Genomic DNA, 122,321 nt, shown 5'->3' with positions numbered 1-122,321 from the left:
TCTATGAGAGAAGAGGGTATCCCTATTCCCCCGTCTTGTTACCCGTGCAAACTATTTTCATTTTGAGTTTGCACGCCACGTGCAAGCACTATTTGTTTCTGAATCGCACGCCGCGTGGGAACAATTTTTATTCCTTTTTTTTAGACTTGCCTCCTGCAGCACTCGTCCAATCTTCACAGATATCTTTTTGCCTGTGCACACGTTGGTAAAGTTACCACTGCAGCTGCAAAAGTTGGAACTGCGGACCATGACGCTGCAGTGAACTAGAATATCCAAATATTCTAGTTGACTGTAGTGACACTTCGCAAAACATGTTCTATAAACATGTTTTTTTTTTTTATACTACGCGTGCCTCGCGCGCGTGACCCAAGTGGAGGAGAAGGAGGGGTAATTTTCAGTGGACAGACATAACTTTACTGAGATCCAGATATTCCGTTGGCAGTAAGCTAGCTTATAGTGCCCCGTGATCTCGTGGAAAGTTTGTAGTCGTCGCTGGTCAATCGAACATCCTACCAGCCCTGCGCTGCCGCGGCGGGTGATTTCACGCGCGCAGTTGTGGGCCATCTCGTTGGCGTTGGGGATGTTCTCGTGTAAAATTTTGTGTCGTGGGCAGGGAACCACGTGATAGTCGTCCTCGCTTCTTTTGGTAATGATTCGCGCTGCTTCCTTGGCTATCATTCCTTTGAGGAACGCACGGACTGCTTCCCTTGAGTCCGAGTGATGTTCGGTCTCGACGGGTCGGTCATAGCCAGGGCAATCGCCACTTGTTTTGCGTTGCGGGTTTGTGGGTAACTACGGATGTTGCGTTCAGTAGTTAATTTTGCCGACTGGGTAGGTTACGACCGCCACGTATTTTTTGGGGCGATGTTCGCCGCCCTTCTCGTGCAATTTTCAGTCGCGCCTTGCCCCTGGCCGCTCTCCTGAGGGCCTGGTTTCATAGGTCTCCCTCGTTTTCCCATCGAGTTTGGCTTGGTAGGCTTCAAAATCTTCGCATAACGTTCTATCAGAGCTCAGAATTATTTGCAGGGTCTTTTCTATCCCCTAGCTCAGTTTAGCTTGCACGTGCAAGATATGAAGGGTCATTCAGTCCAAGGTCGCTTGCCAAGTTTTTTTTGTTGGTACTAAATTTAAAGCACCCCCTCCTCTGCCAGAGTTGCGAAATTTCGACGTTGAAAGGTCAAAAATAGTATTTAATTGAAGTAACCTGCCGGTTCCTGCAAACTATAGGCTGCTTGCTTTCCAACAAACTTGAAAAATTTCAGCTCAAATGGGCGACTTTGCTAAAAAAAATTTCAGTACATACTCATCCGTTGATGACTTGTATTAATAACCAGCTTATCTTATTTGATTTGTGGGGTTTAACGCGCGGGCGCAACGCATGGCGATGAGGCGCGCGTAGTGGAGGGCTCAGGATTAATTTTGACCACCTGGGGATCTTTAACGTGAGCCGAAATGTTGCACACACGGGCGTTTTTGCTTTTCGCCTCCATCAGAAAAGCTGCCGCCGCGGCCGGAAATCGAACCCGCGACCTCGTCCTCAGCAGCGCAACGCCTTGCCTTAGCCACTGAGCCATCGCGGCGGGTCAGCGAATCTGACGTACACGTTCACATTCTTTTATAAACTTCTCATTTTTATTCACATAAATAACAAGTTTTGATTCCATTGGCGGCCTGTCCGGGTCCAGGGATTCTTAGCACCCTCTGCTACGTCACAGGTCTGACCGCCGCCGTGGTCAGTTGCTTCGCAGCCGCTGGGGACTGAGGGCCGAGGGTTAATTGGCGTATTCATGGGAGGTTGTGGCCGTTACTACACCAGGGTGGCCAATCCTGCTCTGGTGAGGGAGTGCGTTGCCGGCAATGGTCGCCGGGATCAGGCCGCACCCCAAGCCCCAATGTGCAATTCCAAAATTGCGTTTTTTTTTTTTTTTTAACGCGACTGGCTTATTCCGTTTTCGGAGCTAGCTTTTAACCCCTGGGCGCGGGCCACCGTGGTTCTGCATGCTTCGCATTTAACATTTCGACACGGCGGGGTCATCCCTCTTGCAAAAGAAAATGAAAAAGAAAATAGAAAGCAGCCCGAGCAACATACCGCAGCCCTTTGCTTCCAATACGTAGCATCGGCAGGGGAAACTTCGAGAAACGCGACTGGCTTATTCCGTTTTCGGAGCTAGCTTTTAACCCCTGGGAGCGGGCCATCGTGGTTCTGCATGCTTCGCAGTTAACATTTCCGCTGTCTTCCGCTTATTGATTAACTTCGAGAGCTCGGCTAGTTCTATTCTGTCAGCTGCGGTAGAGATTCTCATGGTTTGCCGTTTCCTGATTAGATCTTTCGTCTCCTGTGAAAGTTTACCAGTATCCTGTCTAGCCATAGTGCCCCCGACTTCTACTGCACATTCCGTGATAATGCGTGTAAGGTTGTCGCTGGCTTCCTGTGTCGTAAGCTCGGCTTCCATGTTAAGGGCGGAATATCGGTTCTGCAGCGCGATCCTGAATTCTTCTACTTTATGTCTTACTGTTAGCTCATTTATTGGCTTCTTTCGTACTAGCTTGTTGCGGTCCCTCCTCAAATTTAGCCTAACTCGAGATCTTACCATACGGTGGTCACTACACCTTACCCTTCCGAGCACTTCCACATCCTGCACAACGCCAGGGTAATCGCATAATATGAAGTCTATTTCATTTTTGTGCTCCCCATTCGGGCTCCTCCAGGTCCACTTCCGACTCTCCCGTTTACAGAAGAAGGTATTCATTATCCGTAGGTTATTCCGTTCTGCAAACTCAACTAGTAGGTCCCCCCTGCTATTTCTACAGCCCAGACCATAGTTCCCAACTGCCTTGTCTCCAGCCTGATTCTTGCCTACTTTAGCATTGAAGTCCCCCTTAACTACGGTATACTGTGTTTTTACTTTAGCCATTGCCGATTCCACATCTTCATAGAAGCGTTCCACTACTTGGTCGTCGTGGCTGGATGTGGGCGCGTAGCCCTGCACCACCTTGAGCTTGTACCTCTTATTGAGCCTAATTACAAGACCTGCGGCCCTTTCGTTAATGCTATATAGTATTCGTCTATGTTGCCAGCTATGCTTTTATTGACTAGAAATCCCACTCCCAGTTCTCCTCTGTCCTCTAGACCACGGTAACATAGGACGTGTCCATTTTTTAGCACCGTAAAGGCTTCACCCGTCCTCCTAACCTCGCTAAGCCCTATTACATCCCATTTAATGCCCTCTAATTCCTCAAACAACACCTCGAGACTTGCTTCGCTAGATAAGGTTCGCGCGTTAAACGTTGCCAGGTTCAGATTCCTGACATACGGAAGTATAATATGGAGAGGATCGAATACGTTGTAAAAAACGGAGGTAGCCTGAAAGCAGCGAAGAGACGTCTTGGCGTGGGGAAAAATCAGCTGTATGCACTTAAGGATAAGCAAGGCAATGTCATCACAAATAGGGATAAAATAGTCACAGTGGCCGAGCAGTTCTATAGAGATCTGTACAGTAGCCGGGACATACAGGATAATGCCGAACGAGACAGTAGTTCAGAGGAGATAGACATCCCACCAGTAACGACCGAAGAAGTAAGGAAGGCTTTGAAAGAAATGAAAGGGGGCAAAGCACCTGGTGAGGATCAGATAACAGCAGACCTCTTGAAGGATGGCGGAGAAATTGTACTGGAAAAACTGGCAAACCTGTATACTCAATGCCTAATGACCGCAATGGTACCGGAATCTTGGAAGAACGCGAACATCATCCTAATCCATAAGAAAGGCGACATGATGGACTTGAAAAATTACAGGCCGATCAGCTTACTGTCAGTCGTCTACAAGGTATTTACCAAGGTAATCGCTAACCGAATCTCTGCAACCTTAGATTTCAGTCAACCTAAAGAACAAGCAGGGTTCCGTAAAGGTTACTCAACAATGGAACATATTCACATGATCAATCAGGTGATAGAGAAGTGGGCTGAGTATAATGAACCCCTATATTTAGCCTTCATAGATTATGAGAAAGCATTTGACTCGGTCGAAACCCTAGCAGTCATTCAGGCATTACGGAACCAGGGGGTAGATGAGCAATACGTAAGAATACTAGAGGATATCTACAATGGGTCTACAGCTACCATCATCCTCCATAGGGAGAGCAGTAAAAGGAAGGGTGTCAGACAAGGAGACGCAATCTCTCCAATGTTACTCACAGCATGCTTACAAGAAGTATTCAGAACGCTGGATTGGGAACAGGTGGGAGTAAGGGTTAATGGAGAATACCTCAGTAACCTCAGATTTGCTGACGACGTTGCGTTGCTAAGTAACTCGGGGGACGAATTGCAAAGCATGCTTTCTACACTGGGCGAACAGAGTAGAACCGTGGGCCTGAAAATTAATATGCAGAAAACTAAAGTAATGATCAATAACCTCGGGACAGCACAGCAGTTTGAGATAGGTGGCGAGGCAGTGGAAGTGGTAAGCGAATATATCTACTTAGGCCAAGTTGTGACCCCAGATCCCAACCATGAGGCAGAGATAATTAGAAGAATCAGAATGGGGTGGGGTGCATATGGCAGACATTCCCAGATAATGAATAGCAGCCTACCATTGTCGCTGAAGAAGAAAGTGTATGACAGCTGCATATTACCGGTACTCACCTACGGGGCAGAAACTTGGAGGCTGACTAAGAGGGTTCAACTTAAATTGAGAACGACTCAGCGGGCAATGGAGCGGAAAATACTAGGTGTAACAGTAAGGGACAAGAAGAGAGCGGAGTGGGTGAGGGAGCAAACTGGTGTTAAAGACATATTGGTAGAAATTAAGAAGGAGAAATGGACGTGGGCAGGGCATGTAATGCGAAGGCAAGATAACCGCTGGTCGTTAAGGGTAACAGAGTGGATCCCTAGAGAAGGCAAGCGCAGCAGGGGGCGGCAGAAAATTAGATGGGCAGATGCGATCAAGAAGTTTGCGGGGATAAATTGGTCACGGTTGGCACAGGACCGAGGTAATTGGAGAAGACTGGGAGAGGCCTTTGCCCTGCAGTGGGCGTAGATAGGCTGGTGATGATGATGATGATGAAATAACAATGATTTATTCAAGTTTTTTTTACAGTGAAGCTAGATATGTTTCCCTCATAAAGCATGCGCGGACAAATCGGTGTAGAACACAATTTTTTCGTCTCCAGAGCTAGCTAGTGCTTCGTGTTGCATCCTTGAAGGGCCCCTGAAGTGACGCGAGTTGGCCAGTATTTTTCCTATTTAGACACGAACACCTTCAAGAGCTTCCGGAGCGACATATGGGAAGGGGGAGGGGGGGGAACAGATAAGTGTGGGGTGTGCACACGTAGTCGCGCTTCACACACTTACCAATAACATGTCCGTTGTGCTGGTGGGAGATTTCTACGTGACATACTCTGTGGTGGAGTGGTTCAGGTTGAAGGAGAGAGAGAGAGAGAGAGAGAGAGAGAGAGAGAGAGATCTAGAGAGATAGAGAGAGAGAACAAAACTTCATTTAAAAAAAACGAGTTAGCGATGGGGGGTGGCGGAGGACCAGAGGTTCGTCGCGACCGCCAGAGCTCGGGAGAGGACCAGCACTTGGCTGAACTCCTCGGAGCTGTTCAGGGCCTGCTCCCAGTGGGATGAGGAGGGGAGTGGGGAGTATGGGTCAGCAGGGCATTCGCAAAGAGAGTGATACAGAGAATCCAGCCGACCGCACTTGGGGCAGTGGAGTGTCTGGAATTGATGCGGATGCGTAGAAGAGTAACTTTTTATTGAGCGTGGTGTTTGGCACACGTAGTCGCGCTTCACACACTTACCAATAACATGTCCGTTGTGCTGGTGGGAGATTTCTACGTGACATACTCTGTGGTGGAGTGGTTCAGGTTGAAGGAGAGAGAGAGAGAGAGAGAAGAGAGAGAGAGAGAGAGAGAGAGAGAGAGAGAGAGAGAGAGAGAGAGAGAGAGAGAGAGAGAGAACAAAACTTCATTAAAAAAAAACGAGTTAGCGATGGGGGGTGGCGGAGGACCAGAGGTTCGCCGCGACCGCCAGAGCTCGGGAGAGGACCAGCACTTGGCTGAACTCCTCGGAGCTGTTCAGGGCCTGCTCCCAGTGGGATGAGGAGGGGAGTGGGGAGTATGGGTCAGCAGGGCATTCGCAAAGAGAGTGATACAGAGTATCCAGCCGACCGCACTTGGGGCAGAGGAGTGTGTGGAATTGATGCGGATGCGTAGAAGAGTAACTTTTTATTGAGCGTGGTGTTTGGCGGAAGTAGCTCGATCCTCAGTTGAGAAGTCACTCCACACATGGTGTCAGAAAAGCCGGGTCCAGAAGCTTCCCGGGGATAGGAAAAGGTGGGATGGGATAATTATGGGTTGTCGTGGCACTCCCAGGTGATCTGAGTGAAAGTATAACCTGCTGTCCACAAAAATTGCATAGTGGATTGTACTGGCTGGGGAACAGATAATTCTAATGGGGAAGCTTGACTGCTGTCAGCACACTTTCGACCTCCCTTTTAAGGGGGAACCACGCAACAGTGACAAGCGAAACTCTCCATCGCTGTTGCTCACTTGTGGGCTGCTTTGGCTGGCCTAAAGCAAGTGACGCCAACGGCCTATCGCGGTCGATGTCGCCTACCCTGGCAGCCTTTGTAAAAAAGCTCTGGCTCGTCACTGCCACCAACACTATCGGTTTGCTGTGCCCTTGAGTTACATTTGAAACCTCACCGCCGTTTTACACTGCGTATTCAGCCAAAACCCAGGAACTTTGTCATCGAAAATAACTCCACTCAGATACATAGCGGCAGGCAGGGCAAACTTTCCACATGCCTTGAAACCTTTCTTCAGAAGCTGCAGTTTAAGTGTAAAAACCTTTTGGGTGCCAGCCACATAAAAAAATTCAATGGCTCCTATGCAATCATGTGGAAAGTTCAGTAATCGCTTTCGAGCCTCTTGCAACATTTACAACCCTACACAAAGTCAAACTCAGCTGTCATATTTTTGCATCTTCAAATGCTGGCGAATGCTAATGCACAGCCACACGCCTCTGCCATCACCTGCGTATTGCTTGTTTAACCCCACTGAGGGTCTTGTCCCGTGAAGTTGTAGAGCAATGCTGACACCAACTCTCCGTTAAAGCAATTCCTACAATATTCATGCACAACCACATAGTCCGCGCGTTGCCACTATGCATGGCGACTGGAGCCCACAGGCTACTCGGAACTTGCATCATACAGCAGGAAGCTGACTGGGGGAATATTTGCCACTGCCATCGGACATCATCTGAACTACTACATTTCTATTTTTATAATCCTACTGCGTCCACGCATTGAAAGAATAGCCACACCCTCCCAGCACATATAATACAATAATCGCCAAACTTTCCCATCTAAATTGTATTAGGCTTTGCAACAAGCTTAAACAGCCATACTTCCATGCCACAATGCATATGCAAAATTTGCTATTGAATTTCACTAGTCAGATAATCATGTTAAAGCATTTAACACTGAAGAGATCAAGTACAGCTGGACAACTAGACCAGTTTCGTTTACTTCTTAAAGTCTGAGAATCAGGTCTTTTGTTCCACATGCAACTCCCACATTTTTCCTTTTTTTCCTAGTTTAACGAGACATCTCCCACAATGAATGTTCAATTATCATCAGAACCTTTACTAGAACTTCCTTTTTTAATTAAAAATGTTCCCCATCCAAACATTCAGAAAACTTTTGTGGATTTATCAAGTTACAGAAAGGGGCTAAATCAGTTATTACATGAAAACTTTTGGAACAAGGAACACCCCGTCACTCTCTTGTCACAATGGACTTCCTCGTCCCTTTTCCGCTTTCCTCTTTATACAGGCCAAGCTTATGACAAGCATTTATCAATCAATAAATGTTACGAGTTGTATATAATGGCAAACTCAGCATGCATCCTTCACAAAGACATGTGACTTTTCTTCAGGTGTGAATATTAATTTATTGGCGATCAGTTAAAACAAAGAACAATATTCAGAACACGCATTTAAACAAAATTTCGCACCTTGCTTGATGGCGGAGTCACAACACATGACAAGTGAGATACATGGTAAAAATAAACCAATAAGACAATGCTCAAACTAAGCAGATCTAACCCTCTTCAAGACAGTGTAAGGCAAACTTGGGCAATTCGAAAAGAGAGCAGCAAGTACTCCAACAGCCAAGCACTGAAATTTGCCTGGCTACCTAGTGAATCTTATGGTGCGCCACCATGTGGGCCACAAGTTCACATGTACGGTAAAACACTCGCGAGCACAAACTGCACTTGGATGACACCTCCTTTGAGTGACCTGCATTGTGTTCAACCAGCTTTACTCTAGAATCAAAGGAGACTGAACACAGCTTGCACCTGTAAGGTTTCTGTCCAGTATGGGTGGCTTTGTGCACGGTCAGGGCTTGCATATACGTGAATGTGGCAGGGCAGAGATTGCACTTGAACGACCGTTCACCCGTGTGTCTGTGCTTGTGTTGGTTAAGTTTATACTTCATTGAAAACGCACGGGGGCAAACGTCACACTTGAACGGCTTCTCGCCAGTGTGTGCTCGAGTGTGTCGCTCAAGGTGATAGTTGTCCTTGGTCACGTATGGGCAGTGCTCACACCTAAAGTGGCCTCGCTTGCTCCCTTCATCACTGCCTGCAAAGTCATGACCTGCGGCAATGCTGTCTTCACTGTCCTTAAAATTGTCACCTGTGTGCATGCTCCCAGCAAGATTTGCATTATCATTGAAGTGCACCGCAGTGTCAGCACTACCCATAATAACTGAAGTGTTCCCAGCATCACCACTACAATGCACTATGCTCATGTCTTTGCTGCTGCCAGGAAGTACCGGAATGGTGATAGATTTGCTCGATCCTGGGTTATCTGTTAGCTTGCAGGGCCGTGAAAGATTTGCAGCAGATTTTGTGAAAAGATTAGTAGGCACACTGCTTGACGACTTTGCACAAAGGTCAACCAGCTCAGCTGCTGTAAATTGTTGTTGCCAGATGTTTGCTGGCAAAACGGTTGATTGTCCGGTAACTGGAATTCGGCACGGCACGCCTGAAAGCAGAACGAAAAAAACGAATCAATGAAAAAAGTTTGAATATATGTGAACATACGATTAGAAAAAGGTCACTCAAATGGCCGAAAACTTGACCAGCTGGTTTGAACAGAAACGACATAGTTTGACTATATGTGCTGCTTCAACAAAATAAAAGCTGGTTTGAACAGAAACGACTTAGTCTGACTCAACAAAATAAAAGAAATCAGGTTGTGTTCGCTGCATTCTTGCACAAAATGCCTTTTCTGCAAACCCTTGCCACTAATCTGACAGACTGCCCATAAACAATAGCGCTGCTCTCAACAACCAATATAAGCTTAAGCTCACAAGGACGAAGTTCAAAATGTACAGTACGAGTGACATCAAAACTTCCCACAAAATCAACACACTGAAATCCTATGCAATTCAAGAAGAGTCTAAAAACAAGTAACCTTGACAAAAAGCACGCATTGAAGAGCCCTTAGAGCAACTTTCAAGGACCCACAGATACTGAAAACGAAAGGACCCGAGTAGGCCCCACTCCATGCTCAATAAATTCACTGTCAGTAACCAGCTGCCAAAAAATAGCAGTAATAAAACTACAAAGGCAAACACGTGTTAACACTGCCACAAAAAGTCTTTTCGAGTGCATTTCATTTAGGTTTGTTCACAGCAATTGTATGCTGCTGCAGACTATATATAGTAGAGCATGTTTCTTGATCCATTACAGTGCAGAACTTTGGCCATTTGTTGCTCAGCACCTGAAAGAAGACCAGAATTTAAAGTTAGAATAAAAAGTAAATTCAAGACAAAACCTTTGGCTGTTCTCATATATTGCAATCACTATGTGTGAGGACAGCTAGATGCCAGCTGTTACATCAGCAAATTCCAGGCGCATACAATGGACCTTTTTCCAATCGCGACCTGTGCATGCATGGGCTGCCAGTCGGCCATTCTTGACAGTCAGCACAAGCAAAATAAACAAAAGGGCACCCCCTCAGCTTGTTGCTTGGGGAGCGGCAATGTTTTCTAGCGCTGCACGTCTTTATTTTCTCTTTTTCGACAGCTCGTGGTGTTCGTACGTGCACACAAAAAAGGCTTGCAAAGAAAAGGGGCATAGTCATTTGAGGCTGACCACGCCGTGGGCACATGGCTATGAGTGAGGGAGTAATGGAAAAAAAAGTAAAGACAAAGGGGTGCTTCAACCTCTGAAGATCAGTCACGGGAACGTGCACCTGCATCAATGTGAAAGGTACGGCTGATGGGTGGGTACGGGAGGGACTGTAGGACGAGAATATGTTGTGCACCAGTTCTTCGAAAGCAAAACTTTTTTGGGGGCGGGCCTTACCGCCATTTTAATTTGTCGTGGCAGCGGCTAGGAGCATCGAATGGTATTGGAAAAAGGTCAATTAGCGAGATACTACAAACAATATTAATATATTGGCATTCTATCATCATGCTTGTTGCTTCAAAATACTGTGAAAACGGTCGAACTTGCAGTATGGATAATTTCTTATGCACTGCGGGTTTGAAACCCAGCTCATAAAAAATTATTTGTATTACTTTTTCGTTTGTCATACTGTACCAAGAATTGGCTGCACAATAGAGCCAAAAGGAAATAGTGAAACGAACAGCCTTCATAAAGAACTCAAACGGTCATTTACTTCTATGCAATATATGCAGCAGTGCAACAGTTGCAATTCCACAAATGCAAAGCCATTCCCAATTAAGGCCGCTGCTTTGGGGTCTGGAGAATCACTTAGCACATTTTCTTGCACTGAGCAGTAGTCCTTTGCACAAGTCTGTTACCGTTATCAAGACCTGCCTCCACTGAAAGAGGTGACCACACGATGGTGCATCAAGCCCAAGTGCAGAAAACAAACTCTCAAAGCTTTTCAATTTTTCACTGCACCAACCACAACACAAGTTGTCTCTGCTAAGACGTTAATGTTGGCATTACAAAAAGTTGCATTACACAGCATCGAAACCATGGCATTAGCAATTTTATATTAGCCACATCGTCTTGCTTTTCTTTTCCTTGTCCTGCATCCACTCCACGTGTACCAAAGACGTAAGATGAATAAATGTGGTTTTTATATCGGCATTAAAATTTAAGATGACTGTATATCTTTGTCCAGAATGAACACAGAAGAATGTAGGTACAATGTGTCTTTTACATGGTATAATTGCCACAAAAATTGTAAACGAGTGTCTTTTACATGGTATAATTGTTACAAAAATTGCCCACGAGTGTTTGTACGTGTGGTTATTCAAAGGGGCGGGGGTCAAAGGACCAGGATGTTGGAACAAAATGTTTTTTTTTGTATCGGTTCCTGTTTCGTTCCCTAAACAAAAGTTCTGTTCTGTTCCGATTAAGCTCCAGAAAGAAAAAAATAATGGTTCCTAGTGGTATGCAATGGTTTGAGGTACCCTGAGGGAAAAAATTGAGAACTCAGTTTCTGCTGCACTCTTGCAGCACAGACTTAGCTGCTTTCATTGGCTGCCACTGCAATCTGCTGCTTTCACTGCAATCTGTGTATGCTGCTGTAATGACGTGGAACATTGCATTTTATTTTTATTCAATTATTCTATTGGTATAATCTACATTTTCCTAAGGCGTTTCTGACACAAAAATTCATACACACTGCCTATTTATTGTTAGGTAGTGTTTCTGAATTTTTGTTCGTTCATGCCTAGCACCCCCTTGCAGCAACATCTTAGGAAAATGTAGATTATATCAACAAAAAATTGAATGAATGAATAAATCAATGAGCGAATGACTAAACAAACAAATAAATGCTTAAATCAATAAAACAATAAGTAAATACTGCGGTCTGCTTCGCTACCAAATGCAGATGGCTGTCACGCGGAGAGCTTAGGAGCTCTCCGCGTGGAAACTGATGGAGAGCACAGGGAAACACGCAGAAGGCCTGCCGACAAAAAGAAGGCGCCAGCGAAACGAAAGGCGATGTTATTGCCAGCAGCAATCTCCCACCACGCTGCATGGAAGTTAGAATGAATGCTGAAATACCTAAACTTTCTACTCGAACTGAAAACCGAAATAATTTTTTCAGTTTGGCTCCTGAATGAAATAATAAATGAAGTGTCGGTTACGTTTTCATTCTGGTCAAAAATAATTTTTTTCGTTCTTTGATGCAAGTTTTCGTTTTGCTCCAACACCTGCAAAGGACCCAAGGGTAGAGAAAAAAGCATGCTTTAGACTGCTGCCTCAGCTGCCAAATGGGGTTTCTTCAGTAAGTGATAACACAGTGTGATCTATCACTGACACCCTGCTGATTGGTACAGGCCACATCTGATACATGAAGCAACCCAAGTTCATAGCCTTAACGAGATGGAAAGTTGGGCGAATTAGCGTTGATTCATCTTGAAAACAGGCGCGGAAAGGCGCTGACTAAGAAAAGAAATATACAGGACGACGCGCTTAACTCAAACGGTCATTTCAAAGCGCGTCGTCCTGTGTATTTCTCTTCTTAGTCAACGTCTTTCCGTGCTTGTTTTCAAGATTCATAGCCTTCACACTACACATTTGGTTGCTTTGTCTATGATGTACAGCAAGCGAGTCAATAGGCTTTACAGTGAATAAGAAATAAACATCTTGAAGCATGGGTTTGGGGCTTAAACCCCACAGAAAAACTCTTCCGTGAACATAACATTGGTCTGTTCCCTGAAGTAGAGCAACAGCTTAAAGGGGGGGGGCAAAGTACAGACAATTTCACGGTGCCTTTTCTAACCTTAGAGTGATGCAGTGAGTGACTGCCACCCTACATCTGAGGCAGCTTAACCTGGGGCAGCTTACCCACTGCAGTGGCTCAGTGGCTAACCTAGCTGTTGTGCTGAGGCGAAAGGAGCAGTCGCTGTTGTTCTGTTGAAGGTGGAAAACAATAACACCCATGCGTCGAGATTTCAGGACACGCTAAAGATCCCCAGGCAGTCCAAAATATTAGCCCCACACTACAGCGGAGTGCACTGTAGCCAAGGTGGAGCTTCGATGCGGTAAACCTACAAGATTTGATTTTTTTGACCAATTTCCTAAAACATCTTTAAGTGGTACGCATAGCCATCTTGTAGATGCCTGAATGCACTGCCAAACTTGAAAATGTTTACATGTGCATTACGCATGGGTACTCAAAAATACCTACACAACACCAGAGTTACTCAACTCAAAAATGCCACCAAAAGAAAGTTAAGTCGTTGTGCCAGGTTCAGTAGACAGCTTGACGCACTCCTGTTACATCTTACATGTGACATCATTCACTACTGTTTTCAAACTATTTCCAGTTGAGTGAAGGGGCAAAATCTTCATACACCTTGATAAAAATACATACAACACTTTTTCTTTTTAAGAGCTGCAAATAATTTATTGAAGCTCAGTCATGAAACAAAACTTTGCAAGATAACCTTCTAGAATGCAACTGTTGGACCTTGAACGGACAAAGAGCTCTTAAAAGTGAGTGATACATGAATGTAAACAAATAAAATAACCACAGAACAAAGCAGATCTAGCTGCCGTGAGGACATCCCAGGCCAAATGATGAATACGATGGCATGACTATCACAAAAAGTTCGCAAATACATCACCAAGCATCCCAGCTAACCTTATCACTGTTACACAAGCGCACTCCTAGCTTGCATTATCAATAAAAAACCGCAGAGGCTAGACTTAGATAATATTTTTCTTGCACAACCTGGCTTTTGCTAGCTCGCCACAGAATCTACAGTTTCTGAATCTAGCTTAAACACACAAGGCCTTTAAATGGTATGGCTGGCCTCATGAACAGCGAGAGCTTGGTTATCAGTGAACACAGAGGTGCACCAACTTGTTAAATGGCCATTCAACAGTGTGCCCACGTTTAACTCTTCAGTGACCTTTTTTAACGGTTTCTACGTACGCAACCAGACTTTGCGCTTCACTTTTCCTCCTGAATGCGTGCGCATATGAATCTGAAGGCTATACCTGGTAGAAAACATGAGATAACAACTGTCACACTTGAAGGGGTGGTGAACTCGAATGTGTTGCTCTAAGTGATACTTGAGCTTGGCCACATACTGACAGTTGGGACACTTAAATATGCCCCCTTTTCTGCTGGCATCCTTCAAAACAAAGTCGGGATCTTTTGTAATGTCGTCATCACTGCTTGCTTCAATGTCCCTGGCATCATCACCATTGTTTCTTCCCCGAGCAATGTTGTTGTCTTTATCATGTACACCAGTTTTTGCTGCAGTGTTCGAACTAGTAACCCCAACAGCAATCTTCCTCGTGTTGCTGCCAGCATTGTCACTCTGCGTTGTGCTGACCTCCCTACTGCTGATAGGACGTGTCAATACCGCAGCGCCAGGTTCACTTGAACTGGAGCTATCCAACTTGCGAGGCCTCGTAACATATGCAGAGGATTTCTTGCGCTTGGTTGGCACAGTTGTAGTGGATTTCTTACACAAATGGATGGGCGCAGTTTTAGTGGATTTCTGATGCAGGTTGGTGAGCGCAGTTGTGGTGGATTTCCGACACAAGTTGCTTGGCGTTGTCTTAGTGAATTTCACACCCTTCTTGGTGGGCACAGTTGTAGTAGATTTCCTGCACACGTTTGTGGGCACAATCGTCCATTTTCCACATGTGGTCGATTTTCTCACCGCGCCTTTTGCATAGCATGGACCTAAAGCAAGAAAAATCAGCGTGAATAAAAGGCACACACAAAAATGTCAACTGTTGTTGCTTGTAACGCCAGTGCTATGACTAAACCGAGGATTCCAAAATGCACCAACATGCCTGTAAGGATTATTAAGTAAACAAGCCTAAATGAATGTTTTCACAGTAGCATCAAGGTACAGTTAAAGGACAGACAATCGATTTACAGCACCATCAAGGCACAGTAAAAAGGATAGACAACTGATCATTGAGGATTATATGCTATCTATCCCAAATGAAAAGACATTACTTAAAACACCTACGAACAAACTGTTTTTGCTGATAGGGCTCTAGAATGCTTGAAAGCGGAATTCTTAGGCCTATCAACCTTACGAGGGCTGTCAAGATGAATGCAGGCAACCATGACAGTGAGCCATGTGGTAACATACTTTTAACTGCATGTGAGATGAAAAGAGGTATTTGGAAACTTGTACCCGGCTAAAACAATAAAATGCAGTCTCTGCTTGATCGTTCATGCAGTTTTTGAACTCTGCATTGAGACTGACTGAGCTGTTTCAGGGGTGGAACAGGATACATGGGTTTGGGAGCAGTACTAGGAGCAGGCAAAATTGTCTTTGTCAGCAAGTTTGGAGCAGACAAAACGGCCATTTGGCAGGGGGCTGGCACGACAGCCTGTGCCAGTCCCTTGCCAATTAGGTGCAATCTATTTATCTACTGTATTAAACACTCTACCATGCGCTAGAACCTCCCCCAAACAAGGAACGCACTTGATTTACTATGAAAATTTACAATATGCAGAGTTACCTACCTTTGGCCTCAGCGAGTGCAGGAAAACAGGTAGGAAGAAACATTTTTTTTTATGCAGAGATACGAAGCTGACGAGTGGCTCGATTGAGAGAAGGCTTGGTCTACAAGTTAGCGAAATGGCAGCCAGCCACGCTGTCGTGCAGTAAAAGCTCTCAAAGATGGCTAAAATTTTGCTTGACTGCGTGATTTCTTGCATCACTGCGAGTCATTCAGACAGTTTTTTTACTAAGTTCTCATTCGTATTTCGCTTTTATTTTTTTCCCATGAAAGAAAGTCAAAGATTAGAATGCAAGTGAAAAAAAATCGACATATTTAAAAAAAATCTGGATTTTTCAACTCCTGCATCTCGTTAATACATAGTATGCACTGCCGTTTGGCCGCACAGGGCTGCTGCGGTGCTGCGAGGCTGATCTCCACGTTTGTGGTGTTTGTGGTGTTGTGCGCGCATTCACGATGTGCAGTTGCCGTGTGCGGTTGCTCTAACCATTCGAAAAATGGTTAGAGCGACGTTTTTTCATCGCCGATGATGCGATATCCATCTCGGCTATCAGGCGGCAGTCTAAACTGACTAGGTGAGGTGGCAGCCACACATTTTCCCCGTCCATGCAGGAACGATTGTCCCTACGGGTCACGACGGCCTCCAAGTAAAACAACGCTGCCCCAACATGAGAGCAGACTTCTCCACATCCAGCCATGCAAGTGCAGTGCGCGTAAACGACTTCACCGTCCGGCTTTTGCAACAGGCAAGCCGTCAGCAACTTTTCACGGAACGACTGTGAATGCCGGACCTGGGTGTAAAAGAAGAAAAAGAAAGAGAGGAGTGGCATGCCTAGTTGTTCTCGAGCTTTTAATTAGCCTAAATTAAAAGCACATGCATTGTTTACATGCATTTTCTCACCTTTGTGACAACGACATCGTTGCTATCACCGATAACTTCCACCTTCGGCGGATGAACAAAGCCACTCGTCAGGTAGTTATGTGACTAACGATTTGTAGCTTTTTAGTTTCTCCCGTGTAATGAAACTTGTCAAGTGGATTAAGTAGTCACTGGTGTCAGCGCGGTCGACGCTTGGAAACTTCCACACATCATCAGTCAGCTGATCATCGCGTAGACCCAGGGGGTCCACGCCACCACAACGACGGACTTTAGTAAAGTACCTGTCCCGGTCGACGCCCAAAAGGCACTTAGCCTCATCGTGTGCTGCACATGCAGAAACACTCACAAAGTAACTTGCGGTAACTACAAACAAACCACAGCATATGCTCCTCCAACGCGTACGTACTACATCGCACGCGCAACCGGCTCCGAAGAAAACCAACACCACAAACGTGGAGATCGGCCTCGCAGCACCGCAGCAGCCCCGTGCGGCCAAACGGCAGTGCATACTATGTATATGAGCTAGAGGATATGCACTCCACAAAAGTTGGCTGTTCGTATCAATGTGCATGGCCTATTGCATAAGGCTCCCAGCCTGTTGACTATGTTGGGGAAAAAAGAAGCGACACCCCTTTGCAACCTCTACTTTGGGTTCTCTCAAAGCCTGTAAATGGCTGTTCTGGTCTGCTGCTGGGCCGTGGCCAACAAGAATTTTCATGCTCTCCTTGAACTGCATGCATCTTTATCCTTACTCTATCCTTATCTATCTAGTGCCTCTTTTGGTGAGTGACTTGCCTCTTGATTGTTAAGTTTAGTTTTTCTTACACTATAGGGCACTTCTACACTGCTTCAGGTAAAAGCTTTGGGGCTTGTCTTATTTGAGGGCTATTTTGGCACCACTGCCCGCGAAGCTAGGCTCTGTTCTTGCCACGTGCATTTTACATTTAGTAATCTCGAGCTTTAGGCAAAAGCAAAGATGATGTTAGCAAAAGGGCGCCGTCATGAAATGCCAGATGTAGTGAACTACTCTGCTACCATTCTGGACTGCTCAGGTCCTTGTTTGGGTGAGTGGAGAAACCGAATATTTAACATTCTTTGGCCAATCTCGAACAGTTAATTTTTCTTGCAGCCCCCAAAACCCCAGCCCAGAACAGTAGCAAAGAGTGTTAACATGTTGGATTGCAAGGGTTTAACTACTAAAATCTTATACCTAGCAAAAACGGGACCCCTGCGTAAAATGAGTCATTTAATGACTAGGCCAGAGACAAACACCAGAAACTGTTCAAATGCAATCTCAAAAACTAATACCACACCAACGAAATTCGATAATAATATGTATCATGCACACAAGTCAAGGCACTAAAAATTTCAAGGTTACTTTCAATTTTGTCTGCAAACATATCCCATATGTACATATGGGTACTAGGCTTAGCAAAATGAGAATAGAAGCTGGAAGCGAATGAAGCGTGAAGGTGAGAACATCTGAAAGTCACTTGTGCTAATATATCATCTTCAATAGTGAATACAAATCTAGCATGGCAAGAGTAATTGAGTGCAATGCAGTTAAAGTTTAGGGCTTCAGCACTTAATATTCTCGATTGTCTAAAGCGTCAAACTTCCCATGTGCCTTTACAAAAACAAGTACAGGAAACTATTCATCAGCGATGTGCCAATATTCAGAATGTCATTTGTGAAGGTGCTGGTTATTCTGATTTGCAGTGCACTTCAAATTATTCAATTTGAATAATTGTAAGTGCACTTAAAGAATATTCAAAGATTACAAAGACTGAAGGCCTATAAGTTCTTTGCCAAAAGAGATATTGTTAACCTTTACCTCATGGCACATTTTTTACGTGGCTTTCTGGAGCTACACCACAGCTTCGCAGAAAGGACAAGCACGTGTGAACACTGCACAAAACAACTGCATGCTAATCATAAGGACATTACTGCATATACCTCATAGTCCCCTTTCTCGCCAGTACCCACATAACTGCACGATATAACATATGACACAAAGTGCTTGGGAGCAAATTTTACTTGAATAGCTCATCACCAATGTTCTTCCCAATGTTGCCCGCGGCAACAGTTAAAGGAGCCATGAGGACAAAACACAAGTTTGGTTCATTCGAAAGATTGCCTCGATAGAATCATACTGACACCACTGTTAACGCACACTTTGCTCAAATAAGCTACATAACTAAGAAAAAACGGAATGGCCATGCGACTCAGTAGCTCATTTCCCGCAACAGAACCTATGATGTCACATGAGCTTAGCTGTGCGATTAGAATGGAAACAGCAAACGCAAATTAGGCACGGCTTAAAGGCTTTCTAAATTAACTATTTGCACTTCAGTGTAACGCATATTCATTTTACAGCAGCAAGAATGGTGCGGTAAACAATGAAAGTTACAAAAACGCACGTAAGCATAGAAGCACCGATGCGCACTGCTGTTGGTACTGAGCGCATCATGCTTGTTTTAGCTGCACAGCACTCCACTGCTTTGGAGTCGTTTTACGGGACACTGGCTGACTCGCGTAAGCGGCGTTGTCTTACGTGACCCTGTTTGTCGAAGATACCCCAGGTTTCACGAGATGATCACTTTTTACAGTAAAAAAAACAAGCCAGGTGCAAATACGCTCAAAAACAAAGCAACGGCGGACAACGGTTTGTGGATGACTATAGCAGCACCATCTGGGAGGGCTGACGGACAGCAAGGCCGCAAACCCGAATGACGCAGTGGAAGTTCGCTTGATTACACGCGCTTCTGACGTCATTGCTGACAATCCGAAAACCCAGGATTTGGCGGGAGAACCAAAATTTTAACTTGAATTGAGAAATTTCTCAGTGAGTACGGCGTCATTTGCTGCCGGACAAGGGCTGGGGGCACTATAAAACGCGAAATCTTTCGAATAACACAAATTTGTATTCTGTCTTCATGGCTCCTTTAAGTGTGCCGTTGGCTCAGTAGGGGCATAGCAGTTTACAAAATAGTGCTAAAATTGGACAAAAAGCACATTTGGGTATCCCATTTTTGTGTCCAAATTTACTGTGCAATTTTGTGGCAGTTGGGATTTACCACATGAACAGCACTGAAGGTTAAACTCACCCTGCCTTCCATCAGAAGCTTTAACTCCAGAGTCGTCGCCATTGGCACTGCAGGATGCAACAGCAGAGTTGTTGCCATTAGCACTGCAACTTGTTGCGTTGCTCTTAACGTTATCAGTGTTCTTGCTCTTGGTAATGTTGGTCACTTCGTCGCTGCTGTATATAGTGTCCGTGCTGGTGCCAGCAAGAGCATGGCTACCCGGAAAGCCGTTCTTTACGCTGATGTCACCATCACTCGAAGCTGCGCTGTCCTCTTCAGCCCTGTCAGCATGTGTCCCAACGGTAGAATATGAACTGCTCAAACTTGGCCTATCTTCAGAGGCTTCAAGCTTGGAAACGCACGCAGAGGACTTCGCAGGTAGGTTTGTTGGTACATGTAGGGCGGACTTTCCGATTGCTGGCATAAGTGTAGTGGATGTTCTATAAAGGCTGCTTGGCACACGTGTTGTAGATTTTCTACATTGCTTGGTGGTAGGAACACATGTGGTGGATTCTGTTCTTGTGGTGGGTTCTTTCTTCACTTGTGGTGTGAGGATTCGGCCTGTAAAGAATGCAAAAGCATTATGATAAAAGTACATTATTTGCTATTTCTACACTTCATAAAAAATTGTTTGCTCATTAGGTAGAATTACAAAAACACCTAATTTTCTTAAAAATACAGCTGAAATTCACGACCTGTTAGGACGTGCCTATGAAGTTGGAAAACAGTGTACCAAAGGCAAAAATCACACCGAAATTTTTTTAGTACAGTATCAGTAATTTAGATTCGCTTACTTCTATTTGCAGAACTATTAGAAGCGGTGTCTCAGCTCTCGTTGCAGCCATGCAATTTAAAACAAATTTACCTAATTTCAAAAAATAAAATTTCTTGAGCCTAAACAAGAAAAGGCATGGGAGAACATTTGTCACAGCTTGCTTAAAATGAAAAATTGTGTTTCAAAAGTTAAATGAAGTTGCATGTCCAACAAATGCCGCCAGTACCATTGCAAACTGTTCTTTTGTTTTACTAAGTTCAGACATAATACGCATGAACATGCTCAATTTAATGCAGGGATACGATGACCATAATAATGCCTCGTTAAATCAATAAGCAATGACACAAAATTTCAGTACATACAAAATATTTTTTACAATTCAATCATCTGTGCAAGTCCCTTGCCATTACTTCAAGAAACCTTGAAATACATCTCTGTATACAACACCTAAATTGCATTTAAATGCTACTAATTAATAAACATGCAGGCATGAATGTAAATAAAAGGCGAAACCTAAAATGAAAGATAAAAAAAAATCAACGCACATAAAGGCACCAAGGCATATCCCTATAGAGCAAACGGTAGCTGTTTATTGGCACTTCCTGCTCAGTTTCTGCAACTTTCTCAGGGATCGAGATTGTCTCTTCATCATTTGCTTTAGTTCATACGTGTAGTTTTCTATACTATCCCAATTTTATTACGGTTGGAAAATGTGTTTCAAACAAGCAGGTTCAGACCGAACTAGTTAATGGCAACATGCTGAAACTAAAAGTGAAGCTTCCATGCACTGACTGTGCACTCAAATTACTTGAAAATACAGTGCGCTCACTCATCTCACTGTTTTGAGTTAGCAAGATTTCAGTGAACTTGCCACAAAATCAACAATAAAGATAACAGAAACAGGAAACCGCAAACATTGAAGATACTTCCGACATCAGTACAATTTTGCATTGATGTAACAGAAATGAAAAAAATTCTGTGCTATAGAATAAATGAAAATGCTTGACATGAAAACACGCTACTCTTGAACATCAAGACGTGCTCCCACAAACTTGCAAGGGCACAGTTTAAACTTTCATTTTAAAGCCTTATTTTGAAAATCCCGTGAATCATAATCAACTACCAGTATTTCGAGACAAAAATTTACCTCACTGAACCTGAAAGCAGACAGACTGGTTGCCCGGGGCCAACCGGGCCGCACTTAACCAATGTTACTACATTGGTTCACTAAAAACCCATGTTCTAGTGATGTGCCCAACTACCAGCAGACACATACAACATACGATTGGAAGTACGGAGCCAGAAAAGAGAAAAACAGGCTTGTAACATCCCATGCAAACTTTTATAAAGCTCTGCAAAATGAACCTTATGATGCTTCTTTAGGGGACCTTGAAACAATCTGGTAATTTGCAATCTTGAAGCAATTAGGGCATTTTCTCGAGCTCATTGTGTTTGTTGGCAGTGTTTTTTTGCTAAAGCAATTGGGCTAGCAGAAGATGCTCGGAGGCCTTTGTGGGAGCACGCGCTCACAAGCACTCGGCATTTTCTTGATATTGTTTTTCCGCAACAGCGAACTTACGGCTTGTACAACTGCTCCACTGCTTAAAAAAAAAGGAAGGGAGCACATTTAGAGTACTACCGGCAAAACTACATGTAACCCAGGTATTCTTGAATGGAGCTGGTCATTCAGGCACTTAGTCGCTTTCACCCAACCACTACATTAGAAACTGTCTCAAGCTTCAACTAAGACGAAGTACAAATACAATGGTGAGTTACCAGCAACCTGAAATGGTTTTATACAAGCGGAAATGAAACATCTTAGACTAATTGCTTCCATTACCACTATTTCTGCCAGACAGATTCCATCCGCAAAGGCGATGTACATAAATCGCAGATGGATTCGCAGCCATCTACCCTTATACTAAAACATTTTGTTACGAAGCTCTTAACGCAATGTGTTGAGAGCTAGGAAACTACAGAGTTAGGCCAGTTAGGCTCGCTGCGATGCACTATCCTTCATTTGGCGAGATAAAAACAGAAGCTCTAAAAAAACAGCCCATACAAAAAATAGTGCTATGCTACGCATACTGTTGGTGCAACATATCACAAAAATTTGAATACTAGACACTAGTGAAATACAAATGCATGTTCCAGTGATTGCTGTTCCTGTCAATAGCCGTAGTGTGACTGCACTACAGCCAGCTGCAATGTGTAGAATCAGCCCTAGCTATCCACGCTAACTGTAGAGTGGTCTAATAGCATCCTGTTCGCTGGCCAGGAACTGCAACAAAAAGATACAGTTACAGTAAAGTTAGGTACACCACCACATTCATTGCAAATTAGCTTTTACACGCACAGCCAGCACATCACACTAAAAAACAGTCAAAATAATTAATGTAAAGCTCAAACTTTATGGCACAGCATTTCAAGTTACCCCCTTTCCCCACCACATCAGCAGCAAGTTCGGTAAGGGGCCCTGATAAAAAATCAATTTACATTAACTTCACTGGCATGAAATATGAAATTCAAAGCATGCTGCCATGATAAGCTTAAAGGGGCCATGCAGACAAAATGCAAGTTTGGTTCATTTCAAAAATTGCCTCGTCAGAATAACACTGACACCACTTCCAACGCAAACATTGCTCGAATAACCACTTTCAATGCAAAAATTGCTCAAATAGGCTATAGTATTAGGAGAAGAGAAAATGGCCTTGCGAACCAATAGCTCATTTCCCGTACTAGAACCTATGACATATAACGGGCAGCTGTGCGATTGGCTGAGGCCAGCAAAAGCAATTGCAGGTTAGGCAGGCCTTATAAGATTGCAGAACGGGCTACTTGTGCTTAAATTTAATGCATATTGTTTTTATACCAACAAGCATGGTGGGTAAACAAAAAAAGTTACGAACGCAGACGCAAACACAGATGCACCAGTGCGTTCTACACGCACTATGCCGGTGATAGCTCTACAGCCATCCGGCGCCTTGAGCTTACACTGGCTAACTGGAATAAGTGACATTGTCTTCTGTGACTTTGTCATGCATAACCAAGTTTCCCAAAATGAGAACTATCAACCGCAACAAGCACTATCCAATCACAAATCCGGCCATAAACAAAGTGAGGGTGGAGCAGTATGTGAGCAGTATGGTGGGCCTATCAAGGAGCAGTGAGCAGTATCGTGGGCCCATCTAGGAGGACTGACAGCAAACAAGGCATTCCACCGTTCTGCAGTCCTAGTCCACATGCATACTTTCACTTCAGTACTTGTCCTAGTTACGTCATCGCAGACGTCACGAAACATGATTCGGCGGGAGAATCAACATTGTGGCTTAAATTGTTCAATTTCTCAGTGAGTAAAGTGTTGTTTGATGCAGGAAAAGCACTAGGGGCACAATAAAACACCAAATCTTTCGAAAAAAAAACAAGCCTGTATTTTGTCTGCATGTTAAGCACAAGTTTGCAGGACTGGATAGTAAAGCAAATGTCTCCCTCAGTGCTCATTTGGCTCGAATGTCATTTGAGCCATGACATTTGGTTCAAATGACATTCAGACGCTAGTGTAGCAGGGGTATTAGAAAAGCCCACTTAATCAAAAGCCCTTTTAAAGAATGTTTCCAGCCCCACAGGTAAACAAAACTTTGCGATCATGCGAATGGATATTTTGGTCAGTTACACATGGTACAGCTGTAAGGAAAAAATACTGTGCTGATGCAATGTATTAAAACCAAATAAATTTATAGTAGCGGGCCAATCATGCAATGCCGAGAAAAACGAACCGGAGGCAGCAGCAAATAGGGGAATTACCCACAGGGCCGACAGAAGAGCAGCCACTTCGGGAATGCTGCGACTGCGGGGAAAAGAATTTAGGGCAAGCCACGGGACACACCCAGTCCACTGACAACGCCACACAAGCCTGGGCTGGAACAGGCTGCCATTGCATCAGTTCCAGCTTCCTAGTCACCCCACCAATGTACTGGAAAATTCCAAGCAAGCACCCTCACCCGCGCAAGAGCCCTTTCCCCCCAACTTTACTGCTCACTGCTAACTGGAAATTTCCGCGCCATTCCGGAAAAGCGTCCCGCTGCCTCACGCAGTTATCACACGCCGTGCCCAGGCAACACTGGCTTACCAGATCTAGTCCAAAAATCCAATTGAATCCCACTTTGCATCTTGAACAATCCATGCCAATTGTTTTTCTTTTCTTTTTTTTTCTTGGTGGTGTCAGATCGTGCATTCCTACACAGTACTAAAGAAAATCAAGGTGATCCAATATCATCGTGAACACTTGTCACAAGGCTCTCAACAAGTGCTGAGATAGCCAACTGTAAATTTGGGTTGGTGACATTCACTGCGATGCTTGTTCAATGCTTGTTTGAATGTAGAGGTTCAAACAAGCATTACGAGCACAGCCCAAACCAAAAGAGCACAACTATACTATGCATACTGACGGTGTGCTGTACAAGGGAACTTGGTTAGCCATTTGTGAAATTCTCATGAACGCACCTCTTCAAGTGAATGCTGTACTCCTCGAAAGCTAATACAACCAGTTGCAATGCGTAGTTGCAGCTGTTGCACACCAACTGGCTACAACAAGGTAGAAATACAAAGTTACAAGGTAAAAAGATGACAAGAAGGCGGGAGAGGGGGAGCGGCAGCAGTATTGATCTATGAATGTATGTTTTCTCTACTTAAAAGAGAAAGAGACATCAAGAACAGTAGACCTTATAGCAGGTAATCCATTAATGGCACTGGGCTATTTCCAAATAGCAATGTGCAAAATAAAAGAAGAAATCACACTGTGGCAACAAACAACCCCAAGAATGCCCCCTTTCAGTTAGGGCAATGAAATACTTAAACTGTAACTATTGTGGGCAAGTTGAGAGTTAAAATGGAAAAGAGAAAATGAGGCCCAGAATTACTATGGGCTGCACAGCATTCAGTAAACACTAACATAATAAACAGGAGGCTACCACTTACTAATTAAATGAAAGGTATATAACAAATGGATAATCCAAGTGATGACTTAATGGGCAGAAATCAGGTGCCTTACTAAACACCCTCAAAGAAAGCTGCAGTAATTAATGAACTCTTGCAAAAACAGACGATAGGAGTGTATTTTGGAATGAGAAATCAGTGCCTAGGACCAGCAAACTTAGACACAGGGCATCCTTGCTCAAATTAGGAGATAAGAGTGGACTGGGGCTGAGTATTTAAACCGTAACGCGAAAACAGGTGGGCCATTTGGATAACAAAGTGGACACCGAGAGACAAGTAGCAAAAGGCAAATAATTCATTTAAGTGGGAAATAAGAAATTTTGGGTAAAAATGAATTTACACTTTGGGGGACTGAAACCACTGTAAATTCAATGGAGAGGCCTCTTCATGCAGTGAACACCGAGAGGCCAATGATTAGTGCAAATGTACGTCTTAGTTTATGAACGAATACCTAAGAAAGAAAGAAAGAAAGAAAGAAAGGAAGGAAGTACCTTCCTCAAGTTTCCACAGTTGGATTAAACAAGGGACAACCTGAATACACGCACCTCAATTACTATTACAAAGAACCATCCACCCGCATTTTTTATGCCTACACTTATCTTCAAATTATGAGTGGGTGCTTGCTCGGAGTTTCATGCTAGGCTGAACAGCTAAAAAAGCCACCTGTAGTGGACAGCAAGATGAGAACAAAGCTGCATTACGATCCAAACATTGATCAAACCTGTCCACAACCAAGACAGCACCAAGAAAGAAAAAAATGACAGACCGTTATCAAACAAAAAGTGCAAACAACTGTGTCCCGGTCAGTCGCTGACGCATTTTGCTTCTCAGCACAAGGTCTGTGCACAATACCAGCCTTGATAGCCATTTTGCTGATACAGACGAAAAACTAAAACAGCTGCTTTACAATAGGAATCTAAAGTATTTCGTGGCTAGGCAATACAGCTCATTGCTTTGACCAAATGTCGCATCACTCCATTCAATGCAAATTTCAACCTTCAGCCAATGTGGTTATGCATTGGTCTGCATAAATAGTCAGTCTAAGATGTACTTAGAACCGAAGATCCACCACTGAACATCACCGACTGGACTGTACTGGAACTGTTGTAGAAGGCCTGTTCAAGTCGTGCTATTAGAACTGTCCCTTTGTCATAATTTCCACGAGTGAAATCACACTATCACTTGACATCAGAATGGCCACATCAGGCATTCTAACTCCAAAGAATATTCCCCACATTGACAAAAAGTGATGCCATATACTTAAACATCATCTCAATGGTTTTACATGCTGAAACTATGTCTGGACTATGAGGCATGTCATAGTGAAAGACAACGAATAATTTAAAACCACCAGAGGATCTTCGGCGTCTGCCAGTCCCAAAGGTTCTTTTTTTTTTGCCTACAAAAAAACGGCCACCGGAGACAGGGTCAAAACCACCTTTTTGAGCAGAGGTGCAGAGCACTGTAAAATATCTATTTTTAGTATACTGGACCCACTATTTATCTGTACACAGATAGAAAAAAAAATGAAATTAAGTTCGTAGCATCATTTATGGTGGTGCCACGAAGCACAAGAAAGCTTAGCGTCTTGGCTCGTAAGAGCTTGGTTCAAATTTGAAGTGGAATTTGTATGGAGAAGCTGTCTATGGGTACGAGGTGTGTGATTCTGCAATGCAAAGCTAGAATGCATGCACAAGGAATCTTTACTACGCGTGAAAATTTAGAGGTAATTTTGTTTCTTGCTGCAGGTAGAAAAACCAGTTATTGAACCCTTGACCTCATGTCCAGTGCTGCAACACCTTTTATCAAAGTGCCTTTAGTGCTACTATAAGACTTTTCAACAATTACAGTTAGATTTGTAAGCGGCAAATCTGGACATAAACATGAGCTTGAGATTATGTAGCACTGTTAGAATGCCCCTTTATTTGTGGCCAGCTCGAATACAGAAGAAATTCTAGGTCAGGCCCTGAACCTTCAACAACAGTCGAGTCCCCATCCTGTCAATGATTGCTAAGTCGCAGAAACAAAGATCCACAAAAAATTCGTCCAACTATGCAGATGCCACGCCTTCAAGGACAACAAACGCCAATCATACACCACAATAAAATAACCATATACCAAAACAATCAAGTACCAATTCTAGCCTGATTGCCAAGTTAATCTTGTGGTGCCTCATCAGATGGCTCTGGAGAGCACAGGCATAGTCAAACATGTGTGAGCACAAACTGCCCTTCGATGACACTTCCTCCATATGGCCCCCCATGTGATCCACTAGCTCCACCCTGGGACCAAAGGAGACCAAACACAGCCTGCACGAGTATGGTTTCTATCCAGTATGGGTGGCTTCGCGCAAAGTCGCAGCTTCCTCATATGGGAACGTGGCGGGACAGTGATTTCACTTGAATGACCGTTCATCAGTGTGCCTATGCATGTGTCTTCTTAGAGACCTATTCGAACTGAGCACAAGTGCGCAGACCTTGCACGTCACTTTCACACCCATATGACTGCGCTTGTGCTCCTTGAGGTGACCTGACCGACGAAATGCGCAGGAGCAAATGTCACACTTGAATGGCTTCTCACCAGTGTGCACCCGAACGTGCCGCTCTAAGTGACTCTTGTACTTTGTCACATATGGACAGAGCTCACAGCTAAATTTGCCTCGCTGGCTGGCCATATCACTGACTGCTAAGGAAGAATACGGTGCAATGTCCTTGCCATCTCTAGAATTGTCACCAGTGTGCCTGCTCCCAGCAATGTTGAAGACTTCATTAGAGGATGTTGCAGTGTTCGTACTACCTACAAGGACAGTAGTGCTCCCACAATCTCCAGTACAATGTGCTGTGCTGTTCATGTTGCTGCCTCCAGGATGCACCAGTATGGTGGTATCAGATGTCCGCAATCCTGGGTTTTCTGGTGACATCCAAAGCCTTGAAGCAACTGTCGTAGACTTCCTGGCATGTTTGTTGGGCACACAAGCAGAGGACTTGTTATGCAGATTGGTTGGCCCACACACACTTGATTGGCAGAGACCGGCCACCGGCGGACCTAAAATCAGTGTTAGAAAAATGAACATGTGAATAAATGAGAACACCAGCCAGAAATGGAGTACTCAGATGAACAAGCAGCTCATCTCACGTGGACAAAGAAAGGCCTAGCTTGAGTCAAATTTTATGGCAGTTCATTTACAATACTCAAAGCTGGGTGAATTAACAGGTGTACTGCAGCTCTTGAACAAAATGGTTTTCATGAATGATTGCGACTGATCTCATAGACAATCTACAACCACAGCTCTGGAGAAATAATACAAAAACAGCAGTATTGAAGGGCACGGAAGTATGATACTGGGACAGGCATTTGAATTTCCCTTGCGACAACAGCACAGCATTTTCCATGAAGTTGCACAACATGAATGCAAAAACACTGCGTTGAAAATATGTGCAGGTGAGAAGCGTTTAAGCTGTTACAAGACCCAGAAATGATAAAACAGATATGAGCAGCCTCACTCTTATCACAAATAAAAAAGGGCACATTCATAGCAACCAGGTGCTACAAAGTAGTAATAAAGCTACACAGACCAAGGGACCTGTTAACGCACTTATAAATACTCGTTTCCCATCAGATTTTCCCATTTTTCTATAGCAGCAGAGTTAGCATGGCTACAAGCTGTTATCCATACAGTTCATTGTTACATGATGGTGTAAGCTGCTGTACAGTACCGTACTCCAAATGGTTCCTGCTCTAGTAAACTGCAGGAATCATTTGTTGTCCAGCAACTGAAATTGATTGATTGTAGGGCTTAATGGGCCGACGCAACACAGGCGATGAGGTGCGCCGTAGTGGAGGGCTCCGGATTAATTTTGAGCCCCTGGGGATCATTAACGTGAGCCGAAATCTCGTACACACGGGCACAACTGCAATAGAAGAGAAAGAGTTCAAAGTTAGGATCAAAGTGAATTCAAGGCAAAATTTGTCTTACCCTACAACATAACGATAATTACGTTACAAAATTTCAAAAGCAAATGTAACCTGTACATATTTCATGATAATGTATATTACACAAAAGCATTCATTTCTTGGTCTTCACTCAGCATGCGAGCTAAAAAACAACAAATATGGGCAAACAAATGGGAAATTGAAAGCATGCTCACCACTATAAAAAAAGTTTCTCTCTCTCTGTCACAACAAATGGGAAATCTCACAGCTGCATGATTATCAGATCACAAACACACAGCTTCACAAAAAACGCAGGCAGTGGCTGACGAACTGAAAGCAAAGATTGCCAGTCAGCTCGTTTCATTAAAGGATTCGATGCATTTGCTGGTGCCTGTTTAACGATGCTGAAACAGCCACGTCCAGAAATTAAAAAAAAAACCCCTACCTGTCATACTTCTGTTTGCTGCAAAATGTAACCACAAAAAAGACGAAAGAATCCCTAAAAGGGGCTAGTCAATCAGGCACTGCTAAAGGCCCTCCTTAATCCTATATGCACTAAAACCTATATGCAACTGTTGGAGCCAAAGTCTGCGATAAAGCATGGTTTCTGGCTTAAAAAGGTGCATATGAGATTTTGTAAGTATCAAAGAGTGTGTCATTTACTCCATATCTACTTGTATATGCACACGTGCTCAACAAAATCGCTACTAGAGATCTCATTCTGTCCCAACCTAGAGAGGCAGCTCGTCAACACTTCTCTCAACCTGAAACCTTAAGCGCTAGCCTTGGCTTGCATAGCCCGACTAGGCTGCAAATGTGCTCATTTAGAAAAATGTTATCTAGCCAGAAAAACACAGCAGTAGAAAGCTGTACTAGAGCCCTTGCAGGTCGTGACAGCGGCCAGTTAAAGGTACTGTTGACAAGTAAAAGTGAGCGAAGTTTTCAAACAGCACTGCAAAGCAAGTTTTACATAGCTAAGTTAACTGAACTGAATGATACCTACCCTCATACAAAAACATTTTTGTCGCAAGGCTCTGAACAAGTGTTGAGATAGTAAGTGATAAATTTTGGTTGGTGACATTCACTGCGATGCACTATAATCTATAGAGGTTCAAACAAGCATTACAAATACCACACATACAAAAAGAGTACTATATACGCATACTGCAGGAGTGCTGCACAAGGGAACTTGGTTAGCCATTTGTGAAATGCTTGTAAACGCACCTCTTGAAGTGAATGCAGTACTCAAAAGCCATAGCATTACTGCTAATAGAACCAGATGCAATGTGTAGTTTGCCCTAGCTGTTGCACGCCAACTGGCTAAAACTAGGGAGAAATACAGTTACAAGGCAAAAAGATGACAAGAAGGCAGGTGAGGGGGTGTGGAGGCCGTACTGATCATTGAATGTATGTACTTTTTACTTAAACGAGATACATCAAGAACAGTACATCTTACAAGCAGGCACTCCATTAACAGTACTTGGCGACATCCAAACAGCAATGTGCAAAATGAAACAACAAATTACACAATGGCAACTAACAGCCCTACGAATGCCCCCTTTCAGTTTGGGCAATGATATACTCAAACTGGACAATTATAACTACTGTGGGCAAGTTGCGAGTTAAGATGCAAAGGAGAAAATGAGGCACAGAATTACTGAGCTGCATAGCATTCAGTAAACACTAACATAATAAACAGGAGGCTACCACGTACTAATTAAATGAAAGGTATACAACAAATGGATAATCCAAGTGATGACTTTATGGACAGAAACCGGGTGCTTTACTAAACACCCTCAAAGAAAACTGCAGTAATTAACGAACCCCCGCATAAACGGACAGTAGGGGTGTTTCTTGGGGATAAGAAATCAGCACCTTGGAGTAGCAAACTAATGCCTGTGCTACACGGTAACTTTCAATTGACAATTGGACTATTGCCCACAACTGCGCCCTATGTATTTACAATGAGGCAGTTGATAGACAATTGGTTCAACGGCCATCAGAAGGCTTTGAACAGCCGTGTAGCACAGGCGCATTAGACAGGACATCCTCGTTCAAATTAGGAGATGGGAATGGATTGGGGCTGGGTATTTAACTTTCGTGACCACGCCTGTTCCCATCGATAGTATGTTATCGATGAATACAAATTCAAATTTTGGCACTCACCGAGCGCTTCTGGACTGCTAACGCCATCCAAATGTTAAAGGAGTAAGTATTTTATCAGTTTTGCTTTCGAGTTTCATTTTTCTGCTGCGAGGGGTATTTTTAAATGTCCTTTGCCGGCGGGGAGACGAGCTCACGTGGTTTCACAGTTATGGTGTCACCAAGCTTCGAGCTAACGGCGAATTTAGATGGATTCCGATGTATCTGAGCTTGATGTTAGCAGAACCGACACAGAAGACGACTTTGCTTCATCCGACTTGGGGCAATACCCATTGAATTTCCTTATGTTTTTATAAGCCAGAAAATTTTTTCAAGAAATAATAAATAATTTAAAATCAGTACGGACAGCGAACGTGAGTCGTCGCTTCGGACCATCAACAGGTGTGCACTGGTGAGTTTCTTTCTTCTCCAGTCACTTTATCGCGGGCATGCATTGTTGTAAACAGATCCGGCCCTGTTCTAAAGGTCACAGCTCTAATCTGCAAGGTGTTGACTTCGTTAGTATGAGACCACTTGGTGCTGGCTGCAAAATGAGTAGTTTTCTCCACGAAGACGGCCCAGAGTTAAGTTTGGCGTAGCGCTCCGGAGCAGTGTGCCGCGGTTCATTAGAGCCGTGGATTTCTTCGTGTTGTTTTTCATTGCCAAAGTCATCAGAGACATGCAACCGCACGAATAAGTATGCATGGATGCATATTTTTCAGACAGGCAACATACAGCGAGAGCTCATTGAACAACTGCTTGGCTGTGATGAGCAACATCTCGTGATGAGCAACGTCCCACCGTGCCTCCTGTTGTGTCCCCTAAAACTGCAACTAACCAGCACCAACCACAAAAAATTGAAATATACCGGAACTGCAAACTGTGTTACGAAGAAGGGAAGGTTGAGCAGAAAACAAATGTCTGCGAAACTTGCACAGCCAGCCTGTTTCCCCACGTCAAGGAACTGCTTCGCATGGTGGCGTGTTAGGCCCTAGTGTTCATATTTTTGTATGTAAATAACTTTTACTTACCCCACTCATATTCGAAGTATTATTCTATAAGATTTATGTTCAAAGTGCATATTTCAAATTGTTTTTATCTCTATCCTGGGAAAAGTGCATTAAAGTTGTTTTTTGTTACGTTTTTGTTTTCACAATTTTCTGATAAAATTCCTAATACATGTATTCAAAGTGCTTACTGTTGGAAAGCCCCATTCTTCCTCTATCATTTCATAACTTACACTTTAACATCCATCATTTTCTGTGGCAAGAAAAAAAGCTTCCTGGACTACTCAAAAACAACCAGTAGGCAGTAGTGTTTGTATAATTGTATGTATGTAAATAACTTTTGTACTTACAGAGCTCATTTCTATAATATTACTTTTAAGGGCCTTATGTTTAAATTGTATATTTAAATTTTTTGTGTACCTTGCGAAAAATGGCATTCCTGTTTTTATTTTGTTTTATTGTTAGTTTTTTGTTAATTTTTACAAAACTTGTAATAAATCTGTTTGAAATTATTACTCTTGGAAAGCCCTATTCTTCCTCTATTATTTCGTATCTTACACTTCTGCCACAATCATTTTCTGTGGCAAGAAAAAATATTCCCTGGAACACCGAAATACAACCGATTTTTCCGCGGTCACGACAGTGTTAGAGCGGTAAACTGAAAACAGGTGGACCATTCGGGTAACAAAGTGGACTCCAAGAGACAAGACAAGTAGCAAAAGTCAATTCAACGAAGAGACAAGAAGAAATTTCGGGTGCCAATGAATTTAAACGTTGGAAAACTTGAGCCACTGTAAATTCATTGGAGAGGCTATCATTGTGCAGTGCACATTGAGAGGCCTCTGATGAGCAGTGTGAATGGACATTTTAGTTTATAAACAAATACTGAAACTATTTTTCTTGAGAAAAGAAGTCCCTTCCTCAACTCCCCACAGTTGGATTAAACAAGGGTCAACATCAAAACACGCTCAATTTTGCCCTTACAAAGAACCATCCACCCCCATTTTTTTATGCCTATGCTTATTTTCAAATTATGAGCGGGCACTTTATGCTAAGCTGAACAGCTAACAAAAACATCTCTAGTAGAGAGTACGATGAGAACATGGCTGCATTCCCATCCAAACATTGTCTCAATGCTCAAACCTGACCGCAACCAAGGTAGCACAAGGACAGAAAAAAATGACAGACCATCATCGAACAAAAAGTGTTTAAAAACGGTATCAGTCAGTCGCAAATGCATTTTGCTTCTCAGCATGAGGATTTTGTGCAATACCAGCCTTGGTAGCCATTTTGCTGATAGAGATGAAGAACAAAAACAGCTGCTTTATATTAGGAATCTGAAGTATTTCATGGCTAGGCGCTACATCTCGCTGCTTTGACTAGATGCTGCCTCACCCCATTCAATGCCAATTTCAACATTCAGTCAACGTGGTTATGCACTGGTCGGCAAATTTTTTTGTGAGTTTGAGACATTCCTGGAAGTGAAGATCCCAAACTGAACACTATCGGACAGGACAGTACCAAAACTTGAAGAAAACCTGCTAGCTGACGCAGAGCTACTTGCACTGTTTATAATGATTTCTACAAGCAAAATCGCACTATCTTGCAACATCACAGTGGCTACAGTAGGCATTTTGTTAACTTCAAAGACTATCCACTACTCTGACAAAAAAGTGATGTGAAATATTTGAACAACTTTTCCATGCTGAAGCTACATCAGGACTACGAGGCATGTCGTAGTGGAGGACTAAAAATTATTACAACCACCAGAGGATTTTTGTTGAAACACAGGAAGGAATACCTTTTTTTAAGGACAAGGGGACAAAATGCCTACTGTAGCCACTGTGATGTTGCAAGATAGTGCAATTTTGCTCGTAGAAATCATTACAAACAGTGCAAGTAGCTCTGCGTCAGCTAGCAGGTTTTCTTCAAGTTTTGGTACTGTCCTGTCGTAGTGGAGGACTAAAAATTAATTACAACCACCAGAGGATTTTTAATGAAACACAGGAAGGAATACCTTTTTTTTTAAGGACAAGGGGACGGGGGAGGGGGGCAGGAGAGTGAGTGGTGGCCTCAGTCCAGGCCGCCTTCAGGCCCCCCAGCAGCCCGTGCAAGGGAGATCAGGTACTCCTGATCCACGAGCTGGTAGCTCAGCCTCGCTCCCACTGCTTTAGTGTAGGTGATGGAATTGATTTGGAATGTTTGATACACTCCCATACGAGGTGATAGGTGGTGTTTGGTGTATTGCATGTAATGCAGTTGTAGGGAAACATAGTTGGTGAAATTGAAACACAGGCATGCTTTTTTCGCCCTTCAAAAAAACGGCCGCCGGAAAGCAGGGTCAAAACCACCGATTTGAACGGAGGTACAGTGCAAAGCAAAATATATGTTTTCAGATACTGGCCCTAACATTTCTCTGTACACATAGGTGGAAAGCAAAACCCAAGCGACTTTGCAGCATCATTTATGATGGTGCCAAAAAGCACAAGAAAATTTTGCACCGTGGCTGGTGAGTGCTTGGTTCAAATTTAAAACTGAATTTGTTGGAGCAGCTGTCTATGGGTACGAGGTGTGCAATGCAACAGAAAGCTAGAATGCATGTACGAAAATTCTACTACGCGTAAAAACAGACAGCTCATTTTGTTTCCTGCTGCTGGTAGAAAAACCAGTTATTGAACCCTTGAACTTATGTCCAGTGCTGCAGCACATTTTATTAACTCTTTTGTGCGCGCAGAAAAATGGCCGATTTGCAGTGTTTCCACAAAACATTTTTTTCTCGAGCTGTTCGACACATTTAGCATTGCTATGCATGCAATTGTAGCCTATAGATTGCCCTTTCAAGCAATAACATCAGTTTTGTAAAAGGTACAAATATTTACAGTTTACTGGTCAAATTATCACAAAAAATGCACAAAAAAGTATCGACACAGTATATACAGGCGATTGTACTGCGCCTAAAATTTATTTTAGAATAAAATATACAAGTTGCTTTTACGTTCCTAAGCTATCCTTAAAGTAGCCATGAAGACAAAACACGTTTGGTTCATTCAAAAGATTGCTTCATTAGAATCAACTGACACCACTTTTTATGTAAACTTCACTCAAATGAGCTGTATAATTAGGAAAAAAGGGAAAGGCCATGCGACCCACTCGATCATTTCCCGCAACAGAACCTATGATGTCATACCAGCCAGCTCTGCAATTGGCGGAGGCCGGCAAAAGCAAACCCAAATTAGGCAGAGCTTATAAGCTTGCCGAACGGGCTATTTGCACTTAAATTTAGGACACATTCTTTTTAAAGCAGTAAGAATGGTGGGATCGACAGGGGAAGTTACCAAAGCACACGTAAACATAGAAGTACCGATGCGTACCGCTGTTGCTGTGCGAACTATGCTTGGTTTAGCTGCAAAGGACTGCGGGGCTTTGGGGTAGTTTTAGACACTTGCCGATTGACGCAAGCAACGGTGTATTACGCGACCATATTTGTTCAGCAAGCACTGTCTCACGAAACGATTATTTTCTCCTTGGACAAAAACAAGCCAGGTTCAAATACACTCAAAAACAAACCAGAAGCAGAAACCGGCTTGCCACGGTATGGTGGCGCCATCTCGGTTCACTAACGGTAAACAAGGCTTACCAATCTGCTGCAGAGCAGTCGGTTTCTGTCATGTCATTGCAGACCACAAAAACACGACTTAGCGGGAAAATCAAAATGCTAAAGTAAATTGTTTAATTTCTCAGTGAATAAAACATCATTTGCATCCGGACAAGTGCTGGGGACACTATAAAACACGAAATCTTTCAAATAAAACAAACTTGTATTTTGTCTCCATGGCTCCCTTAAATATATGCAGTAACATTGTATACCAAGTTTTGAATTTTTGCGGGCCCATCAACCGAGCGGCCCTGACGGCTGTGCCACTTCACAAAGCAACTCACGCAAGTCTGTCTCTCTAAAATATGCATCCAAACATACCTGCTTGTGTTCTGACACAATCATTATCCATTCAGTGACAAAGAGCAAAAAAAATCTGCGCGTCGCTCCGCATCGCTAACCTGACACGAGCGCCAGGATATTTTGAAGGTGATAACGCGATACGGCACAGCGCATTTGGCAAAATTCCTGCCATACGTTGTTCAGGCCCTACACATCTAAGTAAAATTAAAGTCGCCAGATAGGAAGCAGGTTTTATTTATAAATACTGCGCGAAGCCAAAAACGAACCTTACCTGTCAGCACCTGTCGTAGTCTGAGGCCGTTGAATGGGAGTGTCTTCATCAGAACTAAAATCTGACCAATCCACATCATTGCTGGAGTTATCCCTGCTGCTGGGGTAAAAAAATGTCAGTGGCAGCAGCGGCAAAAGTCCCTTAAAAAGCTGTCCGCCTTTGCGGAGTGCGCAGTGAAACAGGATGCCGTTTTCGCCCAACTTGTCGCTACCTTCGGCTCAAATTTCACTCCTGATGCCGTCTATGTTCACGAAATGGAAACAATTGTCAAATGAAAAGATGAGTTGTCAGTACATATGCCAGATGGCGCTAGTTGTCCACAAAGCGACGTTTTTAGCTTTCGCAGGAGGTTTGAAAATTGTTCACCTGTGAACAATGCAGTCACGAAAGAGTTAAGGTGCCTTTAGTGCCCCGATAAGGGTTCAACATTTATAGTTAGATTTGTGAGTAGCAAATCTGGACACATACAGGAGATTGAGATTATGTTGCACTGTTACAATGATTCTTTATTTGTGGTCAGTTCGAATACAGAAGAAATTCTAGGTCAGGCCCTGAACCTTAAACAACAGCAGAGTCCCCATCCTGCTAATGATTGTGAAGTTGCAGAAACAAAGAGCCACAAAAAATTCGTCCAACTAAGCAGATGCTGGGCCTTCAAGGGCAATAAACGCAGAACATACACCCCAATAAAATAACCACATATACCAAAAACTAAGTGCCAATTCTAGCCTGATCGCCAAGTTAATTTTGTGGCGCCTCAACAGATGGCTCTGGAGAGCACATGCATAGACAAACATGCGTGAGCAAAAACTCCCATTCGATGACACCTCCTCCATATAGCCCCCCATGTGTTCCACTAGCTCCACCCTGGTATCAAAAAAGACCCAACACAGCCTGCACGAGCATGGTTTCTGTCCAGTAAGAGTGGCGTCGTGCAGTCAGAGCCTTCTTATATGGGAATGTGGTGGGACAGTGATTTCACTTGAATGGCCGTTCACCAGTGTGCCTACGCATGTGTCTTTTTAGAGACCTATTTGAACTAAGCTCAAGTGAACAGACCTCACACGTCACTTTCTCACCCATATGACTGTGCTTGTGTTCTTTGAGGGTACTTAACTGAGAAAATGCGCGGGAGCAAATGTCACACTTGAATGGCTTCTCACCGGTGTGCACCCGAATGTGTTGCTCAAAGTGACTCTTGTACTTTGTCACGTATGGACAGACCTCGCAGCTAAATTTGCCCTGCTGGCTGCCCATATCACTGACTGCTAAGCAAGAATACAGTGCACTGTCCTTGCCATCTCTAGAATTGTCACCAGTGTGCCTGCTCCCAGCAATGTTGAAGTCTTCATTAAAGGATGTTGCAGTGTTTGTACTACCAACAAGAACAGCAGTGCTCCCACCATCGACAGTACAATGCACTGAGCTGTTCGCGTTGCTGCCTCCGGGATGCATCTGTATGGTGGTATCAGATGTCCTCTTTTCTGGGTTATCTGGCGACTTCAATGGCCTTGAAGCAACGGTCGTAGAATTCCTGGAAAGTACGTTCGGCACACAAGCAGAGGACTTCTTATGCAGATTGGTTGGCTCACATGTAGTTGATTGGCAGAGACTGGCTGCCAAAGGTGTAAATGTCCTCCCTCGGGTTGATTGTCTGTGAATTGGTGTTGAGTACGGCAGACCTAAAATCAGAGTTAGAACAAAAGAACATATGAATAAATGAGAACATCCAGCCAGAAATGGACAACTTAGATGAACAACCAGCTCAAACAGCAGTATTGAAGGGCACAGTAGAAAGTGTGACACTAGGAAAGAAATCAAAATTTCTCTCACACAACTGTGCAGAATTTTCTATGAAGTTGCGCAACATGAATACAAAAACACTGCCTTTAAAACACATGTAGGTAGGAAGCTTTTAAGCTCTGCTCCAAGACCCAGGAATGATAAAAAAATAGATATGAGCTGCTCGCTTTTATCACAAATCAAAAAGTACATTCGTACCAACCAAGTGCTACAAAGAAAGTAGTAACAAAACTACAAACACAAACTGAGGCAATTGTTTAGGGACTTATAAATGCATTTTTTTTCACTGGATTTCTTATTTCTATGGCTGAAGTGTTAGCACTGCTACAAAAAGCTGTTATCCATAGAGTTCATAGCTATTACATGACAGCGTAAGCTGCTGTACAGTTCAGAACTTCAAAAGGTTCCTGCTTTAGTACAGTGCAGGAATCGACTCATTGCTCAGCAACTGCACGAGAAGGTCAAGAGTTTAAAGTTAGGATAAAAAGTGAATCCAACGCAAAATTTTTGTAATTTTTACAAAATAACAATAACGACATGTTACAAAAGTGTGCAGCTAAAAGTAACAAAGTCCATATTTTATTATAATAGAATTACACAATAGCATTCACTTCTCAGCCTTCAACCGAAGAATGCCCACTAAAAAACAAGAAACAAGGGCAAGCAAATGGGAAATTTAAAGCATGGTGTCAGTGACTGACAACACATATCTCAGCCCAACTGCACAGGAGACCTTTCCATACCTGCATAATTGTCAGCTCAGAAACATCTAGCCTTCATAAAAAACACGTTTAGTGGGTGAATGAAACTGAAAGCAAACATTCCCAAATAGCCGGTTTCCAAAGAGGATTTGATGCATTTGCTAGTGCCTGTTTACCGAGGCCTAATTAAAACCCCCCTCCACAAATAACCTTACTTGCCGTACTACTGTTTACTGCGAAATGCAACCACAAAATGAGAAAAACCCTAAAAGGGGCTAGTCAATCAGGCACTGCTGAAAGCCCACAACTAATGATGACTAACGCACTGACGCTACATGGGCAATCAGGCGCGCCGTACTGGAGGGCTCCCGATTAATTTTGACCACATGAGGAGCTTTAAAGGAGCCATGAAGAGAAAATACAACTTCGTTTAATTTGAAAGAACTAGGATTCAGTATCTCACTCAGTTCCATTAGAGCCACAAAAGATGTTTTTTTAACGAAAAAAAGCAAGAAGTATTTAGAAACCTTCAAATTTTGCACCACAGTGACGTGTTATAGCAAGAATGATGTCATACGGGCAAACCATAAAATATAATTTTCAGTGCTTTAACTGCACATTAGCATTCAAGTGATGCGGTCAAATGGAACTAGAGGCCCCATTACAGACATCCAGTCATCGGTTGTCCGTCCCTTTAACACTCAATAAAATCTCGGCCACACGGGTGTTCTCGCGTTTCGTGTAAGCCCAGAAATGCCAGTTCATTTGTGAGAAGTAAGACATCTTGTTACTCAGCCAGTAAAAAACAAATCTATGGCATATCCTTCTTACTGAAAATTTAAAAACTTGTCAATAGAATCATACGAATACAGTTCACACACGAGGCAATCTAATCAATCAGAATTTGCTTGTTGCTCTGTAAAAACCACAATGTTTCCCACTAGTACATACATATACAGATGCATACATTATACATAGAATTACAATATCCTATACACAAAACAAGTATCTGTACCAGCAAAACAATAAAATGTACACCAAAATGCCCTCACAAAATGTGACAAAGGGCAGCGACACATTCCCGTGCACACCAGTTCATTTACTAATTGTTTAATAATCAATTACTAATTACAACAGCTAGTTTAATCATTTTCTGCATCTGCTTGCTTCCGTTTTCTTCCCCTAATTCCATAATCATCTTCACTTGGTTTTTTTTTTCGCCAAGACTCCATTTTAATCCTTTCAGAGGAGGTGGAAATATTCCCACCCATTATATTTGTGCTGTGATATAGGGTACTAGAAGCATTGTTCCAACCACAAGAGCATTTTCAAGAACTTTTATGAAACTAAAAAGTCAGAGAGGTGCCCTTTGACACCACAAGAGGAATTTATTGTGCCAGCCACATCCCTATGCCACAACCGATCTTAGTGATGCTGGCTACTTGGTGGTGTGTTGTGACCTTTGGCTCTAGAAGGTGCCTATAAGATTTTCTTAGTATTGTGAGACACCCTGACCACGACTCTGTGCTCTTCAACACGTTACGGACATTTCTTCGTAATCGGTACATTATCATCAGTGCTAGCTCTCATGGCCCCGGCATCATCATCACCTGTACATAATCATCATCAGCACTTAATTGGGTTTTTCGTCGGAGTGTCCGAATAAACCGGTCACGCTTTCCATCATCTCTTAGAACTAAAGAATGTGTAATGTACTCCAAATCTACTTGTATATACACACATGCTCTACAAAGCTGCCACAGAACACAAGCTCTCATTCTGTCCCAACCTAGCAAGGCAGCTCAGCAACACTTCTCTCAACCCGAAACCTTGAAAAGCACTACCTTTGGCTTGCATAGCCCGAGTAGAGTGCAAAGGTGCTCATTTGAAAAAATGCTATGTAGCTAGAAAAACACACAGCAGTAGAAAGCTGTATCAAGCCCTTGCAGGTCATCACAGTGGCTAGTTATAGGTGAAACTTGAAGTGTACGTGTACCACTGACAAGTAAAATTGAGCGAAGCTCTCTAACAGCCCTGCGAAGCAAGTTTTACACAGCTATGTAAACTGAACTGAATGATACCTACCCTCATAGAAAAGCATTTTTGTCCCAAGGCTCTAAAAACAAGTGTTGAGACAATAAGCAATAAATTTGGGTTGGTGACATTCACTGCAATGCACTAGCTATAATTTATGGAGGTTCAAACAGCCCTGCGAAGCAAGTTTTACACAGCTATGTAAACTGAACTGAATGATACCTACCCTCATAGAAAAGCATTTTTGTCACAAGGCTCTAAAAACAAGTGTTGAGACAATAAGCAATAAATTTGGGTTGGTGACATTCACTGCAATGCACTAGCTATAATTTATGGAGGTTCAAACAAGCATTACAAACACCGCCCATACAAAATGAGCACCGCTATATATGCATACTGGTGGTTTGCTGCACAAGAGAACTTAGCCTTTTGTAAAATTCTTATAAACTCATCTCTTGAAGTCAATGATGTTCCCTTCAAAAGCCATAGCAATACTACTAATATAACCAGCTGCAGCTGCATGGTGTAGTTTGCCCTAGCTACAACACTTTCGTCAACTGGTGTCCTGTTTGATGGCCGGGAACTGCAAAGAAAAACAGTAGTTAGGTTAAGTGCCACATTCACTGCAAACAAGCTTTCACACCCACACAGCTGATATATTATAAAATCAGCCAATATTGATAGTAGTATAGAGTTCAATTTTTACAGCCCTGAATTTCAAACAGCCTTTCCACATCCTGTCAGGAGCAACTTTATAATGTAAGGAGCCCTCATAACGAGAAAAAAAAATCAAAATTCATTTCACTGGCAAAAAACAATAAATTCAGTGCGTACTGATAGAAACATAATGGACTTGGCAGATTAAATAATAAGGCAAATTTTTACAGAGCTCTACTGAGTGACAAGGTCTTCCGGAAACACATTTAGTCAAAAGCCCCAGAAGAGTGCGGCTAGCATCACACTAACAAGCCATTGGAGACGAGTAGCCATGGGAGACGAGTTGTGCTAGATTTGCTAAGGTAAAACAACCCACTACAAAGTTTGCACAAGTCAAAACAGAAGTGTGCTTTCTTGATTTTGAAACAGATCGTAATTTGGGACCACGTGCCTTTTTTAGTTTTGATCCTGACAGGTTTTGCCGTCAGTTTTGTCCCAATGTGCAACAAAGAATGCCTGCTGCTATCACTCTTGGCTTGCAAAGGGGACAAGCACGTGATTTATAAAACATCTCCCACTTTTCGCAATAATCCACCCAATTAATTTTCGACCAGAAAAGTGGAGCCAAAAGCCACGTTTTACAAAACACTTGCACATCATTTGCTAGCATACCCCTCTCCCCCTGGCCATAACCAACAAGGCATAAAACTTGACTGTATTGAACACAGCTTCAATGTGCTGAATTTTGAGGAGTAAGTGCTCAACTCCACATGTGGGAGAACCCCAAATATATTTAAGTGGAATGTCTATTCCTGACAGTTTGCTGTCCACCAATGCCCCGCCCCATCAGTCCAGCAGAAGGTGGAGCTAACATGGGTGGCTGATTTTTCCCCTGCAAGGTATAGTAGACAGCGACTAAATAATGTACGCTTGAAGACTTATAACATATGTGAAACTCATTTGCTTTTCCTGCAGGTTGGCAAGTGGTTAAGTCAAACAATAGATGGGCATATCAAGTAGCTTGTCACTACAACTAGTATTGTGCATGGTATATAAATATAAGGGCCACTGCTAGAAGAGGCATTATGCCACAAAATTTCTTTTACTGCTTGTAGAAGCCAAGAAAAACAAAATTGCACTTGTGTTGGATGCTACAACAAAAGAGGCATTTATTGGAGCCTCACACACCTTAACAGTCCTGAAAAGCCCCTTTGTGGCTGGAACTGTAGTTGCTGGATCATAAGCCAGTATTTCTTTTAAAAAGCCGGACACAAAATTCAGAAGTCAGCCTAGATTGGAGGATCTATGTTTAAATGCACTGGGTACTCATTAAAGGTGGAAAAGAGGCATGCAGTTAGCACTCTCTCAATGCCTGCTAAAAAGTGCCAGAGCTCTTCGATGTAGGCAGTTGCAAAACTCTGCCTCAAAAAACGGCCCGCACCTGGGCCCCCTGCTTTGGATTGTGCGTACGGTGGCGCCAAGGTGGCCACCACATGCACTACCCAAAAAACCAACTAATTATTCCGGCAGACAATTTAACGTTAAATTTAGTTTTAAAGGTGCATAATTCTTTATTTTTGTACTTTCCTAAGTTATTCATTGCTTCCTTAACTACTGTTTTTTGTTGTAATTGTTTCTGTGTCTGCGCAACTGCCTCGACCGATTGGCACTTGTGCGGGCACTTTCGCACAACACAGGTCCGACCTGAAGTCGTCGCTAGGCCCACATCACACTGTATGCCAAAACTAATCCAGTATCTAATCAAGCAGCTCTAAATAACACTTAAGCTTGCGTCAAGCCTTCGAAGTGAATTTTTAACTTTTTTTTTGCCGCCAGAAGACCGCATATGACACGCAACAGACGACACAGCGCAGGCGACTACGCATCTTGTCGAACACACGAACGCATTTTTTCACTACTCTTGGTTCGAATGCGTATAAAACACTTGCTTAATGGAACACATTGGGCTTCTTCGGCAAAAAAAAAATTACGTAAGAACCCAAATACGGTTTTTCGCCCAGCTCGCCAAGCGGCGAACCACGTTGTATAGTTTATTTTGTCACCAACAGATGGCGCCAATGAACGGGAAAAATCCAAAACAGTGGACCAATTGTGGGGTCACTCTTTGATGCTGGGGCCTATGAGAAGTTTTGAAACTCCTATATCAATAGCTCTGAGTGATGAATGAATTTGAATTTTATTGGCGCAGCAGCCAAATTTGGCTATGATGCGCCAGACACAAGGTAATATATTAAATTCGAACACACTATGGTAAAAGGCTTATGAAAAAATGATGTAAAGTGGTGGTAAAAAGGTTTCTGTAAAAGCTTGATTGCACTCAAAAATTTAAAAACCTTTTCCAAGAGAAGCAGGGGTTCATCGCCTAGTAGTAAAACAGGGTGCAATAGAATGTAAAATTAATAAAAGTGGGAAAAAAATTCCCGACGCTTGTTGTTGTTACTAGGACACTCTATAAGTATGTGTATTACTGTAAGGTGCTTCCCGGATTGCTCACATTCTGGAGGGTCTTCTCCTAGCAATAAGAAGTTGTGGGTCAAGCGCGTGTGCCTAATTCTTGGCGACATAACACCACCTCTACAAATCTTTGTCTGCAGCTCCGCCACTATCTCAGGTGTGGCTTCACAAGGTGGAACTTGTTTTCATTTAGTTCCGTCTATTTGGACTGCCACTCCTTCGATTTTGATCATTTCAGTCTCCTTCTGTAATCCTGGTAGGGTAAACAAGTTTCCCTCACCTCGAGCTCTTTTGTCTGGGCTGTGAGGGCATCTGCCTTTTCATTGCTGTCAATTCCTACATGACTCGGTACCCAACAGAAACTCACGTCTAAGTGATTTTTGCTACAGTCCATAAGTTGGTTGAGCACTTGTTGAACATGCAGATTTTTGGTTTTGTTTCCTGAACACAGGGCTGCTAGTGTGCTGAGAGTCAGAGATGATTGCCTGCGGTGTCCTTTCAGTGCATACTGTTTAAAATGAGCTGTACGGCATGCAGTTCAGCAGTGAAGATACTAGCGTCAGGTCTGAGCAGTTGGCATTCTTCGTAATAAGGTCGATTGCAGCTGCTCCCACATGCCTTTCTCCTTTAGAACCATCTGTAAAGTAAGTAGCACATCCAGCATACCTGAACTGAAAATGTAAGAACTCTTGCTGCAGTAGTTCCTTTGACGAGTGTTGTGCGTATAGTACTTTAGCAAGGAAAAGTCACATTGTGGCTTGCGGTATTCCCGCGGAGCATAACGGGTTCTGTGGGTGACCAGCATGGTATCATCTACACAAAAGTCAAGGGCTTCATTAAGAATGCGGTAGCTGAAAAGCATGGTTGGAATAGTCCGAGGCTTGTTGATAAAGAGTTTCAAAGTGAGGTTTCAAAAACAGCTGTCGACAAGGGTGAGTGGTGCAGGAAAGAATTCTCATTATGTACATGTTTCCAAAGAGTACTCTCCGTTTGTTAAGTGACCATTGATTGGTTTCTGCATACAGGCTTTCTACCGGAGATGTCCGGAAAGCTCCGGTGATTATTCTCAAGCCCAAGTGGTGAATGAAGTCGAGAGCTTTGAGAACAGATTCGCGACCAGATCCATAAATAAAGCAGCCATAATCCAACTGGGAACGAATTAGACTGTTGTAGAGCTGCAAAAGACAGGTACGATCTGAGCCCCAGGTTCTATAGGATAAATGCTTTAAAACATCCATTGATTTCATTTTTGTTTTAGATAATTAACGTGGCTTTTAAATGTTAACTTTTGGTGAAATATTAAACCACGAAATTTGTGCTCAGTTCGAACAGGGATTTAGGCCAATTTAATGCGCAGCTGAGGATCTAGCACAATCCCTCGCTAGACTGAAAGGCACACAGACTGTTTTTTCTGCACAAAAGTTATATCCATTTTCCTTGGCCCACTGCACCAGACGGTTTACGCCAACTAGCAGTTGCCTTAAAGCAGGATGCTAAGTTGCACGAGGAAAAACTTATCTGAATATTGTCCGCATAAAGCGGATACATCAAAGATTTCGGTATTACACGTGCAACTGAGTTTAATATGATTAGGAACAACGTAACACTGAGAACACCTCCCCGAGGTACGCCATTTTCCTGAGTGTACACATCTGATAATACTGTTCCAAATTTCACTCGAAAAGAGCGATTGGAAAGATAACTTTTCAGCATCCCAAGCATTCTGCCTTTACACCATAACCCTGCAGATCTTGCATTATACCATGTTTCCACGTGGTGTCAAAAGCCTTCGACAAGTTAAAAAATACAAAGACGCAGTGCTGTCGTTGAACAAAGGACTCCCTAATTTTAGTTTCTAAACGGAGGAGGAGGTCAGTTGTTGAGTGCCTTGCCCATCAATACGTGATTTTCTTCCAGAAAGAGTGTGAGCCACTTGTTATTCATCCATTCAAAACATTTCCCAAGGCAGCTTGTCAAGGCCATTGGCCTGTAGCTTGCTGATTCACTACGGTCTTTACCTGGCTTCAGTAGTGGGAGCATAATGGTTTCCTGCCACGTTACTGCAAAGTAGGCTTCAAACCATATTTTATTGAAGAAACACAGTATGGCTTTTAAGATTCCTTGGGATTCCTTAACAATTCATAATGAGTTCGGTCTGGTCCTGCAGCCCGACTGTTTCCCTGAGCAATCACCAGGTGTAGTTCAGCCATGGAAAAAGGCGCATTATATGCTTCTTCATTACTCAAGTTTATTTTAATTATTCGTTTTTCAGCCCATTCTTTATACCTGAGGAATGATTCAGAGTACTGGGCTGAACTGGACACTCTGGCAAAATATTCAGTTAGAATGTTTGCTTGCTCGGCAAGGCTTTTGTTACCATCAAAAAGTGGCATGGTAAATGCACTGTAAGTGCCACTCACTTTCCTGACCTTATTCCAAACCGTCCTTGCGCTAACGTTACTACTTATGGAACTTACATAGTCCTGCCATGAAGCCTTTTTCAACTGCCGTCTTATCTTGCATGCCTCTGCTCTGAGTCGTTAAAAGTTTACTAGACATTCGGCAGTGGGGTAACGTCTGAAACGGGACCATGCGCAATTTTGCTTCTCACGGGCTTCCCTGCAATCAGAGTTCCACCACGGCTTTGACCTCCGGGGGAGTGTCCCGGAGGACTCGGGAAAAACACTTTTGCAGCTTCCAAGAGCCGTGAAGTTATTAGGCTGCAAGCTTCATCCACACTCAAGTACTGTATTTCGTGCAATTCAATTTCACATGCTTGTTCAAACAGAGACCAGTTAGCCTGCTCCAACTTCCACCTTTTGGTGCGCTCTGGTAGCATGGGTACTGCTGTTGTTGAGTCCAGAAAAACTGGGTAGTGGTCACTCCCGAGATGTTTTTGAAGTATTGACCAAGTGAAAAAAGCACTTAGGGATGGTGTTGCAAGGGAGATGTCGATGCATGCTTCGGTGCGGGTTGATGAGCAGATGTAAGTGGGACCCCCATCATTGAATAAATGCAAAGGAGTTGCCAACACTACACTCTCGATAAGTCGGCCTCGTGTGTCACTCTGAGCATTGTCCCACAGTACATTGCCCGCATTGAGATCCCCCAGAAACAAGAAAGGCTCAGGCAATTCATCAATGAGTCTGAACAGATCGTTCTGGGTCACTGAAACAGTTGGTGGAATATACAAGGAGCAAACCGTGAGGGCTATTCCAATGTGTGTTCTTATGGCGACCGCCTCCAAAGTGGTTTTAGCTTCAGTTCATTTGTTGGGATGGACTGGGAAATGACGATTGCCACTCCTCCAGAAGATACAAGCGAATTTGTCCTGTCTTTGCGGTAAAGATTGTGTTTTCTGAATGTATTATTGTGCATAGAAGACAAATGAGTTTCCTGCAGACAGATAATAGACGGTTGGGACTTCTCTAACAATTCGTGAATGTCAACTATGTTATGCAATAACCCACGACAATTCCACCGTATGATTCGCACCATACCGGTCTTTCTGGGTTTGCTCTCCTGTATTCAAGGAGGTGTGGGTGAGGTCACGTCCATCTCCTTCTCTGCCTCTTTTCCACTGTCTCCTGTTGGGCGCCCAAGGTTTCCACAGCCCTTCGGTAACCTTCGAGGGTCGGGGTGTTCCCCAGGCCGTTGCCGCGCAGGAGCCGCACCTGCAACAGTGCTACTTCCCGACGGCGCCTTCTTTTGGGGCGTGTCGATCATCCCTCGAGAAGAGGGAGTCGACCGTGCAGCTGGGGCAGAACCCGCTGAGTTGCGTGTTAGCCCCGAAGCCTCCTGCACCCCATCAACAACCGGTACACCGGCTTCTAGCCCACCTTGTGTAGAGGGCTGTGGGACGGAGCAGTCCACTGAGTGGTCCACTCTGTCCACTTGCGTGGACCGAGTCAGTGCCGGGCATTCGGGCAGCCCAGCCTCAGGGACAAGCGGGGGCCGTACCGCTGACACCAGGTCCCTCAGCTCGACCTGCGTGACTAGAGACACCAGAGATGGCGCCGGACCCCGTCTGCACCACCTGCGCAAAAGTTCCTTTTTGCTGGAAACTTAGCCTTTTCTTAGCCTCACGGTATGATACATTCTGCCGTATTGATGGTCATTACTTCTTTCTCATTCTTCCAGACCGGACATGATCTGGAGTACGCACCATGGTTTCCAGAACAGTTAACGCAGTGGGGTTCTTTCGCATCTTTCGTTCTCGTGCGCTTTGCCTCCACACCCAGCGCAAGTGGGTTTGCCGCGACATGATCCAGACCTGTGACCAAACCGTTGGCTCTGAAAGCAGCACCTTGGGTTTGGGATGTAGGGCCACACTTTGCAACGCAGATACGCTGCATTCACCGAGTCTGGTGGCGTGGTAGAGTGCAAAGTTAAGACTACATGCTTGCTCTTAATTTCTTCTCCATTTTTCCTGATCAGTATTCTGCGTGCTGCAACCACCCCTTGTTCTGCCAGTTCGTTTTCTATCTCCGCATCAGAGCAGTGAAATAGCTCGGACTCGGAGACCACGCCTTTGGAGGAGTTTAGTGAACGGTGCGTTGCCACTGTCACAATCGTGTCTTCGATTTTTGCAAGTTCCATAATTTTTGCACTCTGTTCTCTGGTGTGCACTTCTACCAGTACATGTCCACTCTGGAGTTTCCTGGTGTTGTAGTTTGTCCCCACTAGCTGATTGAGGGCCCTGGCAATTGCAGAGGGAGACTTTGTCTGCATTGGCTCCTCGACTCCTTGAATGACAAAGAATCGTAAGAAGTTGTCACTGTTTTTTTGTGGGATGTACTTAGAAGCGACTTCGGTCTGGGCCCTTTTCAGGGACCGATCAGGTGGTGTCTTGCTTTTAGCCATGAATTTAGCTGCTGTTTCGGTAGCCAGGCTGGCCGCCCACCACGGAGCCCAACCAGGGGAGCAAGCAAGTATCTACGCCAGCCATACTTGGCCACTATAACTTCATGTAAAATAGTCTAGGTAGGCCATTTTACACAAGGTTAACCCTTGCCGCCTGACGGTAAAAGAAAAAAAAAAACAGGAAAAGAGTAGGTGACAGGACAGGCATGGAAAGATGATGGCAGGACATAAAAGAAAGAGAGAGTGAGGGAGATAGGAAAAGACAACTGGCTGCTTTCCCCAGGGCAGGTCAATCCTGGGGTACCGTCTGCAGGAAGCAGGGGACGAAGTGTGGCCGCCACCAGGGTCCAAAGGTCCAAGGGTAAAGGTCCAAAACAACCCTGGCTTTGGCTCAGCCACCAGGATGCCCTTTTCCCTGGACATGGCTAAGCCAAGCACAGCCGGGGTGTGGGTGGGTCCAACCCAAATGGGCTTGAGGTCCGCAGTGTCGCCACTACCGTCACCTTGAATAGACAAGGTGCCCCTGCAGGGAAATGCAAGCGAAAGGCTACTATTTTGATAATGCGCACTCAGCGTTTCTGAATCAGGCTGGCGGGTGCATTTCACCTCCTTGGTGTTATGTTGGTAGTGGATTCATTATAGTGCCACCATAGAACAGGAGTTGTGCCGGTGGCCAAGAGATCATCAAACCTTAACTCTTTCGGGACCACTCCATAGGCCATCGATCACATATGATGATGGTTTCGCGAGCCTGCAGAATACAAATTTTCGCTCGATGGAACACCTAGTGAGATCTAGGAGACAGTTTGAAAACTGGAGTTTTCTTTTTTGTGAAGTTTCTTTTTTTATCGCCAGGCGGCAACGCATCAGATATTTTATTCTGACGGGCAGTGGTTTCGAATGTAAACAAGCATGGCGTCATACTTGCGCGAGCACGATGAGAAATCCGCCTTGTCTCGTCTCGCATATCTTCGCCTTCTACTGTGGATTTTAACGATGAGAGTGGCAGTGAAGAGTTGGAATGCGGCTTTAGAGATCGAATTTCAGCTCGAGTGAGGATTCGGGTGTCAATCAGCCTGGAACATCAAATCCCGCTCAAAGGTGGGTGTTGGTTTCAGTTTTAATTGGCTCTGGAGTAGGTATGTGCGCTCTAAATATGTTCTGGCTGGTTTATATTTGTTCGTGAGGGTGTTAACTACCTATGGTGGTGATCTCCTGCCATCAGCTCAGAAACGGATCAAGTTTTCACCGAGACAACAGCCCGGTGTGTACCTGGGCGACGACGTAGCCATGGCCCTAGTGCCGAAGAGATCACACGCAAAACAAAAAAACCACTTACACCTAGCCGCATCAAACTTTCGCGATGAAGAAACAAAGCATTGTGTTAGATTTTGTATATCCTAAAATAATTTTTTCTTTTAATATTTTTATATTTACGCTTTTTTCCATCTTTTTCTGTAGTTTTTTTACGAAGTTCTTACTTTCAGATTTTTCATGATTCTATCGTCAGTGTTGAAGTAAAACTTGCTATTGTATGTCAAAGAACATATAATTAGCTGTATTTTGGTATCTGCTAAGGCAGGATGATGCCTTTGCTTTATGTAATAAAAAATTTGTACTGAGACCTCCCTTTTTCATCACTTTTTCCGGCGGTCTCAAAAAAGTTAACAAAAAGTGGAAGCTTGGCATTGGTTTTGAAAAAAAGCCTAGGAGGATCCCTGAAGAGTTGACTACAGGATCATTAAAAAAAGTGAAACATGTAAACACCCTTGATGGCATCGGATATTCCTTGCACTCGGCGACTGCGACAGCGACACAAAAGTTTGTGCTGCTCAGCCCTACATAGGCTTGATCCTGGCCGTAGGGCCACTTTTAGATGGAAGCGAAAAGTCAAAACTCCAGTATCGATATTTTAGTACATGTTAAAGATCCCCAGGTGGCCAAATTAATCCAGAGGGCCCTGCTACAGTTCACCTCACAGTCCGAGTGTAGTCCCAGTGCAATTAATTCCTCGAATTTGAAACTTGAATTTGAACGACAAAGCCAGCAAAAGTGACAATTTTGAGTTAACAAATAGGTTTGTGGCTAATGAATTCCTTTTTAGTTTAGTGGCTGCTGTCACTGGTGCCATGCATATTTTAGCCGGCTGACACATGGAAATTTTTTTTTCTATTCTCTGGCCTTCCAAAATTTTAGGGGCCGGCTTAAAATCTAGGCTGGTCAGATTAGAGTAAATGCTGTATGTTCGCACTGGGGAAGCTCCATTAGGTATTTAGAAGAAGAGTAGTTAGGCACCTTAACGTTTTGCCTTTCGAGATGGGAATGCGCCATATATTACGACCACACAGTCTGCAGACTGTTCCTGCCCACTTTTCAATAAACTGTTTAGCAATGATTTTTTCCTCAGCCAGAAGCAATCCCAGTTATTAAACCCTAATGGCACCTATTTACACTAGCATGACATGACAGCATGCAGCGTACTTTTTAAGTACCTGCACTGCACCAGCTGTCCTTTAGAGAATCGCCTGAAGCAAAATAGCCATTATTAAACTCCTGAAAATGCACGAAAATTGCATGCCAACTATTACTAACAGAATAAACTTCACACCTACCCAGTTAACAATGAGCACAGTGCAGGACACGAGAGGCATGTCAGCAGCAGGACACTACAATACTTGCACCATATGTTGCAACTCCTGGTCTATACTCGGTTACAACTCAAGAACGGCACCACCTCATGTAGTGTATCACTCCGCCAAAGCGCCGGACCCGTGATGTCAGTGCGCGCGCGTTTTGAAAGGGGTTTGCTATGGATGCGCGATATCGTCTGCCTTGTCTCACGCAGTTTGTTTGTCGTCACTGGAGTCGTTTATAAGCATATTAAGTCCAAAAAATCACGGGAAAGGCTCACGCCATGTTCAAAATATTCCAAGTAACGCCCTACTTGCGCCGCACGGAGAAACATCCGGCTACGGTGATAAGGCACAGCGCAACTTCCGGTGCCGTTCTTAAGTTGTCACCGAGTCTAGTGGCAAGTCAAAGCAAAACCAGGGTTTATATTGGTGGAACTGTATAGTTGAAGAAGCACACATTTCTTAAAGGGATAGGCAACTAGTTCTTGTAGAATATATAGTATCTATCCTAAATGAGAGGGCATCACTTCAAACCTTAGGAACTAAACGGGTTTCTTGATAAAGCCCTGAAACGTTTGAAAGCAGAATTTGTAATATACCAGCCTTACATATGCTGCAAAAGAAAATGCTGACAGCCATGACAGTGAGCTATGTGGCAGCACATTTAACCATACGTGAGATGAAAAAAAACTTGTCTCCAGCTAAAACGGTTATACAATGAAGTCCTTCCTATTCCTTTAAGCAATTGTTGAATCACACACCGAAGCCAACAGTATACCCATGGTAGTGTCACATTTAAAAGTCTAGTGCCAAATTAAAATTATTTTACCCAATTTATTTAGAAATTCCTTGTAGTTGCCCGACTATAGGAAACGCTGGCTTTCATATGAGCTAGCGGGCATGCACTGAACGAAAATCGGTTTTATGTCCCTTTAAGCGAACCAATCTCAGGAACAAAGAATGTGATCGGTGGTTATGGGTGCATTTGCACGTGCATAACAAACAGACTCGTTCCCAATCAGTTCCTCACTAATGTCATGGAGGAGATGAGGTGCCCCTGACGACAGGTATTGTGACTCCATTCCTCAAAGGGGCAGTGTCAATTATTTCTCATCTCACAAAGAGTGAGGTCACGCTTTGGCGGCTTATTCTCCTTCTCACTATTGTGAGCAGTAAAATCGTACCAATCCTCCCATAACTCCTCCATAAGCGGGGAGTAGGTCGCCTCGATAAGTTGTGAAGTGCAGAGATATTTTACAGCATAGTAAACTAGGCTTCCCTTTGGGGCCCGCCTTAAACGCCATGTAAAAACCAAGCCCTTTCTGTCTCTTGCTGTGTCACTCACCACACGAAGTAATGGATGCAGCATTTTCCCTTAGCGCTGTAGTAGATAGGGCAACCAATTTTTTTGCTTGGAACCATGCTTTTATTATAGTGGAGCAAACCCCAATGTCGCAGATTGCTCCACGTCCGTTTCTAGCAAGCACAACAGATCTCTTTTTTCTAACAGCATGTAGATGTTTATACTCCACAGGAGGAAATACGTATCAGTCCCAAAAAGTTCTCCTGGAGTGCCACAAGCTAAGACACAAGGCTCTCACACAGGGCATCTTATTATTCACCCCAAAAGTAAATGTTGTGCTTTATTAAAGGCCAACTGCACTCAAAATTTCGACCGCACGAAATCACTGTTCCTGCATAGTATGACTAAAAAGACCGCGATGTACGAAGTATGACGCCTAAAATGTGCGTAATTACGCCGCAAGCGACCAGAAAAAATCGACGATTTTGAAAACAAAACTGGGTAAAACGCGGCCATTACGGGCAAGCAGAAGTGACGTATCAGCCGTCGGTGCGAGCGGCCAGACGGCCAGGCCATAGGCCTGGCCTGACAGCGCGAGCTGTGCAGACCAGCCAACGCGGCCGGCTCGGCCAGCCAGGAGGAGAGTGTGAGCACGCGCGTGCGGGGGTGTGGGAGGCGCGAGGAAAAGCGAGCGCTTGTCCCGCCACACCACGTAGGCATGATGTCGCGACGACACTCGAAAAGGAGAGAACCGCACAGATGACGAAGCCTCTTCGGAGCCACGAAGGCCAGGCGTACCGGCGGCACGAAATACGAGTTTCCTGGATTCTCCCGCTGCGAGGCAGGCCGATCGGCCTGGACGGCTGGCATGTCACTTCCGCTAAAAGGCTGTTTGCACGACACGCCGGCAGGTGCTTTGTCGTCTGCAAGGGCGTTATTTTGAATGCCTGAAACTGAATAACCACGCATTACACAGAGCTACCGGTCGCGTCGCAGTAGTTCTCATGGTACCTACTACACATTTCGAAGGCATTTAGCCCGAGTGAAATTTGAGTGCAGTTGGCCTTTAAAGGGGTCATGCAGATAAAACACAAGTTTGGTTCACTCGAAGGATTGCCTTGTTAGAATCATACTGACACCACTTTTAATGTAAGCCTCGCTCAAATAAGCTATATAATTAGAAAAAAAGGGAATGGCCATGCAACCCACTAGCTTATTTACTGCAACAGAGCCTATGATGTAATATGCGCCCAGCTGTGTGATTGGCTGAGGCTGGAAAAGGCCAACGCAAATTAGGCACAGCTTATAAGCTTGCCGAACAAGCTATTTGCGCTAAATGTAATGCATATCCATTTTAAACCACTACGAATAGAACAATAAACAATGAAAGTTATGAAAATACACGTAAGCATAGAAGTACCGATGCATACTGCTCTTGGTACTGGGCGCACCATGCTTGTTCTAGCTGAACAGCCCTGCGGCTCTTTGGGGTTGTCTTAGACCACACTGGCCGATTGGCGTAAGCGACGGTGTCTTACATGACCATATTTGTCGAGTGAACACGTTTCACGCAACGGTTATTTTCTACCTCAACACAAAACAAGCCACGTACAAGTACAATCAATAAACAAAAAGGCAGAAAACGGCCCGCTGCGGTATGGTGACGCCATCTAGGTTGACTAACGGTAAACAAGGCTCCACAGTTTCACAAGGTTTAGCTTAAAGACCAGCTCTTATGATTTCATCGCAGTAGTCATGAAAACACGATTTGGCGGGAGAATAAAAATTTTAACTTCAATTGATTGATTTCTCAGTGAATAAAGGGTTTGCTTCCGGACAAGAGCGCTGGAGGCACTATAAAACACGAAATGTTTTGAATAAGATAAACGTATTTTATCTGCATGGTCCCTTTAAAGAAAACAACTGGACCTCTCGACCAATTGTTAACAAGACTCACAGGCGAAAGGAATGTGAAAATGCTCACGGCACCAACATATTCAACATTTCACTGCGGCAATGAATCAATTACCAGCTCTAAGCTGACTGTGTTAACTGTCATACTTTCTGCACAAGCACAGTGAATGGCTAAGCAGCAGTTCCTGGCTTCCTCTGGCCTGATTGTGTGCATGTGTAATTTTCTCATGAGAACGACACACTGTTAACAGCAGCGGGACCTTGTGCATGCCACAAAAAAACCCAGCTTTTGCTCCCCTGCAAGTGAGTCATCGCAACCTTTTAGGCACTCGTTTCGCGCATTGTGCAGGTCCTTTCCACAAGGTTTTCACCACGACCAACTACACTTCGGACCTGCCCAGCGAGAGTGGCCCCAGCACCGCCGTCACAGGGTAATTTTCGCTGCTATGAGTGGAGTGGTGCTACTTACGCCCTGTCGTTCCTCGCCGCCGGCGCTCCTCCGCCGCCGCCTCCACACGCACGGCTGACAGTCGTGCAGAACGCGCACTTGCAGACGCAGCGTGGAATATAAGTTGCGTCTGCTGTATGCAATGCACGAAGTATCAGACATAAAAAATACAGCTTATTCAGTCCTCTGAAGCAAGTTTTTCCTGTGAAGGAGCATGATGGTATACTGTTTCGTACCTTATTGTAGATGTAAAGGTAAAGTGACAAATGTTCAGCCAGCCTTTTTTTCACAAATTTTGCTGCAGAGAAAACGGGCAAGCATGGCAAAGTAAAAATGATTGCGGAAAAACCAGCCTCCAGAAAAGCGCTAAAGGTGTGACTAATGCGCTGTATTGTTCAAGTGAAGTGCAGAATCGTGAACGAAAATGAACTCTTTACAAAAATGCCAAGTGAAAAAGATTGTGCAAATCCAGAGTTCATTAAGGTTCTGAAAACTTGACTACAGTGTGGCATTGTGTATGTAAATAAAATTAGCATGTAAATAAAGTTAGAATGGCATTGTTGCTGAGTTAGTAGTGTAGCACGTCATTGTAGCACTTTATAAGCCCTCACAATAAAGAATTTCCAATTTATTCGCGAGGACGGAGCTAAAATCATCTTCGTTTATTAGTGCGTGTACGACCTGGTATCTTCGGTGCTTGAATGTGAATTTTATTTTCCGAGCATAGAAAATTTCACCGCTCCGTCATAGCAAAAAAAAAAAACAGAAACTGCTACACTTTATGAGGAGTTTCAACAGAAAGCTTCATTTTTTTTCTATTTACTATGACGAAAAGTGTTCCTGGGAAGCTGTTATAACCTAACGAAGTTTGGTTTATGCTATGAATTTCCCAATGTACCACCTCCCCTTCAAGTATGAAGCGGTACAGTTTGATTAGCTAGCCAGTTGTGTTGTCAACACATGAGGTAATGTAAATCCTTTTTGTCATCACTTCATATGAGACCACGAAGCTAAATGCTCACAATGGGAAAGACAGTCAAGAGGCCCACCTTAATCAGGCAAAAACACTCTTTCAGGGATGGTCACCATAAAACTGCTACTTATTCATTTGGAATTACCGAAATAGATTAACTGAAGTGTCATTAAACACGAATTCCTCGCCCAGAAGACTTCTACTAGCGCTCGTGCACACACTCCCTAGTGACGCCACCGTTCCCCACAACAGGGCGTAAAAGCCTTGCGGGCGGGCGCGAAACGAGACTCGCAGAGCGCATAGAGCGCAGCTGGCTGGGCAGGTCCGAAGTATAGTTAGTCATGGTTTTCACATATAAAAAGTGTCAGACGCTACACATCAAAGAGTACACTAAAAAAAGAAGCTTCAGCAGCAGCACAGGTACCATTCTAACATGAAACCATAAACTGCTCCCTTAGTCACGCATGGTCTCGATACAGAAGCTAGTCACGGTAACAGCTTTCGAAAAATAGCTTGGCTGAAGTTTTCTCTTAACAGCCGACTGCTACTAGAAAGAGAAAAAAAATGGTGTGGTTGCTTTTCAGTGAACGGAACAGCGCTCCTCAGTACGAAAGCACGTCACCAAGCATGCCGGACTGAAAACACCGAATTCGCCGCCCCGCTTTGCGATGCTCATTGACAATGCCACTTCTAGCGCTGACGCTGATATCCGCCGAGCATAGACATTGTCATGGAATGGATACGGACGATTTGGCATGAACTTTAGCAAAGCACCCAGACACCAGACATCGGGTGATGCTGAGAGCATAGAAGGCGGCTCATTGGGATCAGCACAACACGGCTTGAAAGGGTACACGGTACACAAGTGCTCGAAGCAAGCAGTAGTGTATGCCCTCGTTACTATCTGCGGTTAAGCATCATGCTTTTTTTAAGAAAAAAAAAAGAACTAAAGCATTATTTAGGCTCGTTTGGTTGATACAATGACATACAAAATATTGCAGGCTCAGCCAATCAAGGGATGCGTAGGGTCCCCGTGTTGCATGGTCAGGGGTGAGACAGCTGAATCAAGTTTGGGAGCAGTTTTTGGAGCAGCGAAATCTTCATTTTGGAGCAGAAGAACCTTGGTTTGGAGCAGTTAAAGGCCAACTGCATTCAAATTTCCCCCTGGCTAATTGCCTTCGAAATGTGTAGTAGGTACCATGAGAACTACTGCGACGCGACCGGTAGCTCTGTGCAATGCGTGGTTATTCAGTTTCAGGCACTCAAAATACCGCCCTTGCAGACGAAAGCACCTGCCGGCGTGTCGCACAAACAGCCATTTAGCGGAAGTGACATGCCAGCCGTCCAGGCCGATCGGCCTGCCTCGCAGCGGGAGAATCCAGGAAACTCGTATATCGCGCCACGGCGGGACTGGAGAGGCAGACTGGAGAAGGTACGCACGCGTGCCTCTCCAGTCCAGTTGTGTTCGTGGGGTACGCCTGGCTTTCATGGCTCCGAAGAGGCTTTGAACTGTGCGGTTCTCTCCTTTTCGAGTGTTGTCGCGACATCATGCCTACACGGTGTGCTGCTGTCGGAGCGCACGAATAGTGTCGTGCTTGCGGGACAAGCGCTCGCTTTTCCACGCGCCTCCCACACTCCCGCACGCGCGCGCTCACACTCTCCTCCTGGTTGGCCGAGCCGGCCTCGTCGGCCAGTCCGCACACCTCGCGCCGTCAGGCCAGGCAGTCAGGCCGCTCGCGCCGACGGCTGATACGTCACTTCTGCCTGCCCATAATGGCCGCGTTTTGCCCAGTTTCATTTTCAAAATCGTCGATTTTTGCTGGTCGCTTGAGGTGTAATTACGCACATTTTAGGCGTCATACTTCGTACATTGCGGTCTTTTTAGTCATACTATGCAGGAACAGTGATTTCGCGCGGTCGAAATTTTGAGTGCAGTTGGCCTTTAACGACATTTATTATCACTTAGGTGCCCAAAAAAATCAAATTTTTGGCAACTCGGGGGGTAAAGAGCACTTTTTAATCGGTTTTGAACGTATTTAACACTGAAACAGCCACTTAATAAAGTTTTTCTACCAGACTATCACGAGGTACCAAATGCACTACCTTTTGACAAACCAGTTTTAAATTCTTAGGCTATATACGTATAGATAGCATGGAGTTCCGTTGAAAATATCGAATTGAAAAACTAAGCAGTCGTGAGGCATTTTTATTATCATGGGAATGCCGAAATTATTATTTTTGTAATTCCAGACTCGGCTTTAAGCACAAGTGTAGAGCCACGGTAAAAGTTGCGCAAAGCGAGGTGACAGTCGTCGCACCCCACCAGCTTTCCCATTTCAAACACTCAGATGCACGTTCATTACGATCGATCATAATTTGAGTAACGTTGGTATGTTCATAGCCATCTCCCTTTTGGCATTAAATTTCACTTCAGATAGATGAACCATTATTACTAGCGTGCAATAATAGCCCGTCCCGCTATCGGACACTGTTTGAACATTTTGCGGCAATGTAGCCTGCGCCGCCCCTTTTGAAGTGTTGACCGTCCCGTTCCCGCTGCTCGGAAGCTCGCTGTCAAAGGCAGCAATAACTCGGCGCTTTATAACAACGCACTCAGTCCGAAATTTCACTTCAAGCGTGCACCGTGCCTCACACGAAACTGTGTTGTTTTTTATGAACTTCACCTTTCGAGTGGCGCAACTTCCCGTAACAGATCAAACAACTAAATGTAAACCTAGCCACCCCCATAACCAAAAGCATGGTAGAAATCTGTGAAGAGCGGTCTGCCTGAACTAGAGTGAACTAGCCTGAACTACGAGCAACTGCTTCGCCCGTTGGCCATGTTTTCCGATCTTCACCATACCAAGATGGCGGCACCCCGTATACGTATGTAATGTCGTTCCGGAGATACGGCACTCAGAAAATTGCCGTTTTGTCATTAACTTGAACAAGTTTTGTTGCCTCAGTAAACATTAGTATTTTTATACAGGACTTTGCAATGATTTTCGATGGGAAAGCTTTAAAAACGTACAGAATATAACATGTGCAACCCGACATTATGACTTCAGAAAAAACTATTTCGGGGACCATTTTATGTGGGTTTTTTATTGAATGATCAATCCATTAATTTTTACAAACAGCATCCCCTTGGGGGTAATGGAAAATTATGCGGTCAGTAAGCATTTTTGCCCACTGAAACTGATGGGAGCGTTAAATCGTAGCCTCGCAGACTGTTTTGGAGTAGTTTGGCGCAATTTTACCAATTTTCAAGCTTTTGGAGCAGCCTGGCGCAGAAAAACAAATATGTATCAAACCTGCGCAATATGCGCAGCTGTTTCACCCCTGCATGGTCATATCGGGTAGCTGTGGGTGCGACGTAGGTAGTGCCGGATTTTCTTGTATTTGTAGACTTAAATACTGAATATCTTATCTGCACACCGATCCTAATAATTCCTCTTACGTCTGTATCTGAACGACACGAAGAACTGATATAGGGCCAGAAAAGTACCTGTAAAAACGGCGTTGCAGGGGTCCTTGAAAGGCTGCTTATAGGCCTCGTGCGCTGGTATGGTGGCGCCACTGAATTTGGACCAGTGGTGCCCCCTGTCGATCCGCTCCGCATCTTTTGCTCGTCTCGTGTTGCGACGCTCCGCGTATTCCGCACGCAGGGCCAGCGTCACTGCACAAGTGGGCCGTGCACGAACTCTTCTGCGGTTGCCAATAAATAGGAAGCCCTGAGAAATACTAAAAAATAAAGGCTACTTCACCCGCGGGAAAAAAATACTAGACGTCAGCAACCAGGTCTTCGGCATCGACGAAGAAATTCAGACCTGAAACATGGTGTGATTCAAATGAATAGTTTAAAATACAGGTGCGGCAAGGGGTAAGCAAAAAATATGGAATACAAATTTTAATTTGTCAGCATTTTTTGCCAATACCCCCGAGCACAACCTGTGCAATGCCTGGCATTCACACAATAACGCCCAATTGGGGAGCGAAGTTAACGTGTCGTCAACTTGCTATGTCGAAAAGTGTACCTTATTCACAACAATCACACGATTAATGGAACAAAACTACAAAAAAACCGGGAAGTACCTACCATATTTACTCGCGTAATGAACCCACTTTTTTTCCAGAAAATTCAGCATGAATTTGGGGGGAGGGTTCATTATGCGGGAAAAAATTGCAAGTTTTAAAGGTTGCAATTTCATACAATAAAGTTGCTAAGAGAAGCACTGTCAGAGCCTTGCCGTTTCTGTAAAAAAACGCAGGCAATTATGAAATAAAATTTCTTTTTATTCTGAACATGCTAGTGGGCCCCTCCTCGCCATGGAGCTGTCCTCCTTACTAAAGTTGCTTGCTGCCTCTCATTTGTTGCCGGCCCACAGCACACCATCTTGCGTGCCATCAAGGCAGTCCAAAACTTCTTTTCCGACACCGGGAAACTTCCCTTCATTGGACCCAAGAAACACGGCGATGTCTGTTACCCGCCCAAAAAACCTCGTTTCCGCCCGTAGCATACACAAGTGCCGCCCAGCCGCACGGTTTCCATGTGCATCAACACATGCTCCACCACCTTCAGTTTAAATCCGGCTGTGTAGCTCATGTACTGGCCCATAAGAACGGCGCGCACTAGGAGCACAAAAAAAGGTCGGAACACAGCCGAACAGCAAAACCACGAGCGTAAAGGCACGGTCGCGGAACCTCAAGAGCAGAGGAGTGCAGAGTACGTTTAGTGCTTTGTTCGCTTGCCGCCAAAACGAGCCATAGCAATAAAGAACAAAGAAGGAGTGTGGAGTACGTTTTGTGATTTGTTCGCCCACAGGAACATTTTTACGGTGCAAGGTGTGTTTTGCGTTCAGCAGGTGGCGCTCCGCAAGCACACAATTTTTAAATTGTAAGCCACGGCATTCGCAGTCACGTCTCTTGCTACTGTTGAGATTTATTTTTGTTAGAATGCGTTTTTAACATTTCTGTGCATACTGTAGCGTGATACCAAGTTACTGTGATGGTCTAAGGGATCAGCAACCATGCTGAGATAAAAACATATTCCCACTGCATTATTTATTGAAAGTGACAAAAAAGTAAATTCTCAAGAAGACAAGTGGGGGGAGGGTTTATTACACGAGTGGGCTCATTACGCGAGTAAATACGGTACAACCCGAACGGAAAAAATTATTAACGCACCAAACCCTAAACGCCTTGCATGTGCACAAAAGGGCATAATTAGCGAAGTTAACACATTTGTCGTATAATAGTGTAAACGTACGTTATTTGTACAAGAAAAACTAAAAATATCAAGAGCTGTAAATGAACTAATGAAACAAAAAGAAAACCAATTCGCTGCACTCACCAGTTTATTGATTCTAAAATGACAAACCAGGAAAAGCAAACAGAAACACGAAAAAAATCGGAAAAGCACCAATCTGACTGCAATTAAAAACCTCAAGATGAACAGAAGCGCCGTAGGAATCGATACACAGCAAACGTACAATTCTCTACAAATTTCCTTACTTTTGTTGATATTTCACGTACATAATTCTTTGTTTTGTGTACTTGTCAGCTTTCTTTTTTTCTTATTTTTTTCCCCCGGGGAAGGTGCATGGAGGCTGTCTGCCACGGGTGGGCCTAACCCACGGCGACGGTGGCTGTTTGCATGAGTAGCCACGAGAGCCAAGCAGAAATTGTCCACAGATTGATGCGTGCATGAGATAAGCCATCAGTGCGTCCAACGCATGACACACAGCAGCAGATAAAACGCTTATTTAATGTTAGTAACTGTCGAAATTTAAACTGTCGAACCAAGCGTTGAGGTAATCAGATGGCTTCTTGGAGCAGAGCCTGCGCTCTCCTTAATAACATTCGCATAATCGCATAAAAAAGAAAATTATTTATTCTTCGACGATGTTTCAGCCCTGTTTTTGTAATTGCTGAGCCATACACAAATATAGAAGAAGGAAGAATTGCGTATTTTTCACCCATTAAGAAGCCGTTTTGCGATACCTCGGTCGCTGCGGCGGCCGACTTCGCCTGCCCCGTACGAGCAAAATATGCCGCCGTGGCTGCCAGGAGGCGCTGCCTGTGCCGCTCAAGTAGCAGCACACTAGCCCTATTGCGATTGGCTGATGCCGACAAACTCCAATTCAATTTAAATAGGGACCATAGGATTGCAAAATAAGCTATGTGCACTATAAATTTATTGTGTATTCCTTTTACCGTATTTGCACGAATATAACACGAATTTTTTTCCTGCGATTTGTGCCTCCAAAACGCCCCTCGCGTTATATTCGGGCTTGAACATAGTGCAAGCTTTTTTTTGTTGCCTTTCTTCAAATACCTTCATCCTTGGCAAGCGACTCGTACTATATGCCTGGAATGTAGGCCGCAAACCCACTGCTCTACCCTCAGATTTTTGTTGCCGAGAGCTCGCTGCTCTTGGTGTCAACTTCGGTGACGGCTTCTCCCGAGAACACCATTAGCTACGTTGGTAGTGGTCACATGACCAGGCGGTCTGGTCCAGCGGCAAGAGCTAACGTGCGCATGCAACGTAGCGTTGGCTCTGTTTTGTTTATACTTGCTTCTGCCTTGTGAGCCGCTGCAATGAACAGGTGAAATCAGTACACCGGCACATTTAAGAAACGAGCAATCCTGCTGTCGGAAGAACAGGCAAACTGAAGTGCGGCGTGGCATCTCAGACTAAGCGAGGAAAGTATCTGAGGATGGACGAAGTGTCGTGACCGCATTTTTCAAGCCGCACCGACTCGTAAAGTGTTTCGTGGACCCAAAAATGGCCGCTATTGTAAAATCGAGAATGACCCGGCAGAATTCGTCCGCAAACGACGCGGCCAGTTTTTGCCCGTAAACGTTGAGCTTGTGCAACACAAAGCCAGAGAGCTTGCACACGAGGTCGGTGGGCCTCGTGACATCTTCGCATTACTTCATGTTAAATGCGTAATAATACATTTTTTTTCGAAGGGCCAAAAGTGTCCCCCTCGCGTTATATTCGAGGTCACGTTATTTACGTGTAAATACGGTACAGCCACAAGAGTGGTGGGGTAAACATTAAAAGTTCCAAACCAATTAACAGGTACGCTCAGTTCCGACACACAACTACCACTGACGAACACTACGAAAACCCCACATAATGAATGTCCTGCAGATGATGATTATGACATGACACTGGCCAACTGGCATAAGCAACACCGCCACTTATGTGACCCCGACTGGCTAGTCCGAATCAATGTTGCACAAAATGTTTATCATGAGCTGTAACAAAAACAGCACACACAGGTTTGTGCAGAAGTAAACTGACCAATCGCCGAGCTTGCCGAGCTAGAGACTTAGTTTATGCTGAGCAGCACCGCTATGCCATCTAGAAAGGTGTGATAACCAAAAACATTTTAGCATGTTCTGCTAGCAGTTTCCCTGTTCCTGGTGGATACTGGCATTTGAAGACTAAATGAAGCTGACATTCTAAATTTCTGCTTCAGGCCCCTCCCTCTAACACAGCTAATGGCATGAAATATGTGATGCAGTGGGAGATAAAATTTTAGCCTAAATTGTGAAACTCCTTAGTGAATAAAGCATGATTTTCTGCCGGACAAGTGCTGAGGCTACTATAAAACCGGAAACTTTTGAATAAAAGAAAGTTGTGTGTCATCTTCATCGCCCCCTATAAAACCTTGGACACAGTGCCCCACCAAAGATACACATACCGTATTTATTCAAATCTAAGCCAACAGTTTTTTTGAAATACTGATATATCAAAGTCCAGGGTCGGCTTGAATTCGAGGATTTTGAAACGCGCCAATTTCCAAGTAAAATTGAGGGAAGTGGCGTGCAGCTTGCGCCACCTAGAAAAAGAAAGTATTGTAGCCATTACTAGACGGGTCAGTAGCCACTTAAGGGGCCATAGCTATGGTGTCTGGAAGGGGAAGTGTGACGGGCGCTATATGCGCGCCATGCTTGGCTGCTGCACGAAACGCGATGAAAACCTTGCAGTCCGGTAGGGGCGCTGCACGAGGGAGGGGAGCGGCCAGGAGCGGCCTTGGAAGGGTCGTCGCATGCGTCGCCGGTGTTGTGTTCACCTTTCAGCCGAGCGTGTTGTCCTGTGGTGTTGTGCTGTGGATGTTGCCTGTTTTGTACGCGTACCGTATTTATCATCTTGAATGTATGTTGTGCGTTTTCCTTGTCGATCGACATTGGCAGGAATGTAGCGAAACCTTCAAGCACATCATTCCGCCAAAGCTACGGACGGCAAGCTTGCATTGGTGCTATAGGAGGCGTTTACAATGTTTTTCTCATAGGATAAAACTTCATGCGTTCAGCATGCATGACTTCATCGCTTCTTTAAGCTGCCTAAAATTCGACCAAGCCTGTTGTCAGGCTCACTGTAAGGCCCTGAATAAGGAAAGAGTTGAGCCGCCAGCCGGCAAAAGCATTTGATTGATTGATTGCGGGGTTTAAACGCCGACGCTACACAGGCGATGACGCGCGCCGTAGTAGAGGGCTCCAGTTTAATTTTGACCTCCTAGGGATCCTTAACGTGCGCCGAAATCTCGAACGCACGGGCTTTTTTGCTTTGCACGCCTCCGCCAGAAAAGCGGCCGCCGCGGCCGGGAGGAAAAATCATTTAAAGCTTCGGAGATGTTGCGCTTTCACATTTATGCTCTCTACATGCTTTATTGAAGTGTATGCAAGAAATAAACTGGAACATGCCCTTCAAATTGTGCTTGTGTGTACTTATTTTGCAGGTGTATATATATATGTATACTTATTCCCAGCGAACTTATATTTGCTATTGTAAACATTGCAAGTTTTCTTGGATGTCAGACAATTCGTTTTAAGTAATTTTACATCAGTAACAAATGAACCGCGATCAAGAGCTGAAACACGAAAAGCAAAGTTCAATCATAGGCCGGGAAAGGTTGATACTATCCCAGGTTATTTCGCTTTGAAGGTGCCTTTAAAAGTGTTATTCAACATCGCTTGTATTCCTCCTCCAGAAGCTACTACGTTTACGTTTCTTTGTGTACATTTCTATTGTCTTATTCACGTTTGAAAGTGCAGTACTGAGTTGGGGAAGTTGGTGCCCGTTCACGATGAAAAATAGCGCGGAAGGAAGACCGACAGCACGACCAATGCCTCCGCCAATGCCTCCGAGGCATTTGCACGACGCAGATAAGATAGCTCTTGTCTAAGTTATGGGACCCTTCTTCTTTTTGCGCTATTTTCATCATTCAGTGTGCGTTCATGCTCCAAGCTCGCCCGCATGCGCACGAAAACTGCCTTTGCCGCGATATGGCAATAAAATACTGGCGGAAGTTACCAATGCACCTGGATCAATATCTAGGCGCAGCATTGTTAGTGAATGACTGCATCGAACAGACAGCCGTTCTAGCTCTGGACAATGAAAGGAGCTCGTCTGCTTAGGTGCCGAAAGACGCGAAAGAACCAGCGTAGCAACGAAGTCGTCTGCACGCAACATGTGTCAGCGCCAGTTCCAAATTACATCGTCCTTTCTTCAATTGAGGAACAGCTTGCACCCTTTTTGCGTAGCATACTTACGGACACAAATCAAATTTCCGCCTATCAAGGGCGATTTCGGAAGAAACGCAATGCCAGTCGCCGGCACTCCGTACTTTCGGTGGCAGCGTATCGGCGCTAGCGCTAGCTCCCCTCCTCCATTGTGGCGCCACCTAGGAGCTGTAATCGCTGATCTGTGCAGCCTCTCGCTTCCGCCCGTCACACTTCCCCTTCCAGACACCATACCATAGCTGGGGGCGATGCCGCCATTTTGAACTGTGCGGATAGTGCGGATTTTGACAGCGCAATGGCACCAAACAAGCGGTGCCATTATAGTGCCGCTTTTAAAAGAAAAGTTGTTTTAGCCGCGGAGTTGCCGTCGAATGTTCAAGCCGGGCGGGACTTCGGCGTGGATAAAAAAAATGTCCGTCGTTGGAGGACGCAACGGGAGAGGATATTTGCGTGTGCCGCAACGAGGATGGCATTCACCGGACCACGAGAAGGCTGTCACCATGAAATGGATATGGCATTGGCTGACTTCGTTGGACGAGGAAAACTATGAGCTGACGGCAACGGGCCACATCAAGCGCGCATCACTTTCGCAGGTGGCAGGCTGGGTAGCTGTAGCGTGGGACGCCATCCCTGGAACCTTGATCATGCGCTCCTTCAAAAAGTGCGGCATATTAAATGCGCTTGATGGTACTGAGGACAGCGCACTGTTTGAAGATGACAGTGATAAAGAAAGCGATGAGGCTAGCAGCGATGATGACTCAGAATGAGCACCGCATCTTCATGCTCAATAAACGTGTTTTCTTTTTGTGAACCCTGACCTCACCTTTTTGTTCGGTCTACATTCCAGGTCGGCTTTTTTTTTTTGTGGCTTCGGACTTTCGGGGTCGGCTTAAAATCGGGGCCGGCCTGGATTTGAATAAATACGGTAAATGGAGTCTGAGCAAAACTGGGCACAAGCGAAATTACGGCAAACATGGCTTGGTTTGATTGATTATGGGGTTTAACGCACCGACGCTACATAGGTGATGAGGCGCGCCACAGTGAAGGGCTCCGGATTGATTTTGACCACCTGGAAATCTTTAACGTGCACAAAAATTTCGAACACGGGCATTTTTGCCTTTCGCCTCCATCAAAAAAGCGGCTGCCGCAGCCACCACGGCCATGACATGGCTTGGTGTTAAGGCCCGTTCACACTCACGACGAAAGCAAGCGAAAGCAATGGGAATACCGTTGCTTTGTCCTGCGACGATCATTTTTACCGCATGGTCGGGACCAATTTTCGTCGCGCAACAGAATTCCCGTCGCTCTCGCTCGCTTTCGTCACAAGTGTGAACGGACCTTTACATGGTTTTGAGGCAACATGGTTTGGTGCTACCTCAGAAGCCAAACTTGCCAGGCTTCAACACGTGCAATCATTCTCAGGTTCCATGCCCACGAAATAATACTACACAATTAATAGAACCGAACTCATAAGGCCATTATTTTTTTACATACAACTGTAAACAACATTTAAGTGCATGGCCACTGCGAAATGGTGCATGCAATTTTATGTGATGCAAAGCAGGTATTTTAGCATGCACACTGCTGTTGCTTCTTGAGCACTGAAAGTGAAAAGAATAAACGCATTAATGCTTTTCTAGCTGCCACAATTCATTGCTGGCCATTACGAGAAAGCCATCTACCACCTCATCCCAGTGATTTTATCACAAAATACATGGACCCATACAGCAAACCATTGTTGCAGCAAAGTCCTTGCGACTGAAATCTGTCTTCATTTCACGCTGCACTTAGTTAAGGGCAAGAATGATTTTCATTTAATGCGTTCACAACAGATTAAAAATGGCACTGCCTTATATAGGTTCAACATTAGCCATGCTAAAGCTCACCTGAAGTACCAAGTACTATGGGTCTTTCTCGTTGCACTTACCTGCACATCTTGCATTGACTGCAAGAAGAGTCTTCCTGGGCCCATATTCCGCAGCACGAGACTGATGCGGGTGTAATCCCTGGCAACGCTTTGCCCCTGGGTGGAAAATTCACACCTGTTGATCACAAGCTTATCAGCAGTCACTGAAAAAGTAGGGAATTTTTCATTCTACAGGACATAGCACAAGTGGGCTGAACACTTGAGTTTGGTTTCGAATAAGGATAATAATGATGTTTCACAAGTTCCAAAAATCAAGATAGAAAATGCAAGTGGGGAGAAAAACATACATGATGCAGAGAACCCAAATTTCATAAGATGACTGATGGAACACCCATCAATAAAACGACCTTGGACGAGCACTCATAAGACCACTTCAATGAAATGGAATTCTGCAAACTATCAGAAGCCCTTCTGCACAGTAGAAGCCTCATGCAGAAGTGCACCACAGGAAGATCCCTCTGTTCCGAAAGATCTAAAGAAAGCCTTTCAACTGCCACAGTTATAAAAGCAATATCTCGATGACTTGGAAAACTTTCTCTTACAGTCACTTACAGGATTTGGAAGTGTTACCGAAGTATTTACTGAGTGTTTAAGTCACTTGAGGCTTTTAACAGCAAGGAAAAGGTAGACTGGCAAAACAAAAACCATGCACCCCTCCAAACGGCCACCATGGTTGAACACGAAGCTTTCTCGTGAGGTTCCACGGTTGTCGTACGAGTTCATAGTTTGACTCGCAGACGGTTTGGACTGACTTGCACGCAGTTTAGACTTTTGATTGCAGGGGCTTTAACTCTGACCCTTTTGCGCCATTTGGCTTCACACAAAGCCTCATGTTCAATTATCGTCATCATTAGACAGAGGGGTGCATGATTTCTCTAGATTTGCCCATTCACGCAGCCATCATCGAATCCAAACGGCTTGGATCATGTCCGAATGGCGAAATCGGATAGACGTCAACTTTATATCGCGAGACACTCAGGTCCGATTCCGAGCCCGGGAGGCGTTTTTTCTTCACTTCACCCACAATCATCACCGTAGTCAAAGAAAGTAGGCTTTCCGGCAAAACGTTTTGTGGCGCGCACGGATACCACCAGTGGGACATAGAAGCGTCGCTTTAACACAGGAACTGTTGGCTACGGATATTTCAGTGACACCAGGAATGCGTGTGCTACAGTAACTAGTTAATTAACATGAAGACCACGGACAATGACACCGCAGCAAAGAAATATAACAGGGGAAAAAAATGTGAGGGCAGGAAAAACACAAAAAAGTTGATCAAAGCCACGTGGTCCCAAAAGAAAAAAAGAGGGAAGTGGATATTTTGCCGGCAGCTCGCATTTTTCCGCGAACATTTTTACGCCGGCAGTATCGTGCAATTGGCTGGCTGTTTCTGTGACGTCAGTCAAAGCTTCAATTCTGGTTCGCCTTTTTTTTTTGCTGGCTCTTCCTGCTGGCACTAGTAAAACGTACCTATCTAGTAACGTAGGCACTGGCACTACCGGCCATGTTCTGTGTTACCGGCTAGTGTCACTAGATAACTTTATCTACTGACACCACAGAAAGGAATGGGTTCGTCGGACGACGACTTTGTCGACGACTCCCATAGATTGTATAAAGGAGGCTATCGGCCTCCTCATAGGGAGTGCCATGCGTGAACTAGTGAAGGGAATGGAGACATTTCACGGCCTGCAAGGCAGACCCGCCGTGAGCTCCTGTGACGGGAAATTAGCAGCACTAAATCATTAAACTATTCTGGATCACCTTCTGAATATTCTAAAATTATTTAAGAAAAAGCTCGTTCTGCAGAGTACACAAATCCCAGAACTCAATGTCCGGGCATACCCAGTTCTTGTTAAGATCCTGTACAGAAATGCGCTGGTGCATTCACTACTGTATAATGCACTAATTGTGTCCAGCATATACTGAATTGTAATGCCAGCACCCTTTGCGATGGTGGACCCACCATAGTATAGTGTTGGCACCATAGTTTATGATGGGAAAAATAGCCAAACAACAATGGACTTAGAAAATGGGAGACAGGACACGTGCTGACAACAAGTACCAACTAGCCCATTTGACAGTCCTTCGGTTTGATAAGTGGTCAGCATAATTAATGAAATTTTGCCCGGCAGGCACTTTCACCCGTACAGATATATGCTGCCGGCAGTCAATTCAACAGACCTCTGCTTCCGGCCGTGTATCCCCGCAGGGCAGTGTACTCGCTTTCCGCAAAAGTTTCGGCTGCCGACATAATTAAATGGACCAGAAATTGCCGGTTTCTGGCACAGTGAAATAATGCCGGCATTTTCTGCTCCAGTAATTTTGCCGGCACTCTGCCAGTTACGACGGCAGCGCAACCGTTGTGCTGGCATAATTCACGTGAGAACAAAATGCCGGCAGCCGGCAAAATATCCACTTCCCCCCCCCAAAAAAAAAGAATGTGGACGCTGTTACGGCCCAGCGGACACAATCATTACCGACGGTGTTCGCTCTGTCGGTTCGGATAACTGAGACAGGATATTGTAAAGCGCGAACCCACACCACTTCGTCGTAAGAAGAGTCGATACACCGTATGAACCAAAAGCACCGGGAACTAAAACGGCGCAGCTGCTGGCATAAGCTAATGTATCACGAGCTTGAGAGTGCTGCCATTTCGAAAACAGGAGACAGCAGGCTACATAAGAAAACAAAAGCATAACAATACTGAAATTCTAAAAGGAAACTCTGGAATCATGGCACTGGTCGAAAGAAATTCAATTATTGCAGTAAATAATCCCGCACAACACAAGCAAGCAAGCATAACAACAGTTAACCGACGCGGCTGAGGAAGCGGGAAATGTATCAGAAGCAGGAGTGTTGCAAGCTGGGTTGTTTGGTACTGTTTTATGATAACAGCGGGAATACTGGAAAAGGCAGGACACTTCGAGTTGCGCTGTTATTGATCACGTATCAGAAGCTTGAGTGCTGGCGCTCCGGAAACCGCGAAGAATTAAAGAAGGCGCCTCAGGAAAAACGAGGTCCAGGCGCACCTGTAAACACACTCACCCTCGGCCATGCCGCGGTCAGGTCAAAGCGTCGCTGGACCGGCTGGACACCGCTGCCCCGGCTGCCCTGAGCACGACAGCGGAACCAACACATCAGAAAATATGCTTGCCTCCAGTCGAGGAATGATGCTTAAGTAGTGTTCAACGTAATTAAAAGCGACAGCGGTTGGAAGAAGCAATTGTAGTTCGCACACTTCGCTGTCAAACGTTTCTTTTCTTCACCGCTGCCGCCGTCGCCAGATGTCGACAGCGTCACCACTTCACGTATCGATCACGATGGTGCCGGCAGTGCCGGCGGATACTCATCCTGCGGCTTTTCTTCGAGAAATCCACCTTTTTTGGAAGGCAGCGTCTCGTACCACATGTGTGGCACGAGACGTAGCCTTTTGGGAGGTTTTTCTCACACGATCAGCAGTGTTCTCCGCGCATGCGCTCCGTTGCTATAGTAACGAAGGCGCGTCGTCTGCTTCCAGGGCGCCGCGGTCCAAATTCAAACGGGAGGGCGCGGCGGTGCCATACGCCGGCCGTCGATACGTGCCGTCGGCAGCGAGAAGCGTCGTCGCCGCATATCCCATCGCGCTAAATAAATGTGAACGTAAAGCGCGAGGCATTCTGCCCATTTAACTGAGTCTAGCGACGAGCAGCTCATCTGACGATTCGTGTCGAATTGCGATATGCGCTGGCTATGGCAAGGTAATCGGCGCTAGCATGAGCTTTTCAGGGGTGGGCATCGATTAAAAATAGTAATCCGATTAATATACGGGCATTATTCAATTAATTCATCAGTTAGTAGGTTGGTGCCAAAAACTACATTTTGAAAGGGGTTACCCTTCGTCCAGTGCGCGTGGTGTCGGAGTGTTAGGCACATTCACAAGCCAGCAGTTCGTGCTACTCAATGCTCAGCACATACCGACACGTCTCTGGGATCATCCTCGCGCGTCCCGTTATGCCCCGGACCTTTCCTGGTGGACTGGCGTAACTCCGGTCTCATGGGACTGTGAGCCAGACTGTTGGGGCAGTGATCACTATCCCCTACGTCTTGGTTTGGCTCCAGTGTCCCAACGATGCCTATGGCGCCGATGTCGTGTGACTGACTGGGACTTGTTTAGGAGGGTCTTAGACAGCTCTCGACCTAGAACCCTATGCGACGCATTGCCTGTTTTGGGTGGACGAGTCTAGGCCTGTTCCTGACCTTCAACTCCTTCGATTATGGGCAGCTCGTCGTCGTGCTGAACGGGCTTTGAGCCGGGATCCAGGATCGCCAGTATTTCGAGCGTCTTTAAATCGTGCCACAGCCGCTGTCCGCCGCCACGAGAAGCGCATTTCTAGGAAAAAGTGGTTAGATTGGTGTGCGGCCATTGGACCGTCCTCCCCGACATCGTCCATCTGGCGGACATTCCGCAGCATGGAAGCAGGTGCACGACCACCGGACCCTGCCACTACTGCATGCCTTGCCTCCGGGAAAACGCCAAAACAGTTTGCACCAGACTTAACCGAGGCATTCTTCCCGGCGTTCGATCAGGCTCCACCACCATTCATCTGCCAGCTTCACCTCCCTCCTGAATCAGGTGCGTCCCCAGCTCAGGTGGACATTGATGGCATACAAGGGCTCTTTACAATGTCGGAATTTGTGGCCGCCATCGACCAGGCAAAGTTGCGCACAACTCCTGGACCAGATGGTATCACCTATGAAGTGTTCAAGAACGTTGATGGCCCAGCTCTTCAGTGGATGCTTGACTCACTCAACGCCATCTGGGCCTCAGATGAGCTCCCAGCTTCCTGGAAACATGCAGAAGTGGTGCCGGTACCAAAACCAGGCAAGCCAGTGGACCGCATGGGTAACTTTAGTCCTTGCTTTAGACCGATTACATTGACGTGCACTATCTGCAAGCTGCTGGAGCGTATGCTCGCTATTTGCCTGTCCTAGTGACTTGAGCGCTACCTGTGGTATCTTCCAGCTCAGGTAGGCTTCCGCCAACACCTTGGTACAGAAGATGGCCTCGAACATCTTTCGAACATGGTACTTCTGGGTGGCAGAGGTCGCAGCATACGAACGCTCCTAACCATGGATGTCCTAAAGGCTTGTGACCATGTCAGTCACTCAGCAATCTTTACATCTTACGTCAGCTGAAAGTCTCATTCATGGTCTGCAACTTAGTGCGGTCTTTCCTCGATAGTCGTACCTTTTCTATATGAATCGGCAAGGAACGAGTAGGGCATTTCCCCACTGAAAGGGGAGTACCTCAGGGTTCTGTGTTGGCGCCAGTGTTGTTTATTGTGGCTCTCCTTCCCCTCGCGTGGCAGTTCGCTACCATTCCGGACATTTTCTTTCTCATCTACGCCGATGACATTGCAGTCTGGTCAGTACATGCAGATCTGAACAGACAGCAGGCAGGCCTCCATGCGACCCTAGACAAAACGGAGCATTTCGGCTGCAAGGACGACGTTCATGTCGATCACGAATAGGTGGGGCCGATGTCGTCTTTCGCACACGCCCCTCACCTTGACCTTAAACACCCGTGCCCTCAATCACACATCGTCAATGCGAGTGTTTGGAGTTTAGCTCCAGCCTCCGGGTCCGCGGAGCCTGTAGGTCCGCGGCTCCATGGATCCGCTCCGTGCGCGTTAAAGCCTCCAAGACGCTGCATCTCTTCCGACGGATCTCTCAGAAGACCGGTGGTGACTGTAGTCGCATGGTACGCATCCTAGTTTGATCTGTCTTGCAAGTTGCAACCCCGGCTGATATACCAAGCCCAGTTTCAGCGTCTCACACGAAGGGACTGGGACCTATTGGAAAGTGTAAACCGAGAGACTATGCGAGTTATCACAGGCCTTCCTCGACTGACCCCAATTCCAACGCTGCAAGCGGAGGCTCAGCTGAACACCCTGTACGAGCTTGTTAAACAGCGGAGGAGGGCACGTCGCCTAAAAATTCAAACAGTTCCCGTTGCTGCGGCATTGGCTCACTACTTCGATTCTAGGTCGCCTGTTACATTACAAAAATCGCCTGACCTTCCCCCTTGGATCTGAAGCCAACCCACAGAGAGCCGGCCACTGATCCGGATACGCCGTTTTCATAGGCGCACTGCAGCCCAACCTTTTTCCCTCGGAATCGGATGGCACAGCCGGTGCAATGCAAGTGTACGTCGACGCAGTAATGGCCCAAAATCTGCACACCAGCCTCGTGTGCCCCAATGATCCGGAAGTGCAGCAGACCTGCTCATACCTCACCGAGGCACCTTCCTTCAATCATGGCAGAACTGCTGGCCATCCGGTATGGGCTATCCTCGTTAGAGCCTCGCCTACGCATAAACCTGCCGTCATGCCTTCACCTGTACGCAGACTCCGCACAGGCAGTCCGGGACTCCGACGCACCGCCAAGTCGCTCGACTTGACCTGCGATGGGCATCGCATTGTGCACTCATTTCGGTGCCCCGTGCGAGTTCTGCGGAATAGACGTTCGACACCTGCCCACATTGACGCTGACGCGGCCTGCCATCCCCAGAGGGTGACTAGGCGGCTACCCGTGCTCCAGTTGAAGCAGAGTGACACCCTCATCATTCACAAGGGGTCTCCGGCGCTCCACGCGTGTCCTCCTTCCTCCGCGTGGGTCGGACCTTCCTGCCGGTTTAACCCACCGCGAGAAGGTGGCGATTCGGAGAATCCACGTGGGCGCAGCTGCTACCTCGTCGATAAAGGCCTAACGGAGGACTCAAGTTCCCTCAGAAACATGCCCCTTCTGCAAAACCTCTGCCACTGAAGCGACCCTGGACCACCTCCTGGGGACATGCCAGGGTCTACAGGCAGCACGAGTTTGGCACATGAGGGCCCTCGGGTACCACCCAGGACGACCACCTGACCGCCGCCGCTGCACGCGTGGTCCCCAATACCAGCCCTTTCTGGACTTCATTGTGGAGACGGGACAACTTGACTACATTTAGTTTATGTCAGAGGGCGTACTTGCGTAATAACAAAAAAAAAAGAGTTCGAAGTCTTTTTTTCTCTCTTCTGCTGAGGTCACACAGAAGAGTTCAAATCATATAGTCTTGAATTCTAGGGCCAATATATATATATATATATATATATATATATATATATATATATATATATATATATATATATATATATATATATATATATATATATATATATATATATATATATATATATATATATATATATATATATCGCGATTCAGAATGGGAAAATGAGGGGCTCGTTGAATTAAGACAGAAATAAGGGTTGGCAGTGAAGAGGGCCCCGGAAAACAAAGGGGAGAATGTGGTAGGTCATTGAAATAAATGAAGAATTTTGAAAGACAGAAAGAAAGTGGAGAAAAAATGCCCGCTGGATGGGATCCGAACTCACTACCTCCAGAATACGCGGATGGTGCGATGACCACTACGCTACCGGCGGGGCTGTGCTCCCGCCCACTTTCTCGGCTATTTATGTTAAGGTATTTTTTTCCTGCGCTTGGGGGTGGTAGCCAGCGCCACTCGGACTGCTCGGGGTGAAGGGAACCTTCTAATTAGCCCCCGGGCCGTGACTCGAGTGCCTACAACATGTCGAGAGTGGTCGATCAGCATTGAACCCTCTTAAAGGGACACTGAAGTGATATGTAAACATTGCGGGATTACTAGCGCAAATTGTAGTCCGGAGTCCCCAGGCCATGTTTCGACCACTCTAGGCGCGTTTACGCGATTTTATTTAGTAGAAAAACTAATTCGAAAACGCTGTCCTCCTCTCTTTACGCTCGCCCATTTTCTGTGGCGTTTTCGTGTGACGTCAGGATGGGATGAGCTGGCAATTGGCTGCGCCACGGCTGCGCTACTGCACGGCTCCCCGGCCGACAGAGTCAGTCGGCCCAGCGTTTCGTCCGCCGGCCGCCGGCGGGTCGTCGCAATCAAGGAGGTTAAAAAAAATTGCTTGGTCGCAATTCGTTCGCTTAGTTGAAACGAAGCCAGGACACGTTTGTGAATGGAAGAATGTGCCTTTCTTTACTTGGTTTGTTTGTACACTGTATCTAGCTCCAAGTCAAGGTCGCTTCACACAAGCGCTGCACATGCGACGCTTCGCTGACTGGTACGCCAGTAGGAAAATATAAGGCCTCTTGAAGGCGGGAGAAGAGTCAGCGAAGTCAATATAGGTACTAAGCAAATAAAATCAACTGATATTTTTACCGTACAGCGTAAAACTAGGGCGCGGGAAGCACTTTTTTGCGCTGGGCGAACAAGCACAGCGGTCAGCAGCACGACTACGCATCTGCGAACGCTTTTCCGTCTACGAAATGCAATTGCTAGACGTGAGCTACTGTGGAAACTCGGGCGACGCTTACTGCACGATCGCAGTACAACAAATAGTCACCTAAGCGACTTGAAATGCCAAAACTAAATAAAAGTGTAAACCGGTTGTACAATAGATCTAAAGCGATTTTGCGAGTTGTCTGCCAGTGCAGTTAACTGGAACAAGTGCATAGGATTTTGGCATGGTGACTGGCAAAGTAAGCCAGTGTTTTTCGAGAACATGCCTTGGACGACAACTCCGGCCAGGTATCTGGGCATCCCCCTTGAAAACTACCAGGATGCTAGAGGGTACTGGGACGGAGAAACTGATAGAGTTAGAGAGAAATTAACACAATGGGGGGGAAGGGATCTGTCAATGTTTGCCCGTGCATCAGTATGTAATGTGTTTGCTGTTGCCAAGGTATGGTACGTCCTACAGGCGATTTGTATGTCAAGAAGGAACATACAAAAGCTGCACAGAGTGTTTGCGGTGTTTTTGTGGGGCTCAAGTTGGGAGCGCATGAGTCGAACTAATTTGTTTCGCTCGGTGAAAAGTGGTGGATTGGGACTGGCACATTTGTTTATCCGACAAATAGTTTCTAGGTTTATGTTTCTGAGAGATCAGAGAGATTGCTTTCTACGTACTGTGGTACAAGCCCGACTACGTGATGTCATTCCAGACTATGTAGTTTCAACTTCTGAAATGCGATGTGTACGTGTGCGTGGGTTCTTGCGGGAAGTTGTGGATGCTTTTAGGATTTTAAGGGTTAGGTTTTCCTTGGAGTATTTGAGTAGTGTACCGCGAAAACGTTTGTACAAAGATATGATTGATGTGTGTCTGCCTGTTCCGGTTTATCGTCAGTTATATGCAGTGGGTTCAGGAAAAGATGTTCTAAAAAGAGTGAAACGAATGCCAGTACGTTCATCTGTTAAATCTTTCTTCTTTAAACTTCATAGCGGCACGCTTCCAGTAAAACCCTGGCTGCAGGAAAAAGGACTATATGTACACCCATGGACACTTAACTGTAGACTATGCCAAAAGCTGGAAACAATTGAGCACATCTTTCTGGACTGTTGGGATGCGGTGTTTCACTGGGACATCCTCCAACGAACCCTGAAAAAAGACTTACCATTAACGCCTTATGGCATTCGCTTTTTGCCCGTAAACAACGATGGAGGCGTGCCCTGTGATATGTTCATGGCACTTAGTCTGCATTCTATGTGGAAAACTCGCATGGCGGTTCAAAATGCCGAAGAGGATGCTCGCACAGTGCGAGAGTACTTCATTGAAAGCGTTGCTTATATAAGAGAAGTTTATCGAGCGATGCCGGAAGAGCCTGAGTGGTTACCCATTCTGGATGTTCTAGCGCAATTTAAGATGTTTTAAGCCACTCCCTTCAGCCGATTGGTGGCTGGAGCTAGTAATTTGTGTACTGAACAGTGCGTGTTGTGTTGTCGCCAAGCAGGCAATAAAGAAAAAAAAAAAAAGTGGCCTCGCAGTCTGGGGCGCTAGGAATTCACCGCAAATGTTTTGCGAGTCACGAGTTCGAATCCCCGCGGGTACGTGCTTTTTTTTTGTAAGTTAACTTTTTTGTTTTCCGCCGATGTTTTTTATATTGAGTTCACCTTTTTTGGGGCCGCAACGTTCATGGCTACACGAACTAGTTCACAAAACGCGCGCAGGCTGGCACTGGCGCGCTAGCGAGTTCTCGTTGGCGTGCTGTTGCCATAAGCACCGACTGCTTGCAGGCAGTGGGCACAGGCCAGAATGAACAGACCCTTGGCCTGGTGCGAACACGCTTTTTACGATACAGGCACGAGGGAGGCAAGCTCCAAATATGGGGGAAAAGCGCATGACATTTGGGCGTCTGCGGGTACGCGGGGGGCGTTCATGCACTGCGTAGGTCTCGGCTAGTGAATGCTACGACTACAAGCCGTCCTGGGAGGCTTATCTTGTGCATTTTACAGCCGACAACATGGCAGAAGCGCGGTACGATGATTACTGAGATATTGAGAATGCCCATCCAACAAAGCCATTGGTTATGTTTTACAGAACCGAAACCGAAACCGAAACTTGTGTGATTGCTAACCTTGGGCATCGTCCAATCACGGCGCCCCTCCTCTGAACGTCACAGCCTTAGTTGGTGCGGCCGCCGCAAACCGCGCATAGTAGTTTTTCTTCTTTCGCGCTTTGTAAAATAATTACAGATTTGTCAACCGGATAAACGATGAAAAGTGTGCTAATTTGAGCCAGTCTACGCAGTGCAAGCAAAAACGGGAGCTTGACAAATTCACTTCAGTGTCCCTTTAAGCTATCTATGACACCAAGACTTCCAGAACAGAGGCCTTCGCTATGCATGTAGCGAATCAGAATGGGAAAATGATGGGCTCGTTGAATTAAGACAGAAATAAGAGAAATAGATCAAACTTTATTCGGCAACTGAAGTCCGAGCCGCGGAGTTATCAGTCCTCGGAGGAAGGAGGGTGCCCCACGGTCCTCCGATGGTGGCCGCCTTGGCGGAGGTGCACAAAGTGTTTTAATGTAAGCAGCCAAGAGGGACCACAGGGCTGCCCGTAGGTTTTCGGGGGGAGCGGCCCAGCTAGACCACGAGTAGGGAATATCAGGGGGGAAGGGGTTGATCGAAAGAAATATGGAAGACGAGGTCACCCGTACACAGCGCCAATATGTACATTGTTCGGATAGCCACCACCGCATACCTGCCAGTGCGGACGGCTGGTGACTTCTGTATGTAGTGGAGGAACAGATCACAGGGGAGGGACAATGTTTGCGCCTGTCTAATATATGTAGCGTGTCTTCGTGACATGAATTTAGATGGGTAGGGAAGTACCATTCTTGCTGTGCGGAGGTTGCCGAGATGTTGCCGGCGCCTTTTAAGTGCTAATGCACTTCTTAAGCGACCCTGAACCTGCGTCCACCGGCGATGTCCGCGCACGTGGAGATGGGCGCGCGCAGCCTGGCTGCTGACATGGCACATACCCACGTGGGGGATTGGCCAGGAATCTCCTCGTCTTCCTTGGCAACGGGGGGAGATGGGCGCGCGCTGCCTGGCCGCTGACATGGCACATACCCACGTGGGGGATTGGCCAAGAATCGGGCGTGAGAAGGGCTAATGCACCTGCTTAGAGGAGTACTGACACGAAATTTCAAAGCTGAGATCCGCTCTAGCAATCAAGTACAACGACAACACAAATAGGTGTCTGTGAATAAATGCATCTTTCTTTCTTTGTAGTTGTGTGTGTGATCTCTCTTTCGCGAACATTACCGAACCGCGCAAATTCAACTCGTGCATTCGCACTTTCACATTCTTCCCCTCGGGGAAATGCGGGGAATTTTTTGTGATGCATTGCTCTATTCTCTTTTGGATTGTATTCCTCAGGCCACGGATGAGGGCTGTCCGGGAAATGAGCGTCGTGGGACAGAGCGTGAGCTCATTCATTACCCTTTATGCCTTCCAGGGATTCATTCGAGAAAAAACGTGTAGGTGGGGATGAGCGTGCGTGTATGTTGTCAGGCTAGTGTGGACAGGGGATGGAATGTCGTTCGTGGAGAAGCTTCGTAGTGCCCTCGGAGTGCCCGTGCGGACTGTAATGTGGGCGGTCCGATGCTGGTGAAGTATAATGGCTTCTGCGCAGCTGTGGGCGAGGGGACGTTGACGTGATGCTGTACGTGAGCTGTGCAGGGGCCAACCGATGCCATAGTCATTGTATGTTCCACAAAACGGGCGTCCGTGTAGTAGGTGTCATGGATTTGTTCGGGCAGGTGTTGAGCGCGAGATGCTCTACGTTCTTGATCTGTAATAAGGATTAGCAGTGAAGAATGCCTCGGAAAGCAAAGGGGAGAATGTGGTAGGTCATTGAAATAAATGAAGAATTTTGAAAGACACAAAGAAAGTGGAGAAAAAAATGCCCCTGGGTGGGATCCGCAGGTCATGGGTACGGATCACACCCAGCGGGCATTGTTCCTTCACTTTCTTTCTGTCTCAAATTTCTTCATTTATTTCAATGACTTACCATATTCTCCCCTTTGCAGCAAATGCAAGTGGGCAAATGTAAGTGCAAGTGTGAAGTGCAAATGCACTTCACACTGCCATGCGTTCCCCTTAGTCCGAGCACTTCCCACATCCGATGGTTCCAAGTGGCTCCGTCACAAGTTATAAAGTCATCATAAAGCCCGCTTTTCTCAGTAAACCCTGTGGCCTCGACCATTATATGAAATATAAAATCGCCTTTGATATTGCCTCTGGTTGCAAATGTCCCGATCACTTGCGTTCATCCACCGGCAAACGGTACAAACAGAATCATCATGCCGTGATCTTAATGTGTGGTCCTATCTGCTGCAGAGGGGAACTGCCCTAAATCTATCTGTTTAACCTGTCTGCTTCACAGATAAATGCTCTGAAAAGATGAGGTCATCTACAAGAAGCCCACCGTACTTTTTTAATGGGTCCATGTCTTCGTCTTGTTCTTCAATTCTGCCAGCACTTTCTTGCTGAAGCCAAATGCTGACCTGTACAGAATCATGTATCAAGACGCAAGGTCTCTCAGGTAGTCGGCCTTGTGTACCGAAACAAGCACTTGCTTCCTCGGAATATTTTGTTGTTAATTTACAATACCTTATTTTTATCAAGAATCAATTACTGCCATCTAGTTTGGGCTCTAACTTCTCAAGAAAACCTAAACAAACTTCATAAGCTTCAAAAGAGGTTTTTACGGGCGGTAGAGGACGTGCCAAGTACCTATCATACGCGCTCCTTATTTGAAAAATACAACTTAATGCCCGTAATACAAATGTACGATTTTATTTTGTCAAAGGAATATGAGCAAGATATCAAAAACTGTAACCCGTTTCTAAAGCAGTTGGCAGATTTAGTACTTAACCAGCCTAAGTATAATACCCGAAAGAATGAAATGTGGAATGTTCGAACCTTTAGAACCACATACGGTCTTCAATCGCTGGGAAATAAACTTCCACGATTGCTAAATGAACTTTGGGATAAAGAAATTGACTTAGAAAAAGTCACCTTTAAACAACTACGAAGTCATTTTCTCCTGGCGACATGATCACTTGCTCTGTTACTTGCACTTTTCCTAAAAATGTATTTTTGTATCCTGTTTTTTTATTGACTTGTATTTTTGTATACTGCTCTGTGTTTTCCTGCGATACGTTTGGTGGTGTCTTGTTTGTTTTTTTCACTGTTTCGGAAAATGACAATGTATTTGTGGTGTTTGCCAAAGCGATCAATTAGGCATTTCCTTTCTTTATGATGCTGTTTTTGTGTTTGCAAGGCAAGTACGCCTGTGTTTCGCATTGCGAAATCGATTATTTGTTTCTAGCATTATACGCACCAATGCGCTTCACCTGTACAGTGTTTGTTGCTCCTTTTTTCTTTTTTCTCGTAGACTTTCTCGTATGCTTCACTTGTATGTATCACGCGTATGGTTCTTCTCTTTTTTTTTTTAAAGGCTAATGCGCCTACATTTTTCGCATTTTGTGAAACTATATGTTGTTCAAGCATTACACGTTTCGTTTCATTACACATGTACAGTAATGATTCTTCTTGTAGTAGACCTGTTTATTTCACGCGTATGATCCGGAATATTTTTATGAAAGTGTGACGGCTGCTGCCATGTGTTCGGGGAGAGGGAGGGGGGCCTGCGGCCTTGTCAAGCTGGCATCACGCCAGCTTTTTCTGCAGGTCTCCTGCATCATGTATCCTTGATGCCAAATAAAGTCATTATTATTATTATTATTATTATTATTATTATTATTATTATTATTATTATTATTATTATTTCAGTGTTGATTTGCTCGGAAGGGCGAGTGTCTTATTGTCCCTCATGTGGTTATAAAGGCGGGAACTCTTCATCTTCATAATAACGCATTCCAGGATCCGCAGTTTACTGTAGCGGAAGCTTTTCTTTTTTGCTGCTGCTGCGGCAAAGCATTGTCTAACACATTTTGGTTGCTTCTGGCGAAGTTTCGAAATCTCTTCACTCAGGGTCTCTTCGGTTACTGCTGCATTGTATGCCCGCATATTTTCAACATCTTCACTCATTGCGGAAATCCGTGAGGCGAGGCGCTTGTTTCTACGTGCGAAGAACCTCCGCTTTTGGGCGACACTTTTACAAGCCCTGGAAGGTGTTCGTCGAACTCTGGACCTCCTTATCAAGAGAGCCTTCCTGAAGTATTTGCAGTTCATGCAGTGTCCACCTGAATATAGAAATGCGTCGAAATTGTTGCAAATTCTTACTGGGACGTGGCACTGCCAGTATTTATAGGCGTCCGAATGCCCCAGCAAGTAATAAATTATGTAACATAGAACTGCACCGCTTCAGTCAAAGGATAAACCCAAAATCGGGTGAATGTCAATACCCACCTTTGGTTGTTACTTTGCCGCTGCAGTTGACGTTAAAATACGTCGCATGCTTGATTTTGAGTTGCTTCTGGAGACCCACTGTTAAAAAGCAGGCATCATAATCTGTGGCATTCAGAGCACCAACACAAATTTCAGTAGCTCCCACGCTTTCCAGCACGTTCTCTGCTTCTTCCTGACATTTAATGATGCGCTCCTCAGTCAGTCGCCCTCTCGCGTGCACGTTGCAGCAGCCATCGGGAGGTTTATCGCAGAGGAACGACGCAACTTTTTCGGACGTGACAACGCCTTCTTCAGGGTAAGTCGACGAGTAATAAATCACTCCGTTAAGGTCAGGATGGTGATGATGGTGATGCGTACTTGGAATGGGTCTTTGAACAATGAGAAAACGACAAACAATGCTCGAGTTCCGCTGGAACGTCATCGTGTGCCAAGTCGAGATCTGCGCGGGATCGCCTGGTCTGTTTTCACGACATCACTATGCACTACCGCCTCTCCCGCTTGACCTATCCTCCGGCGGACAAAACTTTAGATAATTCTAAGGCTCACACGTGGCGACTTCTTCAAGCAGGCACCTTTCCAAATCCCGCCGTCATGACGCACGTCCACCCAACTTTGTACCCTACTCCGGCCTTCTGCTTATGTGGCGGTCATGCCACCCTATTCCCCATCATCTGTGCTTGCCCGAAAAACTCCTTTCCCGAAATACCCTCCGAGGAACGGTGGGAGGCCGCGCTGCGCAGCTCGGGCCCGGACCTACAGGCCCGCTTGGTCGCCAGGGCTGCCGAGGTCGCTGATCAGTTCATGCTGACAGCCATCAACGCGATCTCACCACCAGCATCGCTTTCATGATGCATAATCACTAATATTCCTTGAAATCAAGTTTATTCTCTCTCTCCCCCCTGAAGCGCCGACAGCAGCCCGTGGAAATTCCGTGCAGTACTCTCGCGTGCGCTTCGACTCTTTTTCTCTGCGGCTGCATGGTCATTTTCTTACCTCTTCCTTTTAGCTTTGGTATCTCCTTCGTGAGGTACTGCGGCAAATTTGATAGAATCGTGGGGACGGCATTTTCCAACAGCATCGGTTTGTCACGAGGAATGCGTACCTCTGGGTCGTATATGGGGCACGAAGTCCTTGGTAACGAACCTCGGTTCGAAATGCCGTTCGCAGACCGCACAAGACTAATACAGTTTCTTATCTGCACGGTGGAGATTTCTCTCCCACTTCTTCCGCCGTTCTTCATCACGCGGGACGCTGAACAAAGACGCCTGCGGTGCATGCCGCACACGACTGTACCCATTATAATACTATAGCGCAAAGAACGGGAAACGAAGACAAGTAAGACGACGGGGCGAGCGCTACTTATCTTACTTGTCGTCTTACTTGTCTTCGCTTCCCGTTCTTTGCGCTATAGTATTATAATGATGTCCTACCAACTAGCCCAACAGTACTCCTTGCTAGGACTGTACCCAGTTCGACAACCGGGCGCAAAACAGTAATTTCGACGGCGGTTAGGCATCTTCACGCACACATACTACACAATGAGCCACGCGCAAAGCACAGAACACGCACACGGGTTACCCACGTCAATACAATCGAACTGAACGCAGCGAACCATTGCAAAACCGGCACAACCGTCTCCGTGCGTCAACACGACCCAAGAGAAGTTGTTTAGGTGCGTGATGATGATGAGGATGATTGGTAGTGGTATCTCCTTTGTAGCGGGTGATGACATGTCATCTTACCAGAAATAACTAGTATATCTATGTTTTACACCCTTCGTTTAATACTAGCGCTGCTCTTAGGGCAGGCACAAAAAAAACTGATTAGGCGGCACAAAATATTTTTCTTCTGTTACAGGTGGTAGTTGTCCTAGACAATATTCCCCTCTGCTTTTCGTCCAGCAGCATTCTAATCTTCTTTTCTTCGCCTCGACAACCTTGAAGTTAACTTCCTTTGTGCTACCCTTAAATCCTAGGGCTTCTGGAAGCCGAGAGCCAAGCAAAGCGTCAGCGCCCCTGGCGGGCATCGTGGAAGTCGATGAGTGCGCCACGGCAGAGCCAGCGGAGCGGCGCAAGGATACGGCAGTGAGCACACTGCCCATTATAGTACACTACCACTACTGCTCCTTGAAACAAGCACGCCACTCGTGCGTCCACTTTACCAACGCCTTACCTCTGCGATGACAGCTTCAGCTGAAAGTCGAAAGATAACACCAAGCCGTTGGGTATTAGTTCAGACGAGGAGAACGCTTTTAATGGGGCTTAAACGGCGCCAGCTGTTGAGCAGCCGGTCTCGATTCAGTACGAGGGCATTTACGGAGGTTTAGTGTCAGTTCTTAGTAGAACTGTCCATTCTGACGAAGTCTCCAACAGGCTTGATATTGTTTCTTTTGGAAATTGTCAGGTGGCACTGCAATGTAGTAGCCGCTTCTATATTGGCCCTGGGAGGCGCGTAGTGCTGAGCTCTCTTCATAGCGCGACAGCCGCTTGGTGAAAGCTTGCCGGGCACGATTCCAGCGCATCGCACCTTATTCCTGCAAGCACGTCCACAATAGCGAGTCAGAGGGTGATGATAAACCGCCAATGAAAGTTCCGACTGATAAGTGATGATCAGAACGTCAACAAGCATCCACCACAGAGTTTGTTTTTCAACTCCAAGCGGATTTCTTTGCATCGCTTGTTTGCCTTGAATATTGTGGATGGTCATAATAATCGACAATGTGTTTTACATCACGTGGGGTCTAACTGGGGCCTTTAATAATATAGAACCACCAGTTCTCTAAAGAACAATTTAAAATTGCAAAATTTAAAATAGAGGTTGGGCTTCACCACAAGGTACGGGAAGCACGCGTGCTAGCATTTTTTTATAGCTGGCAATTCGTTCCGCACAACTCATTTTTTTTCGAGGACGGGTTTCTGAAGTGTTTTCCCACAAAATATATATTCCAAATTTTTTCTACTACTGGTGATTTTTTTATACAACTTTTTTATTTTTGTTGGACACCTGGGCAACAATTTGAAATTTGTTTTTTTTTTCGCTGTAGTCATTATTCGTCGTTGCAAAGCGCGTGTAATCACCTGCATTTTATGTGACCGTAATCTGTGCCAAACCAATTTGTGTATCACATAAAAGTTTTGTTAGACCTCCCAAAATCGGTCAATATCTCCCGGTAACGAAAGAGTTAACCGGGATCTGCGTGGCGCCCCCTAGCTCGTGGAGTCAGCTTGTGGACTAGCGCCGCCTGTCGTCTGCTACAGTCGGGTTGAGCGTGACCGCAGTCCCTGTGCGCCACCATGGCCATTTTGACGCTTAACTATCGGAAAACACGTCTACCGTAGTTCGTATTAGCGCCTGAAGCCCCGAAATGCCCCCTAGCTGCGCCTAGCACAAACGATTCACAAATCCAGTCCCCCTTTTTAATAGATTATCTGCTAAGTACACTGCTCAAAGCAGCGTATCAGAAATGTGATGATTTTACTTCAAGTATTTTTTCGAAGATAATAAGACTCAGCAGGCTTTCCTCCAACGCTCTGTGCGCCAAAAAAAAGGGCGCCACCAATCGCATCGCCAAGTGCGAAATATGATTGCTCTTCGTTCAATTCATTTCTATAAGAAAGAGGCCATTTCTGAGCCATATCTTTGTATATATCCCAATAAAAGTCCAAGTAAGAGGCTTAGGAATATTTTTGAGGCTTATAGAAGATTCGTATGAATGTTTGCTTCCAGCTGCATTGCATTAACTTAATTGTGTACAACCCTTAACGCAAGGTGGGTACATGTTTGGAACGTGCGTTATGAACGCATATGCGCATAATTGTGTGGAGTGTCGTCGCGAAACAACGCAGAAAACGTTCGTTGTCTGGAGCACTCGAAGGCGGCTTTTGTATATCAAAGCTTTATCACAGCCGCAGTTACTATAACGATACTTAAAGCCTATACAAGAGTGCTGCACTGAAAACATGTCTGTGGCTTTACGTAGGAAAAGATCACTCAGAATATGCATCACGCTCTGTGTAATACACGTATCTCAACGTGGCCGAAAAATATGGTAAACCAGAACCTCCCACCAACACAAAAAGCTATTCGCCTGGGTTTCATCTCCTGGTGTTGTACCCAGGCGTTAACCTAGAACTGCCGCCATGTTATTTAGTCTCTTCCGTTAGACTAACCGTACAAGATAATGTATACGCCCCACACATGTATACGCCACCACGTAAGTGTCGAGGATCACGCATTAGTAGCCAGGAGATGTAACGGCACAAAAGAAATTGCAAGACTGCCTTTAAGTGGTTGCAAATGACGTCAAGAAATTTTTATTTTCAACATTGCTTAATACACGTAATAGGATTGGAAGTATCAAGAAAGCACTCAAGAATAAAAATAAATGAGGGCTCACAAAATAGAAAAAACGGTACACTACAGGCCAGCAATTCAACAAAACTACAGAGCTAGGGCGCAAAAAAGATGAGCAAAAAGACAAGCCCACAAGTAAATTGCTTATAAGAGCATCTTTCAGCGCAAGCCCATACCATCTGCATTACACAGTCGCTAAACATGGTTAAAGATTCGTGATGCATGCAACATTCTTCTACTGGGGAGAGTGCTAAGACGGCCTTCGCGCACCAGCATTTCAAAAAAAGCGATTCCACAAGAGCAAGTGAATTTGCATTTGATGTTACAGGCTCCAGAAATTGCGTATGAGATTTCGGGGTTCTCGCGTTCCGTCAGTGACATCAGAGGGGGAAACCTGTAGTGACGCATTGGCCCGATAGCTTTTCGCAAACTTTTTGGGTGCAAGGTCATTTCAAAGCATAAATGTATCTGACAAAGTAAGCAAGCAACCAAAAATCCCGCAATGAGCAGTCATGTACAAGTATCTCCGGCGACGAACTTAACCGTTCTAAATTCTCTAGTACCATTGAAAATAGTCGGTAATACGAATGAGCCAATACAAATCCACGTAAAAAAGAGGCCAATAGCTTCAGTACCATCTTTTTACTGACAGGTTTTGTATTATACCCCCCGTGCGAGCACAAAGTCACTCAGGCAAAGCTTAAAAAACTGCTAGCATGCAGGTTTAGACTAAGCAGCAAGTGTGGCGGCTTACATGCCGTAAGAAATGTGAAATGGTCTCAGCTTACACCACAAAAGCAACTAAAGCTGGAGTCGAAAAATGCACAAAGGATATCTCACGCAGTGGTGGCGTTTTTAGGGAAAAGATGTGCCGGAGTAAAAGTGTAGGGCAACGAAAAGATAATTTGTGAAATCTCAGAAATCATGTGGAGATCACTTGTGAATATACGGTGATAAAGCATTAAACTTCACATCGACAGTTTTTTTTTCGCAAGTGAGGGAGATATAACTCGCCAAAGAAGATAATGTTCGCTGGGTTGGAAAAATCTTTGTCTATGGTTTGAATTCCGCAGCTTATTTGCTATCTTCGTTCCAAACCCAAACAAATTCCTCCCAAAGCCAGTGCGGTACGCCGACACAGAAGCGGTACAGCTAGATAGCATTTGAAGCCGAAGAGAGACAGCGCATTCATATACAACCAGGAGTAAAATAAGTAATAGCCAGAGAATTAGGTATTGTATTCACTAGATTTCAAATGTGTGCAATTTTTGTGGATCAAGTACAGCTCAGTGGACCATTATTGTCAAGCCTGGGAGCCTGGAGAGAAGCTTACGCGTGTTTAGCCGTTCCAGGTTTTGCGGTTCTAAGCAATAAGTCGCACATTGCTTAGTTACACAGTGATGTACCCAGCCAATAACGTTCGACACAGCCAGTTCCCCGGTGGATAACACGCGTGGTGATGGACGGCTGTGTTTGACTTGAGCACCGCCTGTGCACTCAGCCTCAAGAGAATCGGCAGTGTAATACTTGCGACCCCAATAACTTGTTACCAGTGCGGTTAGATTTGTGGCCAACTCGAATTTCTAAATGCTTGTGTCCGCTTCCCATAGTTGAGTGGCCATTACCCAGAGTGGGAGCGCATGTGGACCATCAAGGACTTTCTAAGACGAAACGCGAGCGAGCAGGCCGAGCACTTGTACGGTTTTTCTCCCGTGTGGAGGCGCGTGTGTTGCACCAATTGCGACTTAGTTGCGAATCGACGGGGACAGAACTCACACTTGAACGGCTTTTCCCCAGTGTGCAGACGAACGTGAACTATCAAGTGTGCCCTACGAGTGAATCGCCGGGAACAGAAGCCACACCCGAACGGCTTCACACCGGCGTGAGAGCGAACGGGTTCGGTGGCGCTGCTCGCTCGCTGCGCTTTGGGCAGGCTTCCTTCAGATTTGGAGGCTGTGACATCATTGGAGGCGTCATCGGCCCGTTGAGACGGCCCGCCACCCTTCACGTCGATGGTAGTTTTCGTCTTATTGCCTTGTCTTTGCGTTGTTCTGGCATGGGTGCCGGTGACGCGTTTCAGGCAAAGTTTTGCGTTCGGTAGTCCATGGGCTGGACGTTTCCCGCATTTGAACTGAAGGTCTGAAGAAGAGAAATTCACGGCGACGACAGTTTAGGTGCATATTCGGTGTAGAAAGGCTTTAAAGTTACACTGAATGAAAGCTAACTGGAAGGTGCGGACTATTGGCCTTAACTTAAAAGCGTCGTTTTCAACATAGTTATTCCCACACCTTTTTATTTAATTATTTATTTATTTCAATACCTTCAATGCCCGGAGGGCGCTGCAGAAGGGAGTGGTTAAGTTTGCAAGTACACAAAACAATTGTACACGAGGAGATTAGTAAAGTTACACTAGAAATGCGGTTTACATAAAGAAAAAATTACTTTCCAGAAATTATAGAGCTAATAGCAATATACAGGCTCAAACAATGAATTAAATACAAAGCGAGCTTGCGAACTAATTAATGCATTGCAATTAAAACCACCTACCAAATAAAATCAGCGAAGAAGACCAAAATACAACCGAAAATACAAGCCGAAGAAAATACAAAGCGAACATACGAACACACGATGCTGATAAATATGATGAACTAGTTACCAGTTCGTTTTTTAAAATCGGGTTAGAGTGGTAGATCTTGTGAATAGATTCAATCGAGCTTCTTCTCTGCGCAAAGAAAGATTGGGTAGGTTAGGGGGAGTTTCATAGATGTTGCACTTGACATGCGAGAGTAGTTGGCCAAGATAAAACGTGCGCTTTGGTTCTGAACGGATTCTAAAGCGTTAGTAAGATAATCGAATCCCGGGTCCCATACTGCGCAGGCACATTCTAGCTTGGGACGGATTAGTGTTTTGTATAGCATCCATTTCAGGTCAGAAGGGGCAGCAGAAAAGTTACGTCGGAGGTACCCAAGGGTCCTATTAGCATTGTTAATTATGTAATTCACGTGCGTTTCCCAAGATAAGTTATGAGTTATGTGGACTGCTATATACTTGTATGTTTTAGTCTTCAAATTGGCGGCCTTCAGTAGTGTAAATGGAAGCTTCAGGGGGATGCAGACGCCGGGAAATTCTCACTGTTTTGCATTTATTAATGTTTAGACGCATTTTCCAATTAGTACACCAGTTAGACACTTTGTTTAGACCACACTGCAGCGGTGACGAGTCAGAATTTGAAGAAATGGAAAATTGAGTTACATTTAGTATATTTTTGGGTAATGTGGCCTTTATGTTGCTAACAAATATGGCAACAGTGGAAATATAGTCTTTTTACATTAACGACTACTGAAGATAATGCTGGAAAGAACATGTTTTTTTTGTATATCATGTTCAGAGGTAATTTATTGGCATACGAGACCATTATGGGTCAATATTATTCACTGATTCAACTGGACAAAATTACCTTGAGAGTAAAGCTAATTAGTACCGGGCATCAAGATCTGCGGAAATCTTCCCGGAGATTGATATGACGGCGGTCACAGCTAAGATTAAAATTGTATTTTTTATTCCTTTTTCTTTCTAATTAGTAGCATTTTGGACTTTCTGTCAACCAAAAGATATCACACGATAAAAAAAGTAGTAGCCTATAGCCTAGTACGAAAAACTAAAGATGCTGCCTAAACCGTTCCCTCCCTCCGCAATGTGGATTTAAAAAAAAGACTTCCCGAAAAATTAGAACATTATCTAACATACGTAGTTATTGCTCAGCGCTGATGGCAAAAAAGAACGCGGCAATGAAACGAAGTATGGCGGCAAACATCCTTCAGTTATTGCATGCTAGTTAGAGCAAGTCTTTTAAACTTCATAGTGTGACCACAGCGCAATGCAGACCATAATTCCACATTTTTGCCTGTCTATAAAGCCGTGATGATGGCACCATCTGGCACGCGAGTAAATGCTACGATTGATTGCCAGGCATGTTGGTATTGCCCATTAAATGTTAAGTGCGTGATACATTGGACACTGAAAAGACAACACGAGGAAAGGACCCTAACCTAAGCAGGCAGACAAGCGCAGACTGTGCACCCCAGCTAGACGACGTCTCCAAAGGAACGATGGGACTACCACCAGTGTGCAAACACTGTGGTGGATATCCAAACCAGAAACATGTCCTATGGGAATGTCCTTACACTACTCCAAGTACCCGACATACGGACACCAACGCAGCTGTCGTCCCATTGACCCGACCTGGCCGACTCTTGCCCCTTTTGAGGAACAGTAAGTTCTACTGCGGTACATAAAAAATGCACTAGAGCAGAGTTTAGCATTAAATGGAGAGGACCTGCAGTCGGGTAGCCTGAAGCCCTGCTTGTTCGCAATAAAGTTTTTCTCTCTAACAACACAACACGAGACAAAGATGGTCCTTTCACGAATGTCTCACCTCCGTGGCGATTGACGTGTCTCAGCAGTGCGTTCTTGTATTTTGTCCAAAACGGACAAACATGGCAGCAGAACTTTCTTGGGGCGCCGGTGACCACCGAGTGCTTCAACGCTTTCGGTTTAGAAAGCCGGGCTTCTGTCTTGGTTGTGCCCTCGCCGCCCCTTGGTTGTGCCCTCGCCGCCACATTGCTGGCGAAGTCGCGGGACACGTCACCGGCGCTGTCATGCGTTTGACCTGGCGCGTGCTGCTGGGGGTGTGAATCTCGAGTATCGGAGACTGAAATGAGAGTTGATGCAAGCAGCTTCAGGGGGACTCATTCGATTACCTCAATACTAATTAGGTAGAACGGTTTGAAGGCGGGAATATTTGTAACGGATATGCACACTTGTGAATGCAAAATCATAAAGAAGCGGGTGCCAGCCTACGCACAAAGCGAATTTTACAACAACCCATCGACACTTACGAGGCTGACCTGTTCTCAGCTTCTACAGCGCATGTCACCAAGTAGAGGGTCTACACCGTAAAACCCAGGTCAGACGACAAATCTAATGCCATTCAAAGTGAATGACATTAGCTGTTAAAGACATTCGGTTTGGCCGTGCGAATCTGCACGGCGAAACCAATGTCATTGATAGGGATTGCGGTGACGATTAGCGAGCTGGCAAAGCCGCAAAATTATATTTCAAGTGCATCTACAATATTTTCGTACATAATCTTTTTTTGAAACATAAAAAAGGATGATTTTTTAGAAATAATAAGACAATCACCGATTTAGGTGACATCAGTAGACATCACAAGCCGAGACAAGTCCGCAAAAAAATCTGTTAGGGTAGCGCACGCATTAAGGACGAGATTCTTCTTTGGTAGTAGTAGTTTTTCTTTAAAAAAACAACATGAAGGGGAAAATATATTTACTAACAGTTTTAGCAAGAACATTTTTTGGTTTATTACTGAACTGTGTTATCAGTGACGCGCCACTGCTGCCGAGGCTATTCATTCGACCGCTGAATGAGCTCCCCAACCTCATTTATCCGCTAAAATACATTCGCCTCAAATGTCATTCGGTATTCTTGTGTAGCGCCTAAGTAGTGACAATTAGATAGAATGACATTCACTCTAAATGTCATTAGATCTGCCGAATGACAGCAGTATAAGCTGCCGCTCTGTGCGTAATATCGGTAGTCTTCAACATTTCTGACGACAGTGTGATGTTACACACACACACCCATGTAAAAATTTCGGAATTTTACGCACCGAAGCTGCCCATGACCTGTGAGGCGTGCCGTAATATCTCTTCTATCCCACCCCTCTTTTCCTCCCTAGTCTTCTATCCCCTCTTCTCTCCCCCCCCCCCCCCCCCCCCCCCACCCGCGCGCTGGGTTGTTGAGCTCCCTGCTGCGCTCAATAATATCCCCAGTGCATTTTCCTCTCTTCCAACGAATCACTTCTCTCCCTATACGGTTTAATTTGTACCCCTGTAGGTAACCACGTGCGCCGAAACAAACGTGCGGAGAACAAATGAAATGCGATCACGAGTGATTTTAAGTGTTTTTTCCGTCCGTTTGTGCATAGGTTTTCGTCACGTGTGCACCGTCCTGACGAACTCTGGGGCACACGGACGTTTTCGTTTTTAGCCTCCGTCACGTTTTTAGCCTCCGTCACAAAAACGGACGCCGCAGCGGGAATCGAGCACGTCTCCACGAGCTGAGCCGCACAACGCCTTAGGTATACTAAGCCATCGTAGTGGGTGTACACATTGCCATGTTTAGCGGAAACGCAGAGTCACTTTCTGTAATGAGGGTAATGGGCGCCGGAAGAAAGACACCATGGAGGAAAGTAGCGTCACCAAATAAGCTACGCTTAAGAGTACCGCCACTTCGTGCACCCGGAAGTGTGTGGGGGCCATTTCGCCATTTTGTTTCTGGCTTGCAGTGTTGCCATCTCTCCCAACGAAACCGCGGCCTGCCGTTCTAGCGTCCACGCAGCAGAGAGAGAGAGAGAGAGAGAGAGAGAGAGAGAGAGAGAGAGAGAGAGAGAGAGAGAGAGAGAGAGAGAGAGAGAGAGAGAGAGAGAGAGAGAGAGAGATGCCCAGAAACTTTTCGGAGGAACCGAGTGAAGACGTGCTGTCGCCTTGGTGCGAGCCATGTAACGCTTTTGTTACCCTTGCACATACTTTATGTAAATGTTGCTTCAACTCTTCGTCGGCTCGAGAACTTCATTGCTGTTCTCTGCGCCGCGTCGATAGCGGACGGAGCAAGGCAACGTCGCAGCACTGGTGAATGAGCTCGTATGGCCAGTCGCAACATAGGGTAACTATACAATCTTTGAATGTCAATTCGATGTCAGTTTAGGGAAAACGCTTAAACTAGAAGTAAGCGTACTTTTAAAGTTCCTGTATATGGCGCATGGCACTGGATGCGTCGCTATTTTTTTCCGTCAAGTAAACTAGCGTTGTAGTTCGCTGTTGTGCGTGCATTAGGAAGCTGATGTAGGAATCTGATGTATCTGAGCGCCAAATTTGGCGGAGCTTACCAAAAGACAATTTTTCCCCAACTTCCCACAATGAAACGCATTTTTCCAAAGTTCGTGGTTTGTACATTTTTCTAATTTGTACTGTTACATACTTTGAATATTTTGTCCACCTGATCATACACAGCATACGTTAAAACTGCGCTTAGCTGCGGCTTTCGCTCGTACAACTGTTTATGTGTAAGTACATAATAACAGTATCATGCGCTGATCGGAAAGTTCTTCCCGAGAAACTAAATACTATCGATTCCCTCCAAACCACGGTCATGCAGTCAATGAACGCTCACTGGGCTATCCATGTGTTTGTGCACGCAAGTTGTATTATAGCACTTGTTCTTGCTTTAGCTTCTATCACATTACTTATCTATATTTCTTTTTCTTGTTGAAGGTAAAATTTTGCGTGAAACACCTTTACAAAGCCCCCTTATATAATGCCGTTGGGCCCTGCAGGATTAATAAAGGAAATGAAATCATTATGTGGGATGTCCTGCGCCGCATTTCCCCTTCTCAGTTAAGGCATGAAGTTGGGCTAGTTGGTTATCTGACTGCATTTTACTAGCGAAAAATAAACGCGGACGAAAAAGAAGTACACAGGACACTCGCGAGTGTCCTGTGTACTTCTTCGTCCGCGTCTATTTTTCGCTAGTAAAATGCATTCCCCTTCTCACCTGCATGATGTTCGACGTGATTAAGCAAGTCCATTTTGTACTTGGTCCTGTATCCGCAAGCATGGCAGCGGAACTTCCTTGGCGGGTTGGAAAGCATTGATCGTCTGAGCTTTCTAGGATTGAGGAGGCTGCGCCCTCTACCGGTGGTTGATCTGTCGCCGCTTTTTGCACCGTCGACTTCTGGTATGGTGGCGTCCCAGGATAAGTCATCCCAGCTGTCAGCCGTCTGGCTTCCTCTTAGAGCACGGGATTGGCTTCGCGTGCTCCTTCGCCGGTGTGTTGATGCTGGAACATCTGGGCCTGGAAGGGAATGCAGATAAAGCCTTATTAAGATTGAGCTCTGACAAAGTGTCAAAGTGAAGACAAAACAATCAAAATTTTACACTATCATGGCACTCACTCTAGTGCAAATGCACGTACAAAAACCCTGTCATATACGCTTCGGAAGAGCCAAAAGGCTAATTTGGTCCCCATGATTGTATAACATTGCATAGTGTGTAACGTGTATTTTTAATCCCTGTTGCAAAAAGGTAGCAGAGTCAGTGAAAATAATCAACGAAACATTTTCACGCTAATTGAGCTTATAATCATTGGCTTATCGTAAAATGGACATTTCTTTATAATACGGGTCAGAAAAAAAAGATCCGATTGACCACTGCATTTGAGTAGAGCTGCGAGTCTGCGATAGTTTAGGATTACGGAGAACATGTTCCACTGAATTAGGATATACACAATGAAATATAAGGCAGGAAGTCCTAAATAACTTGTTTCATCGAATTGCGTTACAAAACCTATGCGACCCGCCGCGGTGGCTCTGTGGCTAAAGCGTTGTGCTGCTGAGCACGAGGACGCGGGTTCGATTCCCGGCCGCGGTGGCTGCTTTCTGATGGAGGCGAAAAGCAAGAACGTCATTGCGTACAAGATTTCAGTGCACGTTAAAGATCCCCAGGTGGTCAAAATTAATCCGGAGCCCTCCGCTACGGCGCGCCTTATCGCCTGCGTTGCGTCGGCGTGTTAAACCCTACAATTCAAGCAAACAAAACCTATGGAACATGACTGATACTTGTGGCTAACATCGCGCCTGTAAGAGCGAGAAAGTATATTTCTAGTGTTTGTGAAATCAATTTCTTAGTATATTTACACTCATGCACACAGTTTTACAGCAGAAATAAGCAAAGTGAGCAAAGCAAAGAAATAAGCATAAATATGCACGTAGGTATACATATCTTCATGGAAACACCAATAAAACATCGTACTATATATCGCATCCATTAAAACATCAAATCCAACAGAATAACGAAGAAATGCACAACCCCATGCAAGCAATTAGACGGCATGCTTTCAAGCAAGCTATTAACCGCCCACAACGTGTAAGTGCACATCTCCTGCTGAACAAGGTCAAGAAACGTCAAGAGAACAGTCCCTTGGGCTATGCATTAGAATAGGCGCTCGGAAGAAGGTCCAGCACTTGCATACAATTCACATAGTTTTGTCGATCTTCAACATTTTTCGAACACCAGTTACGCAACTAGGCCCAATTCTTCCCCCGGAAGCCAAAAAAATGGCGAAAAATGCGTGGGTGGTTTCACTGCGTCCGAGTCGCTGGCTTGATGCACTCGTCCACAGTGGTCTTCAACAGGGCTGAAAAATAAACATGTAATGCACCTCATCAGTACGCAGCCTTTAATAATTTAGACATTTTAGAACCCTGAAATACGACTTATAGCAGTTTTTTTATAGTTTTCAGTCTCAATTTATGCAGAATCCGCACGTTTATCGGGAAGTATATAGAAATTTGTCCCCAACCAGGATATAAACTATTCTGAATGTTTGCAGTATGCGAGTCTCTCAGCTAAGATGTCTTGCGTTGGCCTCTTGTGAAAATTATTTCCTCGGCAGTCAAAATTAAAAAAAAAGTGTTGTCCCTAACTGCGCCTCGCAACTATGCACTGTGCCTCACAACAAAAAAAACAAATGACCTAATACATCGCGTTGATTGCTTTACTATGTGTGTAAACCGCGCCTTCTCAGTAGCATGCAAATATACACGTTACAGCGACACAAATGGGACGCTCTGAATGCGAAGCAGCTTGTAAAGTTACTAAGGTTACTTTAAGCTTGATTTTTCTGACTTGTCTATTCGTGTGCCCCAAGGTTGGCTCTTCGGCACTACTCGCTATCACAGAAACTTTCTGCAGGCGTAACGTTGCACGATCAAAGCACCAAACTTTCACCAGTGCGGGCACTTTTAAACGGTGTCAGCAATGATAATTTCTCTTAAACGGCAGGTCGCTGGTAGGGCTTGTTTCATGCGCGAAAAAGCCCTCACACAGTAAACTTCGCCTGGCATGGCGACTTGGCATCGACGTAAAGCTTTGCAATCCAAACGTCCAATTCATTGTCAGTTCAAACAGTCAAGATAAAGCAAACAGCTATAATGACTAAAAGAGACACTGCGTTGTGTAAATAGCTCACATTGCCTATGAAGGCAAATACCACAAAAAAAAGCAATTTCTGTGATACAAATGGGGTACAAAACCAAGTTGAACCCCGCGTCGTACACTCTTTCCCCAATTAAAACAACGCGAATCGTGTGACCAGTTTTATGACCCCTGCCTAAAGAGTGATTCATGTTTAAGCACGTGATTAGTTTTGTCACATCGGTTCACGAAACGCAGTAGGTGACAGCAGCGTAAAGGAAAACACTGGTTTGTTACTATTAAAGGCTCCTTAACGCCCACATATCCGCTACACACACAACGTGGAAGATTGATGAAATACCACAAATGCCAACGCCAGTGCAATTTTTTGACGTCGCTCTGTAAAGCACGTATAAGTAGCATAGGCTTCAATATCTGTGAAGAAAACGCAGGAATGCTTATAAGCAAAATCTTAAGCGCAAAAATGCGTACAGGCGAAGGTATCTGGTATCAAATGATGTTTAATGGAGTACGCTTCAATGGTAATGGGCTCAGAAGGATGACACGAGGTCCCATCGCGTTAAACACAGCGAAAAAAAAACTTCAGTTAGCATCAAAGATTAAAACAAAAGTAAAACGGAAGCGTTTCAGGAACGGAGTCTTGATTGCTGCCCTGAAAAGACCACACTTGGGTGCCAGCATGACCCCTGCAAAAGGATATAACAGTCAGTAATGAAAGCAGCGAAAGATTTAGCGAAAAAAAAAAATCTAGAGAGATCAGTGCACACAGCGGTGTAAGAAATGGACCGAGAAAACTGAAAATTGCAGCTACGAATATTTGTTTTATTAAACTGACGAAAACGAGATTCCGTCAAATTATTGCACAAGGTTACCAGCTGGGTATTAACCAGAAGGTTCGATCTTCCCTCTAACCTAATTAGCGAAATCTTAATTCTATTTGGTTACTTTTAGGGCTCACGTTAATAAATATAACGAAACGTAGACGAAATAAGCCCAAATGGTTGAAATCTAGGATCTCGCTAGCGGCTAGAGAGATATGCAAGCCCGAAGATCACCCTCAAATACATAAGCGTTAGAAGTCCTTTTAAACATCTGACGCGAGCTAACTTTAACAACGTGCACACGAACTCTGTTCTAACTTCAGTGCACTATAATCATTCACATTGCAGCATTTATGAAATACACGTGCGTGGAATAAAATGCAGGCGATAAGAAGATTGTGTATGGTGGTGTAGAGTGCCAAGAGAATACGGTATTTCGCAAAACATTTCCCCGCACAGCTGGTTTCGTCTCTAAGAATCTTGAAAGTCAATATCGTCCTTTCTCCCCTTCGCCCAAGATGCACTCAATAAACGTTTTCTCAATGCAATTCAATTTTCCCGCGTTCTTGCTGCTCGCACTACCTATATGGGAACCTTGTTTCTTTTGTGCCTGGCGTAGCCCGAGTTCAAGCTCTTGTTTTGGCATTTTTATCTCGCTTCTCTTCGACAGTTTTTAACGCGTTTTTTTTATTATAACACCCTGACGCGAAGCAAAGAACACAAAGGACGAAGGAGACAAGGACCGGCGCTCACGGTTTTATAATGGAGTACAAACTAGCTTTATAGTGGAGTACCAACTAGCTCGTACCCATACGTCGTTAAGTTTTTATTTAATTTGCTACCGTAAAAACCAGTCCAACATTTATTCACAAAAATACGCTGGTGCTCTGGGTTAAGTACTTATATTTGTCTCAAAAATGCCTAAGGTTTTCTTTGTGGAGAACAATGTTGACTCGGATGAGTCATGGAGGTAGTTATAGTAGTTTGGAACGGTCTATATACTTTTTGTCTGCGGGTCGTTCGTTACCCGTAAGAGGCGCGCATGCCTGCCATCGTGCTGATGAAATACAGCGGTTAGAACGATTACAGTGAACACGGGAGTGTGGCAGCCGGTTTTGTCGGGACAGCCTACCGCTGGCTTTGCGGAGCTTTAGGAATGGTGGCGAAGCTGAGGGCTAAATTTAGCATCAACTGAAAGCAGACGTCGTGGAAACCCAGCAATCCTCCAGCATCTGCGCAGGTCAATCGTTATCTCTAGCTTACGGTCGTGCACTGAACCCACTGCGCATGCGCGATGCTTCGCGGAGTCCACAGTAAGCTGCTTCGGTAGTACGTCTTTTACGCACTCTCCTGTGCACCCAGAGCTTGCTCCCCGTTATAGTACGTATGTATACGGGGATTTAGAGGTAAGTCAAAGTTATTATGTATAGGTGAAGAAATGGTTGGTTACATTTTAATACGTAGCCGCTCTTTGTCGAGTACCCGTATAGCACCAGCCACGTGGAAGGCTCCGCATTTATTTACGCAAAAATGCATATTTGGCGGAATTAAGAGGTTAGTTTAAATAGCGTAAATGGAGATAATTAGCGGAAGAAAATTTAAAAAGACAAATACAGTAAAAAATAAATATCAAATTTCTTACACTGTCATCACAACACGCAGGAAAAACTACAACGCCCAGAAAATAATTGAGGAGGAACCATCGAACTGCACCTTACATCTGCCCAAAAATACACAATTACCGAAGTTAAAGGGACCCTGCAACACTTTTTTAATCTTTTTTATATCCTAAATGCTTTCAGAACGTCAACAAACACACCCGGTACTTAGAATAAGGGGCTTCAAAGTACACCGTAACTCGTAATATCACGGGAACGCCGACAGATCGGTGTGCCAGAACTTTATCACGGTGTCCAGAGGCGAAATAGGCGAGAGTACGCGCACGTGCATAGAACAGTATGCTGTATGTGTGTCGTCTGCTACGCTGTTCTTGGAGCAACATCACCTGCTTTTCGTCTCGGTGAAAGCCGTTTGCTAGCCGCCAAAAGAAGCTAAGCAGCATAAACGTTTCCGATGAACGCGCCGGGAAAGCGATACGTGAAAACATCGAACGCGCATGTGCTTCAACTAACCCCGGTTTCTCATAAATTCACGCAGATACCTGTATATCGCTCTCGAGGAAACAGCGTAGCAGACGATGCCCACACAGGAGAGGGCTATATGTGCGTGCGCGTATTGTCGCCTATTTCGCCGCTGGACACCGTGATAAGCGCTGACTCACCGATCGGTCGTCATTCCTTGATATTAAAAAAATTGGGAGGATGTACTATTATGAGCAATACGAAAGGGAACACAGGAAGGAGTGGCAAACAGCCTCGAAACAGACTCGGAGCGATACGCGGATGGCGCTGTGAAAAACAAAGGGGGAAAGGAGGGAGCTCTCCTACTAACTGTTTGCACTCCCACCACGCTGCATTTCTACAAAGCAGCAGTTTACGTCAATTCGCCGATAATACAGTATCGTCCGAAGGCCGATAAGACGCACGGCGGGAATTGTAACAGTCGTTAGAACAGCGTCGCCCTTTCCACTTTGTTTGCGACGGCGGCCGCTGCGTATCACTCATAGCTGGGTCTGAGGGTGTTTTCTACACGTTCCTGTGTTCCATTTCATATTGCTCGTAATAGTACATCAGCCAAAGATTGCTGCTCTAATCCCACCATATAACTTAGAAACTTGCACAGAAGAATTTTCTTTTTCCCTGTTTTGGCGTTCTTCGAGCGCTCAAATTAAGTCATTGCAGCGGTGCCGCGGCTATTGGCCGGGTTTTTTTCAGTTGCAGCAATAAACGCATTCGATAGCCTCCTTAAAAAATTTGGCTGACGATTACGATACTCCCTAATGCGGAATCTGTGCGTATGGCAAACCGCAGTCTTGAGTGATGGCGCACACCAGCTGCACCTCATGAAGTGATCCGGGCGCCGTCCGCCGTACTTTTGTCCTCCGCTTTCCCGCTCCCTCTTCGTTCTGTTATCCCTTAGCGCATCGCCGAAGAAGAGCATGCCTCACGCCGTTTCGGCATAACGCCCTGCCTTTCACAGTTTCACTATACTTTCCTTTCACGCTTTCCTGCTTGTGTGTTCACTTCGTTAGCCGGTTACAAAAAAAAAAAAAAAAAAAAAAACCCGGCACCGCGGAACCAAAGTAGCGGGAGCTTAAGTGCTGAGCACTAAAAAATGCCACAAAAGAAAAGCAGAAACGCAAGTCGCATCTGCTGTGTCGAGCAAACACCGCAGTACCTCTCCGTGCTGGCGATAACTATAGCTTTCAGAATGCTTCCAGACGCAGAGGAACGAGTGAAAGCGTTTATCGCCAGTGTTGCAGAGTCCCTTTCAGTCAATGGCTGCAATCGTGTTGTATCCTTGACGGAAAGAAACAATCCAACGTATTTGGCAATCCATGGTTATTAAAAAAGTTCGCAACGAAGACAGGCCGCGCAAGAAAGCTGCACATCAAACGATTCTCTGAATTTCTGTCCATTTCCACCATTCAAAACAGACGCATCTTACAAAAAATTAAGACTACGCCTTGCGTGATGAACGCCGAGGCCTATAATGGGCTGTTCAAGGGCACAACCAAATATACATCTTAGCTCCGCTTAGAAAGCACCCGATTAACTGCAGTGTACCCGGGACTAGGAATCGCGGTTTTAGAAAAAGGTTAATTCACCCATTCGCTGAAACTCCCCGAGTGCAGTGCAAGCCCTCAGCTTCTGAACTGCGTTGAGAGCTGTCTACCAAGTCTGTGTACTTGTTTATTTATGTTTGCACTGCACGTGGTCAAAGATAACGACCATGATCGGATAAGAAGTTGGCAAGCACTGCGCAAGTCTGCTTGAGCAGACAGGTCACGCATCGATTAATTAGCATGGTGTAATATCACACGTAGTGAAGATCACCGCAAGGACCACCAGCATCCGCGGAAAGGTGCAAGCCAAAGCCAAAGCATCCCTCGCCTTCCATACTGCTCCAGTAACCAGACTTAGTATAGGCCGTTCTTAAGCGTTAGCTCCCACATTACTCTGTCTTTGAGAAGCAGCTTAGACGACTAAAACTAGATCGTGAAGCGTGTATTAAAGGTAGTGCGTTCTGCCGTTCGCATGTCTCTCTCTCCTGTACAGACGTCTTGCTGTCTTTGCCGCCTCAAGAAGTTATGACTTTCAAAAAGGCGAACCAAGGAGCGCTATACTGTGCCGCTGCGGGGGGTGGCCCTCCCATTCTAGAAACGTTCTTACAATACGGACATGGGAAACGACGCACATCGAGCAATAACACATAAAAACAGGAATTCTAAGAGCGGTTAGTGAAAGTAGGAACACTGTCTTCTACAGACGTGTCGAGCAGCATACGAACGTGAACGAGTAGTCGGAAATTCGCCAGGAGCAGTGGCCATGTCGCCATTTCCGAATCCCAGCGCCGAAGTGCTTTGGAAGAGAGCAGAGGTGAGCAGAACGCAAGGAATTTCCAATCCGGTGGCCCCAGGACGAGCACGTATAAGCTCTGGCCAAAATCCGCAGTGAACCCAGCGAAAGCAACCTTCGCTGAAGTAACTCGACAGAACTCTGGAAAGTTGATAAGCGTGAGGGAGGGTCCAAGCCGATAGGAAGAGGGGAGGTGTTGCCGCATGCGCAGTCAACCGCGCACTCGCGTGAGGTTCCATCAGCGGTTTAAGCATGATATGTGAGCGAGCAGAGATTTAAGTGAGCAGCAAGGCGGCGAAAATGTATCTGTATCACTGCGCGAGTCTTTTGTCCAGACTCCCACTATGCGCATGCGCACTCGGCACAGGCTCGTTTGCGGACTGTAGCAATTATATAGTAATTTAAACAGGCGAACTCATTGTCAACACCCGCGACGTGCATGAATCGCCATCCAGCTAATCCGCGGAGGGGACGCTTGTGCGGCTCACGTTCGGGGCCTTGAGCCAACCGCCTGATAACCTCTCGGAACTGCGTTTTGTATTGTTCAGTGGCATGACCCTTCGCCATATAGAATAATCCCTGCCTGAAATTAGCGGCCGCACGCGATTCGCGTTTTTTCAAGTTTGCATGAGCAGTTACTGCAGCTCGTTAAGCAAACGTGGACCCAAGGTACTCCAATAATCTTCAAGGCATAAACACAGAAGTATCAACACTGAACTATCAAAAGCACCACCTTTCTAATGGCAATTTCGGCTGAAACATTTTAGCCTGTCATGGTGCGTGCGTGAGTGTGCGTGTGCATGCGTGTGTGTGTGCGTGCGTGGGCGTGTGTGTGTGTTTCTGTGCGTGTGCGTATGTGTGTGTGCAAGCGTTCGTGTGTGTGCGTGCGTGGGCGTGTGTGTGCACGTGTGTGTTTGTGTGCGTGCGTGTGCGTGTGTGCACGCACACGCAGGCATCAGTGCACAATCTGAGAATGAATTAATCAATTGCCCTGAGCAGAGCGGCCGCGCACAAGGCTTAGGAAATTATTATTTTCTGGTCGTTTACAGCATCCCAGTTCGCAACTAATTGCTTTAAAGCTGGGGTCGGCAACCTGTGTCCCACAGGCCGGATGCAGACAGTATAAATCGGTCCTCGACCCGACGGCAGAACCCCCCCCCCCCCACCCTTCTTTGCATTTTTTGTCACTTCCAATCTGAAGGCTAACATGGCAGTTTTGACGTAAAATGGGGTAAGGCAGAAACAAGAACAAGACAAGAACCATTATTTATGCTTCATTTTTGTATAATAATGTAAATTCGTCGAATATTTTCTTTTTGCCTCTACACTCCCCCCCCACCCCATCCCCTCTTTCGATTTCCTCCGGCCCCCACTGCGTCGACGCCAAAAGGTTTCCAAACCCTGCTTAAAAGCTTTTGAGGAGAAAGTGTGCATAGGAAATACGCAAGAAGAGGCATTATTGACACTGCGGGAGCCAAGTGACAGGGAAGCCATGGGGCAAGAATTCATCCTGATTAAGAACACAACTACAATTTTACTATTTTCTGTTTTAGGTGCTTCTACAATACTAGTTTCTAAACTAACATTTCTAATTTTCGCTCTCTGTGTTATCATACAGCTGAAACTTGTTTTGGTGGGAAAACGAGGATGGCCGGTAGTCTTAATAAATTAGCCATCGGGTGTTGCGCAGTCTACCCTTAGTATAATGTACTCTTCTACTTCTTATTTTTTTCTTGCTGCTTCACGGAAAACAGTTGGAACATCCATGGCCAGTTCAGAGAAATTGAGGGCAACCGCTGCATATACCTGTTCACCTGAACACGTGGAGGACGAGGAATGAGGAGGAATAAACATTTATTGGAACAGTCAAAGTTGTTTGGTTGACAACCAGTTGGGAACCTCTGGTGGACAACATAATAATATGAGAACAAAGATAAAAAATAATGAGGGGAAATACAACACTCTGCTGCCTATCTACGACCCCCCCACCTGTCGAAATCGTCAGTAACGTTACCACACTAACCCATCGCAGTCCATGCGTTTCAACATTGTGTGACGGCTTTTGGGGTTTTACCATTTGCCCACTGTCCTGTTAGCATTCACGAGACATACTTCATTTACTTCATCCTGTAATTTTTTTCACTGCACAAGAACGATTCACCAGGCGATTGCTCTTGCTGCGTCAACACGTGGTCATATTCACTCAGCAGAAACGCATGGTCGATGGTTTCGCTGTAAGCCGACGCATGGTGAAATGTGATCGGGTCGGTAGTGCTGCCGACAATAAATTTACAAACGAGGAACAGTAGGTAGAGTTACACCGTTAAAGCAGTTGGCTTCATTCAAACTAATCCAAGGTTCGTTCCTTAGCGGAAGAAACAGAATTCTGGATGTGGCGACCGAGACAAAATGATCTTCCCCAGGAACGTTTACACCTTCGGCATAAGCAAGCTTTATTAAGAACTGTTGTAGGAGCTGTTGCGACGTTGTCATCCCACCGCTTACAACCCGTTGCTGCATTCGGGAAGGCGTACCCGAGCCGAGCTCCGTCTCCTTTGACATGCATGTGGTAGCGTGGTGAAGTAAGCGGCCAGCCAATTTCGCTGCCTGGAAGAAGACCAGATGATGAAAGCAAACTTAACTTGTTTACTTCATGGCGAGAGATTGGCCTGAGCCAGACAAGAGCAATGCCCCGACGGGCGAGTTAGCAGTACAGGACTCGAGCAGACGGACAGCATTGATTCACTGCTCAAACAGGAATGAACTACAGCGCATGGGGGCTCTTATTTATACCCAAAGGGCTAACGGTCAAACAAGCGTTTCCTCTAGATTGTGCACACGACACGAACGGCACTGACACACACAACACTCTTTCCAGAGTTCGTGAGCGGCCGGTAGTAGCGGCGCATGCCGAGTCCGAGAGAGGTAAGAGAGGAGGTCTCCGCAGCGGCTTCCGCGTCCTTCGGACAAGTTGAAGCATGCCTCGTCTGCCACAGCTGAAGTTTGAATTACGCCGATAGCGAGGCGCCAGCGATCCAGACATGTAGCAGCTTGTTTGAATCCGTCGGCAAGCGTGAGTCACCGACAGGGAGGACTGCTCGAAAGGCCCGCGTAGTGGAGGCTTCGCCACACAGCCGAGGAGTGTTGCACAAAGCCCTGCGGTGGGCTGATTCGTAACAGAGCGAAATAGTACGAGACTCGGTAACGTTTCTTGAACTTAGCCTTTGAGCCACCAAATAAAGGCGCACATAACGGAAAAATTTGAGGTGGGGAACTTACTCACGGTGAAATGTTTCTGTGGGGCCAAGTAAAGCTCACATGCGGCGTCAAAACAATCTTCTAATCTCTTGCGTGGCAGGACCAATAAGCAGTGGCGTTACAAAGCTGCCTCCTATCCTCCTTTCATTCCTAGCAGTATAGAACAGTTAAGGTAAACTTTATTGACGACGGGGTTTAACGTGCCGAAGCTACACCTGGGCTATAGGTGCGCCGTAGTGGAGGGCTCCGGATTAATTCTGACCCAATAGGGTCTTTAACGTGCGCTGAAATCTCGTACACACGGGTGTTTTCGTTTTTCGCCTCCATTTGAAAAGCAGCAGCCATCGCGACCGGGGTCGTTCCACGTCCTTGGGCTGAGCAGCAAAAAGCCTTAGCTACCGAGTTGTCGCGGAGGGTAGTTTCAACTTGAAGAAGAAGAAGAAGAAATTTTAATCAGTAAAAACAAATTGTGGGGTTGCTTCGTAGTCCGGAAGTCCATTGGCAGTCCTGGCGCTCGCCGCTCGGTCAACCACGATAATCTGGTCGTCGAGGCTCAAGCGGGACAACACGCTCTCCCACTGCTCACGGGAAGAGCTGGAGAGGGGGGAGGCGGGGAGTTTAAGTTTCGGTCGCACTCCCAGACGATGTAATAGGGTGTGTCGAAATTGCCGCAAAACTCACATTCCGGGGAGTATAGTATTTTATTGTCATTTTCAAGATTTCATCCAGAAAAAAACTTTGAAAAACATTTTTTGGAATAGAAGAAAATAGAAGGGAATAGAAGATTTAGTCGTACTGGGTTTGGGAACGTGTTTGTTTGCATTCGTCGTAATGTGTTTTCCTACGTTTGAGACAAACCGGCACTCGTTGGGCGGATCCAGGTTTTTTCTGAGAGGTGGGGTCAACTTCCATCAGCGATGATGATGATGACAAGGAGTGGGAGGATAGCAGCCTTTTTTATTCACCGAAATTTCGGAAAACCAAAAATGCAAGGAATAGAAAAAAATAATCACAAAAAATTAATACGAACATAATAATACGACCTTTGGGGCCAGCTTCTTGGGGTTATAAATTCTACAATTAAGGGGGGGTCGGGACATCAGGCCCCCCCCCCCCCCCCTCTGGCTCCGCCAGTGGTTGAGCAGGTGGAAAGGTCCTCCTGACTAGTCTATAATATTGTGTTATTTCCAGGCAAATCTTTATCGGCGTTGGATTGTGCTCCTCCTCTGAGACCCGGTTGGTGAGAGCGCGGGCCAATGCATGGACTGTACCGTTGCCCAGGAGATCGGAGTGGGCAGGGGTCCACACGATTCTGGTGAAAGCGTGTGTCGTTGCTGTGGCCCCTGGGCCTGCCATTTATACGTTGCCAGAAGTAGTCGCCGCGCAGGGTACAGGCCTAATCGCAGTTTGTAGCTTGCGTGGTGGGTCTCAATAAGTTCTTCGGCCCTGTTGTGACGGCCGAGACTGCGGGCCGTGAAGGTACTCATGGGTAATCCCAAGGCCTGCTTGTAGGCTTTTCGGATGACTACGTTGACTTTTTCAAGCTCTGTCTTGGAGAGGACTGTGTAAGGGGTTGTGTACGTTATCCTGGAGATGACAAATCCTTGCACAAGTCGTATTGTGCCCTGCTCCTTCATGCCGCAATGTCTCTTGCAGGTTCTGTGAATCATGTGCGTTATGTGTTCGGCTGAGTGCTTCAGGTGGTTCACGAGGATATTGTTCTTGTATCCGCTTAGATTACTCATTGACTTTCACAAAATGCAATATCAGATTATTTACAATATCAACCATTGGTGGTTCCAGAAAACTACAGCTACTTTATGTCTGCTAACTAAACCAATGTGCCAAATTGCTAAACAAGCTTTACTTCTTTTGACGTAACTCAGGAAACGTAGTTATACGGGGCAAGATGGAAACTGATATTTATCCCCGGGTGTTTTCTTATCCACTTTGAGTTTGTCTCATGGGTTTTACCGGTGCTGCTAAAGTCTAGAGATATCTTTGTTGTCCCGGCCCGTGGGCAATGCAGACCCCGTTGTCTCCTGTGGGGTGAAGGCTGTCTTGTCGGAGAGAGCAGATCCCTGCGGGAATGGAAAACATACGCCATTGATTGATTGATTGATTGATTGATTGATTGATTGATTGATTGATTGATTGATTGATTGATTGATTGATTGATTGATTGATTGATTGATTGATTGATTGATTGAGTGATTGATTGATTGAGTGATTGTGGGGCGTAACGCGCCGACGTTTCACAGGCGACGAGGCGCGCCGTAGTGGAGGGCTCCGGATTAATTTTGACTACCTGGGGATCTTTAACGTGCGCCGATATTTCCAACACACGGACATTTTTGCTTTCCGCCTCCATCAGAAAAGCGGTAAACGTCATTGAATAATGAGGACCCAAGCAGGATTTCAGATGCATGCTCAACAATAATTATTTCCGGATTTATGTTTGTTTGGCGTGTTCTGCGTCTACCGTAAGTTCGTGCTTCTAAACCCTCTGTTATAGACAGCAGCACTCACGTTACGAGCAGCTTTGTGACGTTTACAAAGTCAGAATGGAGTATGCGAAGAAGTGGGATATGAAATGTAAATCCATCTGCCAATATAACGCCTGAATAACGCTTTAATTTTATATTTTAAAGACTCTTAAACATCCGCGCCCCAGGAGGGCTGCTTTACGCACGCAAGTTCTTGTATCAGCAATTAAGACCACGTGGCAATCAACGACAGTATCTCGTCGTGCATAAGCCATCCACTAAATTAAAAAGACAATCAAAAAATTCCAAGACTCTAAAGTGATAGGTGAATGCTAGCTACCCGAGTGGTTATACTATCCTTTTCACTATAGCAGATGGGCATGGCACCCACTCCCAGAACATCTGAACTAAGAGCATTTTGTTTTAGGTCCGTGGGGTACTATATTCAGCAATCTGAAGTTTAAGGATGTGCGGACAAAATTTTCACCGCCGATTTTGACGCTGCAGTGACTTTTCCTAGCACGAGAGCCACTAGCGCCATCTATGTTTTCCTATAGTGTTGAGTCTCAAGACGAAGTATGCGGTCAGAACATGGTCAGTTTACAACCACTGATTGCACAGTTAATACCTGTTCACATTATTTAGCGCAAAGCTATACCTTTCCGGAGGTCTAAGGCAATAGACAAATACCTAAACAAACTCTACGCCGTTATTTCAACTACAAGGCACTGCACATTAGTTCTAACAAGAACACATAAAATCCGTGTTAAAAATCAGTCGTTGAATAGAGCCTAGACCAAGATAACAAAATACAAAAAATATTCAATTCGCGCTGTCCCGAGCAGCGCTGAACATAACAAAAAGCCGAAAGAAAATGGTATCTTCCAATTGCCGCAAGCCGGCTATACCAACTTCCTCTACGCGCTCCGCTACGTCTACGCATACCTTGAAGGCACGGACAGTGTAACGGGTAGGCCCCGCTCTTCACTTGGAATTCAGTGCAGTCCTCGCCAATCAACGCCCTAGGCTGGCACGTCCGGCCTCGGTCCTTGCCCAGCTGGCAGCAGAGCCTCTCTTCGCAGTGACCACTGTTGCTGCATGGTCCACCGACGGGGTTCCTCTGTAATCACAAGGAGCTTCTGTTTAGTTTTAGTGAGCAAAAACAAGCTGGGTTAACCAAAACAAATTTGTTGCCACATTGTGAAGCCTTTGCGCTTAAGCCTAGCATACTGCTACCTATCCACAAAGTTGGCCATACCCCGTATACGGGCGTGGGACAATACTTCGTAAAAGAGCTAATCAACTAAATCATCCCAGTAGCGCACAACTTCGGTGAATTAATCACCGGTTTATTCGGTGAATAAACGGTTCCTGAAGACAAGATACAGCTCTGTTTTCTTCAATATATTTGTTGTTTTATAACACCCTCGGTAGCAGCATACGATGAATTATTAACTAAGAAATTTAGCAGTTACAGATAGAATTTTAACTATATCCCCGCCTCGCATGTTCCGTGGTGCCTCGCCTTGACCAAAAGTCAAGAAATCACACTGAGACAAATTTAACGAGGCACTTTCCCCACCCCATCCGTATGCATTTACTCTTTCCTACACAGTACTTTGATAAGTGTAAATTCTGCCGGGAACCAAGAAATCTGACACACATATTATTCGACTACACAAAAAACTCAGACGTTCAGCCCTTGAACCCGTTCCCTTCCCTTGAGAAGCGGGAGATACTGCTGTCCAGCTGTCGACCTGAGGACCAGCTCCTGCTCGTGACCAGGGCTATGGCAGCCTGGACAGCCCACGGGCTGGTGGACTGAGGAATCACCCTCGCATTATTGCGTAATAAAAAAATTCTCTCTCTCTCTCTCTCTCTCTCGGTGATGTAATAGAACGTAGTACTTAGAACGGATAGTAAGTACGTTGAATACGTGTAGCGTCCGAACGCTCAAATTCAACTGGGACCAGGAACAGAGGTAACGAAGCACCCGTCGGTTACCGATTGCTTTCTGGGTGACACAGCGATGTGTGTGAGCCACTCATCCCGTGTTTCGTTTACTTCTGTTTGGATCCGTACGTGCCATATTTTGTTACGGTCCACAGCAATCGCTTCACGAAACATTCGGTATGACTCGATATACGCAGTCACGTTAGCAGCAGTGTCGTTTTGTTGGCCGCTGTCGTGTCAGAAAACCGCCTGCGCCACGGCGCGGTGTCCGCAGCGTCGGCAGGCGATACTGCCGTAGGCGGTTCGGCAGAGTAAACGTTTACGTTTTCATACGAACTTCTATTGTTTACCCCACCCTTCTTACTGCTAAGAATACGCACTAAATTTCAAGTGCGAATGCCTTGTTCTCCATAATTATAATTCATACTTAATTTGCGTTTGAGCTTGTAGGCCTCAGCCAATCGCACAAGCGTGCTGTAATGCGTCACAATTTTGGTGTGGCTAAGTGGCGAGTCGCCTGCTGTCCTCTGTTCAGCTCATTATATTTCTAATTTCAGTTTAGTTTGATTTCCATGTAAAATTACTCTAACGAAATTTAGCATTATTTTTAATTCACCAATCTTGTACTGTGTAATCTGCAGCGCCACTTACGTACCTCTGGGTGCCCTCGTTCTGCATCTAGAGGAGTGTTGTCGTTTCTATGCGGGAAGTAAATCTATGTAACGACGACCTGGCGAATATAAATAATTTAAAACAGTTGTAACGTGCTTGTAACCTACTTCACAATTCGATTTTAGCCTGTATGGTTGAAAAAATAGGTGTTTCGCCCCTTCTTCCTCAAAATTTGTTCGTCAACAACCATCGACTGACAAGGGCAGACATATTGTTCCGAGAGTCTTAGACGTGAATTTGTAAACCAAAAAGTTGCATTATTTGTTTTATTCCTTCTAAAAATACCCATTGTATTTTTAGACGGGCGGTTAGCTCGCCGTTCTCTTCACTCGCTTTCCAATAATAACGAAACTAAATACGCCTACCTGTTGTGGGTCCTGGATAAAAGAAGTGTCGTACTGCCCCAAAAGAGTTGTCCCGGTGCCAGTCGTCCCAAACAGCTTCTCGGCGAAGACAGTCAAGGTAGCACAAAGAAGGCACAAGAAGCTTACGCTCCACATCGTCGCCATCGCTCGAGGTTCGTTGCGACGCGACGGCTGAAAGATCACTGATTGCACCGACTGCCCGATACGCAATAACGTTCGAGCCCAGAGCCAACAGACGGCAATAACATTGGAGTCACCAAGGGGCGTACTATAAATATGGGTACGCCGTGCGTACGCCGATGTGGAAAAACACGACGTGTTGTGGGTGCTTGAAAGCGGCGGTGTTGCTCTTCGCCGTGCCAAGACCGAGGGAGAGTGGAAGTTGTCTGGCCTCGGGGCGGTCCTTCAACCCGTTCCCGCCCGAACCTCTTGCAACTCGCTGAGTTTAATAAGGACGCACAACGGAAAAAGAGCAGGCGGAGCGAGATACGTACTTCCCGAGTAAACGTCCCGGCTTTTTTACTCTGATCGCCTTGGCACAAACCGGCCGCTTGAAAGCGTTGATAAAGAGTACTCATAAAAAGGAAGCTGTTTCCGGACAAGACCTCCGGGATATTGTGCAAGAGGTAATTCAACGTTTGAGGGGCGTTCTTCATAGATCGGGAAAGAACCCGTACAAACAAAGTTGGTATCTTTCAAGAAATGGTGGCTGTGTTCTGTCCAGGCATTTTGCTTATTCGTAGGGATGTTTTCATCTCTACAGGGTGCTGCGCTGCTCGTGTCCAACCGAAAAGTAAAATAAAACGAAGAAGAAATCACTTTTAGCAAAGGCAGAAATAATGGTTGGTAGAAAACCTCGGAAAGCAAAGGGGAGGATGTGGTAGGTCATTGAAACAGATAAAGAATTCAGAAAGGGGTCCGGCGGGCATTTTTTTCTCCACTTCCTTTCTTTCTTTCCAAATTGTTTATCTGTTTCAATGTCCTACCACATCCTCCCCTTTGCTTTCCGAGGTTTTCTTGACTGGCAACCATTATATCTGTCTTATTTTTAACGAGCCTATTCTGATTCCGTACACACACACACACACACACACACCCACACACACACATATATATAGTCTGAAAACATAAAAACTCACAGAGCGCAAAAAATACGGTAAGTAGAGACAGAGACAAACGAGAAAGAGATTGAAAATACAAATAAAAGTTTACTGACGTTTCAGGAAGAGGACTCTGAAGAAAGGAAGCCCTCTTCCTGAAACGTCAGTAAACTTTTATTTTAAGTTTTAATGTCTTTCTCGTTTGTCTCTGTCTCTACTTACCGTATATATATATATATATATATATATATATATATATATATATACATATCAAGGTTGCAGTCGTCATTGCCAGTGCTATTCGGCTTTTTTCGAAATATATAATAGGGCCGAATGACGTGTGCTTGTCACGTTTCTTTGATTCATTGATAAATAAGCGAAAATATAAGTCGAGAAAAAATCCGCCGTTTTCCGGGAGCGGGACTCGAACCCACATCTCCGCATAACCGGTGCGGTGCGTTAACCAATTACGCTATCCCCACAGCGGCTTCTCTCTCGACTTTAAAGCGGGGGTTTATATTTACAAGAGCTCTGAGGCCGGTCAACTAGCGCCGCCCCTCGACTACCGCGGGAGACGTAGAACGTCTTCTTTCCCAGCGGCCGCCACGTAGAACGTGGTCGGAGGTCGGGGTTAGCATTGCTAACCCCGACCTCCGACCACGTTCCCAGCGGCCGCCACGTAGAACGTGGTCGGAGGTCGGGGTTAGCATTGCTAACCCCGACCTCCGACCACGTTCTACGTGGCGGCCGCTGGGAAAGAAGACGTTCTACGTCTCCCGCGGTAGTCGAGGGGCGGCGCTAGTTGACCGGCCTCAGAGCTCTTGTAAATATAAACCCCCGCTTTAAAGTCGAGAGAGAAGCCGCTGTGGGGATAGCGTAATTGGTTAACGCACCGCACCGGTTATGCGGAGATGTGGGTTCGAGTCCCGCTCCCGGAAAACGGCGGATTTTTTCTCGACTTATATTTTCGCTTATTTATCAATGAATCAAAGAAACGTGACAAGCACACGTCATTCGGCCCTATTATATATTTCGAAAAAAGCCGAATAGCACTGGCAATGACGACTGCAACCTTGATATGTATCTTTACCGAGTCCCTCGTCCCGTATCTCTCTGTTCTGCTATATATATATATATATATATATATATATATATATATATATATATATATATAGAATAAGGGCTGGCAGTCAAGAAAACCTCGGAAAGGAAAGAGGGGAATGCGGTAGGTCATAGAAACAGATGAATTTTTTGACTTAGAAAGAAAGTGGTGCAAGGATTGGGCAAGACTAACCGGGCCTTGCTTCCTGTTCCCGGGAATCTGTCAAAACAAACTTCATCATAAGGATAGTGATTCAGTGAATATACAAATAGTATCTGTTTCAAAAATGCGACGTCCTCACAGGCCGCCACAGGCGATAACAATCAGACTACACCTGCTTGTGTTCCTCATTCGCTTCTCGCGTTCTTTACTGCTCTCGTCTCCTGTTAAAACCGTGAAGTGAAAAGGGTGCGGAGATGCTGGGGTCCTCCGTTTAGTGACTGTTCTCATACCGGTACGGTAGTTTGTTTCAATTTTTTCCTCGCAGATTTAGGAAAACCACTGTGCAAGGTTATTCTTTACTTTTTTATTTGTGCGCAGGCAATACAAGGAGCCCTTCTTAGAATGAAGAAGGTGAGGAGCATGCTTTATATTCTAAGGCTTTCTTCTGAGACGCGACAAACAAGCCTCGAGACTACTCTTCCTAACACTGTTAGAAAGATTGACTCCTGCGACCAGCATCAATCGCGAGACATCGCCATCCTCAAATGTTCAGCGAAAAGGGGTGATCCAGCTTCGTATCGGAGGAGTTAATGCGGGATTAGTTCACAGTAATGGCGTTGTACTTTTTACATGGGCGGGACTTAATGGTTCTTCTCCTGCACAGGAGCCGTGAAGGTGAGCCAAGCAGGCAAGACAACGAATGTCGACGGCCAAACTACGGAAAGCCATAGAGTTCCTCATTGCGCTCACATAATTCCGGCGTAAGATTCCCTCACAGAATCCAAGCATTATAGAAGGGGAGGCCTGAACTAACAGTCCAGTCTTTTCAACAGGAACAATCCGTTATCGAATTCAGGATAAAATATGAGTTGTAATATGCGGGGAATAAGCAATTATAATCACAAAAGGCGAAATACTTATAAGAGCAACAACGACGCAAAATGCTACCGCAGCCGATTGAGACGTACATGTATTGAATCGGTATACAGATAGCCTCAACCACACAGATATGGTTTTTTGTGTGAGCAATCCGAACCGATACTTTCTATGCCATTACAATTTTAACTCCAACCACTTTTGAAAACAATAAACACAGAACATCGCCAAAAAAAAAAAAAACAAAAGAAAACGCCAGGACCATAGGGCTGACATATACATTTAGAAAGAAATATAAATAATCTGCCCGACATCAACTGTCTACTTGAGCTAATCGCTTGGTAGTCCTATCTTTTATATATTTTGCATCATTTCTCAAGTACACAATCAGGTCCTCTAGCGTGTTCCCGCATATTCATTCGATGGATGTGACGTCACGCCTACGTCATAGTCACGTCGAATCCCGAGGCCGTGCGGCGAGCACTCTCCGCGACCAAGTCCACCGCGAAGTCTCTGGTTCTGGCGTAGTGAGGCATCTCTTCCAGCCAGAACAAGACGTCATCCCACGCCAGCTGCTCAGCCTCGTCACCAGGGTCCGCGGGAAAGTGGCCTTCGTACTCTCGCACCAGCGTCCCCGTCAGCTCCTCCAGGTACGCCAGGTTGGTCCACGGGTAGAACGCCGAGGGCTCCCGGCTTAGTGGGAGCAAACAACAAAACCTGATACACACGCTACGTTCCGGACAATACTGTGATGATGATGAAAAGGAACAATGTGGTAAATGCATCCCCGCCCTTAAAGTGAAATAACAACAACAAAAAAGCATTAGTCTCACGTCAAGTGTCAACACCACACAAGGAGACGACCAAGAAAAAGAATAAGGAGATATGCGTTTCGACAAATCGCGTAAATATTTAACGACTACTTATGTTATATTCACTGTAATTTATGACATCTTTGTCACAAATCTAACTCGCCACTTGTGGATCGCAGGACTATTAGCGTTGCCCAAAGCATTTATTTTAATCGGGTAATGAAGTTTACTTTGTTTAGCTTTACGGTCACTAAATTCCGGCTAGAGGAAAACTGTTCACAGTGTGGATTGAACATTACTCCCTTACTATTTGTCTGATCACGGAAAACATCTTGGCTTTTCGATAAAGTTTCGCGCTCACACCACAGAGAAAGTACAAAATAACAGGAGACAAATGTTCAAGTAAAACGGAATGTTGTCTTCCGACTGAAGTCGCTGCGGATGTCGTAAAAGGGTATTCAAGCCACCCCTTGAAGCTTACAATGACCATACTGTGAACGACAACTGAATGTCGATTTGCTGACGTCAGCAGTGATGATACCACGTTACGTCCATCGGTACGAATGCTACCATGGATGCTTAACCTGTTCAACTTGCAATGTGCGTGAACAAGAAGTTCACCTTATAACAATTTGAGGCTTGGACTACATGAAAACTTCTCAAACATCGGGTTACAGGATCCTACAAGTCTAGACTACTTATAAACGGTCATATTATAAATTACACGGCTTAAGCTGCCACATGTAACCGAAATTTGATTTCGACAAACTCAATTCAGTATACCCATAAGTATCAAAACAAAAAATGATCTGTAAATTCTGTCTCACTCAGTTTAACCAAAACTGCTCACCACTATTGAGAGCACCTATAAAGCTAAGGCAATACCTTAAGTGCGAACCAAATTATTCAATAAATATCCTCTTAAAGGGAAGGAACTCATAATAATTTTGAAGGGTTCAGTGAAGAACAACAGATGGTATAGTAATTACACTGTAATGTTTGATCTGTTTCGGCATTACTGCCTTTCCCGCGATATATTCCCGCGAAGCGAAACCTTTAACGCCGATTAACTCAACCGCTACTTATGATGTTCCGTTTACTTCAACTCCAGCGATGAAAACAATTATACTACGTGTGGTACGTAAGACGCTGATTCAAAACGGCGTACTGATTGTTTTCTAAGTGTGTATATTAGGCTGCCTGCCTGAAGGCAAACTACAAATGATCACAAGAAAGCAAAGCAGCGCTGCATAATAAATATACCAGTATATTTTCTTACCTCACCACCCTGCAGACACTGGCGAAGGTGTTTCCAAGGGCGTCCATCTTCATTCTTGGTATCTTCGCCATGTCTGCAAACACTGGCTCGGTGTCTGAACAAAGCGGCCAAATAGCGGAGTAACTAATGAACCCGACTGTTGCTACAAAAAGAAAGCAGTTCACATAAAGACCCACTTAGCAGCGCGTGGGGACCGCGCACGTTACTTCAAGGGGGATATACAATGTGCAGCTCCGGTTACCAAACATTTGAGGTCTCACGGTGGACACTCCAGCTTTAAATTGGCTTCACTGGCTCGTATCAGACAGAAGGGTCCTGAAGGACCCTCAATTCACTGACGCTATGGAGGGAATAGGGCACCGAAGATAGCACTGCCTAATCTATTCGAACAAAAATTTTGTATAACTACAATAACGGAGTTTTCGCATACCTATCGAGCGTATCTTTCCTTCTGCGCTTTCGTGTCCTCATCACCCGAACTGTTTTCTTTCCCACTAGGGTCAAGCCTGGGCACAACAACTGAGCTAATATCTCAATCTGGTGTAAGTTTGGAAGAGTGGGTTCTTAATTCTAAGCTTTAACTTTCGAACAAGACACAACACAACAGATAGTACACAAGCCTGAAAATGCTTTTTGTCGTGTAACTTGACGTCGTGTTTTTCTAGGCGAGTGAACATACAGTACGAGTTAAATGAGCCTTGCAGGCGCTACATTAGCAGGGGCGAATTCCAGTGACCTCAATCTTGCACCTAGGTGAGTAAATCAGAATACTTGATTTCTGGCACCACCTAAGGGCAAGTTCTGCGCAGCTTTTGGAAGCCATGGAGGGCATAACGAAACTCACCCGGCCCTCCTGGAGGCAGCAGGCGAGCGGCTGAGAAGTCAACAACAGTGGCCTGCACGCCGAACATGTCGACGAACAGGACGTGCTCGTCCAGCCAGAAAGGAAGCACCTGGTCGTGCGTCAGCTTCACGAGCACGTGACCCGGAGTCAGCGCCCTGTGCTCAAAGTGCAGCGCCGATTCGGCCACTGCGAGCGTCAGCGTCACTTGCTGCACCACAGAGCGGAGCTGAAGGGCGCTCTGAAACTGCGAGGTCATATGAGACGAGAAGAAGGGCGGAAAGTGTTTTACGTTCTTCTAATCTGATGCAAAAACTTGTGCGAAAGTGGGCAAACACGTTTGATAAAAAGGTTTGGTGTTAAACAGACCTGCACAAAGTGAGACGCAGACGCCTACGCAAGGCATGTATGTACATGGCACTCGACGTATGTCGGTTTGTGTCTCACTTCGTCCAAGTCTGTTCATCCCCGTATCTGTTGTCCTCAGGTCACGAACCAAATAGGATCACAAAAACACAATTATTTGAAAATGAGGCCTCTTTCAGGATTCTATTATTTTCAAATTTTCCTGCAAATTATCGATGTTTTCACTGTTACCTGTAACCCTTTAGACCAAATGGTTATCGACGAACGCTCTAAACGAAGATTCCATGCCAACTAACAGTAACATCAAACTAAAAGAGAAATGGAAGGGGCTCATTACGACAGAAACCTGGGGAACTTCCAAGATCACAGGAGCACACACACAATTTCCGACAATAATGGCAGACTGGCTGTTTCTTTTGGAACTACCTGACATAGATTCAATGACAGATTAATTCAGTTGATATCCTCGCAATTCGCTAAAAATTCAGTGAGGTTGCCAGGAACAAAGCCAATTTTTCTTTTAGATGTCAAATATAATAAACAACTTCACATGTGTATTGGCAAAGCATGTAAGCAGATAAACAGTATCGCCTGCACTCTTGAAGCTACAACCTTACCTGAACCTTGTGGAGGGGCCGGCCAGCGAAAGACATGTACATAACCACGTACGGCTGGAAGCGCTCACGATCGGCTGCGAGAAATAACAAAACATCGATTTATCCCTATGAAAAACCAAAGAGTGAAAAGACAATTTGCTTACTAAAGGAACCTCTAGCTAGTTCACTCTCTAAAGTGGTACGCCATAATGCTTATCGACGCTGGAAAAATTCCCGCCATTTTAGCGGTCGATAACTTTAGTAGTACTAGTGCCAGTTACTCGAGCATTGGGGACTGCCGATTGCTTCTTTCATGGCCCTAGCAAGTTATAGAGCACGAATGAGCACTGAACACCAAAGGGTCATAACCCACTTTTTTTGTAGAACTGGCCAATTCGCAATTCTGGGGAATACAAACTAAAGATGGCAAACAAAGACGAGACTCGTCTTATCTACGTTGAATTTTCCGGCCGTTCAGCTTAGTGCAACTAGCCACACCTTAGAATGATGCCTAACCAGATGCTCGCACAGCATACTTGGCAAAGTTATAGTGTTTACGTCAGAGATGACAATTGCTATCAATTTCTTATCGGGTTTAGGGAACAGCGAAACACTGACAGGGTAGAGCAGCAGTAACAATGCTTACGACATTTATTAGTTGATATCGGAAGCTATCGCCAGGTTTAAAAAACGAATATCGTAATAAATTCTTAAGAATTTCGTGCAGAAGAAGATATTGCCAGACATCAAAATGTCCTACCATCACCGAAGAGGGAAAACTTCTTCCGGCTGCAGTAGTTCATGCAGGCGTTGGCCATCATGGGTGGGTATTTGTCCCACACGCAGTATATCCTGCATTTTTAGAATACAAAAAAGGTAAACGTTTGTGGTTGTGACGTTTTCCTATATTTTCAGACGTACCGTGTTGAAGGGCTATAAATTCATCCATAGATCTAACCGGAGTCCTTTAGGGCGCTCTAATATCAACATATATGCATTTTTGTTTTGCACCTCCATTAGGCGCGTTGAGCTACCAGAGAAGGTCGTAATCTTCGCAAGTGTATAGGTGCTTAAATATCATTACCACTTACATTATAAAGGTAAGTTCTTGAGGAGCTTAGTTCTTGTAAACAGCCTGATGGTTTCTGACCTCTCTATGAAGTTACACACCCGACAGTTCCTCACTGTGCTGTCATTCACAAATGGAAGACACAAACATAGTGGAAAAGAAATAAGCCTGCCTACTTACGCTCGCACTTCCGCAAATCCTACGGTGCTGTTCTCGGGGTTCTTCGTAAGACCCTGCAGTGCCCTGGAAGCGAGAACAAGGAAATAGTTATGCAAAAGACCAGCATTTCTTGAGTTATTTTAAAGCTACACTGATGACCATATAGTAGCGTTTATTACATCACAAATCCCCGATCATAAACTACTATTCCGCTGACCATGAGGCTTCAGCAGCGTTGAATTCTAAACTTTCCCTTACATTAAGAATTTAAGCTTTAGGCAGACGTGCATTCTTAAATTGACGATTTTAAAGTAATCTTGAAGTGGCGTCTTTCGTCGTTTCATATTTTTTACGCCTCTGAGCGTTACTGACAAATGTCGATACGCCATTATTAAAGTGCTTTGCGGGTGTCTCCTCAGATCTCGTCGGAAGTCATCATAATCACTTCATTTATATCCTGATTCATTGTTAAATGTTCATGGGGAAAATTTTTTGAAGGTAATTAAATTAACACATCGATGCAGCGCAAACCATTCACTGCGAACTGTGCAGGCATTGAAGGATCCCACAGTAGAGGGCTATTGTTTAATACAAATCACGGATCATCAACCGGTGCTAACACATCGCACAAACCGACGCCACGGTTCCTGCGCCCGTCAGAAAGAAAGAAGGAGCGCTACGTGTCCTAGAGTGTGAGATTACCCTGAACCCGTTACAGATTCACACACAAACTGAAAGTACGTGGAAGTCGCTACGAAAAATGTATAACCGGACTCGAAAGCGGCAGTGGTCATTGTAGCAACAAGGGCTGCGGGACGCGTGACCCTATGTGTCCTCCTCAATGAGTCATATAGGCCCTTCCAAGAGCATGCTACCGGTATAATGGCAATGGTGGCAATGCCACCCGATACTTTTTGCTCAGCCCCACCATTCCTTGGGTAATAGGTCGTCATTACGAATAACCGTACACGTCTTTAGGGCGCGTGGCTAGTTTCTAACGGCTCCCCGAAGTGGCGGCAGTCGTCCACGCTATAGCACGACATAGAGGTCCACGTGTCATAGCGAAAGGCGTTCCATAGCGCAAGGCATTCGTATGTGTGGGTTTGTTGGTTTGGTTTTCTTGTTTACTTGCGCCCTTTCTGACTCCCTCTTTTGTTATTTTCTTTCCGAGCTTATTCCCATATTTCCTTGTTGCTGTTCACTAAACCTAGGTAAGAGCTTGGAGATTGGGGACTCAGAACAACCGACCGACAAAAGCGCGGCTGTCTGTGGCTTTGCCGCAATGTCATCACAAGAGGAAAACGCCACCCGTACCTGGCGATGCGCACTTCGGCGAGAACAAGGTCGACATGACGGACCAGGTAGGCGAAGTGGAGGACTTTCAGCACGGCCACACCTCGAGAACCTCCCACGCGGAAGACCTCCGAGCTGGAGCTCTCGCAAAGCTTCGAGCAGCCATCCGCCCCGCTTAAGCAAAAGCAAAATAAACGCAATTGTCCGTCCAAATTACTTCAGCTGCAGTTGAAAATGTAAGAAATAAGCTAAGTCCCCAGCTGTTCAGTAGATGACAAGTGAATAGGTGAGTTTGTTGCGTATGCAAACAAAGAAAACGTGCCCGCAATAGCTTTTTTCGTGCAGATGTTCTTCACTGCAGGCATATGTGGTGTTCTTTTGGAGTCAACAAGACCTTAAACAACTGGAAGATTGCTGAAGCATAGCTCCTCGATCTGACCAGTCCCCATTCAAGATTACGGACATACACAAAGCATGAATGAAATTTGGGCGACATCCGGTTTTGCGTCGTTTGTATGCCTTATTGTCTTCGCTTACTTCCAACAGCCCATCAACTCGCTTATCCTCTGTACGTACAGGGAAGACTGCAGGTGCTGTGACAGGATTTAAAATCTTTAAACTGGATACGCCTGCTTCTAAAGGTTCCGGCATTGCGTTTTCCTTTCATTTGACACGGATGAAAGGATGAGTTAAGTGCCACCTTTTTGTCGTATTTTATCCTCTGCCCCTATTGGTGCAGGTGCAGTCAAGTGTAAAGGGAGCACGAGTTGGATAATTCAAGAGAATTTCTCTGCCATTGCCTAGCCAGCAGCCTTAAAGTGACATCATAAGAAAGTCCTGTTAAACTAGAATCCACCGGTACAAACAAACAAGATTTATGCTGATAGTCACACGGGAGAGAAATTACCTCAAATTTGCGAACCCGTGCTCTGTTTACTTTTAGTTGTACCTGTGCATTCTAATTTAAGCCTGCACCTTGCGGACATCACTGAAAGCCATTATTACGATATGGCACATTCTATCTGACCTCCATACGTTGGATGGCGTGCCCACAGCGCATTTACCACGACGGCGCTGTCTGGGAGTGTTTCTCTAGCATTCCCATAGTGGTATCAAAAAGGCCATTGCGCTTGATACTGGGTGGGATCGGGGATGACGGCCGATCTAAGGCGAATTTCTTTTGGTCGCGTGATGTGTCCGTCTTAGCTTCAAATCTCACCCAGGTGGCGTTTATCACGAACGTCAGTGACTTCTAGACTCGCATGCGTTTGACTTTCAGGATTGCAAACAACAGGGTGCGCTGCGCTGCCCAACACACGTTTTCTCTCGCCGTAAGTCCTGTCTGACCTGCCGTGGACACGTCGGTCGTCTGCTGAGCGCGTGGTGGTGGTGGGAGGGGGGGGGGTGGAGTTCCTAGTGGTTCATATCTAGGCTACGGCTGTGCCAACGTAAGGGCCCAGTTTATCAGACTTCAACGCACATTGTGATCGTCGTGACCCCTTATTAAACGGGCGTTCAGCTACTCTTCCAATTAACTGGCTAGGAATTAAACAAAGAAATAGCCCATCGAAGCTTCCCGTCACAGGCAGCGATGCCTCCGCTTGCACTGTTCAACTACATGACATTCTTTAAGTTTGAGAAGTGGCATCATGACAAGCGGGATGTGTA

General features: G+C 45.2%; 6 protein-coding genes across 10 annotated transcripts; all 6 read right to left on the bottom strand.

Moving 5' to 3' along the window:
• Positions 1 to 7,776: 7,776 nt before the first annotated feature.
• LOC144159579 (uncharacterized) lies at positions 7,777 to 20,188 on the bottom strand. Of its 2 annotated transcripts, none has more exons than XM_077691158.1 (2): positions 19,488 to 20,188; positions 7,777 to 9,051 (listed from the first exon to the last, which is right to left on the bottom strand). In XM_077691158.1, the coding sequence occupies exons 1-2, from the start codon at positions 20,062 to 20,064 to the stop codon at positions 8,198 to 8,200; spliced, it is 1,431 nt and encodes a 476-aa protein (XP_077547284.1). In that variant the 5' UTR covers positions 20,065 to 20,188; the 3' UTR covers positions 7,777 to 8,197. The 2 variants fall into 2 exon arrangements, with proteins under 2 accessions (XP_077547284.1, XP_077547285.1); XM_077691159.1 differs by lacking the exon at positions 7,777 to 9,051 and adding an exon at positions 13,418 to 14,703.
• Positions 20,141 to 33,860, bottom strand: LOC144159585 (uncharacterized). Its single transcript, XM_077691170.1, has one exon. It carries the CDS (start codon positions 28,307 to 28,309, stop codon positions 27,632 to 27,634), a length of 678 nt encoding a protein of 225 aa, XP_077547296.1. The 5' UTR covers positions 28,310 to 33,860; the 3' UTR covers positions 20,141 to 27,631.
• Positions 33,861 to 34,320: 460 nt separating this feature from the next.
• On the bottom strand, positions 34,321 to 71,121 carry LOC144159582 (uncharacterized). Of its 4 annotated transcripts, none has more exons than XM_077691165.1 (5): positions 71,052 to 71,121; positions 70,861 to 70,926; positions 67,816 to 67,911; positions 59,860 to 60,030; positions 34,321 to 38,229 (listed from the first exon to the last, which is right to left on the bottom strand). In XM_077691165.1, exons 2-5 carry the CDS (start codon positions 70,868 to 70,870, stop codon positions 37,526 to 37,528), a joined length of 981 nt encoding a protein of 326 aa, XP_077547291.1. In that variant the 5' UTR covers positions 70,871 to 70,926; positions 71,052 to 71,121; the 3' UTR covers positions 34,321 to 37,525. The 4 variants fall into 4 exon arrangements, with proteins under 4 accessions (XP_077547291.1, XP_077547290.1, XP_077547292.1 ...); XM_077691167.1 differs by adding an exon at positions 55,400 to 55,508 and having other exon boundaries at positions 37,983 to 38,229; positions 70,861 to 71,093; XM_077691164.1 differs by having other exon boundaries at positions 70,861 to 71,089.
• A 15,699-nt stretch (positions 71,122 to 86,820) lies between these two features.
• On the bottom strand, positions 86,821 to 102,396 carry LOC144159580 (uncharacterized). Its single transcript, XM_077691160.1, has 4 exons — positions 102,197 to 102,396; positions 94,525 to 94,824; positions 91,328 to 91,603; positions 86,821 to 89,031 (listed from the first exon to the last, which is right to left on the bottom strand). The coding sequence occupies exons 1-4, from the start codon at positions 102,234 to 102,236 to the stop codon at positions 88,514 to 88,516; spliced, it is 1,134 nt and encodes a 377-aa protein (XP_077547286.1). The 5' UTR covers positions 102,237 to 102,396; the 3' UTR covers positions 86,821 to 88,513.
• A 3,808-nt stretch (positions 102,397 to 106,204) lies between these two features.
• Positions 106,205 to 111,338, bottom strand: LOC144159587 (uncharacterized). Its single transcript, XM_077691171.1, has 3 exons — positions 110,999 to 111,338; positions 108,954 to 109,128; positions 106,205 to 107,603 (listed from the first exon to the last, which is right to left on the bottom strand). The coding sequence occupies exons 1-3, from the start codon at positions 111,140 to 111,142 to the stop codon at positions 107,512 to 107,514; spliced, it is 411 nt and encodes a 136-aa protein (XP_077547297.1). The 5' UTR covers positions 111,143 to 111,338; the 3' UTR covers positions 106,205 to 107,511.
• A 2,126-nt stretch (positions 111,339 to 113,464) lies between these two features.
• Positions 113,465 to 120,870, bottom strand: LOC144159584 (uncharacterized). Its single transcript, XM_077691169.1, has 7 exons — positions 120,675 to 120,870; positions 119,382 to 119,444; positions 118,893 to 118,984; positions 118,154 to 118,227; positions 117,174 to 117,417; positions 116,330 to 116,423; positions 113,465 to 114,931 (listed from the first exon to the last, which is right to left on the bottom strand). The coding sequence occupies exons 3-7, from the start codon at positions 118,951 to 118,953 to the stop codon at positions 114,679 to 114,681; spliced, it is 726 nt and encodes a 241-aa protein (XP_077547295.1). The 5' UTR covers positions 118,954 to 118,984; positions 119,382 to 119,444; positions 120,675 to 120,870; the 3' UTR covers positions 113,465 to 114,678.
• Positions 120,871 to 122,321: the final 1,451 nt, after the last annotated feature.

This window comes from Haemaphysalis longicornis, unplaced genomic scaffold (genome assembly GCF_048455015.1).
Source record: "Haemaphysalis longicornis isolate Haplotype H1 unplaced genomic scaffold, Haemaphysalis longicornis Haplotype H1 scaffold_10, whole genome shotgun sequence".
Taxonomy (NCBI): Eukaryota; Metazoa; Arthropoda; class Arachnida; order Ixodida; family Ixodidae; genus Haemaphysalis; species Haemaphysalis longicornis.
The sequence above is the reverse complement of the archived record's forward strand: the minus strand, read 5'-3'. Positions and strand labels throughout refer to the sequence as shown.

Coding starts and splice junctions, on each gene's coding strand:
- LOC144159579 (XM_077691158.1), bottom strand. CDS start 20,064: ATGTACTTTTATCATAATGCTTTTGCATTCTTTACAGGCCGAATCCTC. Junction 9,052..19,487: donor AGCTTCTGATGGAAGGCAGG/GTGAGTTTAACC, acceptor TTCTGCTTTCAG/GCGTGCCGTGCCGAATTCCA.
- LOC144159585 (XM_077691170.1), bottom strand. CDS start 28,309: ATGTTCATTTTTCTAACACTGATTTTAGGTCCGCCGGTGGCCGGTCTC.
- LOC144159582 (XM_077691165.1), bottom strand. Junction 60,031..67,815: donor AGTCAATGCAAGATGTGCAG/GTAAGTGCAACG, acceptor CCACTTGTGCAG/TGACGCTGGCCCTGCGTGCG. Junction 38,230..59,859: donor CTGCAACGCCGTTTTTACAG/GTACTTTTCTGG, acceptor CTCTGATTTTAG/GTCTGCCGTACTCAACACCA.
- LOC144159580 (XM_077691160.1), bottom strand. CDS start 102,236: ATGGCCACTGCTCCTGGCGAATTTCCGACTACTCGTTCAC. Junction 91,604..94,524: donor TCACGTCGAACATCATGCAG/GTGAGAAGGGGA, acceptor CTCTCATTTCAG/TCTCCGATACTCGAGATTCA. Junction 89,032..91,327: donor ACACGTCAATCGCCACGGAG/GTGAGACATTCG, acceptor TCTCTTCTTCAG/ACCTTCAGTTCAAATGCGGG.
- LOC144159587 (XM_077691171.1), bottom strand. CDS start 111,142: ATGGCGACGATGTGGAGCGTAAGCTTCTTGTGCCTTCTTTGTGCTACC. Junction 109,129..110,998: donor TTATCCAGGACCCACAACAG/GTAGGCGTATTT, acceptor TTGTGATTACAG/AGGAACCCCGTCGGTGGACC. Junction 107,604..108,953: donor ACACTGTCCGTGCCTTCAAG/GTATGCGTAGAC, acceptor CCATTCCCGCAG/GGATCTGCTCTCTCCGACAA.
- LOC144159584 (XM_077691169.1), bottom strand. CDS start 118,953: ATGATGGCCAACGCCTGCATGAACTACTGCAGCCGGAAGAAGTTTTCC. Junction 117,418..118,153: donor GGCCCCTCCACAAGGTTCAG/GTAAGGTTGTAG, acceptor ATGACCTCGCAG/TTTCAGAGCGCCCTTCAGCT. Junction 116,424..117,173: donor GCTGCCTCCAGGAGGGCCGG/GTGAGTTTCGTT, acceptor CGCTTTGTTCAG/ACACCGAGCCAGTGTTTGCA.